This window comes from Simochromis diagramma, unplaced genomic scaffold (assembly GCF_900408965.1).
Source record: "Simochromis diagramma unplaced genomic scaffold, fSimDia1.1 OVJJ01000798.1, whole genome shotgun sequence".
NCBI lineage: Eukaryota > Metazoa > Chordata > Actinopteri > Cichliformes > Cichlidae > Simochromis > Simochromis diagramma.
In genome coordinates, this window is record NW_024386736.1 from 802,510 (window position 1) to 933,108 (window position 130,599).

A 130,599-nucleotide genomic window follows, 5' to 3' on the forward strand; every position below is an offset into this window, starting at 1 on the left:
CATCTGACATGGAGAAGTTTTCAACAGTCTGATACAATTTTTGTCCACAACTGCAGATAGCTGCGCCTCACTGCGTCTGATTCTACTGGAGGTTTCTTGCTATTAAAAGGGAGTTTTTCTTTCCCACTGTCGCCAAGTGCTTGCTCATAAGGGGGTTGATTGATTATTGAGATTTTCTCTGTATTATTGTGGGGTCTTTACCTTACAATATAAAGTACTTTGAGGCAACTGATGTTGTGATTTGGTGCTATATAAGTAAAACTGAATTGAACTGCTTGAACTGAACTGTCACAGTGAACGTTAAATCAAACAATCCAAATGTGATTGAAGTGCAGACTGGATAATGGCTAATGACCCAAAGCCAACTGCAAAAGCAACCCAAGAGTTTCTCTAGGCAGAAAAAGTAGCCTTAAATGGCTAAGTCAGCACCTGAGCACAGAGCATGCTTTCAGTTATCAAATAAAAAACTGAAGGCAGAGAGACCCACAAACAAGCAGCAAGTGAAGGTGGCTATAGCAAAGGCTTGATAGAGCATCTCAAGGGAGCAAACACAGCACCTGGTGATGTCCATGGGTTCTAGACACTGATTGAATGCAAAGAATTTTCATCCAATTTTTAAAAACAATCCTTACATGTAGAGTTATGTCAGCTTGTCCAATTAATTTACATTCTTGAAAACAATGGACTGTCTATAAAAATGGCTCTAATTCCTAAACAGTTCATGTAAAATAGTCCCTGAATTAAAGCTGAAAGTCTGCACTCATTGGACACATATTGATTGTTTGATTTATCCAAGCAATCAGTCTGTCCTGTTTGATCCATTGTGGTGGTGCACAGAGGCAAAATTGCAAAACTTATGGCTTCCTCCAGCTACTTATGGACCTAACTGCACATTTGTTAGGTGCAAAATGCTTCAATTCCTGAAGATAATGGTGATGTTGCTCTGCATCTAGTGGATGCAGCTTGCTGCTAATACAGCATGATCAGACCTTATGTAAAAGCCTCTGGGTCTGAAAACTGAAGCATGTGCAACAGCGCCTTCAAACTCCATTCTTTCAGATAGCCAGCAGGGGGTGATTCGCTTGGCTGCATAAAGAAATCAGATTATCTTGAAGTCTATTTAAGAATGCACACTTGATTTATTACCTCAGCAAAACTTTTCTTGAAGGTTTTATGATGCCAGCCGCTAGTTTCAGGTATTATTTAATACATCACAAGGAAGATGATGATTTTTCACAAACATATAATTGCATCTAGTGTTAAACAGACTATAATGCAGAGGTGACTGACAAGTTGACTTAAAAGAGCGCAGTGTCCTACCTCTCTCTTATGTCCACGTTATATTTACTGCTTGGTATATCCCCAAGTGGCCGCAAAACAGTTAACACACAACTTAATTAACCTAACAGCAGGCTGCCTGTTGTCAAGGTGTGCATTTTATTGGCTATATCATCTAACGGGATACGCACACGGACTCACATTAACACACACACTCAGAGCCACTTACGCAGAGCTGAGCATTGGATGGTGATAATCTCAGTCTGTGATGGCACTCACTGACACAGTAATTTTATGACTCGCTTCCAATTTCCCAGCCCTCTGACTCTACAAGAAAGGAGGCAGTTACCAGTTTAAAAAAATGGCTGTGTTAGACCTCTTCTAACATCCAATTCCCTGTGTCCAATACTATCGCTAGTTGCAAGATGCTCTTACTAAGATAGATGGATAGATATTGTTGTTATTACACTGTGTTTCATCATTAAGCTGTGTCACAGCTCTGGAGCTTAATCTGCTCATCTTTCCCAGGCGCCCCCCGGTAGAGATGTGCATGTGGTGCGTTTACTTTGATGGATGAAGAGACAAAAGTCTTTGTGTGATCAATATGAATCATACTTATTATGATTCATATTGATCCATTTTCATATTGTTGTATCATCTGTCTTGCGGTTTGTTCATGCAACTTAGGATGGTGTATTTAGGGTGAACAACCACTAAAGGCCAGGAAAATGTATAAGATCTGAGACCAGTAGGCCAAATCTTTTGAAGCACATGTGAACTACGATGTAACTTTAGTTTAACTTTATCTTATATTATATGTTTTTGTGGTTGTCTGACATAATTAAAAGACTTTGCAGATATTGCTATCCAGCCACATGTTTAGCTTCCAAACATAGCATTATGGCTATTAAATTAACACTGACATTGCAGCCACATTCTCCTCAGGCCATGTTTTGTCACTTTGAGTTTTGCTTCAAATGAAGCCTGATTCTAATTCTAATCTTTTAACACCCCGTTGCTCTTCATGTGTGTCCTTGTAAGACAGAAAAGGACTCAAGACTATGTTGCTGCACAACAGATTTGTTTGCGACAAACTTACACAACAGCAACAAAAAGGCTGATTGGACTTATTGGGTCAAGTGATCATTAGTGAGAGTCAGACTCTGATTTAGGACTCTAGTACAACTGCAGTGCCACTTTGTACAAAGAAAAAGGCAAAGCTGAAAAGCAGTAACAGGACCTATATAAGCCAGCAAAGTCTCCTGACTTTACAAATCTCTGTTTAACTCTATCTTTAATATCTTCTCATGTAAATATCAAATAAGCATGTTTAGTGGCTACAATTCTACCATTAACTTCTTAGTTGAGGGCTGTGTTAGAATTATTCAGTGTATAGTGTCAGATATTTCATAGAGCTGATTGAAACATGTGGCGCCATGACGGCAAGAGAATCCACTGGATGGCTGGGTGTGGGTTCTCTCTGGCTACTCCAGCTTCCTCCCACAGTCCAAAGACATGCACGCGAGGTTAACTGGTGATTCTAAATTGGCCATAGGTGTGAATGTGAGTGTGAATGGTTGTGTCTATTAGTTAGCCCTCTGAAAGATTGGAGTGCTGTCCATGGTGTATCCCCCTTTCGCCCTATAATATCTAGGAGGAGTTCTTATTTCATAATGAATATATTAAAATATAAATCTGCAGTGTCCACCCTTTTGTGTTTGTGGCTACAGTTCAACTAAGGTATGGTGTCAATAAAATATGTGTGCACAGATTTGTGTTATGAATATTTATTTTAGTGTTGTAGAGAGATATAAGTAATAACAAGTACTTATCCAGAAATAGCAATAGCCCATGGCCTCAAATGAGCTGCAAATGTTCTGTTGTTGCTTCAGAAGTCAACATTTTCAGTTCAATTCAATTATATTTGTATATCCATACATCTGTCTGTTTTCTTAACCACTCATCCAACTGGCTGTAGCCAATACCTGCTGAAAAAGGAAGAGTACATGTCCAAGAGGTTACCAGTCATCATCCTCAGATTGATTCATTTATAAAACTGGGCCAGTGTGAATGATCTTTGTCCAACAGACACCTGTGGGAGTGTTTTCTAGATACAGTTAGTTTCCTTACACTTGTTTCTGTGCCAGACAGACTTGATTCCAATGTAAAACTAATTCAAGAATAAATAATACCCTCATAAGCTAGCAAATACTGTGTTATTGAATGTGCTCTAAGAATTTTGATCAAGTCTAGAAATTTGATCAAGTCAACATGGACTATATTAGACACTCAACATATACTCGATGGCGTCTTCAGCGAATGTGAGCTTCAGTTAAATGATATAACTGTAATGTCTTGATGGCTCTTCTTCTTCCCCTCCTCCTCCTCCATCAGGTCCCTTTAGGGGTCGCCACAGAAGAACATCTGCTTCCATGTCACGCTATCCCTAGCACCGAGCTCTGTCACACCAACCCTCTGCATGTCCTACTTGACAACATCCATGAATGTGTTTTATGGTCTTCCTCATTTCCTCCTCCCTGGCAGCTCCATATTCAACATCCTTTGTCCAGCATATCCACTATCCCTCCTCTGCACATGGCCAAAGCATCGCATCCTTGACTCTCTGACTTTGTCTCCACACTGCTCGACCTGAGCTGTGCCTCTGATGTACTAAAATCTTGTCCATCCTCATTACTCCCAGTGAAAATCTGAGCATCTTCAACTCTGCCACCTCCAGCTTCACCTCCTGTCCTTTTGTCAGTGCTGCAGTCTCCAAACCATACATCACGGCAGATCTCACTACCATAATCTAAGCCATCACTTTCACTCTCGCTGCTATCCTTATGTCCCAAATCACCCCTGACATTCGTCTCCACCCACTCCATCCTGCCTGCACTCTCTTCTTCACCTCTCTTATATACTGTCTGTTGATGCCAGGTAATTAAACTCCTTTGCAACCTCTAATCCTTGCAGCTTTGCTGTTACAGCTGTCTGCCTTTCGTTCACACACATGCATGTGTTTAGTATGAAACTGATTAGCTTTTTTTGATACATAAATGTAATAAAGATTGAATGGGAGACAATTGGGCACAATTTTATACATCAAAAAAGAACAGTAGCTCAGTGACAGCTATTTTCCTCTGTCTTTCGTGCCCTGTACCCTGCCCTTGGACTTAAACTGAGTCTCTGTTATCCCTGTGTACCCATGAGCTGTCACACACGTGTTTGGCTTGAGATCTCAGTCAAACCAACAGCAAACAAATGGGAGTCATGTTCAGACTGAGCAGCAGCTCTCTGATTAAGTGTGATAATTTTAGAGTCCAAGTGTAATAAGTGACGCCATTTCTGCACACCAGCGATAGAAATGAGTGTATAAATTCCGAGGCTCACCTCTGACAGGGAGACTTCCTCTTACTTGTCTCCACAGCTGAGATTCATTCAAGCATCTTTCCTTTCATCCGAGTCAAACTCCTCATCCTCCCACAAGTTCTTTTTTAAACAAAGAGCCAGACCAGCGACAGGCAGCCAGCAAAGCTCCGCTCCCTAAATTGCCATCAATTTATTCTTTGTTCTCACTTATCTGTTACACTTCTACAACTCTGAAAAACTTTTATCCCTTTCAACAACTCTGTTTCTGTTCCTTTCCCTTCCCCACCCTGCAATTATCGTGCGATAAACCGCACTTTACCGTTCGTCTCTTTGGCCTGAAAGCAAATCAGTTTCTATTCACCGGAGGCCCAGTTTAAACAGAGAGTGTGTGCGCATTTGTGTGTGTAAGTGATGAAATGGCACAGGACGTGTCAACAGCAGGTTTTTGCTTGTGTGTTGCTACCTAATCTCACGCATGATTAGGAGAGCAATAACACGACTGTCTGAGCAGGTTACAAAAATGTGAGCGTCCCTTCTCAGTGTGTGTTTGCATGTACGCTTCCCTGTGTGCGACAGCCTAGAAAATGTTTATCGAACCACTAACTGTCACATTACAACCAGACTCTTTCTTTTCCCCCCACCTGTGCACCTTCCATCTTTGTTTTATACCAACCGGATAACAAATCTCTGCCCTTGACCTTCATCTAACATTCTCAATTTTCCCTCTTTACCTCTTTCATCACTTGTGGCTGCACTTCAATTTCTTTACTCTGAAAAAAGGGTGGCTGAGGAGACATCCACCGTTGGATCAGCAAACAATGGACACTCTCACTTGACAGAAGCCAACAGTCTCCTCTCAGCATGCTTTTTCCGCAAATTGCTACTCCCTTTCTCGCCTCCACCCCTTCTCTGCCTCTCTCCCACCATTCATCCCCTCGCCTCGCCTTCACTTCATTTCATTCTTTCATTCACTTCCTACTCTGCCCAGTTTGCAGACATTGTGCTCCTTTTGACTGAAAAGGTATGGTGGACTTTGATGGAGAAGAAGCATAGAATGGTTTTACAGTGATCTCAAGAACCGGTGTGTGTGTGTGTGTGTGTGTGTGTGTGTGTGTGTGTGTGTGTGTGTGTGTGTGTGTGTGTGTGTGTGTGTGTGTGTGTGTGTGTGTGTAAAAGGGAGAGTGGAATGCGGCTATGTAATAGCAAGTTAAAAAACAAATCTCAATTTCTGGAGTACAGCACCCTCATGTGGTGCTTGTCTATTTTTACCATCCAAGTTTGTGCTGGTGTCTGTTGCATCTCTGGATTTGAAGATCACCAGCCATCCATTCATTTACTTCCACTTATCCAGTTCAGGGTCATGGGAAGGCTGGAGTCTATCCCCAAATGTGAATGGAAAGAAACAAAAATGTGACACCCACCCTCTGCAAAACTGGTGAAGTTGGTAATGATCAAGTGTTTTCTTTAGCGTTCAGCCTTATCATGCAGCGCAGCAAAATTTATTTATGAATGACTTTACAAGAATTTACAAATCAGATCTAGTTGCATCATTTAAGCTATTAAAACATGCAAAAGCTACACTTTTCAAAAATACTGAATGAATATATGAATTTTATATTGGCCATCAGAAAATATCAGTGAATTTAATACTCTGCTTTGTTTCAGGATTTTGTTAGCCAAGTTATTTATGGATAGATTTTTTTTCCTATTCATTTTCATTGCCCAATTAAATGTTGAATTTGTGGTCTTGATGGCTTTGTCACTATTTGGAAGTAAACACCTAATCCATCACAGTTTTGTACGAGAAAGTGTTTTTAAATGGCTACAAAAAAACATTGCCAGAAAAATACACATCAATAGCAAAATTACTTGTCTTAAATTAGGTTATACTTATATTATAAGCTGAAAATGATGGTGGTCAATTAAATCTTCCGGATGATGTTAGATAATAGAACTGGTTAATACAAAGCATTCATATATGATCTGTAAAGTCAAACTTAACGCCGGATTGTCATGCCAGGGGAAAATATCACTCGTTACGGCACTCAAATATTAACTTGACAACTGTCATAAATATATGTATAATGAATGAAAAGGAATTTTCAGTGTTGTCAAACAAGCTTTTCAAAGAGTCCAGACAACTGAAAGAGAAATAAGGAAGAACTTTCTATTTGAGTTTGAAAACTGACATGAGTTGCTAGTACTGGGTTGGACGCCCTTTTTCTGGTGACTGGATCTGGTGACTCTAGAAGCCATTTCAGTGCAAGTTTGAAATGACCTAAGCTTTCTGACATGGTGGTCACAAGATGGTCATTAAGGGATGGACATGGTCAACAACAATATTCAGGAAGGTTGTGGAGTTTAAATGATGCTCAGTTAACCCAAAAAGGGCCCAAAGAAACTATCCCCCCATACCATTACAGCACCGGCAGCAGTGGTATGAACTGTTGATACAAGTCAAATGTGTTTTCCAATGTTTTCTTGTCCAGTTTTGGAGAGCTCATGCGAATTGTAGCTTCTGTTTCCTGTCTCTAGCTGGCAGCTCTGCTTCAAAGTCAACATATTGTGCATTCAGAGATGCTCTTCTGTATTCCTTTTTGTAAAGATTGGTTATTTGAGTTACTGTTGCTTTCCTATCAGCTTCAAACAGTCTGGCCATTCTTCCCTCGTCTTGAATCAACAAGGCACTTTTCCCAAGAAACTGCAGCTCACTGGTTATCTTCTCTTTTCTCTTTTCATTTTCTGTAAACCCAGGAGATAGCCGTGTCAACTGGGATCACAAACTGCTGATTCCAGTGGATCAGCAGTTTGTGAAGTAGTCAGACCAGCCTGTCTGGCACCAACAACCATGCCACATTCAAAGTCACTTAAATCATTCTGATGCTCAGTTTGAACTTCAGCAGGTCTTCTTGATCATATCTGCGTACCTAAATGCAATGACGTACTACCACGTGATTGGGTAATTAGATATTTGTGTTAACAAGCAGCTGAAGGGGACCTATTACAGGCATTTCCAGCTCAATATTTTTATTCTTTAACTTATAACAGCTTTCTTTCATTGTTTAACTCCTCTCTCCTTTAAGGACCCCCTCCCTTTAAACCAGCTTTCTATGACTCTCTGCCCTTCACAGATAGAAGGGTTGAACAGCAAGGCCACTGTGCTAACAGCTAGAAATGTGTTTCTGGAGATCTTAAGGATATCTACTCTGTTTGACATTATACAGATCAAAGTGTAGGAAAGAAAACTGTAACAAATTGAGCATTTATGAGCAGTGTAAAGCCTGATCTTTGGGCTCTTAGGGATTACTTGTATTTTCATGAACCTTATTTTAAATATGACAAAAATAAATAAATACAGAAAAGCTCTACCCTAATAAAATTACCAGAAACCTATATGACAAACACACCAAAACATGTGCCAGATGATATAGTGGTTTGAGCTTCCAGGCAAAATACAAAAGTACTTTGTGATATAGTGTGATGTGTACACTCAAGTTAATTGACTCTGAACATATAACACATACTACCTTACTTTTGAAGTCCTGCCTTATCCTCAAGATTTGGAGACTGCACATGACACTAACTGAGGACATTTGTTTCAATCACTTCCCATCTGTCAGTTAAAGGTTAAGTCTACATTTTGAAAGCCTGTCTTAAAAAATAATTGCATGAATATTAGTACATAAAAGTTTTCGTTTGCTGTGATTGTTTCCTGGCAGCACGCTTCCTGAAACAGTTCGTGTACAAACAAATGAAAATTTACTGAAAATGAAAACTTGGACTTAATAGACACTTGTCGAGGATTAGAGTGGCAGTTGTGGTGGAGCTCCTCAGTGGGGAAACAGCGCCGTTGACTGCTCAGCTGGGATTGGCAGTAAATTAAAATCAAACAATTATGATCTGATAAGCTGGCTTAAATAATATGCTGCTGAGTTATTGATATTATGTGGGGTGCTCAAAGGCTTTGGCAGGCTTATGTTCTGTAGGTTTTACACTGAAATGATCTTAATAACCTATACTAGAAACAGACTAAACTGAAGGCAGTCTGTATTAGAGCTGAATGTTTGGTGTATGAATGGTGAAGCCTTTGAATAAGATGTAGCAGGGCAGTGGGGTGGCAAACATAGTCAGTAGCTATGCCTCTTTGAACAGAACTGAACTGAACCAAGTGCTTCATGATTCCAACCTCAACTCGTCACGTATTTTCACTGTAAGAGGTCATCATTTTGTCTGAAGGAGGCTTCTTGCGGTTTAAAATGGGCATCTTCCACATGGATTTTTGCACAAAAGAAAAACTGTGTAGTTTGTAAATTGAAGCTGTTTTCAGAAAAGGGGTTTTTTTTTCCCCCTTTTGCTACCAAAGCAGCCCTGACCCATCAAGGCATGGACTCCACTAGACCCCTGAAGTTGTGCTGTAGTATCTGGCACCAAGATGTTAGCAACAGATATTTTAAGTGCTATGGGAAAGTGTAAGTTGTGAGGTGGGGCCTCCATGGATCGGACTTTGCGGTTTGTCCAGCACATCCCCCATAGATGCTACACTGGATTGCGACTTGGGGAATTTGGAGGCCAATATCTCACACTTGCTGTTGTGCACCCTCAAAAATTTCTTAAACCATTTTTGCTTTGTGGCAGGTTGCATTATCCTGCTGAACGAGGCCACACCCATCAGGGAATACCATGAACAGGTGTACATGGCCTGCAACATTGCTTAGGTAGCTAGTCCAGGTAGCTAGTTCAAGTAACATCCACATAATTAGTTCCACCTGCAGGACTCCTGTGGAGGTTCACTGTTTTTTCTCAGGTTTTCCCTGCCTCTACCAGCTTGCCTTCTTCCCATAGTGCAGCTTGGTGCCAGGTGTTCCTCCATGTAAGTGTTATACATGAAACCCGGTCACCCACGTGATGTAGAAGAAAACATGATTTGTGGTCCACTTCTGATGCATTGTTGGTGCTTTAGGCGGTGGACAGGGATCCACATGGGATCCCTCACTGGTCTGCAGCTATGCAGCCCCATACACAACAAACTGCAATGCGTTCTGTAATGTGACACCTGACTATTAGAACCAGCATTAACTTTATCTACAGTTTAAGCTACAATCGTTTGCCTGTTGGATCAGACCACACAAGAAAAACCATGACTCTCCAAGTGCATCAATGAGCCTTTGGACACCCAAGACCTTGTCGCTCATTCGCTACTGTTTCTTATTTGGATCATTTTCGATAGACACTCACCACTGCAGACTGGGAACACCCCACAGGAGCTGCAGTTTTGGAAATGCTCTCACCCAGTCATCACAGTTTAGCCCTTATCCAACTTGCTTCGGTCCTTATGCTCGCCCATTTTCTTGCTTCTAACACCAACTTTGAAGACAAAATGTTGACTTGTTCCCTAATATATCCCACCCACTAACAGATGCCACGATGAAGAGATAATCAGTGTTATTCACTTTACCTGTCATCTGTCAGTGCACTTAATTTTATACCTGATCAGTGTACAAAAGACAACAAATGAAAAGCTGTTAAATGATGGGAATACAATGGACAGGAATCACCCAAGGAGGGAAAAAGGAGATAAAAGGAGAGAGAAACTCATGAGATGTTGCAAAGCAGTCAATTTGCACTGAAAGAGATTTGAAGTATAAAGTTTTTATTCCTAAAACTGTTTTACAGGTGACAATAACATAACTTAAAGATTATTTCTTTAGTAGCTGACACTCAAGTCTTGAGTCACTAAACCTGATCACTGCAACACAAACATCCACAGACATAAGGGTAGCATGTAATTTCATAGTTAAGTTATAATCTATCCATATCAGGAGGATGAGAGTTGTTTGAATTGTTGGCCTGTCAGAAGCTAATGCTGAGATCATTGGCACTACAACAAACCTTGATGTGACATGTGTTTGCTGCCAGTCTGAACAAAAGAGACGATTAATGCAACCAGAAACTCTTTCAGTATTACATATGTGAGGGTACTGTCACCATGTCAGCAAAAACGTTTCCCTTTTAAAGCCAAAATCTTTGTTCAAACTCGACGTGTTCTCAATATTACAAGAGCAAACATCCTTCAGGGAAATGAGTTTCCTGAAATGAATCAAGTTACAAAATTTATATTTGTCATGGAAACGTTGCGACTCGTTCAGGTGTTGCTCAGCTATTACAGGTGACTTTTCTTTTCACATTTAGCAGACAAAGATTTTTCCTTTTTCGAGCTGGAGAATAATCAAGCATCCTTGCTGTTTTTGAGAAGCGCACAGATCTCTCACCGAGTGTATGGGAGGAAAAAGAGAACGGCAGCAAATGTGAAGCGACACCTTAAAGGTCATTTAAAAATCAGGGCTTCCTCAGATTAGTCGTGATTCAGCTGAAGGTTAATGCACACACACCCACACCCTTCCCACACCCTCCCCCACACTCTATCACTTCCACTCATTAACCATATTTAATTAAATCTGTTTAATCTGACTTGTCATTCATCTCTTATGTAAGCATTTGTCATCATGTCGGACTGTGCTCTAATTTGTTTTTCTTTGTGAGTCATCCCAACAGTTGGTTTGCTGCTGCATTTCCCTTTGTTTGTTCTGGTGTGAGATCTGTTCATACTATTATTATTATTTAATCCTCCTTTTGTAGCAATGATAATAATAAAATATAGTATGCGTACATTCTCGATCCTAACACATAGTAAAACTCTAAGAATAAAAACAAAACAAACTTTTTACATTTCTACTGAGCATAAAATGCTTTCAGTGTGACGACTAGAAAGGATGTGGCATTTCACATTTGAATCTGAGAAGTAAAAAAAATGCAATTCTGCAGCTTTACACCCCCTGAGAAAATACATACAAGCAGAAGCTTTTCTTTTCCCTTTCCTTTATAAAAATGAAAAGGAAAACCTTCCTGTCCCTATTTTTTGAAATGTCATCTTTGCATTTCAATGGCGAAAACACGTCACCCCTTGCTTCTTCCACTGGGAAGACATTTTCTATTGACAAAGATTTTTATATATATATATTCCTTTGACAAATGCATATGATAATTGCAGAAGCTGTTCCGGCTCTAAGAAAATCAGTGGCAGACACACTGCCAGATTGAATTGAGTCACCACTTTACAACACATCTGGAACTGACAGTTACAAATCAGTCAAGATCTGGAGTAGCCCACAGATATAAGATCCACAAAACACAGCCTCCTACAAGGCACCATTTGTACAGCTTGACAGGTGTACGCAGAGTTAATGGTTTTTGTTCAGTGTTTGAGATGAATTCTGTCACTGTAAAGAATATGAAGAGGGAGAATGTGTGGTATGTTTTACACATGAAAACTGTAAGGATGGTAATGTTTACCACTGATAAGTGTAAGTATCATGGGTGCAAAATGGCGAAGGAGGAGGTCGAATCAAGATTGTACCTCGAAACAAGCCAGAAATGACAAATAATGATCACAATGATGCAGTAGGCAAGAATAAAAGAGATGACTGAAAAGAGCTACAATACTGTGCAAAAGTCTTGAGCAACTCCCTTTTCTTTATATTTTGCTAGAAAATGGAAAGTGGGTGGATGAAGGCATACAAACATACATGGGAGTACAGTACAAACTTCTAACAAGTTTGAACTGCCTTAGACATTTCTTTGGATTTTTGCTGCCATTTGTTCTCTTCTCTGTAAAAATGATCCCATGCTGCTTCAATGATGTTGAGGTCTGGGCTCTGGGGAGGCCAGTCCATGACTGATCGTATCCAATTGTCTGCTTTTCTACCCCGGTATGCTTTTAATTCATTGGCAGTGTGTTTGGGATCATTGTCATGCTGATAACAATGATGGTATTGTATTATGGATCAAAATCTGTTGATTTCAACCTATAGTTCCATTTATTTTGACAAATCTCCAATACCACCGACTGAAATGCTGCTCCAAACCATGACAGACCTGTGTTTTACAAATGGCTGTAGACCCTCACTGTGATACCTCTCTCCTGATCTGCTCTGCTGACAATAATTTCAACCAAACATTTCAAACCTCATTTGATTCATCACTCCACGAGACCAGTTGTGAGATGGCATTTTATACTTGAATGATCTATAGGTAAGTGTTAAGTGACAAACAAAACATTCCTCTGCAAATGGACTGAAATTTGTGAAAAAGCGGCCAATTTCTCCAAAAAAAACATTTGAAAGACCCTCAGAAATCCCGGAGAACTGCCCAGAGAAATAGCTGTAGGCGTTTCAAGATGGCTGTCGTTTTTGTAGAGATTTGCTTCTGGTAGGATTTTTTTTTTAATGTGAAAAATCTATTTCAACTTTAGAGAAAAATATTAAAAATGAAAAAGAAATGGAATTTTAAACGGAAATGTCAACAGCGTTAAAATTAAGGAAAATAACTGGATAGCTGCAATAAATTGCAAAATCGTATTTTAAGTGTTACTCTATAAACATGCCCCAAAGGTTTCATGAAAAAAAATGGAACATTTATTTTAAATATTGTCCTTTTATAATTGTCAATTAAATCGCTTTCAGCTCAAAAGCTACAAAGATGCATGACCGCGACAGCGTTACTTCGTGCTGCGGCACCGCCGCCGGAAGTGTATGTCAAACGGGTTAAAAGCCAGTTGACGAAGGCTAGCTAACCGTAGCTGTCAGCCGGGTCCAGTCATTGTGTAGGGATGGAGGTTACACGGAAAAGTAAGTAGCCAGACACCGTTTTCAGCGATTTACGGACTTTTTGTCTCACCATACATTTCACGATAGGATGAAATAGACTAGTGGTATGACAGATATTCAGTACTGAGCAGACTGAAAATGAACATCCCAGCGTGAGTGCTGCCTGCGAGCGAGCTACCCAGCTAGCTTGGTAGCTGCGGTGTGTTCAAATGCTGGCTAGCATTGCGCTAGCATTCTGATACTGACTGACTGACTGTTTTCTTCTCTCAGATTATAAAGACTGCTTAAACACTGTGTACAGCGCGATAGAAGAGGCTGACTTCCTTGCCATCGATGGGGAATTTTCAGGTATCCGTGTCAGAGCTGTAGCAGACGTTGGTATTGAAGTCCCCTGCATTATATGTGGAAACTGACATTTTTTTTTAAATTGCTTATTTTAAAGGGATAAGCGACGGTCCTAATGTCAGTGCACTAACCAATGGACTGGACACACCGGAAGAGCGATACACGAAGCTTAAAAAGGTTAGCAACGTTGAGAAACGCAGTTTATGCATATTCAATAATACTGCAACCTCCATACACACAATTCTAGTTGGAACCTCTACTTCTTTTATGGTCCTGCAGTAGCTTGAACACTTTCACTTTTCCGTTTATCGTTTGAACGTGTTAACATGTGTTTCTCTCCATGCCTGCAGCATTCCATGGACTTCCTCTTGTTCCAGTTTGGTTTGTGTACCTTCAAGTACGACCAGGCAAAGTCAAAGTGAGTGGTGTCTGTTTGTTGAATACACTAAATGTGTTATTCTAATTGGTGAAACACAAAAATAACTAATCAGCTACTGGACTCCCATTAGTTTGCTGGGGTGTGGTCCTTTACATTGAAGTGCACCATAATGCATAAACCACAGATGGCCTCTGGTCAAGTGTAGGCATACTGTTTTAGATTCAGACTTATCTACTGATATTCTCCTCCTTGGGCATTCTCGCACTTAAAGCCGGATTATGAAATGGATCACTGCCCACAATTAGGCCCAAAAGCCTCCAGGCTTACTACATGCCCATTGCCTTGTACCATTTCAAATGAGGGTCTGGGACAGTGCAGTTTCTAGACACATTATCATAATCTGTTTAGGGAAAGAGGTGGTTGGAGGCCAAAATTAGAGCAACTGTGTCCAGTAATATTAGGCTTGTCGCTTTTGATATGGTTACTTTAAAGGTGGGGACCAGGCCTGTGACCAGGCCTGTGACCACTCAGTCAGGTGTTGTCTTCAAAACAACTCTGGTGCATTAATATGGCAATAAAAGATGAAGCCAGTCTGCTGTTGCGTGACCAGCTTCTCTTTGTGGTAATACAGAGAATAACCATGATAAATCAGGGAAACTGGCCAATGCCAGTTGCTGATTGCATAAGCGAGTATTCACATAAACTACTTGCAGAGTGTAGCCAGAATCTCATAGATTGACATAGGTGCAGGCATTTTTTATTAATTCGTTAATGTATGCTATTCCTAGTTTTCCTAATTTATTTCTACTTACAAGGAGGTTGATGTCCTATTTTGGCCTTTGGTCCAAAAATCTATCTTTGAGCCATCGTTTGGTTTACTTTTGTGATGCATACAGTTTAAACCAATTCTTTGTGCATGTGAGATAATGTTAAATCCTGGTTCTGAAGACACTGTAATTTTTGTGTATGTGTGTGTGTGTCTGTATGCCTTGCAAAATATTTGTCAGTAATGCAAGACATTGTAGCAATATATAACTGGGGCCCAGTCTCCCTGTGGTGCTTAAAAGATGTAAAGTGCTTGAACCATATATATTTCTGCAGGTTATTGCAATAAACTCCCAGGAACTTAAATTATTTCTCCCCCCCCATTTCCTTGCTCTGCAGGTACATCACAAAGCCCTTTAACTTTTATATATTCCCTAAACCGTTCAGCAGGACATCTCCTGACATAAAGTTCATCTGTCAAGTGAGTATTGTTCCCCACATTATTGAATTGCTTCTTAATAAGCAACTGGGATATGACCTTTTGGATTCAGAGAGATTTAGATGGTTTAAAAATGGTGCTTCATGAAATGCTGGTTCAGCTGCAGAAAGCTTTAATAAAAGTATTAACACAAACACATTTTGTCATTTCAGAGTTCCAGTATCGACTTCCTGGCCAGTCAGGGATTTGACTTCAACAAGGTGTTCTGTCACGGTGAGTGCCCAAAAAAAAAAGCAGTTCTAGATATCTCTTGTTATACAAAAATCTTAAAATGGAAGCTCACTGTGATTACTTGGCCTCTATACTTGATATATAATTACTCATAAAAGCTATAAAGGGTTTTCTGCTTCTACGTTATAGCAGTTATGGTGACGTGCATGCACAAAATTGCCATCAGATTTCTGAACCATGTGCTCTGGCCAGTTTTCTTGCCACCGTGGGTATGTTGGTGAATCAGAATCATTCTACATCAGCAGGCTTTTACAATATAAATGGAAGCCTGTGTACTTTGAGTTGAGGGAGAGAGAAGCCTGTACTGCAAAGGGGAGAAAAAAGGGCAGAAGTCGTCCAGCTGAAGAAACTGAAACAAGGGTCTGAGAAGGAAGCCAGAAAAGGTGCAGCTCTAAAATAAGTTTTCACAGGACGGATGATGGTCAGTCTCCAAAGAGAAACACTGCAGTTATCAAAAAACATCCGTATCCTTCGGCATCTGTGGAATACTAGAAACTAATTAAACGAAGTTATATAAGCGGTGACGGATGATCTGATATCCTCGTGTTGGTGTTGTTCCCAGACCATCATGAAAATGTTGTTCCAGGTTCAACATTGCAAGTGACCAATCACATTGTTGTGACGTTATTCCTTTGCGCGCCAAGCCATTCGTGCATTTATGAAATTCCAATATTGCAAGGACAATATCAATTCTGCTTACCGTTTATTAAAGGGTTAGGGTTAGGGTCCGTTGATCGGCGGACAGAGGCGGTTTCACGCAGCTTAAGTACAGTTTTTTGTTTTACGCCGGTTTTTCCCGAAGTCGCAAAGGTATGACGTCACAACATTCTGATTGGTCACTTGCAATGTTGATCCTGGAACAACATTTAGTATGATGATCTGGGAACAACAGCAACACGAGGATATCAGATCAACCAAGTGGTGACACCCAGCACTGATGGAAGTCATTTTTAATAAATGGTAATAAGATTAATCATAAAATAAACATGCCATGCATCAGGGCACCATCATCCACTAGCTTCTTCCCAGTAAAGGTTTTAATGGTGATTACAGGAATAGCACTGCTGTTTTGGACACTAGAAACACGGTTTCTCACTGCCTTGGTAACGGCTCCACCTCTTTGCTCTTCGCTGTGTGTAAACGGTCTCCGGCTGCACGTTAAACTGCAACGGCGTCATTGTCACTGCTACTGTTGTTAGCAGGGGTTTGTTTTTTGGGATGGGCTACAGAGCTTTGTGTTAAAGGAAGCAAAGAATTTGTGTTGAATTCTTTATAGTATTACTCAATGAATTGTATTTAATTCTGAGCATTTTTTTTTTTTTTTTTTTTTCTTTTGGTTTATGGTGATTTTAGAAAGCTGTAACAATGTTGTAGTAAAATCAGTGCTCATTTGAAAGAAGTGAGTACATTCTCTTAGACTGCTAAATCTTCATCTGTTTATCTGTATGGTCTGCGGTCATCTTCAATTCATTCATCGAGTACGAACAAATTCAGGTACAAATGTTTGTGTGCACATAGTGAATGTGGCCCATTGCTGAAACTTTTTCTTGTTGCTTAGCGCACACTCCAGAGCACAAACCACACATTACAACTATGCCCCATTTACGCCCAGTGAACCCTGCTTGAATCATGTTAATCAACAACCTGTGGGTCTCTCTCTATTTTCACGTTGCATTCTTTCTGTCTCAATTGTGCGCCTGCAATTTCATCTAATCTCAATGTGCAAATTAGTTTGGCACAGACGGCTGATTTGTCAACAAACATTGCACGTCCCAGGCAAGCAGTGGACCAGCAGTGCACAATAGCGTGACTGCTGCTACCTGGCCTTCCACAAATGCAGTTGGGATGAATCGGTTGCATTATATTAAGTGCATTAAACCTCATCTGGATACACATTCCATGTTTGTACACGCTGCACAATAAGCTCCAGGTCACTGCAAAGTTTAAAAACGAGGCTTTGTGGTATTTTAAAGGAATCCCCTACCTAAATCAGGAAGAGGAAGCCCAGCTGAGAGAGCAGACAGAGGAGAGGAGGAATCAGCATGCTAATGGTGTAGGGACACCATCCTTTATCTCCCCATCATCCTCCAAAGGCTCTTCACATGTACCTGAGGAACATAAAGATTTCATCAACAAAGTTGTGTAAGTGCTGCTTCAGTTGTTTTCTTTACAGCATCAAATGAGTTCTTTGATCATGTTTTAGCTTTTGGTTGATGTCCTTGGTGGTGTATTGGTCAAGGAAGCCACAAAGGAAACGTTGTTTGCTTTTGAATACTCTACAATCATTTTTGTTTTGTTTCCACTACAGCGAGAAGGTTGAGGCCCTCATGGTTAACTCTGAGAAGACTTTGGACCTGGAACCATGCACTGGGTAACTGGACACTCTTCTAGAAAAGCTGCATCTAACCCAAACTTTTGTTTTCACCATGTAAATTTAATTTTATTTCTACTTTTGCTTTCCAGATTTCAGCGAAAGCTGATATACCAGACGCTGAACTGGAAGTGAGTGTTGCTTAAAGCCCTGTCTTTGCTCTGACGGTCTTGCTTGGCTTAAAGATTAACATTTGTCTTGTTCCTACAGGTTTCCAAAGGGCCTGCACGTGGAAACTGTGGAAACAGAAAAGGTATGCTTATATTTTGTTTGAAGCTGTTTTTTCACTTTTTGCTGTTTTGTGAACATTTGAAAATACATATTTGTGTCTTTGCAGAAGGAGCGATACATACAAATCAGTAAAGTTGACGAGGAGGAGAGGAAGCGGAGGGAGCAGCAGAAACTGGAGAAAGAGCAGGCAAGCTATCAAATGTTTCTTGTGCTAATTGTCAAGCTTGTATGAAATTCAGAAAAACATGTTGTAGCTTTATGCATTTATAAAACTAACCGAACTGAATCACCTCCCCCTGACAGGAGGAGCTAAATGACGCTGTTGGTTTCTCCAGAGTCATCCATGCCATCTCAAAGTCTGTAAGTCTAGTTTTTCACTTACAGATTTGTACACAAATATAGACTGAAGCTTTATACCAACATGCAATTTTGTGAGCAAAGTTTTGTTTGTTAAAGAATTTTATAGTGTTGCGTTTTGTTTTTGTTTTTTTTTGTTGTTGTTGTTTTGTTTTTTAGAACTTTTTTTTTTTTTTTTTTTTTTTTTTTTTTTTTTAAATTTGCGTCCATAAATGTGACATTTACAGAACCACTCTTTCTGACTTGCAGGGTAAACTAGTTGTCGGCCACAACATGCTCTTGGATGTGATGCACACCATCCATCAGTTTTACTGCCCTCTGCCTGAGGTATGTTTTGCATATTTTAAATATGGAGCTAAAATGCATTTTCGGTACAAGAAATGGCAATTTCAAGCTTGGTATGAGATGTATGCATTATTTAAGGCGGTACTCTCTCTTTTTTTTTTTTTTTTTTTTTTTTTTTTTTTAAGGATATTCAAGACTTTAAAGAAGTTACAATGTGCGTCTTCCCAAGGTAATGTTGTTAAATTTGGGGGTTTTTGTCATTGCAGCAGGGGTTTTGCATTACTTTTTTTTTTTTTTTATTTGTTTGCTTTAATTGATTGATTTATTCACTTGCAGACTTCTAGACACCAAATTGATGGCTTCCACTCAGCCATTTAAGGTAAATCATTTGCTTAAGTGCTTTTAGTGGATCGCTGTTGGTCACTAAGATGTATTGAAAAGATGGGGGTGGGTAACACTAATTTATGTTTTGTTTACTTTCCATCTGTGAACCCATCAGCTGAACTGCTGACTTACCCTCATGAGGCCCATTTTTCAGGCCTTCTGCTACAGCCAGCCAATATCTAGGCTACAATTTCCTATTTTTAAAACTCAGTCTTAATTGGACAGCGTTCAAAATTCAATTAGTCTTCTGCTTCATGTAGACTTTTTTTTCCTGGATGTAGGCAGTTACTTTGAAGTCTTCATCTAAGGGCAACAGTCTCCCTGAAAGGTTAACACTGTTACCCAGTATGATGGCTGCATTGCCTGCAAGTCCTGAGTGGCGACACCTTCAGCATTTCTGGGTTATCCTGCCCGAACTCTAAACAAGTACCAGTATGATTTATATTGCTGTTGTGCTGACCTGCAGTTTTGGTAGTAACAGTAGCATTAATAATAACGTTTGCCTACACAGTTAGAATTCTGCTGATATCAGTTAGTCAAGAGCTCAAAATACAAATGGAAACAAAAAGCTTCTGACATCAAACATGTCACCCCCACATCCCTGTGATGTAGTTGTTTGAGATTAGTGTCCACTAAATCTGTGTCAACCTGTAAATTCCCGCTGCTCTGTAAGTACTTTAAGAGCTCCCGTGCCTTAATTTCTCTGGTGTCAACAAACTTGACCACAAGCTGATTATGATTTTAAGTAGGGCTTATTAAGACAGTTTATGTAATTGGGTCTAATTATAATGTGATGGTACAAGTGGCTAGAGCCCTCAATCACCTGAAGATATAATTTGTGATTTGTTGTAAATTATAAGTGATCAGGGCAATAATTGCACGTTCTTTTACATTTCAGGAGTTGATCACAAATACTTCTCTGGCAGAGTTAGAGAAGCAGCTGAAGGAGAGCCCCTTCAAGTCACCACAAGTTGGTGAGTAAACAAAGCAGACTCTGTCTGAAATGCAGTGACTGTTCAGAAACCCCGCTGACACACTTTTGTCTCTGTGCTGCTGTTCTCAGAAACAGCAGAGGGCTTCCCCAGCTATGACACAGCCCAGGAGCAGCTCCATGAGGCGGGTTATGATGCCTACATCACTGGCCTTTGTTTCATCGCCATGGCCAATTATCTGGGTAATCACTGATTCTTTTCACACAAAAAGTTTCAGTTCAGATATTTGATTTTAAACTTGGCGTTTCCCTTTACAGGTTCTTTCTTGACTCCGCCCAAAGCATACATCTCAGCTCGTTCCAAATTAATTGAGCCTTTCTTCAATAAGTAAGTGATTTCATAGATTTGATTTGCTTGAAGTGTTTTATTTTGATTTGCATTTTTATTTTAATAAAACCTTTTTAATACTTGTTTTCTGTTATTAAGGCTTTTTCTGATGAGGATTATAGATATACCCTACCTCAACATCACAGGACCGGATTGTGAGTAAAGTACTGCAACACAACATGACTGTCACTAATGGTCTATTATATTATCTTGGTTTGGACTCACTAATTCCAAAGTGTTTTTGGTTTTTTTTTTTTTTTTTGTTTTTTGTTTTTTTGTTTTTAACAGACCAAATGTTAAATTTTGAGCATTTCTTAGAGCTGCGGCGGTATTAAACCAAAATAAACTGAAACGGCTTAAATATTGTTAGACTCACCCTAACACAATACAAAGTTACGTTTCAAACATAAAATATGCTTGCTACAAATTCAAACTGCAGCTCGTCCACGTCATGTTTGTCTTTCTTCCCTTCTTCTTGCACAGTGCAACCCAAGAGAGACCATGTCCTGTACGTCACCTTCCCAAAAGAATGGAAGACTAGTGACCTCTACCAGCTCTTTAGTGCCTTTGGTACGTCACAATTTAGTCCATTAATTCTGCTTTTAAACGGATATTAGCAATTCTTTATAATTTACCCTCTGCTCTTTATCTACTCAGGGAACATCCAGGTTTCATGGATAGATGACACGTCTGCCTTTGTGTCCCTAAGTCAGACGGACCAGGTACAGATAGGTGAGTGTGATGCTTTAGCTAATCACAAAGTAGTAAATAGTCTTTCATAAATGTTTCAAACTGTGCTTTTTTTTTTTTTTTTTTTTTTTATATATTCTTTTTAATTTAAACACAGCTATGAACACCAGCCGCTATGCAGAGAGCTACAAGATCCAGACATATGCAGAGTACATCCAGGGAAAGCAGCAGGAAAAGGAGAAGCAGACAACCAAAACATGGGGAGAAGACAGTTGGGTGAAGCCTCACTACACCTGCTCCACCACTTCTGGGTTTGGATATTCCAGGTACTCGTGCAATGAATGCTTCACATTGTACATTTCCTGATGAAATTCTGTCCATTTTTCTCTTCTGTAGTATTTTCTTCAGATTTTCACAGGTTGTGTTTGCATGAAATATTCTGCTGTTGTAGGATGAGGAAGCGAAGCATCAGTCCCATGCAGGGAGAGCAGGGAGCTGATGATGCTCAAATTACAGATGGCTGGAGTCACTACTCTTACCCCGATACCACAGGCACCAAGAAGATGAAAACTGATGGTGTGTGAATACGTGTGTTCATTTGTACTGTTTTTGTTTTGTTTTTTCTCTGTTTGGTAGTATGCAGCAGGGTTCCCCTAGGAAAGTACTTAGTAGAGGATGAGAGCAGGTGGCATGGTGAATGATCATCACTGCCAAGGAGTTAAAGTTAAGCAAGCCTGGGTACTCTAGTGCTAGATTAGTGTAATTTTATTAATATTGACCTGCTCCAAAGCCGAGATGTCAAATGACTTTGATGACATTATTTCCAAAGATATTTATGGTGAATAGTGAGGGAGTGCATATACTAATAAAAGCTCTGTCTTAATGCATTTTCTACACACACACTGTGTCCCATTAAATGATAATGAATACTCTGAACTATAATCTTGGGTCTTGTGCACTGTTGTCGCTGTTTCCTAGATGCGGCAAATACTAAAGCTGTCGAGAGTAAGACATCCGAGGGATGGCTGAAGACGACGTAAGTAAAAGCAGCCATCATTTATGCTGACACTGTCATGTTTGTTGTGATTTAAGCCTCTTATGGTTGCTGTGTTCTGCAGGGATCTATCAGATTCACCTGGGCTAAGTCCAGCCCCTGATGATGAGAAAAGCCCAGAGGGTACAAATCCAGGCAATGACGCTGATGGGACTGTCCCTTGGCAACAAACTCCAACAGTACACAAGAGGAAGGGTCAAAAGAACAAGAAAAAGAAATCTGAAGGTGCGTTTTGTTTTTCTGATACCGGTCCATTAACCTACTTGCAGGCCTGGAACAAAGATTCTCCTCATGTGATTTTTAGGTTTTTTTTTTTATTTATTTATTTTTTATTTATTTATTAAATAATGGTTCATCGTCACATTTAGATGTTCTGGAAGTAAAAAAAAAAAAAAAAAACAGGACCAGGTCAGATTCAGGCTGACTCACTGCTTTGAGCTCTTTGTAGTGTTGTCAAATATAAAGATGTGTAGCTAAAATCCGCTTAGCTGCGCCCTTTCCTAAGTTAACTGTACTCCCTTCTTTTATCCTAGATAAGAATAAGACAAACTAAATCTTCTCAACATACATTGATTAGCCACAACATAAAAGTGTGTGTGTGTGTGTGTGTGTGTTAACTTGAACAGGGCAAAATAGGAGTTTCAGAGTGAGACCATAGGTGTATCTCCAAAAAAAAAAATCTCAGGCAAGTTCCAATCCCAGTGGCCTTGACCTCAAGGTCAGAGGTCAAGTTTTCTGAAAATCCTGTGAATGTAATAACTTACACTGGGTGACGTAGGTTTATGAAATTGATATCGCAGGAGGCCAAGAAATGGCACTGAGGGTGCCAGTATTTTTGTGTTATGTTCCTTTATGCCATCTTTTTGACATTCCAGAGAATTGGGAGAAACTGGAATATGGTGGGAGTCAGGTAGGGAATATTTGACAAAGGAGATCTGCTTGTAGTTGATCTCATAGAAATAATATAGTTACCAAATATACTTGGACTATAGTGTTTTTCTTTTCTTTGTTGCTGGGAGTCTCATTTGTGAAAGCTGAAATTAGGTGAGAATCTAAGGGTTGACAACAGCCTGAGGATGTTAGTAAGGGATTACATGGCAGTTTAAGGAAGGGGAGGACTAACGGTAAAAAATAAAACTGTACATTTATCATATACTGTTTAATATGACCTGGTGAATGTAAACACTGGGAGCAAGTTGTTGGGTTTTTTCAGTCATGTGAAAAATGTGCGTCTCTCCTGTGCAGGTGCTGAATCTACACCAACACTGTTCGAAGTCCCAGAAGTCTGGTAGCGAGAGGTGAAGCATGTAGAGGCTGCTGTCTCATACTGGGCTCCTGCAGTCTCTCTTCCTAAGCACTTGGGATATTCTCCTTCAAGGTCGTACAGTACTATATTCATTTGTTCATCCAACAGCTGTGGATACCGTGTCCATAGCTACCAGCCAAGCTACATAACTGGACTACTGACAGAGAACACAAGCCATAACAGCAGCTGCCATATTTTGATCCTACATCAGAGGAGCAGGCAACTCCTCTGGGTAAACACACACAGATGTACCACCAGATCTTTAATATCGAAATTATTGTTCATTTATTCTCTGATGTGTTCAGACTGGTATCTGCCACCACATCCACGTTGTCACTTTGGAAACATTTACACGTTTTAATGACGGATACCTGTAGTCAGTCTTATTTTTGTGAGTGTGAGTTGTGTGAGTGTGTGAGTTTATGCATGTGAGGGAGATGTACATTTTTCTCCCGTCTTTGTATCCCTGTGAGTCATAAATTGTGAGATATACCACTTGACAGGTCCTATAGTTTACAAAGTCAGGGTTATTTAGTATTTTAATGCAGTCCAATATTTTTTCCATTTTTAAAAAAGTAATGAGAGGTGCTTGTATTTCTTTTTCTCTTGTACAGAAATGATTTTTCTTTACCTTTTTGTGTTGAATGTTTTGTAACCGTGTCAACCTTCAGCTGTCTGAGTATGTTCTAATGCAAAAGGTGTAAGCGTTAAAATGACGTATACATTTTTGTATGAGAAAGTTTAAAAATCCTTGAATATTTCCTTGGAAAAAGGGGAAAAAAATTAAAGAATGTTTCTTACTAATTGTTTTTGTCTCATTTTCTTAAACAATTGTTAAATAGACTTTTTTTTTTTTTTTTTTGTTTTCTTTCCTTGTTTTGTTTTTTCCACAACATGTGTTAAAGCCTTACAAAATTGTGCCTTCATTCTTTAAGTACATGGCACTGTATTGAATATTTGTCTTTTGGGTTTTTAAGAACAGGTGCCACTTAAGGGTAAATAAACACATTTGAGCTGTTTGAGAACGCAGTTAAATCAGTTATATATCCAAAGTGTTGGACATCAGCATCATGGAATATATTAGACTGGAATTAAAACCGCAGCAGTGTAACGTCTGTGACATGATTGTTTGTTGGGGCGTTTGGTAAAAAGTCACAGGGAGACCATCCTGTCCCTTTTAACATCATAAATGATCTGACCCTGATGAAAGGGATTACTACCCTGCTGGCTAAATTAACTAATGCTGAACATCAAAGTGTAGAAAAGAAATAATGTGATACTGGTGGAAGTTCTTCTTCCCTACTGGCTGCATTTACATAGGGTCATATGTAATATCCATGCATGAATTGGGGAAAAAAAACAATTTCCTTCGGGGTCAACCTTCAAGATCAATAAAGTTTTATTGAATTGAATTGAATTCTGTTCTATTTATGCAATTCAGAGCGGTGGAGCTACCTTAGGATGAGAGGTGGAGTACACCTTGAGCAGCTCGACAGTCTGTTGCCAACACAGAGGCAGACAACCATTCAGAACATACAAACTACACACACAGAGGCCAAATGGTCGATTCAAACCAGTGACCCTTTTGCTGTGAGGCAACAGTGCTAACCACTATGCAGCCCATTATATTAATATATTTATAGTTTTTAGCTAATCCACTCACCACTGTTTTGGTGAGAAGCCTTTTCCTGTTGGGAAGCGGCACCTCTGCACAGAGCGCAAACAAGCACTGGTATCCTGACTGTTTTATCTTCTGATAATTCACTGGAGAATACTACAAAAAGTTCATTTTGTGCACATTTTCAAGGGCCGTGTCACCATACAGCAGATTAAGCAGAAGAAAGTGGATGGATGGATATATTTGTGATTAGTGGCATTTCCATACCTATATTGATACCAGGGTCATTTTTCTAGCTGTGATTTCTTCTAAAACAATCATTTCTTTAATCCTGCAAATGTTAAATGAAGAAACTGCATTGGCGCTTACATGTTCTGTATTAATTCTGGGATCTATTATTTTGAACATACAACACTGATTAAATAATTTTACATCCTGATAGAGGTTCTCACACACATCCACAGAGCAGGGCCTCGATCAGTCATGCACTGATGCCCAGCCTTTTTCAATACTTAAATATTCATGTGGATATATTCCAAAGAAATATCGCAGCATAACTTTGTACTGTAGGACCTGCAATTCACACGTGCATGGTTTGATTAAATATGCTAAAGTTTCTGTATCACAAAAACATCAGCTATCTCTGAGGGAATCAGATAAGAAGCACTGATTGATTTTATATGCAATGACCTTTATATTTATACGCAGGTTTGGCTTATAAATGTTTGCACTCAGTCGCAGCAGAACTGCTTTAATGTGTAATTTTAGTCTGTAAATGTAATCCCTTTTAAGTACAACATCCAAATTCAAAGTTCCTATATTCTAAGCACAATAATATTCATGTGTTTTGTATTTAATTCAAGCATTACATTCGTGGAAATCATTCCATCTTCCTTTTACATACAGCATAATCCCTCTGCATGTTTTCCCCTCATAAATGAGCCTCCCAAGTTGTTTTCTTCATTTTCTATCATTGTACCACAACATGAAGCCAGGTTAATGTATAAATATTGTTTATTCATGGAATGACAACCATCATATTTTTATTATACCCTTAGGGTATGGAGTTCTTCAATTTAGATCCACACACTAAAGGCAAATCTTAGTTTGCAGCTTTGATTATTTCAAGGCCATAAAAAAAACTTGCCCCATTACACAAAACTAAAAAAGCAATTCCTGAGGTAGAGCAAGTCTCAGTAAAACCCAACACCTTCAGGTTTCACTTTACTGAACAGATTTCATTTGATCCAGGTGACACAGGTTCAGGCATCCTGGAGCCGACAGCTCCATCTCCTCAACAATCTTGCTTGACTTCCATTAGACACAAGCCGGGAAGGTGACCATTTGTGCTAGGGGGAGGAAAAACAGGGAGAAAATGGTTCAGAAATGTATGACTGGAGGGCAGAATGAGGCAGAGACGCTGCGGGGTTTCTCACCTGGCGTGTCCGAGCAACACAACCACAGACAAGGTGCCAGCCGGGAGGAATCTGAAGAGCTTCTGCAGGCAGCGGTCTAGCTTCCTCATCACGACATCCATTTGCTGTTCCTACACATATAAAACATAAGAGTCATCATTATACATGTTCTGTACATCAATAATATTCTGAAAAATCTAATTACCAAAGATGCTTTTAGCTCTCCTAATTGAATTCAATTTTATTTTTATAGCTCCAAATCACAACAGGAATTGCCTCAAAGTGCTTTTTATTGCAAGAAAACTCCAACAATCATATGATTCCCCTATGAGCAAGCTCCTTGGCGACAGTGGGAAGGAAAAACTCCCTTTTAACAGGAAGAAACCTCCAGCAGAGGCAGGCGCAGTCATCTGCACAAACATATTGCAGCATAACTATTACAGGAAATGAACCTATACTGAGATTGGATTCTTATAAAAGAAAAAAACACAATGCAGCACTATCTATATCAACCAATCACACGGAGATATCCTGAAACCACATGATGACATCCATCATACTATGACTCCATTCGTTAAACGTAGCAGCTTATCACGCTCAGCATGGGGATCTGTATTTGTAAGATCGTGCCAGCTAAGCATCTAAAGATAATCATGGTCCCAGCACTATCCAGCTTTCTGTTTCTCGTACTCTTAAATCCAATTTAACAAACTCCAGTGGGGCTGTCACTTGGCCTCTGCTCAGAGTAACCCTGGTATACTGTGAGCTCAAGGCTGCAGTTTTATCCCTGCGCTCTACAGAGTTATTTAGAATTCATGACGTGTTTTCTTTTTTCTCTTTTGAGGTGCTGACACGCTGTGTGAATTCTGGGATCAGTTTGATTTTCCACAGGAGGGAAAAATTAATTACTAGTCACATTTCAACTCAATAAAACCTGACCACACGTTCAGAAAGTGTGCAGATAGGAAAGAATAAAAGTAACTAACAGATTCAAATTCTTCTGTAAGACTTTACTATGTTATATTGTTGGTCATATTCTTAATTAGTGAAGTCATCTGTGTGTGATGTTTCTTCTTGGTGTAGCCTTTCCTTTTTCCCTTTTTATTTGGGATTTTTATAGGATGACACAACAGAACTGTGTTATGACCCAGGATGGTTGAAATACTTGTTCAAAGAAAACAACAGTATTGAATTCAGAGCCTTGGAAAAAAACCCAAACATTTCAAATGAGACCTTTTTGTGCACATTTCCAGATCAATATTTTTATGCTTGACTTGACTGGAGTAGCTTTGCATGACTCACAGTTCTGCCCTGTTAGCAGGCCCCGAGTTCACGCGCTTTCTGAAAACAGGTCGTTTTAACTCCCCTCACTTTCAGGTCAGCTTTTTGATTGGCTTCCCTCTCAACCATTTTTGGCTAGAAAGAAAATTCAAATGGTTCCAAAAAGATGAGAATTATTTTGTCATTTTTACAGCCAAAATTATGAAACAAGTCCAGGCAACCTGTGTCATACACGGGTGATAAAGGGTTAAAAAAAAGAATGATAACCTACTGGAATCACAACAATCTACTCGTTACCTGAGCGCTGCTGTGCCTGTGGGTTGTCTCCTTAATCTCCGCTCCAACCCATGAAGGCAAATGGACCGGCGTCAGCGATGGACAGATGAGGTAGTTCTTCTTCCACAGATCCTCAGAAGAGTTGAGCGCTGCGCGTCTGTCCTCTGAATTCACAAACACTGACAGCCGGACACGTTAGACTCTGAAGTGTATGCAAACGTCCCACACAGCACGTGCAACGCGTGATAAATGTAGTTTTCACCTTACCTATGCGTGCATGTCCTGTGGATTCTTTAGGCTTGGCAGATAGGATGACTCTCTTAACTGTGCCAAAGTGGCCAAATGTCTCTCTGACTGACTCCTCACACAGTTCAGATTTAGAGGTATTGAGATGCAACCATTTGTTTATTTTAGCAGGAAGTAGCCCGTTTACTGTTTTCACAGGAGTGACATCTAAGCATTCAGCATCTGACGCATGCCCATTAACTTTTGTGGAAGTGCTGATGCACTCAGTCATACTGTGGTTCATTTTAACAGCGTAGAGGTGACGGGCATTCAGAGCGTCACCCATCAGTGCTTTAAGAGTCACGTCCAGATCTAGCATTGACTCACACACCGGCCTCTGTACCTAGAAAATAACAAGTAGTTGGAGATAATCTGCATAAATGTGGGCCTAACTGCAGCACAAAGGGAATAAATAACAGAAGCAAATGGGAAAAAAAAGGAAAAGGAAGAGAGCTACCTTTATACTCTGCCCGAGCACATTAAGGCCATTCAGAGTTTTTACCGCCAGCATCGCTCCCTCCAGCAACTCAAACTCAATCTCTGCGTGTACCTGGGAGATCAAACACTTAAGCATTCAAGCAACGGTGAAGAATTTCGCAGCTCTGGTTTTATAGCGAATTGGTGAAACAATGAAAGCGATGCACACCCTGACCACTGTGTTCAACATCTTGACTTTTCGAACGGCTCCGCAGAAACTAAACAGCTGCTTCACGTCTCCGTCAGAGAAGCCTGTGGGGAACGGCCCAGCAAACACTACGCACATGTCCTGAAGTCTTGAGCAAGTCTGCAGGGAATAAATAGACAGAGTAAATACAAGCAAGCGAATGTCTTCAAAATGATACAAAGCGCTGGCGAAAAGCCTCACCATCTGATGGTGCCGCTCCTGATGAGGGAAGTAACTCTTCAGATGGTTTGACAAGGTGGAAAACTGAAGGACGGAGAAGAACGGCTGCGTTTTCAGATTTCGGAAAGATTTAAGCACCTGGAGGGGGGCGGTGCATAATCAGTTAGGTGTAATTGGGCAGAAGCAAAGCAGGAAGAGTTTACAAAAGGAAAGTGAGGGTAAATATGAAAGAAAAAAAATGAACCAATACTTTCACATGTACTGGAGAAGGAGTCAGTAACATCTAAAAAGCTTTGGGGGGTTCAGTCGAGTGTTTCATTACAGACACAAGAGACATCACCTTACTTCTTACCTCTTTGTCTGAGTTACACTGCTTGTGACTGGAATCTTTTCCTAAAAAGGCTACTGAACGTCCAAGTGCGTGTAGCACGTCAGAAAACCTGCACAAGAAGGAAAGACAGAGGACCTGTCAGCAGCAGGTGAACAACTCAATCCATCCACAGTATTCTGAGACGACTTTAATGCCTAAATTTGTTTTCTCATTTCAGACTTTCATAAAGTTGTTCAGTCTTAGCTGGTAGCTGAGGCCACTGGATGGAAAGAGATCCAAAACAAGACAAAAACAGATTACAGAGATCAGGAGGCCGATTGCAAATAGTTTCACAGTGTGTTAAATACCTCTGAAGATAACACAGTGGGTCACATGGGTCAGTTCCTACATGCTTACTGCAGGAGGTTTACATCCTGTTTTAAAACCTAAATTTCTTCAAGTGCTTAATTTTCAGGTGTGCAATGCACTGCCTTAACTTGAAGGTTAAAAAAACCCAGACAAAGACACAGTTCACTCAGCTCAGAGCGAACATGAGACAATCCACCCCAGCAGACCTGCAAAATATGTGGACATTAACTACTTGACCTGACCTGCAACACTAAAGTGACATTTGTTATTCTACAATTCCATTTCATCCACTTCTCCTCCGTTTCACCCACTCCAGCGATCACCTTGAAGCTGAATGCAGCAGATTGAGTTTATTCGTTCAGGGTTTTCTCCTTCTCTCTCTCAGTAAATGACAAGCAGGGTCATTTAAGTTATTTGACCTTAAATTATATATAATGGCAGCATCTGAGCGCAGTAAGGTTAATTTTCTGACCTGCTCCACCTACAGGTTACATCAGGTCACTTTATAATTTGTTAATGCCTGGCTATAAGAAAACCCACACCCTCTGCTGTGTGTGGGGTTTACACATGACGAGAAGGAAGAAAGACTGGATGAGTAATCTCAGCATGGCTTAGTGGATCACTGTGTTTTACGTTTTTTTTTTCTTTTTAAGGTTACCCAAACACAAGTTACAGACTGACCTGCACGCTAACAATATAGAGACTGTTGTACCTGTGACTCTGTGAGGGCTCCTCTCTTGTTTCTCTCCACAGCGCCTTCCAGTGAATCTCTAAAACCTGACAGCAAGCAAAGGAAATGTAAGATTATTCCTGTGTGTGTGAGTGTGTGTGTACTTTTCCAAATATGATTTCCTACCTGGCGAGGTCCTGTTTTGATAAAGTACTGGGCCAGCTCTAGGGCTGCCAGAGCATCCTCAGTTGGATGATGACCCAACATATCTTCTGTTTGTATTTTCCTCCTGAGATACAAGTGGAAAATTAGGTTATCGATCACAGTGGGACAGAAATATTTAGAGATAACACAAGAACTCACTTCAGTATGATCCCAGTCAGAACCTTGAGCTTAAACCTTTGCCCACACTCCCTCTTGTACAGCAGTGACGTGTCAATTACATGCTTGTGGATGAGCTGCAGGGCGGGCACAGACGCAACATGGTTTACAGTTCATGTTAATGAAAAAACTGAAGTATTTCTTTTAAGATATTTTCTCTGAAATTACAGGACATGATTACTGCGGGAATAAAGTACTATTTCAGCCGAGTCAAGATGATCATGTTCTAACATTTCTGATAAATGTTAAAAAGCTGCCAATATCCTGCACACAGTGTTTTGTTTTAATAATTTGTTTTTGTGAGCCATGACTTCATCAGAAGGTTTGAAAGAAATCACTCACTTTCAAAGCTATGAGGTCATGTTCAAGAGAATGGCCCACCAGAACTGCCTCATGTGGCAAAATCCTAATAAGCATTTCTTGAACATCCTGCAGAGTCGTTGTTACTGGTTGCAACATCGCAGGTGTGATACCAGAGAATCTATCAGGAGATACGAGCAGTGTTGGAGAAAGAATTTCAGACAGAACAATGAATATGTTTCTATAAGATGTAACATATGACACTGACTGACACAGATTCCTGTACAAACATAATGTGACTCTTAACAATTTATTAAAACTCGAGACCATAAAAAAGCGTGTGTACTTGGTACAGTAGTTGAGAATGTGGTTCGGAGGTTTCACCAGCTCATCCATTAAACACTTCCCATCACCGTCCACCAGAGAAACACGAGTTAGCTCTTTTCCATCTTTTGTTACACACTGAAACATAAAATAAACATAACAGTGAGTGAATGCAAAAACTCAATCATACTAAAAATTGCAGGAAAAAAGCTACAAATCAATGTTATGGATGTAACCTTTTGTGCTGCAGCTGTTATCATAGGCATAGTCAATGAGATGCTAACACAGGCATGTGAGTGGAAGCTTCCTATTTACAGAGGCACACTGCCCTGCTGGGAAACACTGGGCAAAGAAATGGACATAGTGCTACAGTTTTTTTTTTGTTTGTTTATTTTTAATCTAGGATCTGGTTTTCAAAAGTGTTGGGTAAGTCAAAAATCAGCCACACAATATAGCGCCGTACAGGTTGTTAGCTGTCAGCTGCACCTCTGTGATGCCACCTGATTCCATCGTGGAAAATGGGAAGTGACAAAATATTTTAGTCTCTCACCATTTCACAGTCGATTCCAAAGAGGGGGCTGCTGTCAGTCACACAGTCAGCGCAGTTTGTACACACAAATTCCTCAAAGCCGGGCATTCCTGTTTGAAAACAAATAAACCAACAGGTGAGGAGGAGACGCTGAGCCCACACAACACCATACCACTCATATTCAAGGTCAAAGCTCAAAGTAAATCTCGCCACTCAGCACTCATGTTGAAATGCCCCAGGTCGGCTTATTTTATTTTTCCATCTAATATTTGGTAATTTTGTCACAAGATAAGTTTAAAAAATATCAGATTACTGTTTTAACACACTAAACCCCAAATGGGCCCTGATCCTTCAGAGATCAGTGCACAGAAGCACAGAATAAAGCTCTGTATGAATGGGTTGCTACGGCTTGTAGTAAAAAGCACCTTGGGTTGTCAGAGTAGAAAAGTGTTAGATAGAAACAAGAAGAAGCCAAGTGGCAATTAAAAAAAAGGATGGAAAACAGAAACAATTGTGATTGATCCCAGTATGAACATCTATTTTTTTTTTCCTTTTTGTTGGATGGCCATGACAACATTAAAAAAATGCATGGACAGAAAAAAGATATCTCTCATCTCTTATTTCATGATTTTTTTTTATTACCAAATGTAACTCTTAGTTGACACAATATTACAAAGAGAAAAATTCTTACCTTTAACAGGGTAGTTATTCTTGATCATCTCCTTCTCTGTGAGAACATATGCTGTGAGTCCTCTCCTCTCGGTCCCAAACACAGTGATGATTGGGTGGTTCTTCATCGCTGCACCAGTGCACAGAAAAAGTGAACACAGGTACAGAGAAGAGCAAAAACCTTACATGAAAACTCAAAAACACCAGAGAGATCGAATATTCTTCACTAAATGTTACAGTATAATAATATGATGAATATTAATAAGAAAAGATAATAGGAGCAGAACTACTAAATGAATCCATCATCCATCACATGATTCTCACCTTCCTGCAGTTCCTCATCTGGTTTGGAGACAGACAAACCGTCCTGTTTGGGAACTTGACTGGAGAAGATTCCAGATACTACATCTACAGATGATGGCGTGAAGGTGACCCTCTAAAAAAAAGTAAGATTTATTTATTTTTTTGCTAAAGTGCTACGAATATGACTTCACTCATAAATAATTTGATTTGCTGTGTTTATTTTCCCTCTTACAGAAGTGTAGCTGGTCCTGAGGTGCTGCAGACAGAGGTAGTGTTTGTAAAAGTGATTCTGTGTCAGGTCCTCCACAATCACAACATTTACACCTTTAACCTTTCTGTGATGGCGGAGACGGCACCAGCTGGTAGACAGAAAAAAACACATTTTAAATTATTATTATTATTATATTATTATTATTATACAAAATATATGTGAGTATAACGGCACAGTATGAGTTACTGAGGACTCTTTGACACCAGCTGATGGGGTAGATAACACATTACTACTGCAGCTGTTACCTGGGCTTTTTGATGCCACCTGTTTTCCCGAGAGCGGCATACTGCAGCAGCTCTGTCAGTTCATTCAGGGCGATCGGTTGCTGAAGGCAGTCAGGCAATACCGAAACCCTTGGCAAGCAAGAGGCAGGTCCACACTGCAGCACCTCATCATCTCGCTGTTCAGTTTTGAATCTCTTAGCCTCCTCCTGAGCTGTGTGGGTGCTGTTTTTCCTTTTCTTTGCTTTGCACTTTGCAACTGTGGAAGACTCCATGTTCCAGCTAATTATATTTACACTGGAAGGCAAACCAAAAACATATTTCAGTTTGGGTAGAGCTAAGATTTACTGATGCTCCTTTTTAAATGTGCAATGTTTGTAGGTTCAAATGAGTGCAGAGCAATGCAGCCTTGTTCTGTAGAGCTGGAGCTCAAACTTTAGAGTTACTAATATAGCTGTGGGCATTAAAAACAGCTAAGAATCACACGCTGTCAGTGAGCTTTTTCATTTTCATGTTTACTTAATTTTGGAGCTGGTAATTGTTCGTTGAACTGTATTTTAGACAGGCAGTTTAAACCAAAATAAAATACAGAAAGACTATGCTACGTTTACAGCACATTACCCAGAGCTGGGGGAACTGAAAACACAGCGAAGGGCCATTTGTTATCAACAAAAGTTCAGTTTCACAAATTAAAGAGCTCATAAATGCTGGTTCAGCGGACGACTTTCTTATTCTTCTCTTTCTGGTTAGTTAGTTTATTTATATCAGAGTCACGGTTACACAGGAAATCCCAACCTAGCTGAAATTTTAGTTTAAATCAAATTTGAAGTCCGGTATACGCGTTAGATGTATAATAAGGGTAAAATTGTGTAAATACCACACGCCATAGGTCCGGTTTGGTCCAAAATTATATGTTTCTACCAATATCTTCAGTTAGTAACACATGGCTAAAGCATGTGTTACTAGTTTTGTCTTGTAAGTGCAAATAAAAACAGGTACTAGCACTACTTCCGGTCTGTAACTTTAAAAATAAAACACGAGTAGCTACGGCTATGTGCATGTAGCATGCAGAATTGTTGTTTATAGATTGGCATTTTCTAGTTAGTTTTTAATTTTTATTCCATTTTGACTTTTTTTGTTTAAAATTGAGCTTGATTTCAGTTAGTTTCCAGGGGGAATTTTCTTTGTTTTAATTTAGTTATTGTTTTTTAATGTTTAGATTTATTTGTTAATGGTTTCAGTGTTATTTTTCACAATTTTTTCAATTATTATTGTATGAAGCACATATTTCAGGGGCAAGCTTCAGGAAAATCAGCAAAGTTACTACAATAAAAACACAGCACTTTTTTAAAGCAGCTGGCTCACAGGCATGCAGACAACCACAATCTCAGAATACACGACGTCAGTGCCTCATCAAGCATGTTGTAATAAAGTTTTTACCAAACAGATACTAAAACAGGTTATTTCTTCTATAGTTTTTATTCTTTTTGTTTTAAACGGTTTTTGAGTTCACAAAACCGTTTCTGATCGTTTAATTTGACGTTTTTAAGTCGTTTTTATTTTTGTTTAAGTTTTTACAAAAGTGGAGTATTTTTCACACATCTAGTCTTAGTTTTTGTTCAGTTTTTTGTTAACTATATAACAACCTAGCTGCTTTGAGTGTTAAGAGGTCTTTTATTTTGATAAGAAATCGTAAGACGGCAACAGAAGCTCGACTATTTTTGACTCTACAGTGATGCCTGCCGACTTGCAGGCTTAAATAATCGAGCTCGGAGCTACAGATGCCGTTTTGAAAGAAACAGCGCGAATTCCCCGAGTTTTCAATTAATGGCTAAAGTCAAGCTAGTTCACAGTTTCTCATAGAAAGACGGTAGCAGAAACATCACCGTGGCAAAATTAAATAACAGCTATGACCACAAAGAAATTGGCGAAGTAAGTAAAATTAGCCTGTTTGCTGGCTTATCTGCTAACCTAAACAAACTGAACAAAGGAACGTGTTTTGAAAGCAACGAATAAGTTTATGTCGATTAAAAGTTAAGTTTTTTAATATTGTTTTAGATAAATGCTATAAGTACATCTGCGAGGACAGCGTATTCAGTTAAAAGTAGAATTGTGGTTCACTGTAACTTTAAATACAAGGTTAGGTCAGGTGTTGTTACGATATACCTACTATTTTATCTTCGTCCCTTCGCAGGGAATTAGGATTGTTGAGACAGCGGAGCAAGTCCTCTGTGTCGAAGAAATCTGTGGTATCAAGTGAGTATGCCACGTTCAAATCGGATTTGTTTGACAGTTGATTTTTTAACACTGGATCATGGCTGTGAAAACTGTCTGGTTCTTTCAGATCAAATATTTTCTTATCTGATTGTGATCGACTTTGAGTCCACTTGCTGGAGAGAGAAAAACAACCGCAGCCAAGAAATTAGTAAGGAGCACATTTAACATTCACAGTTTACATCCGGGTGATGTCCTTACTGTTTTAACACCGGCCCATCTTTTTTTTTCTTCCTCCCTGCAGTCGAGTTTCCTGCTGTTCTGCTGAACACGTCCACGGGGGAGATGGAGTCTGAATTTCACACTTATGTTCAACCCCAGGAGCACCCCATCCTGTCTGACTTCTGTACTGAGCTGACTGGGATTACACAGGTGTCTGCAGCATACATGTTTAAAAATGCCAGCATGCTCTGTGTTACATTACAACCAACTTTTATTTCTCTCTTGTACAGATGCAGGTTGAAGCAGGGATCCCGCTTCAGATCTGTCTCTCACGGTTCAGCCGTTGGCTCCAAAACCTTCAGCTCGAAATGGGAGTGGCCTTTGCCAACAAAGACCAGAGATGTTCGGGACCGTCTCAAAAGCTGTGTACTTTCCTCACGTGGTCAGGTAAAAGTTCTCAGTATATTGGTCTACACATGTGTAAGCTCAGCATTGCTATGAATTGACATTGGTGAACCACTGGGCTCTCAATTGTATTTTTAAACTACCTATAGAGAACCATTAAATCTGCTCATTTACTGCAGTTCTTAAGACTATTTAAGGTATTAAATGGTATAAAATGAGCAAAAGTGCACTGAAATTTGTGTTCTTTGGTCTCCGCTGGGTGTCAGACTGGGATCTTGGAGTTTGTCTGCAGTACGAGTGTAAACGCAAACAGCTTCATAAACCTGATGTTCTCAACAGCTGGATAGACCTGAGAAGCACATACCGGGTAAGAGTTTCGAAGGCGTCTTTGTTTATTGTATGTTTTATTTAAGCATAAAATGTTTAAAGGGGTGTCAGTTTTAAGGTAAAAGCACAAAGACTAGAATACAGATTTAAGTGAGTCCAAAAAGGCATAACTTATGGTAATTACAGTAATGTGAAATTAAGTAAACTGAGTAAAAGGAGTACATATTTTTATTAAGATCTAAGATGTCACAGACTGTGTAATTGAGCTGATTTACTCTAATTACCTCTGCTCATGTGGTTGTTTCTCTAACTTCTTTTTGTTTTTCCAGCTTTTTTACAACAGGAAACCCAAAGGCCTGAATGGAGCTCTTCAGGATCTCGGAATACAGTTTTCGGGCAGAGAACATTCTGGTATGTGACCAAGTGTAGATAATTCTGTATTACACACGACCATCAACCTAACGGCCTAACCCTTCTTTGTTTTCTCTCTCAGGTTTAGATGATGCCCGAAACACAGCTCAGCTGGCAGCAAGAATGATGAGGGATGGGTGCATAATGAAGATTACTAGGAGCCTGGAGAGGGTGAGTGGCCGGCCGATGTCGCCCTTAACGAACTCCAACTCTGGAAATCCTAGCATCCCTCATCATCTTCCAAATTTAAAAGCTCTGTGAAGATAATAATATAAAGGAAATTTGCTCTGTGCAAAAACATTTTGATTGTGGACATTTTTTAAAAAGTGTTGTACTGATTTAGATTTTATTTATTAATAAAATTATATCTTTAAGTTTGTATTTTGTGTGCTTGGAGAGAAGACAACATTAGAACTAAGTATACTATATTGCCAAAGGTGTTCGCTCGTCTGCCTTCACACACATATGAACTTTAGTGACGTCCCATTTTTAATCCAAAGAGGTTTATGTCAGTTCACCCTTTGTAGCTGTGATAGCTTCAGCTCTTCTGGGAAAACTTTCCACTGGGTTTAGGACTGTTTATGGGAATTTCTGACCGTTGTCTGGAATCACATTTGTAAGGTCAGACACTGATGTTGGATGAGAAGGCCTGGCTCGGAGTTTCTACACTAACTTATCCCAAAGGTGTTCTATTGGGTTCAGGTCAGGACTCTGTGCAGGCCATTCTTTCACACCTGCATCCATGGAAATAACTGGAAAACCTGAGTTTGGAAATCCAATTATTTTGCAGGCTGAGGGAATGCTTTTGGCAATATAGTTTAGTTAGTTTTTTTTAATAGTAACTCGGAAGAAGTGCTTCCAGAGTTAATTTGATAGTTAATGGGTTGTACCATTCAGATACTGATTTAAAATCTTCTCTGTGTCCTGTAGACCCCAGTGATGGCCAAACCAGTGTTTGGAAACACTGCCTGTCCTGCAGACAAGAAAGAAAAACCTAACGAGAATAAAAAGAAAAATACAGTCATCCGTAGCAAACACTCATCATTTAAAATTCCCCTCAAAGCTTGTCAAAAACCACCATGTCCCGAGGAGATTGCTCAAAACTTTGCCACAGAGAAAAACCCAAGCTCCGTTTACAAATCTGCTCAAATCTGTCAAAGCCTGATCTCACCAAAGACTCTTCTGAACGGCACGACGGCGCCGCTGTTGAGGCACGGCAGGAAATCAGTCACAGCAGAGGCTGCCCCTAGCCTTTCCACCTCAGTTGTTACAAACTGTGTTTCTCCCCAGAATAACAATAGCAGTCTTATTCTGTGTTCCACTACCGTGAACTGCTTTTCAAATCTGTCTCCACCAAACTGGGCCTCAAAAACAGAAGCAATGCTAGGATCCACGGAGAAAGAGGAGGGTGCGGAGCTTTTAGTGGAAACTGAGGAGAGGTGCGGCTCATATGACGACGTGGTGTTGGAGGGTGATGTTAATGAAGCAAATGATGAATGTGATGCAGAGTACATGTCTGAGTTTGATAGTGGATCTTATGATCGGTTAGAGCAGCATACTTCACATTCAGCAGGAAGTCGGCTCACTTTGAATGATGATATGAGAGAATCAACTGGAAAGAGCTCTAAAATGCAAAAGATTACCACAGATTCTACCAGTAAAGGTCAAAAATCTCATTGTTGTATCTTAACAGCAATGAACAACAGAACAACAGAAATGATGCATTCGGTGACCTCAGATATTTATTTTGCTGTGCCTAAAACTGTTAACATTGGTAAATCAAATCAGTGCAACACAGGACTTAGAACCTCCCTCCAACTTCACAAAACATCTTATGTTCCCACTAAGAACTGTTCGATTAGGCCTAATCCTTTTGTCCCAGAAAAAACCTCCACCCCCAACACGTCCTTTGCCCGGCCCAAACCCGCCATCACACAAATCCCAAAACATAAAGACACTCTGAGATCCTCCTTTACCATCTACACCAAGCCGGCCAAACAAGCTACAGCTCCCTTGCGTCCTTCCTCACACGGCAGTGTCCTCTCCTCTTTGTCAACCAACGCTCTCTCCTCTCGCGCCGACCGTTCCATCATTTCTGTGAGAGGAGCTCAGAAGATCACTTCTCCACTGTGCGCGTGCGGCCGTCGTGCAAAGCGTCAGGTCGTGTCAAACGGCGGTCCAAACCACGGTCGAGGGTTTTATTGCTGCCCAGTCCGCCGATCAGGCAGCAGAGGACGGATGGAGAAAGGGTGCGAGTTTTTTAAGTGGGAGTCGGCCGTGATGAAGAGCGCATCAGCGGCCGCTCCTGCTGTCGGATCCTCTGTTTCACTCTGTCAGCTCAACTCCACTGTGTCCCATCGTCCAGCCCACACGTCACTGCTAAGGAGAAGCTACTGAAATCCTCCATCATACATTAGTACAGGGGTAGGCAACTCCAGGCCTCGAGTGCCAGTGTCCTGGAGGTTTTAGATGTGTCCATGATCCATCACAGCTGATTTAAAGGGCTAAATGACTCCTCAGCATTTCTTGAAGTTCTCCAGAGGCCTGGTAATGAACTAATCATTTGATTCAGGTGTGTTAACCCAGGGTGCGATCTAAAACCTGCAGGACACCGGCACTCGAGGCCTGGAGTTGCCTACCCCTGCATTAGTATTATTGGTGGAAAGGCTAGTATTATGGCATCAATGCCAATCAATATCACAAACTAACCACCTCTGATTACCAGTTTTAATTAACTCTTTATATAAATATAGGCATTTATATACATTTGTAACTTTACATACTTGTTAATAATTTCAAACTGAATTTCTGTTATCACTGTGGTCCACCTGGAGAACCTTTGAGACACACCAGGGGGACCTGGCCCACGTGTTTGGGAAACACTGGATTCATTCATTACTACACTGATCAATAACTGGGGCCACTCAAAAGAGAAAATAATTTATTATTATGTTGTTTATATTAAATATATTTTTAAATTTGAATCAAGGATCCATTAAATTCTTTTATAATAATAAAGTTGATTATATTTGTCTGCAGGTAGAGAGGAACCATGATCTTTAACAGAGTATAGAAAGTATTGACCACCAGAAGGCAACTTCTCTGTTGGTGTTTAGAATATCACAAAAACAACTAGCTGGTATAAGCAGAGTGTGGAAAAAGTAACTACATATAACAAATGTTAGGGAATTCTGCTTGTATTGCATTTTTGAAATAAATATCAGCTAACATATCAGAATATTGGCTTTTTATATCGCTAAATATTGGTAGAAGCATTGGTCCTAAAAATTGGTCAGGTCACGTTTGAATCTGTAGGAGCCAGAACTCAGGCTGAGTTTTAGTAGCTCAAATAATTCACTCAATGACAAGCAATTCAGTGTATAACTGTTGTGTAATTAGTTTGGTTAAAATTCTGTCTCTCTCCATTAATATGAAAATATTATTAAAAATGTGAGACTGTTCATTTCTTTGTAAGCTAGCAAACTTACAGATTCACCTGCGGTTGAAATAATTATTTCCTCGACTATTTCCACTGTGACATAACCTACTGGTTACAGATGGTCCCAGTTTGAAGTTTAAGCTTCCAGTTGAGTGTTGCCACCACTACAAAAAATCAGATGTGACAAGGAAAGGCGGGTCTGACTGTCAAACCACACACTGGCTAATGACTTCTGACTGACAGCTCATTAGGTAATAATAATGTGGTTTTTAAGATAATCCCATGACCAAAATTTTAAAAAAAAAAGACGACTTTATTTATTCAATGTGTTCCAAAATGAGTGACTGAGCCCATAAACTCGAGCAGTCATGTCATGGTGATTTTTCCATAGACTTCAATGGGGCTGGATGTCTTTTTGGAACCACCGGCATCGCCTTCTAGTGGCTTTCAGATAGTGTTCAGGTTTTTTTTTTTTATACTATCACATAATCTACATGTGATAGTATAATTTTTTTTTATACCATCTATGGTTCTATTCAATTCAATGCAATTTCAATTCATTTTTATTTATATAGCGCCAAATCACAACAAAAGTCGCCTCAAGGCGCTTCATAGATACAGAGAAAAACCCAACAATCATATGACCCCCCTATGAGCAAGCACTTTGGCGACAGTGGGAAGGAAAAACTCCCTTTTAACAGGAAGAAACCTCCGGCAGAACCAGGCTCAGGGAGGGGCGGCCATCTGCTGCAACCGGTTGGGGTGAGAGAAGGAAGACACTCACCCCTAGTGTTGGCTAAAAGAAATCAGTAACTCTTGTGTAACATTGTCTGTGAAATTGAGTTATTTGTAAACACTGATTCCTGATATAAATTACATGGGTGGAAACTCTTTAACACTTATTCATTCAGGATGTACTTTAGCATTGTTTTGGAATGATTTAGAGTTTGACCCCCCTCCCCCAAATATATATCAACCTTATAATGATTATTATTATTTACCAAATACATTTTTTTTCTTGTCAAACAATATAATGTACAATAGCAATTTTAACAGAAAAAGATTGTGAACAAGAACAAATGTTTACTGTGACAACATTGTAAATAAAGTTGGTTTTTTTAAGTTATTTTGTATTATTTTAAGAATGTGGTCATTTTTATTGGAAATCTGATACGGTGTCCTAGAGTAGCGTAATTTGACACGCGGCCAGAGACTTTTGTCCCTCCTGACACGCCGTACAGGACGACCAACAAACGTGCACGGAGACCTCCTTTCTTGGAACGGCTATGGTTTGAACGCACGTGAGGGGGGAAAAGGCTGCACCAGTCCGTCAACTTCACTCGGTTTTTATATTGTTGCTGCAGGTTTAAAATCTCCGACAGTTTGTGTTGAGCTTACGGCTAATACAGGCGAGGAGGTACAATCAAAACAAACACAAAACAGGTAGCCGATAAGCTAGTGAGCCTCCAAACTCCCGGTTTTAGTTCTGTATCTGAAAGCGCTCTGGAAACATGTCAGCCGTGCAAAACGAATCCAGGAAACGGAGCAAGAAGCGCTTTATGGCCGGCCACCACAGCAAGCGGTGGAAGGGCTCCCGGGAGCTGGAGGTGGGCATGCAGGGGATCCTCATCACATGCAACATGAACGAGAGAAAGTGCACGGCGGAGGCCTTGAATCTGCTCGGTGAATACGCAGACAAGCTCTATGGTCTCGAGCAGGTAAGTTTACATTGTTTACATTATTGGATCAAAGGCCTCCGACGAGCAGTGTTTGGGGCTAATATGTTGGATGGCTTGAGTTAAACTAGGATTTAGCTTGCTCTGTTAATGGAGTAAGGGAAAAGCAACGATCTCATACAAGCTATAATGAATATTGCACAAATGAAGCACAAATGGCTGGTTTCGGTGTTACCACATGTGATCGCTTCTTTTCTCATGTTTTACGTTACTGGAAATGCTTTTGTGTTCCACATGCGTAAAACGAGAAGCACACATGTTGCTTTTTCGTATCACTTGTACTTTTTTGTGTGTTTTTAATGCTCTAAATTCAGTAATTTTCTGTGCTTATTATTCTCTTAGTGTAGTTCTTTGATTTAACTTGTGTCAAGGCAACATACAAAGTAAGAATGGCATTGCCCAGCGTAACCTCTGTGTTTTGCAGTGTGCATATATGACAAAAAAGTTGACCTGATTCTTGCTCACAGCTTCAGGAAAATACGGGGAGCAGCAGTGAAGAAGAGGAGGCTGAAGAAGAAGATGTTGATGTTGCCCTGAAGAAAGAAGTGGCCCAGCTGCGGGCATCGGAAACTAAACAGGAGAGGCGCTTCCAGGCACTCGACAGCGGAGCAAACAACGTGATCTTCATCAGAACTCAGAATATCGGTAAAGCTTTTTGTAGTTGATGCGAGTCTGTCTTTAGGTGTTTTTGTTTGGGCTTTTTTTTCTGATTTTTGTTTTATTTTGTTTTTCCGCAGAGTCTGATAAACTGGTTCATCATATCCTGTCAGATCTTCATACTACAAAGAAGAAAAAGTCACGTGTCATCCTTCGAATGTTGCCAGTAAGTAGCTTAGTTGCCAGTCTCAATGTGCATATGCGTTTGAACTGATGCAGGATAGAGAGATGCCGCCGTACTGTAAGTCGAGGGGTTGTTGAATCATCTGAGCATTCACATGACTGAAGCTGTAAAACAGTGCTTTAAAAATTAGCCATTATTTGATATTGATGCATTACGACAACAACAGTAAAACTCTTGGGTTTGTTTCTTTTTTCTTTTTTCAGGTAACTGGAACCTGCAAAGCTTTTCAGGAAGACATGGTGAAATATCTGACCACTTTCCTGGAGCCTTGGTTCAAAACTCCAAGCTGTGCTACCTACCAGATTGCGTTCAAGGCTCGCAACAGCAACCACAACAAGCGAGACGAAATCATCAAATCTATCGCAGGTAGGCTCGTTCATTTTCCATGTTTTTCATGCCCATGCTAAAGGAAACTAACTCCTTTCGAATCCGACTGTCTTACAGGCCTTGTGGGGAAGATGAACCCTAAGAACAAAGTGGATTTGACAAACCCTGAACTGACAATCATTGTGGAGGTCATCAAGACAGTGTGTTGCCTCAGTGTGGTAAAAGACTATACACTGTACAGAAAGTACAACGTTCAGGAAGTGGTGAAAGACGACATATCAAAGCCTGATGTGACCACAGCAAAAGCAGACGCAGACACAAGCGATCAGACGGAGAAACCTGATGCGGGAGAGACTGACAGAAGAGAGACGAAGGGCGAAGAAGACAAGGGCACGAGTGTTCCAGAGAAGGGGGAGGGTGATGAGGGTGAAGGTGGGGGGGAGTGAAAGCTCACACTGAAGAAAACAGTTGAGGAAATACAGTTTAATTTTCTTTGTAGTGCCGTGCTTTTGTTTTAAATGGACTGATTTGTCAACATCATGAACTCCGTAAACATCACAAACGATTCTAATATAATTTAATATTTGGGGGTTTTTTAATATTCATGGGGATATCTGGCATCCATTATCACCTTTATTGAGTTCTACATTTCAAATGGGAGAATTTTTTAATTGATTTTACAAACTATTTGTAGCTGCTCACAGTTTTTGGTTTGTCTTTTTGTTTGTTTGTTCTTTTAAATGGTTAATTTGACTTTTAATTTCAGTGTGTTTTTATTACTCGCTTAAAAATGGACTTTTCTTCAAGTTAACAGGCATCACTCCTAGTACCTGTTACTGTTGTGTAACTTGTTTCCTATATTCGTCCCTGCTGCCTGTGTGTTTAACTGGTTCCTCACGTATCCTTTACTTAGTTCGTGGTGCTCTCTGTTCTGCTCATTGGCACAATAAACAGAACGAAGTGGAGGAGAGTGAGCAGGTTAGACATGGCATACATATAAACTCTGTATGGTGTGTTGCACTTAGAAAGTGTAGATACTTCTTTGGCAGTTCTTTTGTGCTCCACAAGATGGAGATAAAACATCATTTTCCAGAGTACTGACTGTTACGTGATAATTGTGCTGCCCTCTAAATGGATATTTGTAGCTATACTGCGTACTGTTGTTTTCTTTTAAAAATTATTTTAGGAGAAACAGACTTGCGTTTGTTTTAGTCTTGAATACTACATAATCCTACTTGAATACTCCAGGCTGTACCTACCGTTTAAAATATAAAACACTCCATATAAGAGAGTAACATCTTATTACAGAATACATGAAGAGTATAACATGTTACACAGACAAATTTTATATGAGTGCAGTTTTTTTCTTTTGAGAGGAAGAAATATTTCAGCCATTCTAGTGCTTGATTGATATCGTGCAGTTGAGAACAAATTAATCTCCGGTCTGAAGGTGCGGTCCTACCTGTGAGTACTTGTTATTCATGCATTAAGTTTCTAATGAATACTGACTACTCCTGAGCAGTGTGTCAAGTGCATTGTTTAGAACACTGTAATAAACAACTGATACTGGGAAGAAAGTACGGGTGGGCTGTGAGAGGCACTGACTCTCACATAAGCTGTTTTTTTTTTTTTTCATTTCTATATTATCAGGTCCCAAAGGTAATTGCTCTTACAGCTAAATCAAACTGCCCTGTGTTACTTATGTGCCATGCAAATACAATATGATCCATTTTGTAACCAGACACAGTGCAGATGGCATTGTCTAAGTGAAGGTGTGCCCTCAATGTGGCTCACGCAGGTCCGTGAGTCAGTAGGTTTAACAAAAACAGAAAAAGTCTGTAATTAGGAGCAACCCACATCCTAATTAAGTCAATGTCACGAGGAAGCATATTCAGACATTTTGATAACCTGTAAGCTATAAATGCAAAAGTCTGTAGTGCAGTCCTGTGAAATACTAAGTACAGCCTCACTGCTTCCATAGGAATTAAGAGGGTAATAGCAGCCAGGTGCTGTTAGTTAAATGTACTTGATTAACTGAAAATCAGAGTGTGATCACCTCTGTAGAAGCAGATGTGTGAACAGTTTGCTGGTCTGGAGGAGACGTAGAGCCACAGCCTGCAGGAGTCGACACTCAAATTCAGCCCAAGAGCGTGCAATGTTCAGAGAGGGAATAAAAGCAGCAAGAGCTACAGTGCTTAGCAATTTATTAGGCCGTCAACCAATGTAAGGTTTATGCCACAGTTAACAGTATTGGTAAATAATTTTTATGTTTTTGTAATGGTTAAACCACCAGTATATGCAAGCTCTTTAATCAAAGTTTTTAAAGCAAAAAATATGATTATTGTTGAAAATTAATTTTCAGATTTACTGCTTTACAAAAATGGAAAGAAACATAGTAAAGCACAATATTATTTTTGATTAAGATGCCAAAATAGAGGTATTTACTCGTATTCCTGCACAGAAAGATGTGTTTTTGCGGTTGAATGTTATGCTTGATTAATCGCTGACTTCTAGCTCAAATTTGGTAAAAAAACAAAAACAAAGCTAAACTAAACTTGAAACCTGTTGGTTATTTGCCTAATAAATAAGTTTAGTTTGAAACAAGTTTTTGACAGATTTCCAAAATATCTGGTTTCTATTAACATTGTTTAGCACTGTACATCTCAGAAACTACTTCAAGTAGGCCTCAAGTAGCATGTTACATGTTGAAGTTTCTGACAGTGAAATCAGAGAATGGCGGAACAGGTACGACTTGTTTGGATGGGTTGCCAGGAAAACGCCTCCTTTCTCTAAAATGAACATGACAGCACATCTTAGGATTGCAAAGTTATATCACAACAAATCACAAGAGTTCTGGATCAATGTCCTTTGCACAGAAGATACCAAAGGCTGTAATGCACATCATGTTTGGAAAACACAGCCTATCAGCACCTCTGCCACCTGTTAGACATGGAAATGGAAGGATGATAATTTGGACTTGTTCCAAAGGACCTGGGCACCTTGCAGTCCCTGAGATGATCATGACCTCTGCTGTATACCAAAATTTTGAAAAATGTGAGAGCATCTGTCTGACAGCTGAAGGTTGGCTGAAAATAAATCATCTGTCAGGACGATAAACTTAAGCACAGCAGCAAATCTAAAAGAGAATGAATGAAAAAGAGAAGAATCAAACATCTGTTCGTGTCTTTCTCCTGAGTTTATTATACCAACCTACAGTATCATACATATGAGCATCCCCAAACGTGAGTGTGCATCTCAGACAGATGAACAAACTTGTAGATAGAACAGTCCTTATCTCACCCAGGGCACTGAAACGGCTAGAGCCAGCTGTGTTTTTGATTGATAATATGGTGCTATATTATTATTATTATTATTATTATAAATTTCCCCCGGTAAGAGGAACACTGCAGCAGAAGTGATCATTGTTGCTTTTTTGTAAGATTAAGCAAAAACTACCTAGCTAACAGAGGAGAGGTGGGAACTGGGACCAGAATAAAAACAAAGATCATTTGGTGCACTCTCATGCTGCTGAAAAGTCTCCAAGGGGAGCCACAATAAAGTGAGTCATCGTTTTTGATCTAATCATGCTAATAGAATTACAATGACAAACCTAACAGTAATTGTTTACACATATAATGTTTCATGTGTACATCTCAGTTTAGCTTGTTAGCATGCTAACGTTTGTTTATTAGCACAAAGACAAAAGCAGCTGATGGAAATGTTTGCTGCTGTTTGTTTTGCAGATATTGTGGCATGAAATTGCCAGTGAAATTCATTTTGACCAATTTAATTTGCTGATGATGATAGATTTAAAATAAAAACTCAGATTTCACTGACTGGCACCTTTGCCTTGCAAACAATGACAAAAAATAAGAGCCGCTTTCTCTTTTTGCATTGTTTGTTTTGCCATTGTTTGCAAAAGGTCTGGCATCTGTGACTCTTCCCTCAGTTTACAGGTTCATGCCAGAGTACATGCTCATATCTTTGTAGAATTATCCTGGGTATGTTCTCTGTTTCTGCTCTGCCTTCCTCTAAAGGTCATAAACAGTTTTACAGTTTGCCTTTTAAAGATATTACCAGGAGAACCAGGCACTGTTTATAGATTTGTGGGCAGACACATCAAACTTAATGTCAAATCTAAGAGAAATAGTAAGAATTGTCTCTGAAAAAAATTGTGCAGTATAACTAGGATGTTGGATACAGTGTAGTGATGTAATTAATCATAATAAGGACCTCCAGTTCACGTTTTCTGTCTCTTTCAGATACGCACACATGCTCTAACTGATTTGTCATTTCTTTTTCTGCTCATTACACTTGTGCTGAACTGTTGTTGTGACCCTGGCAGTCGTTATCTACACCACATTCTGCTAAAACTCACAAATTGCATTAACTCCAGCTCTCTGGTGCCCCAGCAAGTGAGACCTACTGACAAGCTTGTGGCGCTTATACAGGAAGGAAGGATTGGCTGTTTTCAGCCTCAATAGTGTGTTATTAGTGCAATACCAATTAGACTATGTAGCTAGTCATTTTAATGAGAGACATACAGTGATGCCTCATTATGACATATCTACCATCAGGTGAAATTCGTATGGTATAGAAAATGTATCATTTCCCATCGATTCTTTTTTTCTAATATTAATAACTTCCAGATGATTCTTCATGGCATATGAAGGTTTTGAAAATCTGTCTTTCAGAGCTCACAGTTTTAAATGTTTAGCCAGAAACAACATCATCTAAATCAAGAGAATATTTACAGCAGTAATAAAATGGTGTTGTCTACATAAAAACATAGCCTCTGATGTTTTAATTGCCCCCAAGGCAATGTCTAATTAAACCTCTGTGGGCACTGCAGCCCATTGGTTTCCAGCCAAAGGACTTACAAGCACGTACACACTGTTCTGCCACCCAGGATTGTACACTCATTCAGGTTTAAATGTCACAGGCCTGTGAAACAATTACATCCACAGGCGCATGTGCACACAGTCCCCAGGGTCAGGATTAGCATCCATTGGTGTGGCTCCATATCTGACCTTTATGAGTGGCTAAGTAGTGCTCTCCGGGGTCTCATTTGTCTCACTTTAACTGAACAATGGCCTCAATCCCCTCACGACTGCAGCTTTCTCTCTCTGCAGAATGAACATTCAGAGCCTGAAATTGTTGGGCTTAAGAGCACACCAAGGACTCGAGGTCCACTTATAGGTGGATGAAATAACCATTAAAGGTGTGAAAATTTGGTTCCAAAATGTAACATTAAGCAAGCAAACCACTGTCGAAAGTGACAATTTGTAAGAAAGCATTTAGTTCCTGTTATTAAGGACCCTTTATGGCTACATCAGGAAATAGTTTTTCAATATAACTTCTGCTCACCTGTAACCTGGCTTTAACATGTAAGTTGAATAAAATATGAAAGGTTGAAGCCTCCAGTGCACATATAGATGACTGACTGAGACTGAGTTGTAGATACAATCAGAATTATGTAAAATGATCTAGGAAATGGACTCAATTCTGGATTTTACAAAAAAGGATTAAGGAATTTATAATATAATACAGATAGTATCATCTCTTCTTGCAGCAAACCAGTGAGTAGAGCTCAGACAAAAAAAATATGCAAGAAAATGACTAAGAAAAAAAGCTTTTAGTGCCTTAAAACGCCGCTCCTAAAAATATACACATGGTGTAATAATGTGATGAAAGCGTTAAATAGTGAAAGAGTACAATCATTACAGTATGACAAGCTTTATTAGAACAAGACACAGTGGAAAACAAAAGGTTAGCTTGTCCATGTGTGGGTGTGAGTGGGCATACGGTACTACATGGACATCAGCATTATGAGGTTCTTCATCAACTGGCATCACGACTACATTATCATCCTTGGCTTTATGGTCGTAATACGCATCAATTGCACTAATAAGCATTTAGAGCCCTGAAGATTGTCTTCAGTGTTAACCCTGTAAGACCCAAGCAATCAAAAAACTGAGATGTTTATTAACCCTTATAACAAAATCCACTTTTTTTGCTGTATCATGTTGTGTATGATATATTTTTATTACATATTTATTATATATTTTTTGTATCACATTTGATACATTAGGCATTTTTGGCAACTTTTTGTTAACAACAATGTTAATTTTAGACAAAAAAAAAGAGTTTTGTTCATAACATTTTGAAATTATGCCAAGTATTGATCATGTTGATGATATAGAGGTCTCAGAAACTCATGTATCAAAAATGATACAATGGGCATTATAGGGTTAATGTTAACAGTTTGAAATAGTTAACAGAGTTAACCGTGATTCCATGAGATTGATTCATTAAAACTGGGTGAACAGCAACAAATACATTGGACCGACATGTATTCTATGTATGGCAAAGCCTTAATATGGTAAGTTTGTTAACTACAATGAACAAGGGCACTCTCATTCACTTTCCATTAACCACACATAAAATGTCCAAGTACAAAAAAAGTACAAAACGCATTAAATTCGACTGAGTCCGCAAAAAAGACACTATTTAACCAAAAGATATTTTGAACAATCATTGTGGATGCTGACCAAAGATTTTCTCCTCAAAAGGAACTAGATCAGAAATTCAAGGTGAAACAATCCAGCATCACACAACAAATAAGGCAACTTAAAGAAAAGCTATATTTGTCCCGTTAATCATTTTTCCGTCCTACAGAGTTACCTCGTGTGGTCTCATCTTCTGTGATGGCAACCACTACTCAAACTGTTTAATTCCAGTTAAACAACACTAATATCCCCTGTATAAACACATTTGACTTGTGCTATGTCACATTAATGAAAATGTCAGTGCTTTACTGTGACAAGTCAAATATTCTGCTGTGAAGTAACCCCAAAGTAAGAATAAAATCCAGATATTCTGCTAGCATTACATAAAATACATACTGAATATTTATCTTGTTGTTTTTTGTTGTTCTTTGCATAATTTTCAAGCACATCTATTAAAAGTGGAGGGGATGCACTGAGCTGACTAAAACTGACTGAAAGACGCTGAGTGTGGTATTTACTTCATAACAAATTAGAGCCAAAAAAATGAAATCAAAAATGACCACAGAGTTGGACGCACTTGTGCGTTGGTGACAATAAGCAATTACAAGCCTCGCCAAGCTGGTATGTTTTTGTATAGTTGAAGCTTTTCTGCTATTTTATCCATACCCTCTAGCTATGTGCCAGTTTATAGCATTTCCAGATGCCTTCTCTTTTGTCACACATAGTTAATAGATGCACACACCGATGATTTATTTATTTATTTATATCTATTGTTACAACAATGGCAATATGTTTTGGAGGACATGTATTTCTCCCACAGATTGTGTGTGTGTGTGAATGTGTATTATACAAGTGTGGCAGGCGCTTATGTGAATGGGGGTTCAGTAATGAGAAATGCTTATCAACCCTCTACAGCCCGTCAGCTTGCTGCCATTAGCTGTTACCCCAACAATCTTACAGGTAGGCTAAGAGTCCTCATATTGATTCCAGACATTGCTGTTTGTCCCCTGCAGAAGGGCAGCAATCAGCAAATGGATTTAGTTGATTGGGATTACGGGAAGTAATTTGTGGAGGAAATAAGTGGGCATTTTTAAGGAGTCTAATAATGTGGTGGAATTAGTTCTCCTAATACCTGGAATGAAGTTGCTGTTTGAATGGAAATGGCTGTTTATGCGATTGGTTTGGGAAGGAGAAAGAGAATGCCTGGTCTTAGAGTTGGAAAGCTGAGAAACAGTTTATTGAGTTGAAGAGAGGGAAGTACAGGATGGAAAAGGCGAAAGCCTGAGTGAACAACAGATTTCGTAGCAGTTATTCCTCTCCAAACACTCACGTTTGTTTGGTACCTCCAATCAGTGGTGTATAATCCTTTGCTAAGGATACTTTCCATATCACTGGGTGGCTTTCGCTGCAGAGAGGTGCATTTAAGCATAACGCTAACAAGAACCTTGACAATTAGTTGGGGGGGGGGGGGGTGTAGAGAGTGGGGGCAGAGAGGCGGCAGGGCAGAGTAAAGATGTGAATGGAAACTGGGGGAAAGTAGAAGAACAGCAGACAGGCGAGGAGGCGGTAGCTGTGTGACTCTAAAAAGCTCCAATTACTTTTCATTCTTTTTTCCACTCAATGATCAGTGCTTAAGAGAAAGCTGATCCAGGTTTTGTTACACTGATGAGTCATGTTTGATTCGGCTCTTTGTGTATTACAGAAAATACCTTGGTAACTGAATGAGACTGTGGGACTGTTCATTGCTTTGATGGTCAGTTTTCGTTTTTCCATCAGAAAAACTGCATCAGAAAGACCGCAGTGATACAGCATGTTGTTTCAGTGATATTATACAGCGTGAGCCCAGGTTACTTCAACTGCATTGGCCTGAAGTAGGCCTGTTTAGCTAGTGAACAGCAGAGACAGCAGCCAATATAAATTATTAGGTATAATAATACAGCAGTTCAGTCAAAGATAGACTGTTAATAACATTTTTGAAAGGGGGGACACATTTATTTTACTGAAAAGCTTTTATTATGAAATTATTTGGATTGACAAAAATGTTACTATTAAGCTAAAACTGTCTTGCTACATAGCTTTACTGTATTCGCTTAAAACTTTGCTTGGACAGGACTTTTTGACACAAGGTTCAACAGTTAAAAATGCTATTCTGCTGAAGTGTTGACTTTACTTTATGACTGAAAAAAGTGCAAAACATTAATTTTTAGTCTTGATGTAGAAAAACTGTATAACTAGCTTGGCTAAAAGCTAGCTAAGCCATTTTAGCAGTGACTAGAGTAGTTTATGTGATTCAGTTTGGTTAAATTAGGGTAAAATAATCAGCTTTTAAGAACGCATAAAGTAATTGTACTGCAGCCTTTCTGTCTTTTCCACTTTGAAAACTTTAAACTATTAATTGTTTCTTCTTGACTTTATTATCTCTATAATTACATTACTACTGCCGGCCTTTGTAGAGCAGTTTAATTGTAAATCCATTACACTGTATTTTAAATATATGTTGACTGTAGTAAAACGTTGGTTTGCTTCATTCTCTTTGCAGGTACATTGATGTTGGACAAATCTAATCCATTCAGTTGCTAATTCTGTGTGTTTTTTTAAGGGATGATCTTATTGGGTTTGATACCAGCTGCCACAGAGGATTGAGAGTGTGACAGTGAAACATGTATATGTGATTTTGGGGCCGATGACAGACAGACAGAAGGTCTCCTTGAGAGGACATAGAACTTTAACAGGATTGGAAATGGTACTGACCAGCTGTAAGAGGTAAGAGAGAAAGAGCAGGGGATGAGAGTCAAAGTGTGAAGAAGGAGGGGTGGCTACGCGAAGAGTAGTGTTGTCATTTAGTCACAAAGTTGACCAAAAACACATTTGTGTTTTGTTGCAGCAGCTTGCAAAAACATATAAGAAGGGTGAAATGAACGTCTTAGAAAAGGAGCGAGCTTTGGGATCGAATTAAGCTAGACGCATCATCAAACGCTGCAAGCACAGCAGGGGGCCTTGGGATACACCCGTCTGAGAAATGGGTGGTGTGGGTGTGTGCTTATAGTTTTGTATCGGCCTAATAAACCACCCATCTGCAGTGAGAGAAGAGGAGTGGATGCTAGGAGCAGGGGGGGTTACAGCACTCTTTATGCTCCATATTTACACCCCGTCCTGCCCAGAGGTTCTTTGATGCTTGTCGATACCGCTGCGTGATGATGTCATACGGCAGACAGCAAGGGAGGGAGGCATGATCAAAGGAAAGAGGGAGGGATGAAGACGCAGGAGAGCATATCCAAGACAACAACGGGACAAAGATGGCGACTGCTTCTGCAATGGGACGTCCACTGGCGTCCAAACCTCGGAATCACTGCGATGAACTCGGGCAATGCAGCAGGTGTATTCACGTCCCTTATTCTAACAGGACGACCATCAGCATGACACACTGGAACCACCAAGCCAACCTCAGCCATCACTACCGCGGGGCTAGCACGGTAAGCCTTCCGTCTACCTTAGCCTTTCCTCCGCTGCCGTTAAATCATCAAACCCTCAAGACCCCGATGTCTGGTTACCATCACTTCATCCCAAGTATTCATCATGAGTTGCCATTCTTTCTAATAACACATTTTCTACCCATTTTGCTTCTTTTTCCTCAGCCCTTTCATCATGGTCTTTTTGGCCGTTAATATAGGCCTCTCTTTGCCATCAAAGGCAGCACATCAATTGCCTTGACTCCCAAGTGTATGTGTGAGGGTGAAAGAAAGGGAGAGAGGAGAAAAAAAAGAAGAACACCATGTATCAAAGATCAAGGCACGCTTTCATGCCTGTTTTTGGCCTAGTTGGGTTTTTGCTTTTCCATCATCTTTCCATCCCTTTTTCCCCCTGCCTGTTCTAAGGCTGCGGATGCTCTCCGAACCCCTCAACAATTTCCCCCGACCCTCAGTGGTCCAGATCCCACATTCGCTGAAATCAGACGCTTTTGTAGGGAAAAGTAGGGTTTCTTTGAAAATATTCTGTAGCTTGCAGGCTACTGGGCCAGAGCTCAGCCCCAATGATGACAATACGTGAAACAATATTTGAATAAGCAGCAGGAGGGCAGCGAGCTAATCCACTGTGGCTAATCCAGTATTGGTGCGGGCCATATTGGTTGCTGGAGTATTCAGCCCCATCACAATACACATCAGCGGGACGCCATGGCAGATATACTGACACTCTCACTACAGGCATGGCTGGGAAAGGCCAGCAGATGGATGGATAGGTGGATTGATGGATAGGTGGATAAATGATAGAGAGATAGATATAGATGGGAGAGTGTTGATACTGTGCTTTCTGTAGTTCACATATTGTTTTGGTTGGCTTGTGTAACTTTGAGGATTGAAAGAAAAAAATGAAAACAGAGGGAAGTGTTTAAGTAGGAGGGTGATGAACTTAATCTTCAGCGCTAGCTGTCCTTCATAGCTCTGTGGCAATGTTTGTGACTAATGTAATCGCCAATTCTCACTGCAAAGTTGCCTGAAACGTTGACGCTATCCCACTCACTACTACATATCAAACATAATAAAAGGGCCCACTGTACAAGCTCAGCCTTATACTTTGTTTTGGAGCTCTTATTTCACCCGAATAAAATACTTGTCTCCAATTAATTTTCCTAAAGAGCAGGGGTGTGTTTTTCTTTTAAGGGGTATATAATGAAGATTTCACTTTCTCTGAGCATCTAAATGGGTCTTTGTGCTGGGAGGCCCCCAAGAGATAAGCCTGTTTCTGACAGGCCTCCGTACAGACGCCCAAATCTGCTGTGGCAGCTGGAACAAAGGGACCCCTGAGCTGGAGCGGCTCACTGACAAAAAGCTCCGTCTCAGTAGTCTAAGAGGGTTGCCTCAATTTAGGAATTAATGATCTACTCTCGTCTTCACTTCACTTCAGCTTATGAAAAGGTGACTGTGTTTTTACTGAAATTGAGAAAAGCTAGCAAGGGTGACCAGTCGATTATTGATCATCCATGTATCAATCACGTTATTCATCTGAATTAGTCCAGTGGCAACAGGTGCAGCAGAACACATTATTTGATTCTTGTTAGCCAAAACATACGGTAGGTTTGTTTGAATTTTGGTGGATGAGTTTTCCTTAACCCAGTCTGGCATCTGACGACAGAGAGTGTAAAGGGCTGTGATCCGGGATATTGGACTTTATGAATAAAAATGACTTCACTTCAAACATGATCTACTGAAAGCTTTTCCCAGAAGATATTTTGACACATCAGAGGAGTAAAAGCACAGCACAGGTAATACGTTTAATAATTGTTGAATACCATTTACCTTCTTTGATTCCAGAGTTCAGGCATTCTGGCGCACTGAGTTGAAAGGCGTCTTTGTCAGTTTTATTAGTTACAGCTGCTCTGCTGATAATGCAATAAAAAAGTCAGTAAAGCCAATAAAACAAGATATATAACAGGAATAAATGAGGCACAATGTGCTTAATGTTTAACAAACATATATGTTGTCTATGAGTAAAAATGTGTTACATTGTCGTATTGCATAAATGTCAAATGATGTGGAGCATATAGGTGTGCAGGAATATTCATTCTCTGAATGTCACTTCCTACCATCCAAGTCTTTAAAATTCTAAAACTGAAACTGATAAGGAAAGCAATCAAGTACTATGGATCTGTATCTATAAATGCACTATTCCTTACACTGAACACTGTCTCAATCTGCATGTCTTTTCCTCTGTTTCCTGAATTCAGTTGCTTGACCTTCTTGAACAAACAAGTAGATTGGTTCTGATTTCCCTGTACACCTCATGGAGTTTTGGTGACGGTAGCCCATTGCTAGCTAAATCTTAACATACAATCACATAAACTCTGAAAACTACACTCCAAAGCCACAAAAACTCAAGTCTAAACACAACTAATGATCATATAACTATTAAATCCATTCATTTTCGTAGCAGGTTATCCAACTGAGTGTTGCAGGGGTGCTGGAGCCAATCCTATCTGTCAAATACCAAGACGTGGTTATTGGTATATCCACGTCTTCACCCTAGGCAACTCAGCCGTCAGTCAATACAATACGATTTTATTACAGTTACTGCAGTATTCTACTTCTAGCCTTTTTTAACTTATATATATATATAAAGCGTCCTTGGGTTTCTTGATAGGCGCTATACAAATCTAAGTTATTATTATTATTAATTACAAGTTATTGTTAAGTAACTTACGTTTACTGTGTGCTAAATGTCATAATGTCATGCAACATTATTTTCGCTCTGATGAGTTACGATGAGTTAGTCAAGAAAAATGTATTAGGATGGAAAAGTATGTTTTACAATCTCAAGCGATAGATAGATAGATAGATAGATAGATAGATAGATAGATAGATAGATAGATAGATAGATAGCACCAGGTGTATTAGTGGTCCCCTTGTGTGATGACCTTTCTTCAGCTTAGAGTACAGACCAGCAATACTCACACACATACATAGTTCAGATTCATTATAGATTCATAAGTACCAACATGCCCCCAACCCCTCCTCACCAAGACATCATAAAGGTCAAGTTCATCTTCGTCAGTATTCTCTCTTTGTCTTCTTCCCTCTCCCCTCATTGTCTCCGGGGGCACCACAGCAGCCCTGACAACACCAGCCTGTTACCACAAGAACCTGTATTTGCAGGTGCAATGAGTGTATGTGTGTTGACTGTTGATGATATAGGCCAAAATAATGTGCATACATTTCCATAATGAAGTGTGTTTGCCTTGGCTGTAAAGTCTGCCAATCAAACACACTGCCATTCGCTAAACCTTGCCGCCCATCTTCATTACTGTCCTCTGAAAGCCTTCTCTGACAATTTCACAGAGATTATCTGTTTAGAGACGATTACATGGTTTTAAATGGCGCATGCCAAATAGAGTTTTAAAGTTAAAGTGCTGGAAATTTCACCGTGCTTTTGTTGGATTCAACTGCACTCGTCGAAAGGGCGGACAAAATTAAACAATGCTAACAAAATAATAATAATATCTTTGAAATGTAAATGTATTACAATGGTACAGTGAACATGTACAGAAATGAAAATCAAGATGAAGAAAATAATTTTGTTCTGGATATGTTGAAATAAACGGAGGCGTTTATTGTGTTGGGTTAGTCTAGAAATATGATTTTTTTTATTAGCCTTTGAACGCAACATGTAGGCTGTATCCAATATTAAGAGAGTTACATTTAAGAAGTATCAGCTCTTATGACATAAGTGGAGCATTTACACAGCAGGATTTTCACATGTAGTAGTAAGTTAACATGAAATTGAGGGATCTGTTGTGTTTAGTTGCACACGGTTAATTCATGTGACTGGTAAAAGCTTTTTACCAACGTCATGTCATAAGGGTTGAAAACTATAGTGTTATATTGTTCTGCTCAAATATACATGATCAAATAAAAGAACCAGATATACAAGAGGGTTACAATTTATTTTTGAATCTCATATGAAATAATAAAAATAATAATTCAATTCACTTTATTTATACTGCATCAATCACAGCAACAGTCCCCTCGAGATGCTTTATATTGTAAGGTAAAGCCCCTACAATAATACAGAGAAAACCCCCAACAATCAGTAAACCACTTATTACCAAGAACTTGGCAATAGTGGGAAGGACAAACTCCCTTTTAACAGGAAGGATGAGGGTGATGATGATTATTGTTATTATTTCCCAGCTTCGAGTTGTTATGAAGAAGCAGTGCATCGAGGAGTGGGCAGAGATGAGGACAGGTGTCTGGACCTCACCTGAGCCACCGGACCCTGCTCTCCTTCACATGGGACAGCTGGCCTGACGGCCCCTCAGGAGGCATAGTAAGCTCCATGCATCCTTGGTTTGGTTTTATTATCTCCAAAGAGAGTAAATGCTGCTTCTTCTGATTTTACTGGCATGGGCTATTTTCATTTTCTGATTCAAATTCATACCAAAAACAATTTGTTAATGGACATTTGCATTAGTGTATTTTCTCTTGTTTTTGCTGTTGTCAAAGACAAGGAGTGCTGTGAATTGAAATCATTCTTGCTGATTATAGAAATTAAAAATTTGGCAGTGTGTGCAGTAATTTCTTTAGTCCTGTTACTTACTAAGACACATGACAGGTTAATCCACGTGTAAGGCAAATTTACATCACGCAGTAACACATGGCTCATATCAGATATTTGCAACACATCTGTGGAATAACATTTAATAAGGCCACGCTCAGGTGTTCTTTTTTTCCCACGAGCCTTTGGAAATATTGATTCAGCCTGATAACTGTAGTCCCCCCCCCCCCACACACACACACACACACCCACACACCCTTCTTTCTCTCTCTCTGTCTCCCTCTCTCTCCGTCCCTCCAGCAGCCGGTGGGAGCTCGGTGCTCCTGCATGACTGACAGCCCGGCGGAGAGGAGTGACATGCTCAGGTGGCGGCAGCAGCGTGCTCCCTCTGTCCTGTGAGTCACTGAGCCGGCAGAGATGGGCTCTTCGGACTGAACACCTGTTCAGACGCAAAGACGCATTAGAGGTGAGTCGCCTTGTTTTGTCATCGCGCGTTGCTCAAAAACTGTCTCACCTTTAGACTCACAGATTGCCTGGAGCAAAGTGAGCCGTAGCCTACCTGATCTATTGTGGTGCCCTGGTGCTGTTTGGGGATTCTGGCTCATTTATTTATTTGTTTGTTTTTTCTTTTTCATCCACATTTTTTTAAATGTGCGTGACAGTGTACGGTGCAGTCGGCTTATCGTGAATAACTTTTTTATTGGAGTCTATTAAAAGGCTACCGTTTGAATTACACTTCCATTCATTTAGAGATATTGTGAAATTGCTCGTTCTTGCCGATGGGGGCGCCGTTATGCACTTTTTTTGGTTACCTTGACATAGAACGGAGACATATAGAACCGACACGAAGTACAAACTCTTCTTCATAACTCATTTAATGTACCCACAGTGGTGAAAATTAACAAATAAACTAATGAATACATAAATAAATACTTCAAGCTTACTTTTTTAACATGTCTTTCTCATTGTGTTGAGAAGCAGTAGTATCAACTTTTTACTTCAGAAGAGTAAAAAGATTTTCACTATTTTTATAGCTACCTACATACAATCATTCTACACAAAGTCGCCATTGCAATAATAATATAATCATATAATCTGTAATAATACTACACTTATGGTTCCAGATGGATTTTTTTTCCTGTGATACTTTTGCATGTTTCTTGATGATATGTCTGCACTGTTACCTGCAACTAAGTAGGTTCATAAAATGGTAATAATAGCAGTTAAGGGCCTGCGCTAACATACATTTCATAGTAATAATACATAATTCAAAAACATACATACACTAATGCATCAGAGAATGGTTGAGCATTGTCAGAAAAGCTCCAGTTGTAACTGGTTGCTGGCAACATTCAAAGTAAGCCTTTGAATAGTGTTGTTACACTACACTATTCTACACTACCATATGGCCTGCCTTCTAAGTGCAAAGTCATTAAAATATCAGAAGTAAGAAGAACCTAATTTCTCTTTGCTAAATTGCAGGATTTAGGTGCGTTTCTAAAATAGGTTAAATTTACTTGGATATTTAAACCTTGTGCAGTTTGCACATTTTCCTTTTTCCATAAATGCTGTTGGAGTCTAGTTGTACTTTACTACATTGACTTGGCGGTCATACTTTGGTTTTGAAACAAACACATTTTCAGTAAATATCCCATAAAACAATTTGAATTAGCTCTACATTGCTGCAGAATCAAAATGCTGCATCAGTCAGTTTTGCCTTGCATAGTAAATACTTTTACATTTCTTGTAGTCTTGTAACTATTTGGAAATTATGCACGCTGGACACTTATAATAACGTTCACGTATCGCTGCATTTATCGTGGATAAGATTAAAGAATCTCGGGTATTTTTTCGTGTGTTTGGCGTTTCTATCCGGCGCATTTCTAGAAACGTACTACGCTCCGCTTACAGTCGGCGTGCACTCACGTACTCGCTCTGTATTATTGCTCTGAAAGCAGCCACCATGGGGAGTTAAGGGCAAGACGACGGGTTATTTTCGTTAATATTTAATCTCAAAAGCTATCCATATGCTGCGTTTTGGAGTACACTGTTCGCGCCAGTATCCCCAATGCAGCGGATTACGGGGAACGGGCTTTCAGAGACGGTAGGACGTAAACTTTTGTGGAAAACACGGGACGTTAACGGACCTAGCTAAGCTAGCCAGCTAATCAAAACTAGCTAACACATCAAGCTAGCTGGCGCTGCAGCCAGCAGAGTCAGAAACGTGCCCTCGCTTTCTTGTTTTGTTTGATCTTATGCGACTAGATTTGTTGGGGTTAAACAACAAGAAAGTTTGCGTTGCTTCTGTACAAATGTGCTCTTTACGAGTATGTTTATAGTTTCCTCTAGTGCTGAAGTTTTTTTTCCTTTTTTTTCCTTTTTTTTTTGCACGGAGGCCCGTGTTATGTGGAGTTTGTTTCGGTGCCCATCCCCCACCGTCTTTGCAGGCCAAGATGAATGAGATTCTCACTTCAAAGCCCTGGCATTGGTGGTGGCATTGCTACAAGGCTAGCTAGCCATTTTAGCTTGTTAGCATTAGTTGGTTATTTGCAAAACAGTGTCCAGAAATACCGAGCGTGTGATTTGACAGGAGTTAGCGCTAAAGCTAGCTGCTACACAGGCGAAATAAACTTGTTGGTGAACTTAAGCTTGGATACTCAAGTAAAGCGCGTTGAGTTCGTCATCGTTTAACTGGAGATTTAGTTGGAGAAATACGAGATTATTTAAACTGAGGTGTATTTGCTAGTAAGTTTAGATGCCAAGTTAACAAACTAGCTGTATTTTCAGTTTCTATGACTATTCTCACGAGTCTCATACTGTTAGTATCATGCTTCGTGTGTCTGCTCATTATCTAATGTTATTACTCAGTGATCTCTCGCACTCTAAATATATACATACTGTGTGTGTATTAGTGGGGTGACACAGTTCAGTGATGAGGTGTGACTCAAGTCATCATTCTCACCTTAGCAATAATATTTGTATTTGAGTCATCACCTTCCACTGCTACATCTAACTGCTTTTCTTGTTTCCATTGCAGGGTGAATTGTTTGCCAGCCAAGTCATTGCTAAAGGGGAATATCTGACCTCTGCCTTGTGCAATCAGAGACATGAGCGTTGTCAGAGAATTGCATGGGATCGGGTACAGGGGCGGGGGTGGAGTTGTGGCCTCCATGAGTGCCCCTACCCACTTTACAGAGGATGCGCCGCGGCCCCCAGTTCCTGGTGAGGAGGGCTCAGACGTGGACACCCCAGTCCAGTCAGTCAGCACCCGTCCAAACACCCTTTCCCAAACCGCAGGCTATCCCCTGTCGTCTAAAATGGGGGACCCGTCAAGTTATACACCCTCCTCCTCGTCTGCGACCCCACGTCGCCCTGACTTGGACTTGGGCTATGAACCTGAGGGCTCTGCTTCACCAACCCCTCCTTACCTGAAGTGGGCCGAGTCACTTCACTCCCTCCTGGACGACAGGGAAGGCACCCAGCTGTTCAGAACCTTCCTGTGCCAGGAAGGGTGTGCAGACCTTCTCGACTTCTGGTTTGCCTGCTCTGGGTTCAGGAAGACCAGCCAGGACAAGAGGGCAAAGCTGGCCAAGGCTATCTACAGAAAGTATATTGTAGATGGGAATGGGATCGTCTCCAGGCAGATCAAAGCTGCCACCAAGAGCTTCATCAGAGACTGCGTGGGAAAGCCGCATCCAGACGCAGCCATTTTTGAACAGGTTATTAGAATTTTATATTGTAATATTTAACAGGATGCCAGTCAGGTTGAAGAGAACAGTCTAGTAGATACTGTTATTCATTCCTGACAGCTATTATTTTGTTTGTTTAAATGGCCAGATTTGGCTAAGGAATGGAAACTGTAGCCATTAAGGTGCCAATGCTAAGCAGTGTTGCAGGCCGACAGGTTAGGAAACTGAAACTGAATTGTGGATGTTGGCAAGATGGTTCATGATGAAAAAAAAAATCAGACAATGGCTTTCATATGGCTGTGCTTTCAGTTGACTGGTGCTGGGAACTTATGTTTTTCGCTCTTCTCACTGCACTAGGTCTATTCCTGTCAAGTCGTTATAATTTTAGTGTCAATATTTACTCCCAGATTTAAGGAACTTAAAGCCATATCTATTTAACCAGCCCTTATACAGATCAGATTTTGTAGCGAGTATCTTTATTTAAAAACATGGAAAGTAGCATATTTATAATTCACAGAGTTTGTTCTTGCATGTATTCATTTCCACTGAATATTTAAAACAATCTCAGAACAAGGAGCTTTTGCTGTCTTGAAACGTGTTAGATTTGTCAGGGCCGTTCAGTTCTGCTTTATTGACTTGAGGGTTTTATTTAGGGGGAGGGAACAGTGACTCAAACTATAAGCTTACCCAGGTTCCCACGGTGTAAGTGCAGCTATACTTCCTGAGTACCTCAATCAGTTTCTGATCTTCTGACAGTGTTCCTGTGGTTGACAGGGGGCATTCATCCTGGCAGGAAAAGTAAAAGAGCAAGAGAAGTCACACACTTGTCGCTGTTTTGTTAAACTACAGATTTGTGTTTCCTTGTGCTTTGTTTCTGCCTTAATGAGCAAACCACACCAAAGGATCATCTGCTCCTCTCTGCCCTCTTTAACCCTGAACACTTTCAGTTTTGCGTAGATGACTGCTCATTTTTATCTTCTTAATGTTGAGACCACATGTATACTCTATGAGACTTCTATCACCAGTCTTAAAGACTTGAGTCTCATAGAGTATACTTAATAATGTTATGTTGAGTAAGAATGCATGGGTATTACTGTGATGGACCAAATGAAGCTTGTTTCAATTAGCTTTCTTTATAGCTGTTCCACAGACTTACGTTTGATTTTATTTCCGTTGCTGTTTCTCCGCAAGTCATCAAAGTAATAAAATCCAAAGCTGTGTACTGTTCAACTAGAATTCAAACCAACTTGACTTGTGCCAAGCCACATCGAGGGATGCACTTTGACCCTTTCAGGTTTATTGCTTGCATGTGGTTTGACACACATTGCTTTTTCAGTCTGGAATAGGTGTTAGCCTAGCTGTGTAGTCTCTAACATAAATGCTGGTATATCCTGTGTAATTTTGTTGGTCTGTAATGAGTATTCATTTGGCATGAAATATATAGTTTGAAAGGGCAAAGCCTTTCAGTCTGGGAGCACTGTGTCACAGTGAACTTAGTGAGAGGTGAGAAATAATGTCTTCATTTTTATTGTACCAACTTGGTCTTTGTGTGTTCCAGGCTCAGACAGAGATCCAGACCATAATCGAGGAGAACACCTACCCTTTGTTCCTTAAGTCAGATCTGTACCTGGAGTACACACGGACAGGGGGAGAAAGCCCAAAGCCAAACCCCAGTGATCAGAGCCCTTCATCAGGACCAGCCAAGCCTGTTTCTGGGTATTTGCCTACACTCGCTGAGGATGAGGAGTGGAGGTGAGAAGAGAAAGGAACCTGAGACTTTGTGTTATACCACATTTCAATTCTGATGCATTGCATAGGATTTAACTGTAAACTTCACTGATCTGTCTCAGCTGATCAGAACAGCTCTAACAAAGTTTTGAAGCTGAAATTCATTTGTCTAAATATTTAAAAGTAATATAATTCATCTGACTTTTTTTAATAACATAAATGTGGTCTTAGGTGTGGAGGAGGAGGAGTGAGGGAAGTGGAGGAAGAGAAAGATGAGGACGACTGTGGAGACACACCAGCTTGCAGGTTGACTCAGACCCTGCTGATGCAGACGGCACCACAGAGAGCCTCAGCCAGTAGGAGGAGGCAGGACAGCAGGGAGTACAGGTGTGTGTGTGTGTGTGTGTATACGCCTGCTGTTTTGCAGTCATAATATAAATAATATCTAAACATTTATTGAAACTTCCATGCGATGTCAATTTAAAAAAAAAAAAACATAGTCTAGATCTGAACGTTCTGTGCTAACCAGTCAGCTTCGATCCTTTGCGTCTAGTGTTTCCCTTGTCCTGCAGTTGGACAGACTTGGACTGCAGCTGGTTATGTTTGTATTTGGTTCTCTGGAGATCTGATGCAAGCCCTAGATTCAGCTCTAAGTAGAACCCACAGCAGGCGGAGAGCTGATGCTACTGGGCTGAGCTCTCTGAGACTTGCAGAACAGAACAGGGACCAACACAGCAGGGACCAGCTGCAGTCTAAGAGAGTGGACTCAGAATTGATCTGTTTGAGGAGGAACTTTGTGGAGAGGCTGTTGATTGTTTCTGTATATGTTCTTACTAAGTAGATATCAGGTTATGTTTGTTTGGGTTGGGTTATGTTATGTTATGTTTATTCATTTTTAAAATGCTTGAGTGCCCCTCCTTTCACTTGCATACATGCATGTGCGCGTACATAATCACATGCCCTATCATGTCCCGTGGGAAACGGTGGGTGTTTCTTGTTTCGTGTATAGCGGTGTAGATGACCTAGTATTATGCAAGAGTAATGTTTTGGTAATTAGAGTTTGTCATTTACAAACATTGCCAAAATACATCTATAATATTTTTCATTATAATAAGTAATAATATGTAATACCTGTTGATATTCTTATAGTGGAAATATTCATGTGGCAAGGCTGAGACTTTTTTCTGTTAGCTTCTTTGTAACCCTTTCAAGATTGCAAATAGCTCTTTTCGGGGAATCTTTGCAGCACACCCACTTATATCAAGAGTAGGTGGCATTTTGTCTTATTGCGAAATCATGAACACAAGTCTTTCTTGAGAAGAGCAAATTTAGTGTGCAGCCAAACTTTCTGAGCCTTTTTTTCCATTTTGTGTATTTAATCGGGATGCTTCACACTTTTGAATTCACAATTTTGAAGCCTTTAACACTTTTTTTTTTTAGCACAATTCACAAGCATCATATCAGACATGACTAAGGCAAAAAAAAAAACTGGTGCGAATGTTTTGTAAGAACCCCTGAAAATTTAACATGGCTCCTTCACATGAATCACGATGTCTCAATTCTTCTTCAGGCCATGGAGAGAGCCGATAAACCCATACTACGCAAACATGGGTTATGCGCGGGCTCCAGCAACCAGTGCCAATGACAGTGAGCAGCAGAGCATGTCGAGCGATGCAGACACAATGTCACTGACCGACAGCAGTGTGTAAGTACTCACAGACAGCCTGCTGCACCTCGGACAATACTACACTTTTGAGTTTTGTAAAAATGTTACAGATCTGTAATTGATTTTTGTTCATCTTTTTTTTCTCCCCTCTGTGTTTGTGTAGAGATGGTATTCCTCCATACAGATATTGGAAACAGCATCGTAAAGAGATGCATGAAAGTGCCAAAGCCAACGGACGTGTGCCCCTACCTCATATACCTGTGAGTACAAACAGCAATTCGCTGCAATATCAGTTCTTGTATTGCTGCATGCACAGTGAAATATGTGCAGAATTTGACACTGGAATGCAGTTTTAAAGTTTTTCTGCACACTATTAGGCTTTTATGTGACAATACAACTTTGTAATCTTTGCTAAATTCACACCCGTTCGTATTTTTCATACTTTTTTTATGTTTAAGTGCTTTCAGTGTATCATTCATACACGGATCGATGCATTGGAGAGCAACTTGGGCTTGGCATCCTGCTCAGTGCAAAATATCATGACGATAATAAATAAGTGATGCACAAGTAAATAAATATGTTAAGTAAGGCCCTTCTTGTTGTTCTGGTTCAGCATTGTGATCGATGTGGGTTGAAAAGCTGTTTCATAAGTGTGTGTGTGTGTGTGTGTGTGTGTGTGTGTGGTCCTTGAGCGAATACTGCGACAGGCTGTGAGAAGGATGAGTGGGGACGTTGGCAATGCCCAGACTGCACTGGTTGTAAATGTCTGAAGGGAGTTGGCAGCATGGAGGAGGCGGAGGGTGCTGCTAGGCCTTTTTTGATTAAGGCTGTGGTGGTGTAGTAACTGGAAGTGATGTCATCAGTTTGGCATATCGGCAGAAATTACATGCTTTTGTTTCTACCACAGAACCAACAATCAGTGGAAGGTGAAACTGATTGTCGAGAAGTCAGCAATTATCTCATTGTTGATGTTTTTCCCTGTGTTGAGGTTAAGGTTGTCAGGCTGTCAACTCCCCTCTGTGTGCTGAGTCATGTTGATTGGCAATGAGGCCTACCTTAGCAAACCTTTTGGTGTGGTTGGTGTTAAAACTAGCAGAGCAGTCATGTATCCACATCTTGAACAATAATGGGCTGAATACACACCCTTTAAAGCGATCTTGTATTCAGCATATTGTGTTGTTTTCTTCCTTTTCTGGCCATCTGCCATCTCTGTGTAAGAAAGCCCAAGATCCAGTTCTAGGTACCAGGTCCCACACGGAGCAGGTTCAGCTTCTCCACAAGCTGCTGTGGCAAGATAGTATAAAAAGTTGACTTGAATCAGTAGGATGCGTATGACTTTCTGTATTGCAGGTGAGTCAGACTGAGGTGGTGCAGGGTGGATATAATGGCATCTTTTGTAGGCTGGTTTTCTCTGTATGCAAATTCTAGGGGTTAAAAGGGAGATGTGACTTATTATGTTGCAAGACAAGCCTTTCAAAGCATTTCACATTTCTTGGGGTGAGGGCTAGAGGGTGGTAGTCATTCAAACAAGCTGGGTCAGATTTCTTGGGTACAAAATTATAGTGGTGCCGTTTAGACAAGTGGGAATGTTATTTTTGTCTGAGGAAGATGTTGAAAATGTCCTTGTGAAAACATCTTTCAGTTGTTCTACACATTCCTTCAGAACATGATCTGTTTGGCAGGTGACGACGGGAGCCCTTTGTTGTTGGTGTATTGAAGTTATCTGGCAGTGCGAGGTCATTACAGCATGTCTGATCGGTGGGCTTGTAGCCTGCTACTGTGTTGAATCCCTGCCAGAGGTGCTGTGTAGGGCTGCCACAAACGATTATTTTGATAGTCGACTAGTCACCGATTATTTTTGTGATTAGTCGACTAATCAGCTCATGCATCCATTGGACGTAAAACGTACAGCTTATTGCACCAGCATGCATGTGCTCTTATAGAACTATCATTAGCTTACAGCTTTAAGTGTTTAAGGTATGTGCTAACTAAAAATAAAGACAAGAGGATAGTTTATTAAATTTTAATGAAATTTGCAGATTGTCTCGGTGAAGTTTAATAAACTCCTTGCTATCTAAAATATAACAGGACACTGGAGTAAATTCTGGAGCATCTCACACTTCTGATAATCAGTTGTCTGCTTGACGTTTATTCAGCTGTGTAAAAACTATAACTTTAATCTCAGTCAAACCGATTTACTCAGGAACAAATAAAATACTGAAAAAAGCCAAACAATAACATTTTAAGTTATCTAAGTGACTCATATATCATGTTTAACCTGAGTAGCGAAAGACGGCGGTGGGTTTGAAAACGATTTGCCGGGAGTCCGGTGTTCTCACCGGCTCTAGTGAGCCTTGTCCCCGGCTAGCTATCGAGCTGGTGGGTAACAGACGTCTCCGAAAATGTCGGAGCGCTTTTGAAAATATGTGGTGTCTTGATAAACTGAGCAGATATTTGAGGTTTACACAGCGACATTCTCGACTGAAAATATGTTAAACATTTATTTTGTGACCCAGAAAGAGTAATATTAAAACTAACTAGCTGCCGCCATTGTTGGAAACTGAGCTGGGCTGCGCTATGAATTCTGGGACAGAGCTTCTTCTTCGGGGTTTAACGGCAGCTGGCATCCTTGTACATGCAGTGCTGCCATCTTCTGTTTCAGTCCGTTATTACACTCTTAAATCCTACTACTTATTCCTGCGTCTTTTGTGATCTTACAAAGCTTCAAACGACACATCGACTATTAAATCAGTCGTCGACGATTTTGATAGTCGACGTAATCGTGACTAGTCAACTAATCGTGGCAGCCCTAGTGCTGTGTGTTTTTTGGTGTCAGTGAAGTGACTTGTGTGCACATTCCACAGTTTAAACTGGAAGTAAAGGTGCTGCATCCCATGCAAAGCTGAGGTCCTGGTGCACTACCAGCATGTTGGTCAAAACGAGTACAGCTAAAGTTCAGCAACTTATTTAAAAGTTGGCACTGGATTTTTAAAAGTTCAGGATCAACTTGGACACTGAAATCACCAGCCCCATTAAAAACTAAAAGCACTTGATATACAGACACTCGGAAGTGACATCTGAGAGGCATCTGATTGATACCAGTTAAAACTTTGGAATAAAACATATTTACATATTCCTAAATTCTGGGTTTGAAGAAGTAGGAGGAGTAGATGTAATGGTACAAACTATACACAGCAGGCAGATTTAGCTCATAATGTGAGGTGGTCTTAAGGCAGTATTTATCTGCAAGTAGTTGAGAAGGAATTACCATAACTGTCACACATTGCTAACATTGATTGTTTGCACAAGTTAAGTTTTCCCATTTGAATGTGTTAAATGCATATTAGTTTATAAGTTTGCCATTTAAATTATGGCAGCAGACATATGCACCCATGTGTAGTATGTAATAATTTCTACTTGTGTCAATACACAGCGCACGTATCGAATGCCAAAGGACATCCACGTAGAGCCTGAGAGGTTTGCAGCGGAGCTCATCAGCAGGCTGGAGACGGTGCTCAGAGAGCGAGAGGCTCAGGAAAGACTTGAAGAGAGGCTGAAGAGAGTACGGCTGGTGAGTACACGATCATATATATGCACCCTGCAATGTGATTTTAATTCTTCGAAATTAAAACTTTGTAAGTGAAAGAAAGAGTTGTTTCCATTTTAGTCAGCCTGCCTATGCAGCTCTGTCACTTCTATTCCAGACTCACAGCTAGCTTCTCATCTACAAGGAGATTTACACAGTAGAAATTTAGACAATGCATTATGCCATATATGCAGAAATGCCTGTGAACAGTTTAGCGATTGATTCTACTCTCTTGCAGTCGGGTAGAGTTGTATGAAGCAGTAGGGCTGCACAATTAATCGTTAGAAAATCGCGATCTCAATTTATACTTATGTGCGATCTCATTTCCAAATGACAACGATTTAAAAAAAAAAAAAAAAAAGATGACGATTGTACCGCATTTTGATCCCGGACATAATATGCATGAAAACAAGCGCTCACTCTTCCTGCTCAACAAATGACAAGGGCGGAGGCTTATACCACGTGATACAGAAGTCAGCTGGCAGGGAAAAAACAACGGAGAGCACGTGAGAGATGACGAAGCTGTAAAGGCCAAGAAAGTGACAGGAGAAAATCCGTCCCGGTCAACCACCCAAACATCAATAACAGGAACCTTATACAGCGCCTCCCCATACCCGTCGAACTCCCGCAGGCACAAAGAAATCACGGAGGCTATTACTTATCACCTGACCAAAGATATGGCTCCCATCAACACTGTGCAAAACGAGGGATTTAGGAAAATGATCAACACCCTAGACAAACGCTACACAGTGCCGTCCCGCAACTATTTTTCAAATGTTGCACTACCTGCTGTATACACGCAGTGTCGAGCAACGGTGGAGACGAAATTGTTTTTATGTTCAGTCTCAACGGTTACGAAGTGGATGTGCAGTTAATAAGTGCAATAAATATTTATATTAGAAAAGAAAATCGTGAGAGAATCGTGATTCTCATTTTATGCAAAATCGTGCAGCCCTATTAAGCAGCAACACATTGTTGTAACAAGTGACAAACAAGATTCTTGCCAGAAAAACTTGCTATTCCGGTTTCTTGCGACCAGCCACGGTGGGAATTTAATATTACACTCAGTTAATCTGGCTCTAGCATTCCACTTTAACAGTGATAACTTCTGTATAGACTCATTGCTGCTGGTGAGAAGAGAGACTATGCCATCAAGAGAAGAGATAATCACTCTGGGATTATATATCGATAGTTTAATTATTGGTGATTCTAAGTGAGTTGATATCAGGTGAACTGGCACAACAGCATTTTTAGATAAAGTTTGCCCAATTCTTTTTTTTTTTAAATTTACTTTTTTTTCCTTAGGTGTCAGGTTACTGCCACGAAGCCATCCGGCTTGTAATACACAGGCAGAAAGGCTAGGCAAAAAAAGAAACACATTTATTAGCCTCCATCACCTTAATCATTGTCTTCTGTATTGATGTACAACCCAGTTTTAAAATTGAAAAACTAAATATATTTTCTGTTCTTAACAGGAAGAAGAGGGGGATGATGCTGACGTCTCCATGACAACCTCAATGTCTTCTCATAGCATGTCTCTACCCGTCCCCTCATCGTTTCCACCTCTTTATGGTGCCCGTTATTCCGAGACAACTGCTAACACGGCAACAGTCGCCACTTACGGAGGCCTGGTCCCCATAGACGATCCCCATGACGACGACCCAGAATCTATTTTGGATGAGCATGTACAGCGGGTGATGAGGACGCCAGGCTGCCAGTCGCCAGGGGCAAACAACAGCACCTTAGCAGGAGGGGGTCGGCACACTCCTCCCAAATCATCGCGTTCACCTGACGGGGGAATCGGGCCGCCTCACTACCCTGCACACAGAGGTGCAGGTCACAGTCTGCCTGCTGCTGGAGTCAAAGGTAAGAGGCTGTGAAGGGGAGGGAGAAATGGTCGAGCACGATTTCCACGATCTAAATGTGGGCCCAGGTTACTCTCTGTGTTAAGCTCTGCCCCATAATACCCCCAATACCACATGTCGCTAAAGCAACTCTCCAACGGACACAGTTACATGTCCTCTCCAGTTCTACAAACACATTTAGAAAAAGTGCAGACTTTTTCTTACATTACACAACTTTGGGTAAATTATTTCTACAAACATTAAAAATTATTTTATTTATTTGCGGAACTGTGCATTAGAAGTTAATGCTGATACTTCAACATTATACCTGGTTCATATCCTGTGTCCCTGTCTTTTTAAGAGTGTTTTGGTTTGGTTTTTTTGGAGACCGTATTCCCCACACCTACTGTACACTGTAGTTTTTGGCAAATGTAACCTCAAGTAGCAAGAAATAGTTGTTATTCTGCTCAAGTGTTTGTGTTGCTGTGGAATAATGTGCTGTTGTTGCTCTGTTTAATATTGATGTTGGTATAACAGAGTAGGCTTAATTCGTGCTCATTATATTGAGTTAATGTGAAGATGGAGTCTTGAGATTTTTAATGTGCCTTTACAACACAGGAAGGAACTATAATATGCTTGGACTAATTAGTGCATCCTGTTACAATTTTTTTTTTTTTAATGGCAAGCCATAACTGGCTCTTCAGGTGAAATAGCACAGATGTCAGTGCTGTGAGTTTCCATTTACTTTACTGATTTCCATCTCAGGTATGCATCACCACAAGCCGTTGTACCACCACAGAGGAAGGGATGGGCCAGAGGAAACGGGTAGTAGGTCTCAGCCCAACTTCCTGTGGAATGGAGAGTCAGCCAATCAGTATGCCGGGAGAAGTCGAAACTATGCTGACGGAGCTGGAGCCAGCACACACGAGGGGATGGGTTATAGGTAAGCGTGTGCACTTGGTCTATAGGAAGTTGTATGGAAGGGGAACAGCTTTGCAGAGGATTGTACAAACTGCACAAGGCGTCACTAACTTCCACCTACCAGCTTTGAGTGACATCTTCATCTCTTTGCTGCTTGCATACAACTCAAAAACCCTTTCCATCCTGCCTAAAATGTTTTTGAACTTTTACCGTCTGCTAAGAGATACAGATTCATGAAAAATTCAAAACTAGACAATTCCTGAACAGCTTTTACCGTACAGCCATATTCCCACTGAGCATGATTGGCTCACAGCAAGAAGGTCCTGACTTCAATTCCGTCATCAGGCCGGGATCTTTCTGTGTGGAGCTTGCATGTTCTCCCCATGTTTGCATGGGTTCTCTCCCACAACCCAAAGACTTGCAGTTAGTGGGATTAGGTTAATTGATGAACCTCAATTGCCCATAGGTGTCTCTGTGTGTTTGTCCTGTGACAGGTGCACCCTGGGATAGGCTCCAGAACTTTGCATACATTTGTATTACTTTAATGTATTATACTATTATTAAGGACAAGTCCGTATCCTGGTAGTGCCCTAGTGGCAGTAAAGTATCTTATCTTGTCTATACTGTTAGGTAATCGGATGACTCCAACTGTTTTTTTTTTCTTTTGTTACCTGTTTGTTCTGCAGTAGTAAAGGCAGCACACTATCACGGCGAGGTTGTAAGAAGACATCAGAGGCATCGGGGAAAGGTGACGAGAGTGGGCGTGGCCTGGAGGCACAGGTACCAATGGAGGATTTGGAGAGAAACCAGAAGATCCTGCAATGGATGATGGATGGAGACAGACAGAGAAAGAGTTCCCATGGGTGAGTCGTTTTATATTTAAAGCTGACAGTAATTTATAGTTGTTGAAATTTTTAAAATTCTTAAGATCAAATAATGAAATTAAATTAAATCAAAAATTAAATTAGGAATACAGGTGATGTGCTTTCTTTCTCATCAGATATAGTGTATTGAAAATTTTTTTTTTTTATTTGGCAGTGGTTTGGCATTGATATTTTACTTGGCAAAAAAGAAGAACACTTTGTGTTGTTGGTCGCCATTTAAAGCAGAGGATCAAAGTAAAAGCAGACTCTGCTCTTAGCAAAGTGAATGTCTCTGTGACCTTATAGATGACACTTTGATAACGGCAAATGGAATCTGCGATTGTGCCCACAGCTAAGCAATAACCTGGCTAATGATTACTCTTTATTATTAACCCATGACCACATAACTGTGTGTGCGGGCACTAGTCAGCTGGCATATATAACAGACCTGTGCCAACAAGATTAACAGCAAGGCCGCCCTCCAGCATTAGGTGTGTTACAGATTGCCCGTGTTCTGCTCTAACATGGAAGGAACTTGTTGCACATGTTGTCAGTAACAACGCAAGTGAAGTATAACTTTATTTGTGAGAGTTTAATTCTCTTCCCCAGTGATGCTAAAAAATGAGTTTTTGTGTACAACACCATGTGGCAGATGCCCATTCCCCTCAAACAGGATCAGAGAGACATACATATCTTAGAAATATTTAACGTTTACTGCAAATGAATGGAATTTGGAGCCTACTAATAAATGAGAGTAAAGTGATATTATTTAGGCAGCATCGGGGAGGGAGAATCTCACAGGGGAGCACGTGGATACATCGAACAAATCATTTCTGCTTATGTTGGGGGTTATTCTTCTTCAGGTTTTAAATGTTTGTCCTGAGTAACGCATACTTGCTATATCAAGAACCAGAATTTCAGTGGTTCTTGATATAGCGATCAATAAGACTATGCTTAGCATAGTCTCATATTGTGAGGCTCTAGTTCCTGTGCCCATTTTAATGCAGGCAATTCTCTTGTTTTTTCAGAGGGAGCACCAGTAGCTCAAGGAGGACAGGAACCAGCAGCGAATCGCCACGTCCAGCTTCAGTGGAGCGGCCTGGAGCTGTGCACCCCTGGGTCTCTGCTCAACTACGTAACCCTTCTTCAGTGTCCACCGCTATCCCCGGCTCATCATCCACCCAAGTCCAGCCTTCTCATCCCTTCATCCAGGACCCAGCTATGCCCCCCAACCCAGCTCCCAACCCCCTCACCCAGCTGGAGGAGGCTAGACGGAGGCTGGAGGAGGAGAGGAGGAGGGCTGCACTACAACAGGTCAAGCCTAGGTAGGTGTCAGGCCAAATTCTGTGTACTCGGTTATTGTTATTATTATTAATGTTTATTCTTTATGTTGTGTGTTTACGTGTATTTTTTCTGTCTCAGGCACAAGTCTGGAAAGCGTCAAATGTGCGAGAACATGACAGTGGCTTACTACTTTTGTGGAGAACCAATTCCATATCGAACATCTGTTAAAGGCCGTGTAGTGACTTTGGGCCAGTTCAAGGAGCTGCTTACCAAAAAGGGCCACTACAGGTAAATACATAGACAGGTTTTAAAAAGCCATAAGTGTGTGTGGGAATGTTAAAGATGTGCTCTTACACTTGTCCTTGTGTTTAGGTTCTATTTCAAGAAAGTGAGCGACGAGTTTGACTGTGGTGTGGTGTTCGAGGAGGTTCGTGACGATGACGCAATCTTGCCTATCTTCGAGGAGAAGATCGTTGGGAAGGTGGAGAAGGTTGACTGAAATTTTGGGAACATGAAAACAAATCAGATGGCATGAAAAAGAGGAAGAAAACATTCAGGTGGGATTGAAATTCACCTGCCAGAAAACGAACAACGGGAAGTAGAAAGGCGGAAGGAGTAACGTGCGACCGAATGGAGATTGCGCTGCATAGTCGAAGCTCAAGCGTTAAGGAGGCGGTTAATTTTACGGAGCATCAACGCCTGGATCCAAACCCACATAAAGCAAAAAAGCTCAGTCAGATGATACAGCGGGTAGTAGAAGAACATAAATTATTTCACCTGTCCTGTCTCCACTGTGGACGATCAAGGAGAGCTGTTCAGGTATGTCTGACCAGTCTTCCACTTCTACTGCAATGGATGGGAAAAGGGTGAGGGGACTGCTGAAGGAGAGAGGTTTAAAGTAGTCTTCCACTTCTGCTCTGGAGGAGCCCGTCCTCCGCAGACCATTACGATGCTGCTACATTACCACGGAAACTCTTCAATCGGTGCTCAGGACGGTAAAGGAAGCAGTTTTGTTCCTCTCGGGAGTCTAGCTGCCTTTTGCTGTCTCTGTTCCTCATCAGCTGGTGACAGAAGATTTTTGGGGAGTGGAACATTTAGCCTGCCTCTCGTTGACTTCATAGCCTCAGAACAGAGAAACCTGCTCACCCTCAATTCCTAGAAGTCACGTAGTGATCTCTCACATCACCTTGTTCAGATAACAGTTCTCTGCATAACTTGTTTACCGTATTTTTAATAAGACAAGTATTCTAGCTACTTGTTTTCATTTTATTTGAATCGTGTATGTACAAGGCAGGTACTATTACTTATTATTGCAGCTTAATTTCGTCATATCTCAGACTTAATGTTGTATTATTGTGTATGTTTTGAAGCTAGTTCATTAGTCATTTCAGGGCAGCCGATTTGTTTGTTTCTTCCCAGTATACCACATCACTGCACCTCAGCTCTGTACTGTTTACCTTTGAGTGTGCAGTCGTGTTCTACTGCGGCAGGATTTTTAAATATAGGATTTTTTTTTTTTATTACCTTCAAAAAAGACCACAATATATAATTTATTTTTTTTTAAAACGGTCACACTGTCCCCTTGTGTAACTTTAGAAGTCTTCTGCTATATCACAAGCCTGCGCACAGAACTCCAAGCTCAGTCTGGTGCCTGCCTGCCTGCCTGCCTGCCTGCCTGCCTGGCCAGTGCCATTACTATCTACAGTGCTTATTCTGAAGCGTTAAGTGTCCGTCGTGTACACCGGAACTCAGCCAAAGAGTGTAGTGTGAGCCCCCTTCGCCTACATACACATGTATGTGCAGTCCACTGCTATCTAATGTGTGTTATTTGACATAACTGTGAGGGAATGTAGTATTTCCTCCTAAATCTTTAAACTTTGTAGAGGAACACTGAGTTTAAAAACTGCAGGGTTGTTTGTTTTGTTTGTTTTTTGTTTTCCTTTCTCCAAATTAAATTAATAGTTTGACATTAGAAATTTTCACCAGGAATACTGTGATAAGTTAATACAGCTCATATATCTAAGCGGTAAATGCAAAGCTAAAGCCAGCAGTTGTTAGTTTATAGTTTACTAAAAAGATTGGACCTACCCTGGCTCTTACGTGAGTTAAACTACGTGAGTTTCAACTACAAGTTAATTTAATTTAATTATCAGTTATTTGTTGTTCATTGGTTTATAAGAAGGGTGGCACCAGTGGTGATGTTTAAAATAGTTTGGTTGATAGCTGATTGTTAGTTTTTGTTTATTTATTTATTTTGTTTTTGTCATTCTAAACTGTTTAAAGGTTTTTCAGATTTTTATCACACTAGCTCAGCACAAAATTGGTGACATGGTAGATGATTCAAAATATGCCAGTATTGATATTTGGTTGATCTGTGGATTGCTAGATTATTACATATAAATTGATGATTCAGAGGACCTATCACGATTGCCTAGAGCCTGATGAGCCGTCTAATAACTACTCGCTTTTGCGGGTGGGGAAAAACAGATTTGAGGTCGGAGTAAGATTGTAAGATCGTAATGATTGTAAGGCCTTCAGCTCAGGTTATAGATGCATGCTGATTAGGAAACGCTGAAATGTGCTGGGAGGCAGACTGCGAAATGTAGACAGAGCCAGGCGAGATGTCTTCTATTCTAAGCTCAGCTAATTGCCTATAGCTTCATGTTTACTGTATAGACACGAGGAGTGTTACACATTTGGTCACTTTTTTGTTATGAAAACAGCAGAGTGAATTTTTCAACATGTCAAGCTAGTCTTTTAACCTGCTTGTGTTTGTACCATAACGCGGTAAAGCCTTGAGGTCAGAATATAAAGCGCAGTGCAAACGTTGCACTGAGGGCACACCAGCTACGTAAGCCGAATGTAACTTTATGAATTTTTTAAAAAAAAAAGTTATTTTATTTTTTTTTACTTTTGTCCACCATATCCTCGAAGGATCGATCATGTCAGCTACTTGAGCACAGGTTCACTATTGATCTGTTCACCTGATTGTTTTGTGTCCTCGATGCTGATTGTTAATTGAATGTGTTGCATTAATGTCAAATAGAAATCATCCTGGGTTTGCCCCAGCAAGAGGAGCATAGGATCAGAAAATGTGTTTGTCCTTACTCCAACCCATTATGCCTTCAGTATGAAATAAAAAATTTAGAAATGTATTTGTTTATAAGAAAAAAATGTAATTTTAATAATCAGCGAGCATGTTCTTTAAGGAATGTTTCCAGATGAATTGAACTGTCTATTTTGGTTTAATGTTTATGTGCAAACTGCTTTTGGCCCTCTGATATATTTTGCATCTGTTTTATTAGAAAGAGCACCCAGGGACAGTTGAATGACTACATTGAGTTGTTTCTTGTGATTTATGATTTGATGGACAAGAACAAATAACTGCATCTGTTGCGTTGTTGATTTGTGTGAAACACAGTGCCTTTAACCTTTCAAAAATGTGTTTATTGAAACCAATCCATGCTTTTTATTATTAGTTTTAATCATCACTCAGTCCCATTTGTATTTTTAGCTGCAGTCATGCTATTTCTCACTTCTGTTCTGATCAACCCTCTGCTGTAAATATGTACATTATCATTTCATACGTGTCTTCCGACCTGCACCACATGTCCATGGTGTTTTCTGTTTTGTTTTTTTCCAACGCCAAGATGTCACTGTGCTGGTTCCACTTGTACATTTCTTTTAAAAGGGTACTTCATAATAAAGATGTTGAATAAATTCATCAACTTTATTTTTGAGGTTAAATGTATTTTATATGGCTTTCTCTTTTTGCCTTAAACTAAAAGTCTTAACTTTCAGATGCATTGCACTTGTACACCACTGCAGTTTGGAGTTTGTTTGGCTTCTGCATTTATGTGATAGCTGTAGCTGGTGATGAAAAACACTAAAATATTCAGGCAGCCTTTAACAATCACACATACACTCATGAGCCACTTCATTAGATAAATTTATTGTGAAATGAAATCAGTATTTTGAGTATACATACAGCATATTTACACGTGTGTGTGTGTGTGTGTGTGTGTGTGTGTGTGTGTGTGTGTGTGTGTGTGTGTGTGTGTGTGTATATATATAGACTCTGTATAAGGGCTGCATGTACGTACACTTGCTAGCTTCTGCAATAGATATACCTTACTACTATTAGTGTGGACCCCTTTTACCTTTTAACTGTCTTAATACTTCATGGCACAGATTCAACAAGTTTCTGGAAACATTGCTCAGAGATTTTGGTCCATATTTACATGATAGCATCACACAGTTGCTGCACATTCGTGATGTGATGTCCCAGAGGTTGGGCTGACATCTGGTGACTGTGGATATCATTTGAGTACAGTGAACTCACTGTCATGTGAGATGTTTGAGATGATTTGAGCTTTGCGACATGGTGCGCTATCCATAAAGGGATGAACATGGTCATCAACAATACTCAGGTAAGCTGTGGCATTTCCCCACACTATTACTCCACCACTAGCAGCCTGCCTTACTGATACAAGGAAGTTTGGATCTGTGCTGTCATGTTGTTTATACCAAATTCTGACATCACTACCCAAATCTTGCAGCTGAAACTGAGACTCATCAGACTAGACAACATTTTTCAAACTCCTTTGGTATTTCAAACGCCCCACTTTGGTGGGAATGGGCAAATTGTAAGCCTCAGCTGACAGGACCAGTGTGGTCTTCTGCTGCTTTAACCCATCTGCTTCAAGGTTCGCTGTGTTCCACATTCAGAGATGCTTTTCTTCTGGATATTTTCTTCTTTTTCAGATCATTAAATCACCTTTCTTCCTTGTTCTGATGCTCAGTTTGAACTTCAGCAGGTCATCTTGACATGTCTGCATGCACTAAGTTTCTGCCATGTGATTGGCTAATTAGACACTGTATTTGTGTTAATGAGAAGTTAACCTCCTCGGACCTGGCGTCCACATATGTGGACATCACATTTTTGGTTATTTAGACCCAAGTACTCAATTTTGCTCTACAAGGGCCTGATATCCACTTAGAAGGACATTATACTGCGACCGTTCTATTGAAATTTTAAACGAATACCCTCATTTGTGGCTCTTATTTTTCTTAGAAACAAAAATTGGGTAAAAAAATAAATCTGGTAATTCTTTGTTTTTACATTCGCTGGGCCCCACCCAATATGCCCAAATATCAAAGAAAAATTAAAAATGCATGCTGTGGAAGAGTTCGGGTCTTAGGAGGTTAAACAGCTCTAATTAATAAAGTCGGACCTGATTTATTTTAAGCCAAGAATTGAATGTCTTTATATCAGTTATAGCTTTGTTCACTAGTGTATGATATATAAAATGTCCTCCTAAAAGCAAATATTGATCCTTAGCTTGGCAATGTCTACAGGCACTTATTTAGCTTAACTAATTGAAACACTATCTAAGAAAATGTAATTTAGCATGATTTCAATAATCATACATGTCTCCAGTATCAATACTTGTTCCATCAGGGGATGTGGGTGTAAATGTATATAACTTTCTGTTGCATATAGTTAATGTACTCAGCATCTTACCAAATGTCATGTACCATCCACTTCGCTTTCATGTCCACAGGTGTCACATGTGACGCACTGTTTTCAGCAGCAGATGGAGTTAGGTCCCCATGACCTAAAAAGGAAAAGGAGAATTGCTGGACAATTATGTCAGGTTTGAAAAAAAAAATTAAGTCAGATAAATTCAACAGATTTAAGTCACACAAAACACTTAAATAAAAAAATATTAAAAAATATATTTAAAAACAGCAAGTTAAGGAAAAAGGTTGTAAGTTAAGTTGACAGAAACCCCCAAATATACCACCGTCGTTTGTCGCGCTGTCTCAAATGAATAAACTCTTATGCTTGACTGGTACATATTTATTATTATTATTTTCGAGTAATCGGCTCAGAGTATTGTGTTGTAAAGAGATAACCTTTCCACTGAATAGAAGGTCAATTTATAGCAATTACAAAAAGTAATAAAACAATGGCCATTTAATATTGGTGTAACAAACTGCAGCGGTTACTCAGCAACTTAAAAACAAAGTGACTGCTGAAAGAGTGTATATTCAAAGAAAAGCTGATTAATATGCTGATTAATATGCAGACATCCGCTGGGAAGGGTTGTGAAGCAGACAGAAATTTGTTTCAAGGCGTTCAAATCTGGAAACTGTCCAACTGGGTGAGAGGACAATATAGGTTCAATTATGGCTAATATACAATATACCTCAAAATTTACTAGCACCAGTACTTAAAAAGGCGGCGGGGGGAATACACAAAATAGTCAAATATATAAAAAATGCCAGGGCTCAACATAATCAGAATCAGAATCAGAATCAGAATGGGGTTTATTGCCAAATGTTGAGCAGGTTTACAACATTAGGAAATTGCTGCGGTGCTTCAGTGCAAACATGGTGTCATAAATAACACTTAAATAGACATGGAAAAAAAACCAGAATAATTTTTAAATGGGAACATAATTGTAAAATTTTCACTTTCCTGTAAAGCAAATATGTTTTCGAGTTATTCTATTTTAATTTTTTTTTTTTTCAAAATATGCCAGTGCGTCGATGAAGCTCATTCAGAAAGTGTACCTGTACGCCCCCTGGTGGATTTCATTTTCCCCCAACTAATCACGCAACGTGAGGTCAAAGTTTAAATATGACGCAGGGACGTACACGGACACAAAGTAGCTGGAAGACGTAGTAGAAGTAAGAAGTAATGCTTTCTAAATCAATCTTTATTCTGCCTCTAACACAGATATCTGAGCCCGCGAGCTGTCCGGTCACATCCCGTGACTTTACGAGTCTATAGCGCGCGCACAGACTGCAGGATAGTTGCCGGTGAGCTAGCATGTTAGCTAGCCAATAGCACGGAATGGATCTGCTGAGTATAGTTGTGGATGAAGTGGCTCTGGAAGGGCTGGACGGGATAACCATTCCGACTTTGTGGATACGACTGGAAGACAGGCAGCCCGGGTTTCCCCTCAAGCTCGACGACTGCACCAAGGAGCTCATCTGGAAGTCACTGGTCATCAACAGCGACCTGTTGTTTTACGAGCTCCCGGAGGAGAGAGACGATGTCGTGCTGACCGACAGGTGACGTTCTCATCCTCACAGATATCATAAAGGATCTCACAGTTTTAACACAGTTAACACAAACGGCAAGCTTCCACACAACAAGTAAATCAATCCTCAGATTTGTCACGATGGTTCACAGACAGGCGGAACAATTATTTTCTGAGTGGGGCTGTTGTTTTCCTACACTTTAACACTCTTGCACTTTATGTACTCCATCTTAAACCCTGCAGTAAACCAGGTTGTGATGCACTTAATAATCCTCTGTGTGCATCTGTGTTAGAAAATCTCCCACTGTAAATTTCTCAAGCCTTTGTTGTCATCCTCCATTGATTTCTTTTGTTCGACCAAAAGAAAAAGATTAGTCATCTTAACCTCATCAGTGACTCCAGAGATTTTAGTGACCTGAAACATCAGCTGGATAGCACTGGTGGTAATGGACTGATCCTTTAAAAACAACATTTAGCTGTGCGCTCTTTACCTAAAAGCAAGTAGACCAGGAATGTCAAAGTCATTTTGCACCATTGATCGCATCCAATCCATGCTGATCTTAAGTGAGCCGAATCAGTGAAATTCTTTTTTCTGTTGTTGTAAAGAAGTGTAATTACACATTTAATCCCTGAGATATCTTAATATAAGAACAAAAGTGCAATTTGAACAGTATAACTCAGTTTTCCTTCATTGTAAGAAATTAATTGCACAGGCTGTCCTGTAATTATAACATGGAAACTCTCCAAAAGTTGATTCTGTTCATCTGGACGTAGCGTTTTCTGGGAGAAACGTTTCGTCACTCATCCAGTGACTTCTTCAGTCTCAGCTGACTGCAGGTTTCCCCAATCTTATAAACAGTACATTTGCATAATGACTGAAACCAGCCCACTGAAGGTACAATGGGCTGGGAGGTCAGTTCCTTAATCACAATTATGCAAATTCTCATGACCATTGATCAACAACCACTGACCAAAACCCATTGATCAAAGACCACTGATCAATGGCCATGAGTACCATTCACAGAGAGTTGGGGAATGGCTGCAATCACAGCATTGTAAGATGGCGAAAGATGTATAACATGGAAAATTGTTGTTAATTGACAGAATGTCTTTTCTTTCTTTCTTTCTTTCTTTCTTTCTTTCTTTCTTTCTTTCTTTCTTTCTTAAACTGTGAACCTACTGTAGAAATAATAAATTTCTGCATTCGTTTTAAAACAGGAACTTTCTGTTCTTCATTCATCTGTTTCTTATTTACCTCGGTGCTGTATGAATTTCCATGGTGAAGGTGATTATCAGTAGGAAAACCTGTAAAACTCAAAACATCCAAGGTTTATGCCTTCCCTGCTTTGAAGATGTCCAGTGGGCCAAATTTGAATCTTTTGTGGGCCTGTTCTGGTCCCCGAGCCTTTTGTTTGACAACTCTGATGTAAACTCTTTTTTTGTGGACATCCTAACAAAAGTTTTGGACTTTCCTAATGCTCTTCTGGTTGAACGGAAGTGAATTCTTTTGTTTTTATTAGTGTAAATATTGATAGTTATTAATATTACACCCTAGTTTGTAGAGGTAGTAGTAGTTGTAAGAGCATTTTTCTTTCAGGGTCAAGTTTACCATTGAAATTTAATGCAATAAATGTGTTATTTTGCCATCTCCTTATGTTTGGAGTTGCTCTTGTTTCTTTCAGGTTTAAGGACATTGATGCAGAGACAGGCATCGAAGTGACTGACAGCTTTACGGACACTCCCAAAGACATCTACCCCATCGACGTTGTCCCAGAAAACAAGGATGGGATTCAGGGCTCGTGTGCCTTCTTCAAAACGAGGAAAGACGTCACAAAGCAAGTCCGCTCCAAGTCCCCGCTGACCCCATTGGTCAGCTTGAGCGAGGCTTTGGAAAGGTTTGTAGAGATGCGCTGATACTGACAAAACCCTACCTGGAATTAAATCTGGTTAAATATGCTGCTTGTTGAAGATTTCTCATACAATGTCACATGCACAGTGCTTCAGAGTTACCTGCTATATTGGATGTGATTAATAATACCGGTTGCTAGTGGTTGGCGTTGTGTGACATCAGAGGTGCTGTTTCAAAAACCTCCTATTGATTGTTTTGGTTGCTATTAGATTTCCTAGTGACAAGTGGTTGCCATAGGGGCAACGACTGGTCTGCAGGCCTGCATGACTGGGACATTGGCAATGATTTTCCTGCAGCAACCACTCCCAACCTGTTGGAGAATACAATTTTTTCCACATGACTGGTGGTTGCTAGATGGTTGCAGACAGGACCTAAGTGGCAGAAAAGTTAGCATCACATGGTTATGCCTACAAAACATCAATAAAATGCAATTTTTAAAATAGTGTTTATGAAAGCTGCTCGTGTTAACCATGAAACTATCTATGCAGGATGGTGAGATTTTTAGTGAGGGATGTTGGATGTTTCATTAACCCCCCCCCCCCGTGATGATTAACATGCTCTGTGGAATTAGCAAATGTATTTGTCCTTTATTGTGCTTTCAAAGTCTTTCAGTAACATATTCTCCTCTTCTCTCTCTCTTCCTTCTAAGATATGGGAGAAAGCTGGTTGTCGTGGCATCACAGTGTCTGCGATATCGTGCCCTGATTGGCAGCGAGAGCGATCCTGATGTAAAACTCGGCAGCGACTCTTACTGCGTGCTGGAGAGAGTGGGCCGAGCACGATGGCAAGGGGAGCTGCAGAGGGATCTACATGGAGGCTCTTTCAAGTAGGAGACACTTAAACCCACCTTTCGCACGGTTCCATCACTGTTCTGTGTTTCCTTTACAGACCGGCTTGCACTCAGGTGTCCTCCTTCTAACAGTCAGTGTTGTGTTTGAGCAGGGTGGATGCCCGAAAGTTTCACTACTTCAGAAAGTCTCTTGTCCGATACCAGTTGGTCACCATGCAGTCCTACGTCAGGCGAATGAAGACCGGACAGCAGCAGCACTCCATCCTTCTGCTGCTCAAACGCTTCCATGTAAACAGGTATGTTTGTGCTCTGTGTTTCACATTTTATCTCATCAAAAGCAGAAACGGGAATGGTTGGTTTAGCATCATCAGTGAAAAAGAAAAGCATGAAATAAAACATCGTCTGTCCTTGGACCCTCAGTTGAGAGTCTGTCTTATGCACGTCACCTCTGCAATAAAGATACCACCTAAATCTGTGCACGGTTTTTGCAGCTTTAAAATTTCGGTGCATCCATCTGTGTGTTGGCTTTATCACATCTGCTTCCTGTTTTTGTCTTTCAGGAGGACCAAGTATGATATACTGATGGAAGTCACGTCCAACTTTCTCCAGCAGTGTCCGAATCAGTTTTCCACAGTTATCATGCTCAGAGAACAGCTTGTTGTGAGTATCCCTCGAAGTTTCTGTCGCCCCTGTCTGTCTAGCCTTCTGCTTGTGGTAGAAAGTTGTCTGTTTTTCTCGTAGAACGTGGACGACAGGACTTACTTGCGTCTATTCAAGTACATGCGAGCGTCCAAGTTGATCGAGTTTTGCCGATTCCCTTTGGAGGAGTTGGACCCCAGTGCTGGACCCCGCACCAACAAAAATGGTAATGCAACACTGAAAAACCACATAAGCCTCACAGTGCATGAGTGCACCACAACATATGCTTGATTTGGATATTAATGACCTATCAGAAAGACAAGAAATCAGACACAAATTGCTTATGACTCAACTGCTTCTTGATATAATCAACGTCTTATTTGTCCTTCATGTGCAGTTTACAGAGTTGCTGCTTCTGTGTGTTTAGTTTCTCAAATATTTTGATGTATATGCACACGTTTTTGCCTGGCCTTCAGTGCCTGGCAAAAGTCGTCATTCCATGTTTAGTGGTGAGGTAAAAAACAACTCTGTCACTGCTTGACTTTCTAAAGTAAAGAGCCATGAAGAAGTGATTTTGGAGTATTCGAAATTACTTTTTTGTTGGTGCGTTACTAAAATTTAAACATAAAAAAAAGAGTACACTGCTTTACTTATTTCTCAGGCTCCAAAGTGACCGTTCGCTGTGTGAGGCTGTTAAAGCCATACATAAAGAAGGGTGTGGCTGAGGAAGATGACGATGACGATGAAGACGAGGATGATGATGGTGGAGCAGGAAGAGGGGGTTTGCTTACAGAGGGCCGGATCATGGAGAAGGACCTGTTAACACAGGCCTATCACATCAGTATGTTTGATCTTTTCCTTAAGTTAAGAAACAAAAGAAAAATGAAGTCTTGATGCTTTTACTGGTAAAAGCTAACACTTCCATAAACACAGCGATATTTTTCTGTCTGTGCTCCAAACCGTTGCATGAAGGTGCAGACTTGAGCTTTGATGTTTGAGCGTGATCACAGCTGTACTGAGCCAACAGCAAAGGGCTTTTACCCCATTTAGCTCTTTTTAACTCGTTGATTTTACTACAACAGTTAAAATCTCATGCAATATTTAATATTGCCTTCCTTCTTTGCGAAGTTCTTTTTTTTTTTTTTTTTTTTTTTAAGGTTTCTGCGATAAAATAAGATTTAATTTTTACGGGGGATTGAAACCTCGGTTTCCATGGTGACATTCACCACATTGAACCATGCTTTCAGTGTCCAAAGGTGCAGAGGACTAATTCTCCTTCAGGCCTTTTTCCTTACATTATAAATTGTTACTACTTAATTTGTTATTAATAGTTTGATTTTGTGCTAAAGCGTGATCTTCTCGTGAAATGTACAATATCATTCTTATGTCGTCTCTTTCCATGAAGACAGTGAGGTGTAAATAAGGCAACAAATATTGTTGTTTCTGAAGTTCATCACTAGTCCTCATAACTCAAGAAAGTGCAGCAGGACAGTTAATAACAGACTGCAGTTCTCTGCACTCTCTAATGAAGGCTGCATTTTACCTTCAAATCACTTTGTTTCTGTTCAGTCTCACAGGAAGTTGTTTGTCTTGCTCGTAATCAGCTGAACACTCGAGTGTTGTGTTAACTGTTGCCTTTTGTCTTTTTCTCTTGTAATGCAGTACTATCCTCTGGCACTAAGGGCATCCCCCAGCGTGATATTGCATTCAGACTGAACGTCAGCAAATTGGAAGCTCGCATGCTCTGGCGAAGGCTAGAGAAAGATGGGTTGATCAAGGTGACGTCTGGGCACATGCTTTTATTCTTTCTTTCTTTTTGCCCTTCTCTTAAAAAAAGATCGATGTGCGTAGGCTAAAAATAGCAAAAGCAGTACTGATGACCAGGATAGCTTATTTGGAGGTATACTCAATTGTCAGATGTGTTTCGGCTTCCCACCCACACGACCAGAGGTCAGCCGCCAAAAACAACGTCCTTCCTAACGCTATTATTAATGGCACATGTGCTGACGATCAGATACCCACTTGAAAGTTTATTTGGTGTCAAATTGGAGGATTGCATATTTATTTAAATGGAATTTTTTTTTCCTTTTTATTGGTATTATTTTTTTATTTGTGGTGAGCTACAAACTGTAAATCCCCAAGTTTCCCCAAAATTCTGCACCTAATCTTGCCTCTGGTGCTCTCTGATTTGGCCTTTAGTGCCATCTGCAGTTTCTAATTGCCCTTATTATTATCTGCTTGATAGATTGATACAGTTTTTATTTATTTTTAAAAATGTATATATATTTATGGTGCTAGAAATGTCCCTGCTTAACCTCTAATTCTTCTGCCGTTGTTTCTCTGACACGCGAAAGGTCGTCGGTTCACAAGTGAGAGGAAGCACAGGCATTAGGAACCCACCCTGGGCTGTAAAATCTGTGCCAAATTAAATATGCAGGTCCATGTTCTGAAGCAACTCCTTGGGAGCAGCCGAAATTATCGGTTACAACCTTTTTATATCAACTCTTCTCGCCCTCATGAACGGCAAATGCCAAACCTGACATCACAACTGCCAGCCCAGGATCATTTCTGCTTGTCATCCAAAGAGTAGCAGCTGCTCTGAGCCCTTTTCGAATGATGCCCCACCCTGTCTCTGAGTGAGAGGACAGCCACCCACTGGAGAAAACACTTTTCTGCCACTGGTATCCATGATCTCATTCTTGATTCAAACGAGGAACAAAAATTACAAACTGAATATCGCGTTGTTTTCAATAAAACTTCCAAGTACTGACTGCGATCATAAACTCATCAGGAAATTGTTTAATGAGGTCATAGATCTATAAGCCGGCACTTCAGCATTGTCTTGACTTTTCATACCAGGAAATGATATGCCGCAGCAATCTACCAAAGCAGTGGGTCGTTTAGTGTTGCTTAGTTTTGTTTTACATTGTAAATTTCTGTTTTTCACGTGTGTGTGTGTGTGTGTGTGTGTGTGTGTGTGTGTGTGTGTGTGTGTGTGTGTGTGTGTGTGTGTGTGTCTCGCTCTGTAGGGATTCATGGAAGATGAGGGTCGGCAGAGGACTACAAAATTCATCAGCCATAAGTTTGTAACCCTAAATACATAAATTATACCTTTAAATTCTTATTTTCGCGCCACTTTGCACTAAATCCTGCCGTTAAAAATATCTTTTGGCAGGTGTGTCGGCAGTAGCAATCAACTCCAGCTGTTCGCTAAAGAGCAGGAGCGGCAGATGCTGCTCTTTTCTTCCGCACCTCAAACGTCAAGTGCAGAACCGACCTCCCCTAAAACGCCGTCATCGTCAAAGGCGCCAGTGAAAGGAAGCTCCAGAACTCCTGGAGCCAAGAAGAATAAAAAAGAAGTCAAGGGAAGAAGCAAAGAGGCAGAGCAAGGGGGGCAGACATCTGAAGACGGGAAAGGAAATTCAAGAGAGGAAGGGCTGGATGGAAATGAAAGTAAAGTGAGGGAAAACTCAGGAGCCAGGAGAAAGACAACGGGGGAAAATGGCAGCATGACAGCAGAGCACACTCAGCCTGACGTTCCTGTCATGCAGAGTGCACCAGCTGAGTGTGAGCAGTCATTACACCTTTGCTGATTTCAGAATAGATACTAAATCTCTATAAGGTAAAATCCACATCATAACCTCTTAATGTTGATGAGTTGTTTTTTTTTTTGGAACCTCTCAGGTGAAACTTCAGTGTGCAGCAAACCTGCGACTCACGGGACACCCGACTCGGTGTCTGGTGCTGTGACAGGTAATTCCCACATTTTAACCCGAAGAGCTCTGGCTGTAGATTAAAATAAAGTAAAAACTGTTTTTGTATATTTTCTAGTTGGAGAAAGATCAAACTAATACTTATTTACAAACGCGTGCATTTGAATTACAACTTAAAACATCGAGTAAATATTCATTTCGATTTAGATTTGCTTTGCTGTCTGCGTATAGTTACTGGCAACCACTGGTCACACCTCCTTGCGATCACTTTGATTGTTAGCAGGTTTCTCCACTAGTTTCCGTGGAAGACGCTGACTTGTCTGCAAACACAAACTGTCTGTAATTGGAAATTATAGCAAACATGGTGATCTGCTAACAAGCAGACTGAAGACTGAAGCCTAAAGTGGATTTTACCAGGGTTTTTTGTTTGATTGTTTTTGTTCCCCAAATCCAGGTAAAGCGGTCTGAGATTGTTCCAAATGAGCCACAGGGTGGCGATGAAATCAATAAAGAATAACAGTATAGATGAAAAAAGTTTGTAGACGTTAAAGCAGAAGCAGAATTTCACTATAAAGCTGAAAGAAGGTGACAGAAGGTGCAGTCAGGTGATCCAGTTTTAAGAAATAGTTTGGGCTCTTCTGTGCTCCTGCTATTATAATGCATTTATTTTTAATGTGCTTATGTATGCATAATTACAACATTCCTTATAGAGAAATGTAGTCACAGTTATGAAAGTGTAAAAATATGCATCTGATGGCGTAGTGTCAAAAGCAGGAGAAACACATTCTCTGAGTGCAGACGTGGATTAATGTTCAACACACATGGAGACAGCTGGGGTCACCAACTGTTAGTTCAGGACATTTTTCAAGTATTTTCTACTTACATGTGAGGTTGGGCTTTAAAACCAGCCTAAGGAATTTTTTGTTGGGTGATTCAGAAAGTCCTGCTCAGGTGCGCTTTGGACAATTGGTGCAGAAACCTAGCTAACAAAGAAAAGTGCTACCAGTTTATTTATAGCCCTAAAAAACCAAACATCTGCCAAATTGTAATTTCTCCTTTTATGGCTTTTCTTTGTTTGTTACTGAAATAACTTTGATAGTTTTCTTTGGGATGATGATGATGTGCATTATGTGCCCGTGAAATTTCCTTTCTCTCCTACAAAGCTCCGGTTGAGGAAAAGGAAGAAACCAGTTCAACTGATGCCAGCTCTTTGCATCAAAGTGAGACACCAAATGCAGCTGATAATGCGGCACCCATCACAGTGGTCGTTAAAAGTATTCCCTCTCCAAAAAAAGCCAGCGTAACTCGGGAGAGGTCTCACGAGACGTACCGCCTGCTAAGGAGGAAGAACTTGATAGTTGAGGCTGTCTGCAACTTAAGAATCATAGAAGGTCTTTTCCAGTAAGTTTGTCTGAAATGGCAATAGTTCAAGTTCAAAGTGTTTTTGATGCACGGTAAGAGAGTGTGAGCGTGCTGTGCTTTCCACAGGCTGCAGAAGATGATCAATGATGATGAGAAACAGGACGGTGTCAGTTCAAAGTGCTGCAAGAAGACTATCGTACGTCTCGTCCACTGTCTCGCTAGAGAAGGCTTGCTTAAAATATACACGACCACTGTTGTACAGGATGGGATGACAAGGAAGGTACGTGAACACATCACATCTGCTCTGCCTTTCTATACAGGCAAGATGGGAGTTTTATGGAGTCATATATAAAGTCTCCTCTGTCTGCCTGATGTGTGTGTCTGTTGTTGCACCTGTAGGTTGAAATGATTGTTCATCCGTCCATTCAGCCCAACGATGACAGAGTCAAACAGGTTATTGAGCAGGTCCGATTCAGAATTTCCAGCTCTTCAGCAGTGTTACGGTGAGCACATAACCAAAGATAAGTCACATTTTTAAAAAAACAAAAACAACAGGATGTTTGAGCTGTCCTAATGTCTTACGTGACCCCTCCATTTTAAAAAAATATTTTACTAGGAAAATGGAAAGTAGTGGCAGTGCTTTATTAAAACAGGTGTCAGTGTGTTTCTGAACAATGATGAGATTGGATGATCACTGATCATTAGTCCATCAATTTTGAAGAGATCCCCATCACCACAGGCTGAAATGCTGCCTCAAAAAATGTTAAATTTAGATCCATCACTCCATCAGACCTGTTGCCACTGATTCTCAGTCCAGTTCGTGTGTAATTTGGCATATCTTAGTCTTCCCGCCTTTTCCCTTTGACCTTTTCCCCCTTGAACGTCTACTTGGGGTAACCCTCATTTTTCTTTTGTCCTCCACTTGTCCATTTTTTAAAAAATTATTTTAGGACATGCTGCACACCAAGCAGAGGTATTTTCAGCTAACACTCTACAAGGTGACTCTCAAAAACACCATTTAATGGCTGTGAAACTGAGGAAAGTGGTGTTTCCCATAGATACAACTAAAAAAGAAATTGTGTTTTTTGTCTAAATATAACTTAAAATTGGTTCTTTGCTAATTTATCTGTTATGTGTAGACACAACACTGGTTCATCCCTTGAGTTTGATGCCTTGTTTATCCTTGAGTGTTAAGAGTAAATGAGCAAAAAGGCAGCCAATGTCTAAAGGAAAACTTTGAAAGATCCATTTTACCATATTCAGAAAGTCTGGAGAACAATGGAAGCAAAATGCAAAGAAATATCGGCTCACTTAAGACTTTTGCACAGTACTCAGTGCCTTTACTGTTACCTGGTGTTTGTTGACATGTGAAGAGATTTAAATGGACTTCTGATCTTGGTAATGATCACTCGGCCTGCCTGATTGCTGTGTTTATGTATTCAGATCTTTCTATACCAGAATGTGAACTTCTGTGTTGTCTTCTGTGTTTCACTGGCTTATGCCTGTTGTGCCCTTGGTATTCTTCTTCTGTCCCCTCAGCCATGCTGAAGACAGAGCCAGAGAACAAGAGAAGGAGGCTGACAAAAAGAAAGCAATTATCGATGATGACCCGGACTTCAAGCCCACAAGAGGTTGTTTTTTGATTTTATACCACAACAAAAAGACAACTTTAATTTCCCACAGATTTCTATTCCCAAGAACAGAAATGAGCAAAAACGAATAGTTTCTCCCAGTGGGTCAATCATGTGATTCAAGCTCTGTATCAAACTGGCAGAATAAACATTATTTTCATAATTTCCTTAATACTCTTCTAACAAGGGAATGTATTAATTGTGGCTGTTTTTTTACATTTGTTTTGGTTTATTGTTGTTAATTAGGAGCCAATTAACCATAAAATACATTTTTGTTCATCAGATGGTCAAAAATAAGAAGAGACTAAAAACATTTTTAAATTCAGTAAATTGAGCAGGCATGCTAAGATCATGCTGTTGTGTATACTAAATCAGATCTGTCTCCAGTAAATGTTTGACTCACTTTTTTATTATTATTATTATTTTTAAATAGTTCCAGGGTTGAGTAAGACTTATGGCTTCCAGCCTAAAATGCATCGTCTACGCATGATGCATACCTTCCTCTGGTACCTGATCTATGGGCATCCGCTCCGACACAACTGTAGCAGCTCTGATTCAACCAGTCAATCATCAAGCGGCGCAGACGGCTCCGATCCTGCTGCCAAACCCGCAGACAGCAAAGCACAACAGGATCTGAAAGAAGCAGAAAGCTCTACACCTGCAGACAGACCAACACCGTTGTCTGACAGTGTTGGCACCGGATGTGACGGCCGGAAAAGTGCAGACTCCAGCTTATCTAACATGGAAGTGGCATCTGGTGATGAAGGAGAGGAGCAAAAAGATAGTTACTCTCAGTCTGACATGAAAGGTGAGACAGCCTCATGTATACTTGCATTTCTAATGAAAATGTCATTTGGATTGCTTGTTTCTGTCTACAGGGGTGTGGAAGTTTTGCATTTTCCCAGCTAATGTCCTTGGTTCACCTTTTTTATTTCCTGTGTGACACTGATAGTCTATCTCGATGAAGACTCCTGGAAGAGATTCATCCCTCCTGTCCGTGTTCACGAGGAGTACAGCAGTGGCTGGGCGATGGTGGGCGACCTGCTCCTCTGTTTGCCTCTTTCTGTTTTTGTGCAAATTATTCAAGTTACTTATAAGGTGAGTGTGAAGCTTTGTTTTTTGGGGGAAAAAAGGCCATGCAGTTCATTGGCTAGTGTGGAGTGGAAAATATGTTTTCTCTGAAAAGATGAACGGGTCAACTTTGTGGTAGATATGTGCAGATTTTCTCAGTTTGAACTCATTTTGTAGCAGATGTAGTGCAATGTTTAGGTATTTGTGGATCAGTTACCTTAATACTGTGTAAATACTAAAAAATGTGCTCACATATTTTAAAAGCATCCGTCTTTCAGTTTTCTCTGAGTTTCAAGTGGCAAACATCAGCCCTGTTATTGTTCTTTGAGATGCACTATATGGACGGTAGTATAGTTCTTGTGCTGATGTTAAAGCCAGAGGAGGGTTGGAGCTCTGCGCTTACTGAGTCTGCAGAGTGCTGGTGATTTTTACACACTGTGCATCTCAGCACTTGGCTAAACTCCAGTTTGGGACTTTATGTGGTCTGCTGCTTCATGGCTGAGATGCTGTGCTCCTAAACACACTTGTACCACTACAATGCCATGCATAAATTCAGTGAGCTCTTTAGAACGACCCATTCTTTTGAGTTAACACTGCTAACTTGTGCCCGCAGGTGGAAGGACTGGAGGAATATCTCAATGATCCTGTAAAGCAACATCATCTGGTGAGAGCGCTGCCTGCACGAATGAGAAGACGGCTGCTTTATAAACGGTGATTTTCATTCTGTCCTCTCGGTAACACGCCACATCTGGGACCTGAAAGTGAGCATTTATGGACTATTTTTTGTTTTTTTATTTTTTTTATTTTAGGAAGTACATCTTTGTATTTCATGAAAACCTGCTAAAGTTGGTCTACATGGGTCTTCTGCAGTTTGGTCCAATTGAGAAGTTCATGGAGAAGGACCAGGTACACAAAACCTTAAAACAGTAAAGTACGTGTAAGCGTACGAAGACTATTAAAAGGAATACAAGCATGTTACATGTTTTTGATTTTTAAGGTTTTTTCTAAGGTTGTAAAAATTGCTTGATCTTCACAAAAATCTTACTTATCAATGACTGTAAATGTAGCTGCTCAGGAGCATTTTTATGCATTAATATGTCTTTATCCATTCAATCATCCAGGTGTTTGTGTATCTTAAACGTAATGCTACTATTGTTGACACCACCAACACCGAGCCTCACTACTGGCTGGTCACAGAGTGCCTTGAAAAACCGTTTGAAAGGCGCCCTTACGTCTTCAACACTGCTGATGACCTGGAAAAGTACTGGTTTGACCTGATGTGCGTCTGCCTCAACACACCACTGGGTACGTACATACATGACCATAAAACGCACGCACTGCTCTGGCAATTATTCAAATAATAATATGTCCCTGTTTGAAAATGTTCTTTTTAGGGGTAGTTCGTTGTAAGAGGAACACCACTGATGAGGAAACGACTCCTTCTTTTGTGCAAGAACGCCACGTTTTCGCAGGAATGGCGTACCTGCTAAAGTACGTGTGTAATGATTTCTCTCCCTCTGGCTGCAAGGGAGGAAAAAAACGATATGAAGGTTCCTGGCTGTCGCCGAGTGAAATCGGTTTTAAAGAGGGTGCTGCATCATAAATCGCATTGTGACTTATTAAAGTAAAAGTTGTGCCTTACCACAGCAGCCAACTTTGAAGGCAAAAGAAATGTAGTTTTACTTCACTACTTTGTGAGTAGTTTGCGAGTGTTTGCAGACAAGTTGGCAACTTCCATGCAAACTATTGAGCTGCTAACAACCGTATACCACTTTACAACCAGCTTCACACTAGCGACTCCCGGCAGCCACTTGTCAGCCAGTCAGAGAGCACCCATTTTTCTGTGTGGCTGGGTTCTTATTCACTGTGCTTCTTTTCTTCCATTTCTCATTTTCAATTAAAGCTGACTTTAACTCGAGCAGTTACAGTACTACAGTAGCACAGAAACCTTTCATACGCAGTGTTTTAAAGTCACTCTGATGAATGTGCATCTGTCAAACACACACAGGGGCAGTACTGAAGTGTGTGATGACGGATTGATACCAGGAGACGGTAAAGGAGCAGGAGGACTGGACTCTGAATTTTTTGGTCATCTTAAACGCAACTGGTTTTGGACCAATCAGCTGCTTTCTGTTAACATGGTACAAACACAGTATGCAATACAGATAGTCATGTGCATGTTGAATGCATGCTGGCATTTTTGACATATTGGGGTTTTTTTGTTTTTAAGAGGCAATCTGGTTTAGAGGCACAGGACAACAAAACCAGACTAAAGAGCCTCCTGAGTAAAGATGCTCTCAGATTTGCGCTTAAAGCTGGTGAGTTTTTTTTTTTTCTTTTGTCCACTTCATGTGATCAGCTATGTCACATCTGCTCCTGGAGCTTTTAACATTTATATTAACCACAAATCTCTACAACAGGAGGTACAGCGACACCGCGTTATGTCACATCCAAGCGGCCAGCGATGGCAGAAAAAGTTCAGGTATGGGATTTTCTATCTAACTCCAACATATGCTCATCTTCCAGTTTGTTATGTCTATTAAATAAGTTCAAAGCTACTCAACAGCCCTGCATTAAATCCTGCCTGCAGAAAATGAACATTGTTCAGAGGTTTTCTTTTCCGACATACAATTTGAGGAAGCTGTTGAACAGTGGGGGTGTTTCTGGTCTTCAGCCAAGTCTTAATAGTAATGGGATGTGCAGAAGAATAGAAACGCTGTTGCAGCAGTGCAACATTTGGTCTAATAATCTAGTACGTCACAACGCTAACAGAAACTAATAATTCTAACTTTGTTGAAGAAGCTTTTAAGCAGGTATGTTTAATTAAGCTCAAATTGAGAGTACAATCATAATGTGGGCCTTTATTATATAATAAACAACATAATTATTTACCCGCTCATTCTTTTTATGTCCAGTATTGTAACTATCCAAAGGCAGTAATGGTGTTGTTTCTTTGTATTTAATTACTGATCAGTGCTCAAAGACATCTATTTAGACTGTCTGGAGGTTATTGTTTGTATTCTTACTCACTGATAACCAGGTGGGAATAGAACCAGCATCCAGAAACCAGCGGGTGGTTGGAGGAAAGGGGCAGAAGAGGAAGAGAACCAAGAAAGATGTTGTCAAAGTTCCACGCAAGAAGAAAAAAGGTACAAAGTGTCCATTTTAACCTAAAAATGAATGCATGTGTCTGCTGGATGTGAGGAAAAACACGTGTTTTCATAATCAAAGAGCCCAAGAAACGCACTCCTGCACACGATGAGACGGACCACCAGGCTTTGAAACGGATGACCAGACAAAGAGTCAACTGGACTGTACAGGAAGACTCACTGGTGATGCTCTGCTGTGTGGCTGCAGACCTGCTCAACAGCAAGGTACGCACAGAAATTCAATCATCTTTTTAAATTTTACAGCTTCTCGCACGTACTTCCTCCAAAACGTGCTGCACGTTACGTCATGTGTTGCAGTTAAAAAGGCAGTTTGTACCTCACTGCGTGGTGAGAGACCTGCTCCACGCAGAGTTTGAGATATCATCGGATAAAACGTCAGTTGCCGTTGGACGTCGCTCAAGATACATCCTGAAAAATCCTCAGACACTTCTGAACTACAGGTGAGTGCAGATAGCAAAGAAACACATACTTTTAAATCCAGTCATTCGTGAAACTCGTGGAATTTTGCTGCAGGATCTGCCTGGCTGAAGTGTACCAGGACAAGTCGCTGATGAGTCTTTTGGAGAAGGAGAAACCTGCTGATCCCGAAAAACCAGAAGTATGTGTTTGCCGTTCTTTTTATTTCCATTTTCTTTATTTTTATTTATTTAAGTGAATTGAAAGTGTAATATTTCTGTCTGTGCTTTTTTTAGGATTGTGCCAAAGTGTTCTCAGAGTATATCCGGCTGCTCAGACAGAAGTTCAGCACAATTGTCAATGCTCATGATTTGATCATCCCTGACACCAAACAGCAGCTCTTCTCGAGGTAAAAAGCTGGAAGATTGATGTGCTGACATACAATATGTAGCTAAGTGTAAAGCTAACAAGTGTTTGTTTTTTTTTAAACAGGTTTAAGGTTTCTGCAATAGACAGCGGGAAAAAGCTCCCATACAAAGACACTCTGAGCAGGTAAGGTTATCTAAGATTTTTACATTAGAATATGAATGTTTATGGCAGTAAGTGATTGTTTGTTTGTGTGTCTCCACTGCAGCACAGATGACATTCATTCTGTAGTGTTACATAACTTGATCCAGAGCACTCTGGCCATGACCAACAATCAAATGAAAACCTCCAGATCCTTTCAGGTACAGCCAACCTTCAGTTTTAGTCCTTTTTTCCATAAAATCTCCCTTTAACCTCCTAGGACCTGGTGTCCACATATGTGGACATCACATTTTGGGTTATTTAGACCAAAATACTCAATTTTACTCTACAAGGGCCTGATATCCACTTAGGAGGACATTATACTGCCACTGTTCTATCGAAATTTTAAACGAAAATCCTCATATGTGGCTCTCATTTTTCTTAGAAACAAAAAAAGGTAAAAAAAAAAATCTGGTAATTCTTTGTTTTTTTACATTCATCAAGTGCCAATATGCCCAAATATCAAAGAGAAATTAAAAATGCATGCTTTGGAAGAGTTTGGGTCTTAGGAGGTTAACTAAGTTTATATGTAAAGAATGTTTTTTTTTATTCATGTCTTCAAACAAAAAAATCATTAAAAAGTGTAATCAAGCTTTATATAGAATTAAATTCCCTTAATAAGTAGATCTGTGTCATGTTTTAAGGCTCAGTCCTTTGATTATTTGTCTCACTTCTGTCGTAGATCTTCCACTTGTACAGTCAGTATGACCAGGAGCTTCTGTGCAAAGTCTTCATACAGTGCAGGAAGAGGGGTCTAGTCAACCGCCGGCGTATCAGCCAGCAGTTTGGGCCGAAGAAGAACCGAGCGCTGCCCATCCTGCCCATGTCCTACCAGCTGTCCCAGTCCTACTTCAGGTACGCGACCAATTGAGAAATGATACGCTCGCACGCATCACTGAAACAACACTTGATCCTGGTAGCTGGTCGGGAGTGAACGTCCTACACTACAGAGAACGGAGTGGGAATGTTTTACTAACTGTTTCATTACCATGGTAACCCACGGCTCCTCCTCTGTCTTCCACATGTTATTTGCTCCACTGTTTGCTCATCAAAAGTGGCGAGGTATTCAAAACAAAGAAAAAAAAAAACCTACATTATAACTAATGGACACTTTCCAAATGTACTGTATGTCTGAATGAATGAGTTGATTAATTAGCTGGAATAGAGCTGTAGCCACTTTCACCTAAGTAGCACTCATAAGTAGGACTTATAGGTGATTTTTGTAACTGCTAGAACTCGTCTAGAAACCTGGACGTCTTTGGTTTTTTTTAATTTCTCACACAAAGGCTGCTTTCATGACAAATAGTTATGTGCACTATGTTATGGTAAGTACCCTTTAGGAAGGGGTGCCCCTGGGATCAGCGTAGCTTCCAGCCCTTTGTGTCTGTTTGCATTTGACTGCTTACAGGAAATCCAGAGTGATTCATTACCCAGTTGTGTCCGGTGTCAGGCCCTTTTTATTATGTGGTGGATTCCTAGAAACAAGTGAAGATGGTAAAGCTTCAAGATATTCACCTAAAGCTAGCAAGCGTGGTTAATAAGCTGCATCCATAAACTGTACAGGTGGATACAGAATAATAAAAATAAAATAAAAATCCAGTAGTCCAGTATGTGAATTCTTCCTGCACTACTTACTGCCCCCTGAAGTTTTTCACCACCCCTCTCCCTCTCCTTCCTTATAGGTGTTTTTCATGGCGTTTTCCTCATTCCCTGTGCACCGATTCCTTCCGCTTCTTAAGGAGTCTAATTGACAATGGCACGCATGATGACAGGCCCATCATCACACTCTACAACGAAACTGAGTACAGGTCACAGAATGGAGAGGAAGTGCTGGAGACAAAAACAGGCTCCAAAAGTAAAGAACATGGAGGAAAAGAAGCTGACAGACCAGCGAGTGAGCCGGAAAGGGCAAAAGATGTCACCACAAAGGAAGGAGATGACAACCAAGGTGAAATTAAAGGAGATGAGAGTATAAAGGACGCTGACACGAACAACGAGAAAACTGATGTTTCGAGCAAGCCGGACGAGCAGAAAAAGCCTGACGACAGCTCCACATCTGGATCTGGTGAAGAGGCTCCAGGAGTGTCGGCCACGTCAAACACAGTACCTCCAGCTTCAGACGAGCCTCCAGATGTGTCGGACATGCTCAAGTTCTCTCTCCAGTCCCCGGGTGGAGCCTGCCTAGTCTCGCTCAGCCTGATGTCTCTAGGACTGCTGAATGTGTACGCCTCCATACCTAAACAGATGGTGGTGGTGGACAGCAACCTGGTGGACAAGGATGTAGTGAAGAGGTGAGGCATAAGGATTCAGCACCGTAATGACTTTTATACAGTTTCAAAGCATCTCAGGCAAAGATATGTACATCATCTTTCACACATGAAATGTTGCTTGAAGTGTTAATAAACAACAGCAGGTTGAAAGTGTAGTAGTGACAACACATTGAAGTAAAAGCAAAATCAGAAAGTAGTTTTTATTATTAAGTTGTACAGATATATCCCGTTTTTAGCTAGAAGGAACTGTACAGTGGGCTCTCATTAAGCTTACAAACAGAAAACATAAAAAAATTATTTGTAGCCCGATTTACAAAAGTCACAATCTTTTCTTTTCAGTATGGCAGAACTAGTAGAAGAAGAAGAGGAGGATGACGATGATGGTGACGATTACGATGGGAAAAAAAGGCAACAAGTGAAGGCACAAAAAGCGTCGCACACCAAGTACTTAATGATGCGAGGATATTGCACCCCGGGCATCGGTAAAGCTTTAGAAACCTTTTACTGTGTAATAATACCTGGTGGATGATTGAACGGAAAGTTTGTTGGATTGATTGAACAATTTGTCAGCAAACTTCCAAAATAGTTTTGTAGCAAGTGGCAAGTAGTTTATGTCAGTGCATTTTGTTCTAAAACAGTTTACACACTCTTCAGTGAAGTTCCTGTCATATTTGGAGAAACTGTTTTATTTATATAGCACCAAATCAGAGCAACAGTCGCTGTGCTTTATTGTAAAGACCCGACAATAATAGAAATAAAAAGCTTAATATTCAAATGACCATTTATGAGCAAGCACTTAGCGACAGTGGGAGGGAAAAACTTCCTTATACAGGAAGAAGCCTCCAGCACAACAGCTGTCTGTTGGAGGGACAGCCATCTGCTGTGACTGGTTGGGGGTGAGGGAACAAAGACATGACAAAAAGACACACACCAGAGATTAATAATAACAAATGATTAAATACAGAGTGGTGTCTAAACACATAGTGAGTGAAGAAGACAGTATAACTAAAGGAGGGTTCAGGGTCACATGATCTATGCCTAACTGTAAGTCATAAGAGAGTTGAGGTAGGTAGGAGGCTTATAATTTATGCACAAAGGTGGAAAAGTTTTGTGATCGATGAGCCGTTTCATTGTTTTGTAAACAATTATAACTCGATCAAGAATCTTCTTAGAAAATCTTCGGAGAAACAACCTCTTTTTTTCACAAAAAAATCCAGATGAGTAGAGCAACTTCTTAAGATTCCAAGATGTCATATTGTATTTTGGGTTTTATACGCTTTTTGTCTCTGGTTTTGTTGCTCATTTTTGAAATGGGTCACTGGGGTGGAATTGAGTTTCTCTCCCTCTCTGATTGGTGTATAAGGGTTTTAACAACATGGAAGACAAACACAACGCCAAAGCTGGTCCTGTCTGTCTTTCACACACTCATGGACAGCAGTCGCTAGCATTGTGTTTATTAGCAGCAGTCCTGCAGTAGCATCAGTTGATTGCTAGTAATATAATTTGTAGGTGTTTTCTGTGTTAAGAAGATTAAAGGATGTTGCATTTCTATTTATGTTTGTTCTTCTCTTTTTCTAGTAAAAGTACGCAACCTAAACACCAATGATAGCATTGTGATGGAGTCGTGTATTATGAGGTTGCAGCTGCGCAACACGCCCGCTCACAGCCTGTTCAGTGCAGAGAGTAAGAGCCACCGCATTTTAGACTTTTATTTTTGAACACCAGACTCCGTTTGTATAAAATCCTTTATTTTCTGTTTCCTTCATTTTTAGACTTTCCACCTCTGGACTTGACAAAATGTGGTCCATCCCTTCTGCCCTCCAACCTCACCTCCTTCGTCCGTTCAGCCTCCTTCTCTCCACCCAGTGTGGAGGAGTGTTACAGGCGCTTTGTAAAGCAAAAGGGATACACCCCGCGGGACATTGAAGCGTGCACTCAGATCATGAAGAGCTTAGATGAAGCTGGTGAAAGAGGTTGGGATGCTTATGACTTTCTCGAGGCTCACGCGAACCTGCTGGAGCCGCAGTCTGGACGCAGCAGGAAGCTGCAGCAGTACATGGAGGTAAAAATCAAAATCTAAACGCAACATCCTTATGTGAAGGGTGAAGAAAACAGATTTGGTGTCTAAGTTATGTTACGATGTGTTTTCTGCATTGTTTTAATTTATTTCCTGCTACAGGATCTTCGTCATCGTTCTTATGACTCTTTAAGGATTTCTCCCTTTGTTTGCGTGTCTGCACTGCAGGAACTGAAAAGTGACAAGTCCTCAGGATGTTTTAAAATTCTAGGCATTACTGCTTTCATTGTGCTTCAATGGGAAACCTACACTGTAGCGATGTCATAAATGCAAACCCCATGGAACTACATGTCGTTCAGCACCATCAGTTCATTCTGTGCACTACTTTTTCACCAGTTTTTGAATTTATTACTGAGAGAATAACAATCATTCTCTCAGTATAAGGAATAGTAGTCATAGTATAATATAAAGATTCCCAAACGCCAGCAAATTCCTCGAGTTGAAACTATCTGAATAGAAGCAAATATGTTTTTCCTGAAAAAAAAAAAAAAATGACCGGAACAAAAAGTGGAGATCCAGGAGGGGAAAAAGTTTTTTTTTTTTCCCTTCTATAAACTGGCACCGGGACACGGTTATTACACATAATGCACCAGCATAAATGTGGGCAATAACATCAGACACTAGGTAGGTAGGGAATAGGTTATGTTGTATGTCTCTACTAGGATTCCCCACAGGAGCCTAAGCCAGGCTTTACATTACGCACCTCTTTCCAATGATGAAATCCACAGCAGCTCATTCAGTTTCTTTAGTCTGTTCTAATTTTCTTGATATGTAGTTGAAATGTTACACAACACTGAAGCTGCAATAATTACAGAGGAATCACCTTGTAAAAAGTATTAAAAATGGCAGTGACTCATAGCAACATGTTTGTGTTCTAGGAGTTGGAAGAAGAAGGCCAGGTGGTAAAAGTTGGGAGTCTCAGTGTCCGCTGGGTGCTCATGAAGCTCGCTGGACCATGGCTTCTTACTGTCAGCTCCAAGCACTGGTCTCAGTCATCCACTGCGTCACACCCGTTTTTGGAGAAGAAGCAAACCATCCCCTTTATACGGAAGCGGTGCAGCCGAGAATTCCAAGTGGAGAAGGAAGAACCACCGGCGAAAAGATTGGCTGTGGATAGAGAGGACGTCGCTGACAAAGAGGATGTGGACGGAGTGCCGAGTAACCAAGAAACAAATGAGAAGAAACAGCTGGAACAACTGGAACGGCCGATGGAGAGGGCAGATGAATCGAGGGGAGACCAGTTGTTGTTATTGGAGGAGGAGGGAGGAAAGCAGATACAGGAGGAGGAAAAACAGGCTGCAGAAAGGAAGAAGATGACGGACGCAGAGAGAAGACAAGATAACAGGAAAGAGCAGAGGTTGAGAAGAGGAAGAAAAGACGATGAGAACAACGATGAGGCGTGCTCTTCCTCCACAGGCCCCGATACTGATGCGTGAGTACCAAATTTAATCATACCAAGGTTTTTGTTTTTCCCTTCATCAATATTCCAAGTTTCATCTCTCTCCTTTTTGCATCCAGTGAAACCAGCTTCATCAGCCGGCCCTGGCGCTTGGTTGATGGTAAGGTGAACCGGCAGGTGTGTAAGGGCATGCTGGAAGCTGTTCTCTACCACATCATGTCTCAGCCCGGCCTGACACACCAGGCGCTGGTAGAGCATTACAAAGATTTGCTGCAGCCAGTGGCAGTTCAGGATCTTGTGCAGGTATTCCAGTCTAGTAGTTGTTACTTCATGTATTAGTTTTTTATTTTTTCGTTTAAGTGTATCAACATTTCATACACACAAACACTAGAAATCTAAATCTAAAGGATCTAAAGATAAAATTGACTTTCCATTATTTGAGCACTTGGGTCATACACATCCAATATTCAGTCTCCCTTCTGACCTCTATCAGCTCCTTTAGCAGGTAAATGCTTTCTATAGTGACAGTTTGTTGCTGGGCTGAGCAAGTGCGCTGATGAGAGTAGTGAAAATGAACCAGTCAGCCTTATAGCGGCACTAAATCCATGCTTAAATGTTAAAAATATGCCTGTATCTTTGAATAGCAGACACAACACGATTGCTGTGTAAAACGTGATTTTAAAAATAGGAAGCAATGATTTGCAAATCTCACAAACCCAGATTTTATTCACACAATAAAAGGTATCAAATGTTTAAAGTTGTGAAATAGATCAAGTCTCAGAAAAGTTGTTTGCTGCCGTTTAGCGTCTGAGGAGACAGACTGCTGGACTTTTGGGAGAGGACGTTTTCCCATTCTTGTTCGATGGAGGATTCTAGCCGCTCAGCAGTCCTGGCTTTTTTTATTGCATTTTTGGTTCCATGCTCTAAATGTTTTCAGTTGTTGAGAAGGCCGGGTTGTAGGCAGGACAGTTCAGCACTTGGACTCTTCTGCTATGAAGCCATACTGGTCTGCAGTGTAGTGTCTTACTGAAATATGCAAGATCTTCCCTGAAAAAGACGTGATGCTGCTCTAAAAACTGTTTATACCTTTCAGCATTCATGTTGCCTTTTCAGATGCACAAGCTGCTGAGGTGGTCCCTAACCTCTTTGGTCCAGAGTTTGCGGCGTCCATATTTCCCAAAAAGAAATTTCAAATTTGTGATCATCTGATCACAGAACGTTTTTTTTCTCAGTCCATTTTAAGTTAGTTGTGAAGCTGTGATTTGTGGGTCATATTCATACGTGACTTCGTCTTTGCGTGATGCAGCTTTAACAGGCATTTGTGGATGACACGATAACCAGTACTGATTTTCAGCTTTACCCTTAGTGCAGAGATTGATGACATTATGCACATCTTCACAATCTGGCATTAAGGAACAATCTGGCATTAAGGAACAATCTGGCATTAAGAAACATTCTCAATTGTTCCACAATTTGTAGACACCGTTATTTTTGCAGATTGTGAACCTCTTCCTGTCCTTACTTCTGAGAAACTCTGAACGTCTCTAAGATGCTCTTCTTTTATCCAGTCATGTTACTGACTTGTTGCCCATTAACCTAATTAGCTGGAAGTAGTTTATGAGATTTGTAAATTGCAGCATCCCAACTTTTGGGGGGCAGTATACACAACATGAAAAATGACAAATATAAAAGTTACGACAAGTTTGATGAGGGCAAAGGAAGAACTTCTTAAAACGTGGTACATCCCAGGATAATTTGTTTTTACACATTAGCACTCTTTAGCTTGTCACAGTTTTAGCATTGCTATAAAAGAGCTGTCTTTCCTTATTTTTTTGTCCTATAGATAATGTGCCCATATTAAACATGTTCAAAGTTTGAGATGACAAGTTCCACAACTTTGTTAAGAATACCCGTGAGCCAAAATGCATCAAAGACAAAAATTGACCCTTTTTATGGTTGTGTATTTACTCTTTTTGTCTCTTCCACAGGCACTTATCGAACTGGGCTGTGTGACGAAGAAAACTCTGGCTAAAAGTCCTAAACCCTCACTGTTCACTCGTCCTGCACAGCAAAGAAAAAGCGAGAGAGAACCAGACATAGTGATGTATGAGCCCACCATCAGCTGCTGCCTGCGACTCTGTCGAGTGTTGCCCAACGAGCGAACCTGGAACTGTTGTATACCCTGAAAAGTGTTTGCTAAACTTATTTTAGATCTCCAAGGACTGAGAAAATATTGACACAATAATCAAGCCTTTGAGAGCTAAGTGAGGATATTTTAAAAATTTGATCAGGCTGTTTGTATTTCTTTTGGGAATGTTTTTTTTGTGTTCAGCTTTTGTGTACTCTAACTTATAATTCTTAATAAAAATCCATAAGTCTTCTTAAAACTTGTATTTATTAGTTAATCACGTTTTTGTCATTTTCTCTGAAACATGCAAAAGCTGTGTTTACACTTATGCATACAGTATGCAGGTCTTAAAGGTTAAAATTGGCTTTGTAAAGGTCTTATGAGAGAAACGCACTCGGTGTACTCTATTTTTTTACTTTATTTAGTAATAAATTTAGATTCTTTACATTACAAGTTTTTTCTACATGATAAAGGTGTGAAATCACAGAAAATGTTCGCGCTCACTGCCCACACTGTCCCATATTTCCCATATTTTTTTATAGTACAATGGAAAACAAGAGATTTTCTGTCATTTAATTGTTTATCAATTACTTAGATTCTTTGGTGTTGCGTGAATGACTCTGGGGGAAGTCTTTCATGCAAAAAAAATGGTATGTCTGATATCTGTTTGCTGAGGAGTCATCTTTTTGTCAGGTTTTCATGGCTTCTGTTGTTGGACCCACTTGTTCTCTCTATAGCCTGATTGGGTACCTTCAAAGTGTATCAAGAGATTGGTGTAGTGGAGCGAGGTTGTTTCTAGCTGCAGAAGACTAGTAATGTGAGTAGTGTTTACAGAACGGGCAGATATCTGGAAAAGGGCGAAAACACCAGCACACTCTAATGAAAAACACTTTAATAACTGTTTTATTACAGGATAAGAAGGTGGAGATGTTTTAGCAATAAGCTGTCATTAGGATATTTTAAGACAATCACAATATATAAAAGCCAGGTGAGAGTCCAATATGAAAACCAGAGCTCTAAGTACTTAATGAAAAGCATCTGTATCTTTGATTGGCAGTGGAAGCTCGCCTAACCTTTATTATATTTATTGTCATTTGGCATCAACAGGACATTTTGCACAGAACTTGCTCTATATTTTCTCTTTTTGAGACTTGTTTGTAAACCCTAGAGATGCTAGTGTGAGAAAATGTGAAATGCTCAGACCAGCCTGTCTGTGACCAGTGCTATAATTTTATTTGTTCAGGTGGTTTTGTAACTACTGGCGTACGCTGTGCTTTCACTTCCTAGATGGTTGTAAAGGTGCTGAAAGTCGGACTAGGCAGGACTGCTCTGTTTTTGTTTGTTTTTTTTAAAGACTCACAGTTTAAGTCTAGTTATGATGTTCTGCCGTCATCTGTTGATACACTTGAGATAGGTACAGTCATATAGAGAACTGGGGTTACAACAGAAAGTGCAGGAATAATACCGTTGTTATTGAGTGAATAAATACAAGACTGATACAGAATGGGGGGAGTCTCAGGAAACCGTGATAATGATCACCAGGGAAACAAAGAGGAAAGGAATGTACCACAATCACATTCATTTCAATGTGACTTATGAGCACAAAACTTCCTCTTTTCCTTCAGCCAAAGTACCAAACCTTCAACATTGTTGACTGTAAGTGTGGACCTCCGATCAGCCTACAGATATTATGTACAGATAAATATGTTTGAGTGCACTGTGCAGGTGTGTGTGAATTCCTTGAGTTCTCCATAGCCTACAATACAGGACTGAAATGGGACACTCAGAACATGTTAAAATGGATAATCTTCACTTTAATCAGAGCCACTGTCTAATGCTGGCTCACGACTAAAGCTCTCAATTGCACAACTGATGTTTCTCCCATATTACAGTTTAGAAAAGTTACGATGCATATACAGAGTACTCTATAAGCTAATGCATGGTATACTGTAATGGGATTAAAAGCAACAAGCAAAAAATACAAAACAGTAACTGCACAATAAGTACAAACTGGATATAAAGCAAACGTTTGGAAGCATCCACTAAATGTTTAAACCTCAAGACTGATAAAAAAAAAACAAAAAACAGTGCATGGTGTGTTAAGGTCATACTGATTGACATAGAATCAGTATGTACTAACATAGAAGAGCCACCTCCACGGGACAAGACTCGGCAGTCCATCTGCATCTAAAGGTCAAAGGTCACTCTTTCGAGGATGCCAATGTTCACCTTTTGGACACAGAGGACAGATGGTTTGAAAGAGGGGTAAAAGAAGCCATTTATGTCCACTATAAGCGACCATCTTTGAACAGAGGCGGTGGCTTACGACACTGTCTGCCAGTGTCGTAAACAGAAGCCAGTTTTGAGATCCCTTCCCAGACGCCTTAACGCCCACTCACACCCTGGGCCATCTGACCTCAGGAAATCACATGATAGGGTGGGGCCAGGTTTCACAATGAGCTCACCCGAAACCCTGGCTGGTTGTGACCCACACCCATTTTCACACCTTGGCTCATGTGATTAGGTAGAGGATCATTAGGGGGTCCATTGTCCCTCTCGGGGGGACACTCCCACAGGGGTTAAATCTGGGACTCTCCAACATTTGACCCTAGACCTGAAGAAGCTTCTCGGATGAGAGGTGAAACGTCTTCAAGCAACTTAAAGAAGTCCAGACGCTTTTCTTTCCAAGCTCCTTAGTCATACTGATTGATTGATACATATTTTTTAATTATTATGAGGATATTACTACTTTAAAGTCAGTATATAAAAAGATTGCAGTATTTATAACGGTGACAATGCTACACTTTCGTTTTCACAATTTGCCAACATTGATAACTTGATGGCTGTAAAACAGGAAAGGAAAAAACCAGCGGATGTGTGCTGTGAAAACAGGCTACACTGCCAACATTGTTCTCTTACAATAGAAAACCAAAATGAGGAAGTCGTAGAGTACATTCCCCTCTGCGAACGCCTTCGGACTAAATGTTTGATCATCTTCTCGACAACATTTGATTCTAAAAATCTAGCTGAGAATAATGTTTTCCTATTTTATTTTTCTGGTCGCCTCCTCAGTTACTTTTCTGTGCACCCACCAAGTGTCCAGTCAAGGTAAGTGAAGGGTTTTCCAAGAGGCTGTGTTCACGATGTGCATGGTACAACTAATTTACAGCTCACGCTGCTGAATGTCTTAGAAACTTAGAGCCATCGTTACAGGTGGAAGCATACTGTAATACCCCATTAATTTAATGGTTCTCACTTTTTATTTTAGATGTTGTAAAGTGATAGATTAATTACTCTAACTGTGGCTCTTAGATTAGTGCTTGATCAGTTTGTAATGTGATCATTGAATTTTATCAGTCAGTCAATCTTAAAAATTTTAATAACTCAAGCGAAAAACAAACACACATATATAACAAGACCATCGTGTACAGTTGTGTGGTGAAGGATTATTATTTGTGGATATTTTGTATTTAAAGAATATAAAGAATATAAAACTTTGTGGGATCTAGTCCAAATGTGACAGACATCCATAAAAAACAAATGTTCATTTTATTTGTGGATTTGTTTAAACTTTTACTGCCAAATCACCCGACAGTATCCAAATACTGTGAGAATTATCTAGAAGGAAATGTAAACTATATAACCATAAGATTTAGTATCAAGTGTTGTTGTAACTACTGTTTTATTGATTTTCTCAAACATGTACTGTGTTTCTTACAGGTTCTAACTGCACAGAAAATCCTGTGTTCACTCCATCTGCACTGGTAGTGAAGTACGGTGACCCAGCCAATGTTACATGTGTTGTATGTCAGAAGAACTGCAGTGTAGATGTTTCAGGTTTAGAGCGCCCTGTGGGAAAAGTTTTACAAAATGGAACCACGATGTTGTGGACGGTTGACAGACTGACTGAATGGGGCATATCTCTACAGTGCTATTATAGCAATGGTACTAGTGATCAGTGTACTACCCGTCTGAATACAACTCTTTATCGTAAGTATGCTTACTTTATAACATCAGACTGAAATTTGCATCATTTATTATCAGAATTTGATTTCTTTGTGTTAATACACAGTTAGATGGATTCATGCTCTCAGCAGTTACTGACTAATATCTACCTGTGTTACTCTTTCTTTCCCTGTCTTCTCAGAGCCTCCAGAAAGTGTCTCCATCAGCTTTGTAAACCACACTGAGATGATGTTTGAGAATCAGCAGTACACCCTGCAGTGTAGCGTACAGAACGTAGCTCCTGTTCAAAGCCTCACTGTGACCTTCTACAGAGGAAACACAGCACTGGGTCACCTACAGTCCAGGAGTGAACATAAGAAACCAGTGAATGAGACCTTCACTCTGAACATCACTCCCAGAAGAGAAGATGATGGAGCCCAGTACTGGTGTGAAGCCAAGCTGGAGCTGGGACCAGCTGGACCACAGAGCCCTCCAGTGGTGACATCAGAAAAACTCAATGCTACAGTCTGTAAGTCACTGTGGGAAAATTAAAAGAATCAAACCTCAGTTTTATATTCACACCAAACCGACACAGTTTTTTCTTTGTTTGGTATCGCTTCCATATCTGTGCATAATCTTAAACCTTTTGCTGGGAGCAGCTTAGCTTATCTTAGAATACAGACTGAAAATATTAACAGACAGACCAAAAGCACATGATTTATACATCAGGTGTTTATTTGCTCAAATTACCTGTTTGTCTTTTTCTAGATTTTACTACCACAACCAGAAAGCCAGAACCTACAACCATTAAATCAACAACAAGGTCAACCACAAGAGCCACAACACCCCAAACTACAAAGTCCACAACTACAACCACCAAATCAACTACAAGCTCAGCCACAACGACAACAGCGACCAAGACAGCAGTAATTGCACAAGCAATCACTACACCACAGAGCAGCTCCAACAGAATATTAACTCACAGCTTCATGTGTTTAACACTTCTGCTCTCTGCTCTCATCTGATTTCATATCAAAAGATTCCATAAGCCTATTATAACAATGAATGTAATTAGATCATAGCAAATACTTCATTCATTTTCTGTATAGCTTCTTAGCTTTAAAGGCAGTGAGTGAGCAGTATTTAAATGAGTTGTTGTTTTATATATGCACACACATAACGAACTAAGGTGAGTAGTTAGAGTTGCTTTCTTTTATTTAGACCATTAGAGTCGTTTACAGCTGTGCTAGAAACACCAACAAGCTGATGTTTCTCAGCTTGTAGTGTCGCTCTGGGATGTCGTCCTCATTTTAATTCATTAGAAATTAAACACCTTCATTTTCCTATAAATAAGAACACGTCCATTCTGACAGTGTTCACATTTATAATCTATTTGTTTTACAAACAAATGAGGAGCAGCAGAAATATAAGTTCAGTCTCATAATATTGTCTTTATTTTTCCCTTTGTGCACATTCTCTCAGTCGACTTTAATCTCTGGCATGATCGCAGGAGGAAAAGTAATATTTTACTCTAAGAACATAGTACATTTAGATATTTAATCATAAATAACACTGCAGGGAAATGTTTTCATTTGAGCTGTCGATGGTCTTTGATGAGGTCACAGCATTACCAAAGTTGCAACAAATCATTTCTGCCAGAGAAAAGTCGGGATCAGTCTGTGCATTAATCCTGCGAGGATCATGAATGCCAAACTGGTGACCAAACAGTCCGACATTGGACCCATGTACCACAGTGCTGATTTGTATATAAATGCACATTATACATTTTGTTTTGCGTTAATGCTTTATTCACTGACAGCCACTATAACAGATCTTCCTGTAGTTACAATAACACCAGTTTTAGCTTCCTTCTATATAATGAAACATATGATCTGAGAATGGCTTTAATCACAGAATTCTGTTTTATGTGTGTATAATGATTTTTCTATGTATGTACACCAAATATGAACCAAAATAAAGTTGTTGATTTTTTAATGTAAACAACTTCTTCCTCTTGGTCACAACATTTAATGTGTACATGAGAAGTTTCTGTCTTTCTGTTCATTTAGCCTGTTTGAAAAGACAAGTGGCACAAGCTGATTAAACCATTTTTAGACGAAAGAGAGGAAGCTGGAGAACCGCGATAAACCCAAAAGGCAAAGAGAAGCCATGACTTGGTATTATTAGGATACACATTTGTGCATAATATTTGAAGTTGAATATATATGAATTATGAAGAGTTATGACGTATGAAAAATCAAAAGACTTTGAAATATATATGTACAAAATACTGCTGTTTCAACTACACCTGCTTACAGAAATTTAAGATGTGAGTGAAGTTGGACCCCCGACCTTCTTCAAATCCAACAAAAGTGGTATCAAACATTTGTGCTGCAAAAATTTTAGTTTGTGCCACTATCATTTTAAAGATATTAATAAGAATTTCTAGAGGTCATCAGAGGTCAACCAGTCCCCACATTAAGGAAATCAAACAAAATTGGTGTCAATCAACTGTGCTACGTTTGTGCTACTAAAATTGTTGTTTGTGCTGCTTCTGTTTTAAAGATATTAATGAAAATGTAAAGGTCAAAAGGTCAACCAGCCCCCCCGCATTACCCAAATCAAGCAAAAGTGGTGTCAAACTTTTGTGCTACGTTTGTGCTGCAAAAATTTTCATTTGTGCTGCAATCATTTTAGAGATATTAATAAAATAATGTCTTGATGCATGCTCAATCATCCAGGATTACCTTTTGTAAATCCCAAATTGATTCTTGATTCTGTTCATCTGGATGTTGTGTTTTCAGTGGGAGAATGTTTTGTCATCCAAGTGACTTTTTCAGTCTCAGCTGACTGCAGATTTCCCCGATCTTAGTACATGTACAGTCAGTGAAGAGAGATGTTATATCTCCCTTCACTTGCATTCCAGTCACTGAAGGTAGTTTGCAAGAGATTAGAGGATGACCCCAAATTCAGCAACAGAACCAGCCTCAGCACTGATCAGTTGTGTTTGCTTTTGGAACTGTGTGTTAATTCTACCTTTTTCTGTCATGGTCTGGGTGAGTCTGAGTAACTTTCCACAGCATCGGCTCTCCTCCTCTGGGTGGAGCCCTCCTTTGCCTTGAGAATCTAAGTTAGGAATTCTTGTAAATAAAAGTTTTGTTTTTGCAAATCACTTCAAGCCTCTGATCTCTTGGTTCTGCGCTTGAGTCCATTCCACTCCATGGGCCTCTGAGCCATGACAGTTTCACATCCAAGGGTCAGTATTATTGTTCCATTGTGGGTCAGTACTACAGGCAGAAACATGGGTCTGCCATGGATTCCCCAGTTTCACCCTCCGCGGCCAACGTTTTTTTTTTGCGCATGCGCACAACACCAAACCCAAATTAACTTATTTTTCTCTCATCCAAGGTTATGGTTCTTACGGTTATGGTTAGGGGGTAGGTTTAGGCAAGTTTGCAGACGACACAACTGTGGTAGGTCACATCAGCAACAACGATGAGACCTACTGCAGGGGTGAAGTTCATCTGGCCGAGTGGTGCAGCAACAACAACCAGTACCTGAACGTGGAGAAGACCAAGGAGATCATCATAGACTTCAGGAGAACTCACTCCCTGCACACCCCACTAACCATCAATGGTGCTGCTGTGGAGAGGGTAAGTTCCTGGGTGTGCACATCCCAGAAGATCTCTCTTGGTCAAAAAAGAGAGAGCGATATCCTCACCACCTGGATCACTGTGTGCTATGACTCCTGCACTGGGTCCTGCTGGAAAAAATTACAATGGTAGTGAGAGCAGTGGAGAGGATTGTGGGTACTTCTCTTCTCTCCCTGCAGGAGATCTACTGCACCTGGCTCATCTGGAAAGCTCTCTGGATTACAGGTGACTCCACTCATCTGTCCAACAGCTTCTTCAGTTTGCTGCCATCAGAAAGGAGATTGAAGAGCCTCCAAGCTAGAACCAGCAGACTGACAGACAGCTTCATCCGTCAGGCTGTCAGGATGCTGAATTCACTTTCTGCTCTCACACACACAAACTCCAGACCTGCATTCACCTCCTCCCTCCGAACCCCCGCCCCCCAAACATACAAAACTGCCCCATCCCCATTTGCACACGAACTTGCTCACAATCACTATGATTGTGTTGGAAACTGCTGTTTATACAATTGTATAGTATTGTGTTGTACATAAGACTTCCATTTTATTCTATCTTTTTATCTTTATATTGTTTTAGTATACTTTAAGGGCCATGGGAGCATTGCAATTTCAAATTCCTGTGTATGATTGTATATATGGTCTTTGACATTAAAGCTGACTTTGACTGTTTCCTCATGTGTTTCTCCTTCCTCTGATCACCTCCTGTGTGTCTTCCATTGTTCAGCGTCAGGTTGTCTGTTTTCAAGGGGGGATGAGTCGGACTACAGAGATGAGGTCAACAGACTGACTGAGTGGTGTTCAGTTAACAACCTCCAACTGAACACCATGAAAACTAAAGAACTTATCTTGGACTTCAGGAAGGGCAGAGCAGACCCGGCCCCACTTTACATTCACGGGAACTGTGTGGAGAGGGTACACTCCATGAGGTTTCTGGGCGTGCAGATCTCTGATGACCTCTCCTGGACTGCAAATACCACGGTGGTGGTAAAAAAGGCCCAGCAGCGTCTCCACTTTCTGAGAGTGCTCAGGAGGAACAACCTGGAGGAGAGGCTGCTGGTGACATTTTACAGAGCCACCATAGAGAGCATCCTAACGTACGGCATAACAACATGGTATGCAGGGTGCTCAGCTGCGGACAGGAAAGTACTGCAGAGGGTCATCAACACAGCCCAGAAGATCACTGGCTGCTCTCTGCCCAGCCTGGAGGTCACTGCAAACTCTCGGTACCTCAGCAGAGCTGGCAATATCATCAAGGACCACTCTCACCCCAGCAATCAACTGTTTGAACTATTACCGTCAGGCCGACGGTACAGGTCACATAAAACCAGGACAAACAGATTCAGGGATAGCTTCTTTCCCAGAGCCATCACCGTAGTAAATAAGCACAAAATCAAATGAACCTGCTTAGCTATACCATACCGTCACTGCCATTATATTATGCTGCTATTCATACTGTCATTATATTAATGCTGCTATCCTGTATATATCGTACTTACTATTGTTTGAGTACTTGCGATTGTTTTATTGTACTTTTTATATTTTACATTTATATTTATTATTGAATCTTGCACCAAGGGAGTGGCACTCCAATTTCGTTGTACTCTGTACAATGACAATAAAGGCTATTCTATTCTATTTCCTACCCTCCATGTCACTTCAGGTTTCCAAGGTTTTCATCATTTTGTTTAGGGCATGTTCATGTATCTAGTTCATGTTTGTATTTCATAGTTTCTTTCATGCCTGCGCAAAATCACGTTCATAGTCGTCATAGTCTTTTCTAGTGTTGCCAGTTTGGGTCTTAGTTTAGCCCCTGCCACTGTTCAAGTTGTTTTGTTTCACACTCTTGTCATCAGCCCTAATAAGGGCTCGATTTTTGTTTAAGCTTCAGTTCCTCTCACTAGTGTTTGCATCTGGATTTATACATCGGGGAAACCAAACAACCTCTGGCGAAGCAGATGGCACAACACAGAAGAGCTACCTCGTCAGGCCAGGACTCTGCAGTCTATTCACATCTACAGGCCAGTGGACACTGTTTCGATGATGAGGATGTACACATCCTGGACAGGGAGGAACGCTGGTTTGAGCGCGAAGTCAAGGAAGCCATTTACCTGAAAAGGGAAAGACCATCTCTGAATCGAGGAGGGGGCCTAAGGGTACATCTTTCACCATCTTACAATGCTGTGATTGCAGCCATTCCCCAACTCTCTGTGGATGTTACTCATGGCCATTGATCAGTGGTCTTTGATCAGTAGGCTTCGATTAGTAGTCGTTGAACAATGGTCATGAGAATTTGCATATTAATGATCTAGGAACTTACCTCATGTAGTGGGCTGCTTTTAGTCATTGTGCAAATGTACTGTTTATAAGATTGGGGAAACCTGCAGTCAGCTGAGACTGAAGAAGTTACTTGGATGATGAAACATTTCTCCCACTGAAAACGCTACATCCAGATGAACAGAATCAACCTTTTGGGTATTACATACCTGGATGATTGAGCACGCATGAAGACATTATTTTATTAATGTCTTCATGCTTCATGTTTAAGTTTAAGCACTGTTTTCAATAAATTGCATGCTCACTCCTTGTCTCACTCCAATTTCTTCTTGTTGCAAGCTCTACTTGGACCCTTGTTAAGATCTAACAATGCTAAATATGATTTTTTTTTTTGTCATTTTGCAAGTGGTCTTAAACTTTTGATCTGGACTGTAAAACCTCCTCAGGAAACAGACTTGACTTGAATCCCTGACTTCAGAAAAACAGAGTTTCACTTTCACAGCTGACTATCTTTGAAGATTAAAAAAAAACAAAAACAAAAGCAAAAAACTGAAGAGCGGATATATTTTTGGTAAACAGGCTACTCTGCCAACATTGTTCTCCTACAGAAGAAAAGGAAAACGGGGAACTCGCAGGGCAGATTCCCTCTCTGTACACCTTTGGGTTTCATGTTTGATCATTTTATTTCTAAAACTCTAACTGGGAATAATGTTTTTCCATTTTATTCTTCTGGTTGCCTCCTCAGTCACTTTTCTGTGCACCCACTATGTGTCCAGCTGTGGTAAGTTAAAAGTTTCCCAGCTATAAAAAGCGTCTGTGTTCGGGATGTTCTTGTTTAGTCCTGATTCTGCTGAATGTTAGTCTTACTGTCAGCGTGCTGGGTCTTTTGACACAGTGTCTTGTGGTTATTGTGTTTTTGTGACTGTTTCTATTTTAAAGACGGATTAAATTCCAGTTTTAGAGTCAGCCCCAAGTTTAGTTAGTTACATGTTTCTAACTTTCTTGTATGCCTAGTTTATGTTTCTTGTGTTAGGTTCCTCTTGAGTCTCTGTCATCCCCGTGTCTCCTGTTGGAGTCTGGCTTGTGTGTTTGTGTGTTTCCAAGGTATTCCCAGTGTTCCAGGTTTTCTCTGTTATTTTGGTTTGACAGTTTTTGGTCATGTCTTTCTACCATCCTTAATAAACGGTTTGCTTTTTGTTAAAAATCTAGTTTTGCCTTCCTTTGTCCATGTTTAGGTCCTCACAAAAGAAACTCACGATCTGCAGCCGCAGATCTTGGTTGACACTTACAAACTTCGAGTAATTACTATGGCTGTTAGTTGAATGTCCGAATAATACTTAAGGTTATCATTGAATCTTATAATGCTAATATTCTAATACGTTATAAATTGGTTACTATTCTGAAACAAGCGAGTAAAAAAACATACATCAGAACTACATCATGTATAGGTAAGAGAAGGCTATCATATCAGGATACTTTGTGTTATGATGGCATAAAACAAATCTTTTTCAAATCTAGTCCAAATGTGACATACATTCATTCAAGATAAATGTTTATTTTCTTTGTAGATTTTTTCTGACTTTACTGCTAAATCATCAAACATCCAGATATTTTGAGATTGAACAAGAAAATATATTATTATTGTAAAATATAAAGTCATAAGATGGATTATAAAGCACTGGTATTATTATAGTTTTCTTGATTATCTCAGACATATATACTTTGTTTCTTACAGGTTCTAGCTGCACAGAGTATCCTGTGTTCACTCCATCTGCACTGGTAGTGAAGTACGGTGACCCCGCCAATGTTACATGTGTTGTATGTCAGAAGGACTGCAGTGGAGATGTCTTTGGTTTGGAGCACGCTGTGGGAAAAGTTTCACAAAATGGAACCACGATGTTGTGGACGGTTGACAGACTGATTGAATGGGGCATATCTGTCATGTGCTATTATAACAATGATGCTGGTGATCAGTGCTGCAGCGCTCTGGATCTATCTATCTATCTATCTATCGTAAGTACTTACTTTATAACATCAGACTTTCTAGTAAATTTTGCGTCATTTATAATATGAATTTGATTTCTTTGTGTAAATATGTAAATATGTACTCTAGATCATGACACTTGCCAATGAATTTTTCATAATTCATAATCCCAAATCAACCTCTTTCTCTGCGTAAATATAAAGTTACATGGATTCAACCCCTTAGTTGTTGTTAACAAGTCTTTAGCTTGCATTCTGTGTTGTTCTTTACATTTTTTGTTTCTTTCCCTTTCTTTCCAGTTAGATGGATTCATACTCTCAGCAGTTACTGACTGACATCTACCTGTGTTACTCTTTCTTTCCTTGTCTTCTCAGAGCCTCCAGAAAGCGTCTCCATCAGCTTTGTAAACCACACTGAGATGATGTTTGAGAATCAGCAGTACACCCTGCAGTGTAGCGTACAGAACGTAGCTCCTGTTCAAAGCCTCACTGTGACCTTCTACAGAGGAAACACAGCACTGGGTCACCTACAGTCCAGGAGTGAACATAAGAAACCAGTGAATGAGACCTTCACTCTGAACATCACTCCCAGAAGAGAAGATGATGGAGCCCAGTACTGGTGCGAAGCCAAGCTGGAGCTGGGACCAGCTGGACCACAGCGCCCTCTAGTGGTGACATCAGAAAAACTAAAGCTTACACTCCAACGTAAGTCTGAGAAAATAAAAGTCAACAAAATATTTATTTACCCGTCAGAAACTAGCAAAACCTTGCTGACAGTGAAAAAGGATAAAGCAGCTTTTTCTCTGGTAATTAGGTAGCTGTGTGTGTCAGTGAGCTCATATCAGTTGACTTCTTGATTAAATGACTGCATACTGCACTAAACTCTCTGAGCCACCATACATCACAGACTTACAATAATGACAGCTCAGTCAGATCACAGAAGTTTCTTTGCACCCTTTAACTGTCTGTCTGTTTGTAGTTTTCGGGGGAAGAAATGGACAGGCAACATGGAAGAGAGGCTCCAGCAGAAGATTCATTTTTCACTTCATGTGTTTAAAGATTCTGTTCTCTGCTTTGATGTAAATTCACGACAGAATGTTGCACGAAGCAGTTACATCAAAAAAATCATTTCCTGTACAGCCAGCTGTATAAAATGACTTTTTTTTTTGTTTTTATTTTGATGCTTGAGCCTGAGAGAGCTTTAGCCTTGGAGTGAAGAGTGTTTGATGTTTGTGAGGACACAGAACATCCTGGGATCACTGTTAGAGTTGCTTTAGACTGGGGATGTCAAGCTCATTTTACATTGTGGGCCACACAGAAGCTAAAGTGAAACTACATGATAAATGTGTAAAAAATATAAATGTGATAAATGATAAAAGTTTTACCTCAACTTGTAAAATATAAAGTTTTGATGCTAGGCATCATAGGGGTTAACCAGTGAAGAGCTATGTAGTTGGTCACCAACGTAACAGAAGCAGCGTCGAGGTGGCTGTGGATCAATAAGAGGAGAGGCATGGCATGTAGGTTAGCCCCCCCCCAAACACATTTATATAGTAGATAGTGAAAACAACTTTCTGTAATTGTAATTGTTTATCTATTACTTAATTACCTTGTTGTAGTATGAGTGAAGGGTGTTCTTTATTAAGATTTTCATTAAAAAGCTGTGAAATTTATCCTCCACATTTTCCAGAGCTCTCCAGTTGATCTTTGCTGCAATGTTTCTGACTCCCAGGCCTTATGTTTGACACTCCTGCATTAGACTGATAGGAGTCTTCATTCATGCAAGAAACAACGCCCACATGCTAATGTATCCATGTTTTAATATATGCATTGCTTCTAGTTTTGGTGTAGCTTTTAGGTGTCATCTCATTTTAGTCTGTGAGCCTCGTGAATGCCTTAAGTAGACCTGACAGTAAACTCACTGAATAATAAACTGTGAAATAAAATACCTCTGATTTTGTTCTTTTAGTGTACAGAAGTCTGTGTGCATTCTCACATTTTGTGAATCATTGATTTTGTTGTGAATCAACACTTTATGGTTTATGGGTTTGAACCCTGCATCACCAAGCTGTGAGGAAACAGTGCCAACCACTGAGCCCTCACACTTTCAGTCTGTACCAAATGTTGTACACAGCAGTTGTTTCCATAACTGTGTGTCTGTTTGTGACGCGATACCTTTGCATTGTGGGTAGAGCTGCTGCAGGAGAATAATTCACAATAACTAAGTTTCCCTAACTTAGTTAGCTTAAAGAGGACAGAAAATGCTAAATGTATAAACACTTAAACTAAAAATTGGAGTCTCTTCAGCAGTCAGTGGTTATACGTTGTTGTTCTACCTGCACGCCATCTGTTAGCTGTAATATTAGTTTTTTAAAGCACTTTATAAATGAGGACTGTAGGGAGGAGAGCCTGTCTGAGTCACCAGGCCAACAAGTTGGAGTCCTGATTTTGTTGCCAGTCTGGGTGCAACGAGCCACAGAATCAGCTGGCAAAGCAAATGTTTGCAAGATGTGATCAGCGCTTTTTTATGCAATAAAATATTCTCTCTTTTCCTAAGCACAACCAAACCAAATAATATTACACTATTATATACTGGGTTAAAAACACTACTGCCCTCTACAGGAAGGGCCAGAGTCGTCTCTATTTTCTGAGGCAGCTGAGGTTTTTCAACATCTGTTGGACAATGGCCAAGATTGTCTCTTGTGGTCAGTGCTATCATCTAAGCTATTGCATGCCGGGGCAGCAGGTTGAGGGTCACAGACTCAATAAACTGATCCGGAAGGCCAGTAATGTTGTGGGGACGAAGCTGGATCCCCTGAAGTTGGGTTCGGAGAGGCAGATGTTGCCCAAGATAAGGAAAATATTGGACAATACCTCCCACCCACTTCATGACATGCTGGCCAGTAACAGGAGCAAGTCCAGTGAGAGACTGAGATTACACAAATACACCACTGAACGACACAGGAAATCACTCCTGTACATCTAATGCACAGTACACACTGCAATAGTCACATTTGTTTTGCTTCTTAAACTCCTGAGCATAAATTCCCTTTATCCATGAGCAACACTGGCACCTCATTCACAGTTTCACCCAACACTTCCCCTTTTTAAACCCCCAATAGCTGCCGATTAGAGAGACCGGGAACTGATACAATCTCTATAGCATCCACTTAAGATATAACATCAGTCGTACTGCATGCTGCCTGGAGCTTATGTTATCAAATGTTTGAAGTGAGAAAATGTACCATAAAAAAAGATCAATTTGAATTTGATAGCTGTGGTCTGTGCGATAAGTATAATGATGTCCTCATCTTGTGGTGACAGATCCGGTGGGCATTACCCTCTGTCTCTCGTTTCCTTTTTTGATTTTGGTCTATAACTTTTGGGATAAATAAAGTGTATATTAATGCTGTCCTGCCATGCTTAGCACTCTGCTTTGTCTCCAAGAGACTGATTCTAGATACAGAGCTGTGCAATTGAGGGTAGCCCGATTCTATCTATCCAATATTTCTCTAGCCAATAAAACATAGTGCCAATAAAGAAACTTCCGAAAATATCAGTGCCTGAACAAATGGGGGCTGAGTGAACATAACATACAAAAAATTAAATAGCCTTATCTCAGGGCTCGCAAAATTTCAAAATCCCTGGTAGCCCTTTGGGCAGGGACTCTTCATTTTTTGGTAGCCCAAAATAAATTTAAGTAGCCCGAATAAAAAAGAGAGCAATTTTTTGATTGATGTTTTGTTTCCTTTACAATATTATCCATTAAAGTATAATATTGTAACGGAAACAAAACATTAATCAAAAAATTGTTGAAACACAAATTACAACATTGTATAAAAATTACAATCATCAACTCAAATACTTGGTTCTAATTGAACAGACATTTCTATGAACTTGTAAGAACTGTGTAGGACATGAATCAGTCTGTGTCAGATCCTGAATTTGAAATTTCCACTGAAGTCACGGGTAAGAGGCAAGTGGAACCAAGATCTAGGCCATTTGCTTTTTGAAGCATTTTTGAACCTCACCATTTTTGAAGTTTGCAAAGACTGCTAAATTTTGCCAGTGGTAGTTCACTCTTTGCAACATAGTACACTGTTTTAAACTGATTTTTCAGGTTTATTTTTAGTATGTTATTTGCAATTGGTGTTTGTTCTGGGAAAGATATTGCAGACTGAGCAATAATGCATTTCTTGCATTTCTCATGGGTTCTAATGGGGGCCTTTCTTAAAATTACTGGTCCCAGTAACAAAGGCGCTTGTCGACTCAGAAATCGAGGGAAAACCAACAACACACCCGGCAGAACATTATGTTATTTACACGGGTGCACATAAGTGGTCCGCATGTCGGCATTCGCTGTCAAAATAAAAGACGCGCACCAGATAAGAAGTTGCAACGCGCGTTTGCATCCATATAAAAAGCACTGTTTTTGTCCGCTAGAGTGGGATTTTCACGGCACATTCTGCACCACCTCTCTGTGCGTTCATCATTTATTTGAAGCCAGCTCACCTCCTGCAACCACTTTTCCGAGAATACGCGCTTCTGTTGTGGTTCGGACTCTTTCTGACATTTCTTTGGAGGTGGAGGAACATCACAGTAATTGCTTAAAGGAGCTTCTTCTACATCTTTAAAAGTTCTAAACAAACGTCTGTCCTCCTCCAGAAAATCTTATGTACGCAAACACGCGTTGCAACTTCTTATCTTGTGTGCGTTTTTTTATTTTGACAGCGAATGCGCACCTGCGGACCACTTATGTGCAGCCCTGGTTATTTAGCTCGTCATATTGCAGCCACAGAAATTCTTTTGTCCATGAAACCATAAAGCTGCACCTTCTTTTTGCCTTATAGTCTGATTTGTCATAACTTTTCCGTTTTGTGGTAAGCTTTTCTTTGGCTGTCACTTCTTCACCCTGACCTGTCTTATTTGGCTCAGCAGAACTAAAATATATATCCTGCTGCTTTTACACACGCACTCACATAAGCTCAGCGATTCTCTGCACGATCAACCTCTCACATGTTTAAGCTTGCTGCGGGAGATTTCACTTGTCATGTTTGCATAGTAAGCTAACGATTGATAAGACGATGTCAGAGAAATTGGTGCGCGAATGATCGTCACTCACCAATCAGTGCTGTCGCTCTCTATACACAGTTCGCGCGATTGCAAAGTGAAAGCAAAAAACAAGCGCAAATTCAAACGCGATTTCAATATGTCACATATTGACAGTGGCTCACCGATGCCAATGACATAATTACCCAGCTACATTTCTGAAAGAATGCAAAAGCATTGACATATATTTTTCCTTCCTATGATAGCCCGACGGGCAGGGCAGAGATAGATTTTGGTAGCCCGACTGGAAAAATCGCTAGCCCTGGGACGTTGGGCTAGCGATTTTGCGAGCCCTGCCTTATCCTTTTCGTAGGCATCCTGATGGCTACAAAGTGTAAAGAGATTTAAAAATGTACACAAAATCTTCCTTTCTTACTGACTGAGGAATTTCTATATTGATAGGAAGGTACTGAGATGGCACAGGAATTAAATCAAGTTGTTCATTCACAAGAAGCCATTGTTCATTTAAGGAAGTCTTTTGTTATCAGCGTTATCAGCTGTTCTATCAACCAGGTCTCTGATACAGGAAACACACAGTGTTAGGAGAGCCAAAGCTACCATGACGCTTGTTATCAGGGACATTAAAAGATTTTTTTTATTTCTATCCAAAAACTCTCTTTGTCAGCCAATGTCTCCAGTTTGTGAGCAGCAATACTGTTAAGAATGAATGTACAACATCTCTCACACACGACTTTCCAAGCTAATATGACACACTAGAGTAATCTTTAAAACACGTCCCTAGGGAGCATCTGAGTGATTTAACAAAACACTTTTTCCTGTGTTTCCTGTGTTCATGTTCGGTGCCTCATGTGGAGACAGTCTGGCTCTGTAAATTGAAATGGCAGAGCACAATGTACACCCTCGATGTCTTTGTCTGTGTGGAAATCTGTTTAACCCTTTCTGTTGTTATTGTGGTTCTGGAATCCTCTTTGCAATGGCTGACATGGATCCAAGTGGCGCAATCTTTGACCTTACCTGCTGTCTGGGTTTAAAGTACAGGGTGGGCCATTTATATGGATACACCATAATAACATGGGAATGGTTGGTGATATTAAAGTCCTGTTTGTGGCACATTAGTATATGTGAGGGGGCAAACTCCTCAAGATGGGTGGTGACCATGGTGGCCATTTAGAAGTCGGCCATCTTGGATACAACTTTTGTTTTTTCAATAGGAAGAGGGCCATGTGACACATCAAACTTATTGGTAATGTCACAAGAAAAACAATGGTGTGCTTGGTTTCAACGTAACTTTATTCTTTCATGAGTTATTTACAAGTTTCTCTTTGTTCACAGCCATTGACATGTCGAAGAGGTTAACACGTGAGGAGCGGATCGAAATTGTGTTGATATCTGGTGAATGCAGTAACCGGGTCATTGCAGCAGATTTCAATGCAAGACACCCTACGAGACCACCCATCTCCCATGCTACAGTCAGCAAACTGCTTGCTAAGTTTCGTGAAACTGGTTCAGTGTTGGATTTGCCAAAATGTGGACGCAAGAAAACTGTCACTAATGAAGAAACATCAGTGGCTGTCCTAGCTTCATTCAGCAAGAGCCCACAGCGTAGCACTCGCCGCATGTCACTGGAGAGTGGCATTAGTCGAACATCCCTTCGGCGGATATTAGCAACTCACAAATGGCACCCTTACAAACTCCAGCTACTGCAGCATCTCAACGAGGATGACCCAGATCGGCGCACAGAATTTGCAGAATGGGCAAAACAAAAATTGGAGCAGGACCCTCAGTTCACGCAGAAGATTTTGTTCAGTGATGAGGCAAACTTTTATGTGAACGGTGAAGTTAACAAACAAAACCACCGCTATTGGTCTGACACTAACCCACATTGGATGGATCCCTCCAAGACTGTTGGAACACCAAAAGTGATGGTTTGGTGTGGTATATGGGCTACAACGATAGTGGGTCCATTCTTTATCAATGGAAACCTCAAGGCCACTGGATATTTGAAATTGCTATATGATGATGTGTTTCCCTCTTTATACACTGAAGCTGGCATGTTCCCTGAGTTTTTCCAGCAAGATGGTGCACCACCACATTATGGGTGCCAGGTCCGAGCATTCCTAGATGAACAGTTTCCTGGAAAGTGGATTGGTCGTCGTGGGCCAGTTGAATGGCCCCCAAGGTCTCCCGATCTGACCCCCTTAGACTTTTATCTTTGGGGTCATCTGAAGGCAATTGTCTATGGTGTGAAGATACGAGATGTGCAGCACCTGAAACTACAGATACTGGATGCCTGTGCTGGCATTTCTCCTGCGGTGTTGCTATCAGTGTGTGAAGAGTGGGAGAAGAAGGTTGCATTGACAATCCAACACAATGGGCAGCACATTGAACACGTCTTATAAGTGGTCAGAAACTTGTAAATAACTCATGAAAGAATAAAGTTACGTTGAAACCAAGCACACCATTGTTTTTCTTGTGACATTACCAATAAGTTTGATGTGTCACATGGCCCTCTTCCTATTGAAAAAACAAAAGTTGTATCCAAGATGGCCGACTTCTAAATGGCCACCATGGTCACCACCCATCTTGAGGAGTTTGCCCCCTCACATATACTAATGTGCCACAAACAGGACTTTAATATCACCAACCATTCCCATGTTATTATGGTGTATCCATATAAATGGCCCACCCTGTAGAACCTGGAATGATCCCTACAACTGTTTCTGCTTACAGATGATTCTCTTCATTTAGCAGGGCTTTGGCTACTGAGTCTTAATCCTGTGTGCTAGACGGGAAAAGCTCCCTCCAATTTCATATAGCACTAAACTTCAAGTAATATGTTTTATCATCACATCAAGTCCATTTGGAGATGATCAAAAGACTTATCCAGACATGGATGTGCTGCCTGTAAAATTTGGATACCTGTACCTGGATTATTAGTTCTACAAACCATTAAAGATTTGCAAAATTTTTGATAATAAATTTGCAACTTTTGTGGTACTATCCCTCTTTCTGACTTGGAGTTCTTCCATCATTTACCTCATAATATAGACAAATATGACATGTATCATGAAAACAAAAAGGATCAACAGACTGTTCTGTCCAGAAAAACTTAAGTTACCAGATATATTATCATTATATGTCTCAGTCACAGAAGTAGGTTGGATTAAAATACAGTAAAAGAAGCTTAACTGATTTATTATTTTTTTTACACAAAAGGTTCACAACAGTTCAACCAAAGGTCTCCTATAAGCTACAGCCCCACGCTCCAACACAAATTACTGTCCTGATGAGGACACTCATATGATCTTTTTCTTATTATTTAGGTATGAATAGAAAGCTGAAAACACAACGCAAAGATGAGAACCAGTACACCTCAAGGTGCGAGGAGCCAAAGGGTGAAGAACTGAGGAAAAGTCCCACCTCTGAAACATAAGGGTAAGTTTAACTTCATCACATGAAACAGACTCAGACAGTCAGATTGCCTTCTTGGTGATGGGTACAGTCTTGAACTAAATATTTACAGAGTGAAATTCCCACATGTTTTCAGTCACACGTTTTTTCAACAAGAAGGTTAAAGTCACACACCAATAGAACAAAAAGGTTACAGTATTTTTTGGACCCAAAGACACACCAGATTATAAGGCGCACTATCAAAAAATGGGTCTGTTTCATACATAAGGGTTGTTGTTGCAGTTTATTAATGACTAACCTCGTATTGTGGATGGATTGTCTCAGTTGTTCTCCTGACTGAAGTTTGGTCTATTTACAGAATCCTGCCATGCGATCGCATTTGTCCCTAACCATCAGGAACCCTCATGTTAACTTTTATTGAGTGGAAAAAGTTAGCATTCATCCTCCAGCTTCACTTTGTTTATGTTATGCTAACATAGCTGTGTTGCTAGCGATCACGTAGCACATCATTATATACCAGCTAGTTCAACTTCAGTAACCCTACAAACGTCACTGCTGTTTAGTTTTCTGTCTTCATTTATGTCGGAAGTAATAGCAGAGCTGTACGTTTTAGGTTTTTTTTTATTTAGAAATCTCTCAGTCAGAACATGACATATAATGTTTGGAAACTAGCGAGCTAACTTCCGGCTAACTTCTAACTCCATTAAATTTAATAAATTCTGTTTTCATGGATGCCTGGATGTTAAACTTAATAGTTACAGCTGGTAAATGTTGCAACGCTGATCATTTTATTAAAGATGAAAGACTTTAGACAGTTTTTAACTCAGTGATGCAGCAGTGTTCATTTGACTTTGGGACCTGAAACGGATGGAGTTTTGGACCCAGATTACTCCAAATCCGCAAGGCTCCTGACTACAGTAGCCGTAAAGTTGTTCTAAACAATTTTTTCTTACAGATTTTTGAACTTCGTGTATCACTTAAAATCGGTTCGAGGTCTGTAAGCACAATCAGAATTCATACATAAAGCGCACCGGATTATAAGGCCACTGTCAATTTTTGAGAAAATTAAAGGATTTTAAGTGGGCCTTATAGTGCAGAAAATATGGTAAATGAATTGAAATACAATTTCTTTTCTACTACAATGATCTGCCCTCATATGCTTGTACATGGGTTGAAACATGTACAGAAAATGGGGGGTGAAAAGAGGAACTGCAGAACTGATACAGTTGTCTGTGAAGATTCTCAGTAATAAAGGTTATCGTAGTCTAAGGAGCTTGGAAAAAAAAGCGTCTGGACATCCTTAAGTTCCTTGAAGAGGTTTCACCTCGCATTCGAGAAGCTTCTTCACTTCTAGGTGCAATTGGCGGAGAGTCCCAGATTTTAAGCCCTACGGGAGTGTCCGCAAGACGGTCATGGACCCCCTTTAAAGAAGTCCAGACGCTGTTCTTTCCAAGCTCCTTGGACAACTGATACAGTTGTTACTGTTATGCAAGGCTGGAACTTGGTACTTACAATAGGCAGCTTCCGAGGAGTGTTAGAAAACAGTGATAAAGGTCTCCAGGAAGGGAAGAGGAAAGGAATGTACCGCCCATTCATTTTTAGTTTGACTTATGAGCACATAACTTTCTTCCTTAAGCCTGAACTACCAAACATTCAGTATTGTTGCCTCTAAATCTGGACTACCTATAATCATACACAAATAAATTTATATACATAAATAAATGTGTCTAAGTGACTTTACTCCAATAGAGGTATTTTTCAGCCAAGGGGTCAGAGTATACAAAGGAGCTCACGGTGACTGCAAAGCGATTTAATGTTCTAACTAAGGCCTGTAGAGTCTAACATATAGCATAAAGCTTCTGCTTTTACACAGGTGATCCCACGTGTTGATGATCAAATATTCAGGTGCATTTGATTAGCACCTCCTGCCTCTCACACTCTTGATTCTTAAACGAATAATAACGACTTGTTAATCTTTCTTTTATTATTGAAGATTATTTTTATATGTGCTGTGTATGTCAGGGGGAGATTTCTACAGCACTCTGCACTTGTTCACATTATGTTCTGTAAAGTCAATTTAAAATGAACTGTGGGTGGAAATATAAATGGGAACCCCCTTAGGAGACAGGCTTGACCTGCTTCTTTCAGGCTCCCTGACCGGTGACTTGCTACACTTTGACTTTCACAATTTGCAAGATTAAGAAAAGAGAGACGATGTGTCATTGTAAAACAGGCCAGACTGCCAATATTGTTCTTCTGCAACAGAAAAACAAACCCGCCCATCCCCTCTCTGACCACCTTTGGACTTTGTGTTTGAACATTTTCATCATGACATTTGACCATTTTTTTCATCTGGTTTCCTCCTCAGTTACTTTTCTGTGCATCCACCAAGTGTCCAGCTGCGATAAAGATTGATCTCGCTTTTATTTCAGATGTCAGTGTCTGGTGAACAAAATAAGCAGTTAAATTGCAAAGTGCACATTATTTTTTATCTACAAGAAAATCTGTAATAAATTACGAAAAAATAACAACATGGTGAGTGTTGGCAGCATTTCGGTTTGATATTAATTGTGCTGTCTCATACATTTAATGTGTTTCTTACAGATTCTAGCTGCACAAACAATCCTGTGTTTACTCCACCTGCACTGATAGTGAAGTATGGTGACCCAGCCAATGCTACATGTGTTGTATGTGAGGTGGGATGCCATGGAAATCTTTCTGGTTTGGAGCACGCTGTGGGAAAAGTCACAGAATATATAACCACCTTGTTCTGGACAGCTGATAAACTGACTGAATGGGAAACATATGTCATGTGCTATTATAACACTGATGCTGGTGATCAGTGTTATAATAGCACTCTCAGTATAAATGTGTATTGTAAGTATGTTCATGTGACACTTGCTAGTGAGTTTTATATTTATAATCGGAATTTGATTTCTGTTGTATGTGTAAATATAAAGTCATTCTGCTGATGTTTTCAAGCCTCTAGCTTACATGTTGTTCTTTACATTTTTGTTTCTTTCCCTGTCTTCTCAGAGTCTCCAGAAAGTGTCTCCATCAGCTTTGTAAACCACACTGAGATGATGTTTGAGAATCAGCAGTACACCCTGCAGTGTAGCGTATAGAACGTAGCTCCTGTTCAAAGCCTCACTGTGACCTTCTACAGAGGAAACACAGCACTGGGTCACCTACAGTCCAGGAGTGAACACAAGAAACCAGTGAATGAGACCTTCACTCTGAACATCACCCCCAGTAGAGAAGATGATGGAGCCCAGTACTGGTGCGAAACCAAGCTGGAGCTGAGACCAGCTGGACCACAGCTCCCTCCAGTGGTGACATCAGAAAGTGTCAATGTTACAGCCTACTGTGAGCATAAAAGAATGAACATTTCTTTTAGATTATATTTGTGTTATTTTTGTTTTTTGCTTTTATTAAAAAAAGACATTTCCACCATAAAGCCTTGTCCTGTGTTCTGTTTTGCTTCAGGACACTTGCTTCAGTTCCCTCGCCTCACCATCATTCAGTTCAGTTGGTGTTATGTCTATATTCAGTACCTCTGGAAATATTGCTGTTAATAATTCATGTGTTTTATATTCTATACAGTCAGACTTCATTGAAACAGTAAGATTGATCTTATTCACTCTTTGGGGATCCTGTTCTAACTCCTGTCCCTGCTAGGATCTCCTTCCTCTATTATGGGTCATCAGATACTTTTTCTTACTGTGGACCCATTGTCATTTTTTATAGTATAGTATTTTATAGTAGTAAATAAAGAGAACTTTTCTGTCATTTAGTTGTTTTTCTTTCACTTAATTACTTTGCGAAAGCATGAACAGTCATAAGAGAAGTTCATGCTGTAACACTTAAGAAACAGTTAAAAGTCCAAAATGTTTCTCTCCTTGCATTCAACAGCTGTCAAACCTTTTTGTAAACCTCAAAGTCTTTTTCATGTTTATTCGCATTTCTGCTCTTATTCACAAACACTTTGTTATTTGACCTCCATCAGTTTCTGGTCTCTGTAATAGATCTGTCCTTCTGATGGCCTTGTGAGGATTATCACATCTTCTGGTTTAACTCTCCTTGCCTCTGATGGCCCTCAGGCTTTTATTCGAGGCTTTGTCTTGTCTCTCCTGACATCTTCAAGTCTTCCTGAAGCCTTTTTGCCATCAGTTTCAATCTGTATCCTTCTCAGTAACTTTTCCTCCCCATATTCTGTTCATGCATTACGTCAGTCTGTCTTTAACGTTGAGCTGCAGCTAATGTCATGTGACATTAGAGTTGTTTCTCCCTGCCACGGTATGACTGGTCTTATGTTTTGGCGGGGAGGGGAGTCCACTTTGCTCTGCAGCTTCATCAGACTTCAATCAACAACTACTCCCTTACTTACATATTTTCCTTTCTTTTCAACTCTTGTCAATCACTCAATGTTTAAATTCTTAGTATTTTTAAAAAGTGCTTCTCAGGTGGGGTATCAGCCCCTAAATTATGCTCAGATCACACTTTTGGAATAGGTGCTGCTACTTCTGCAACCAGATTTCCTCAATATTTAATAACTGAGCTGCTGGTCATCATCAAGCTATTTGTCGTACATCAGTTTCGACTCTGATGTCATCTTTTTACCTCAAAAAAGTCCTGGTAAGCCATGACATAGAGCTGGTGGTGATAACAAACTCTTTTCCATTTATATCCACATTTCTGTTCGTCTTTACAAAAACTTTGTTCTCTAAACTTTGTATAATAGCCTCTCCTGGCCTCCAATTACCTCTGAGCCTTATTACAGGCTCTCTTCTTACCTCTCTTTATGGACTGATAGCTCTCAAGCCTTTGTTTCATTGCTGACTTCATTACTATACTCCAGTAATTTTCTTGCCCACCTTGTGTGAGCCAATCAGCTCCTATTCCATATACTTTATATCTCATTGCTCTTCTGACATCCTGCCTGTCAGATTCTCGTTTGTGTAAGCTTTGTCTCACCGCTTTCCCTCAGAGCTCCATCCAAGCCTCCATCTTCATCTCTGGGGGAGTCCCATCCTAACTCCTATCACTGCTGGGATCCTGTTGTGATTTGATGGGTCATTGGCATTTAATCATCAAACTGTGCATCTCTGTATCTTTGCCTCAATAAATGTCTTGCTGATGCCTTTGGTTTATTTGGTTTAGCTTAAGTACAAATTTCAAATTTCTAGTTTAGTTATTTCATTTCAGATTCTGGTGTTTGCTTGTGATGGGCATTATGTTCAAACAATGTCAACCTTTGGTTATAATAGACGATGCACATTTTCCACTGGTGGCTACATCATTTTTAACAAACCAGCAAAAGTGCACAGTCCTTTAAATCCATGCAATAAGGTTTCTAGAGACCATCTAAAGCAGAGTTGGGCAATTAATTTAACATGACAAACTGGATCGCATCACTAAGCTGAACTCAGTTCTGTTCAATATTAATTTGATCTTTTTTCAAAGTGTTGGTGAGAGTCGAGGCCACAGTTAGGCAATTAAAGATAAAACAGACAGTGTTAACCAGTATTCACCCAAATAACTGTGAACAACATTTGCCCATGAAACACACTATATTATGCTATATTATGAAAGAACAGGTAACTATAGCTGTCATAAAAATGTGGTCAGGCAAAATTGCAGCAGCTTCCCTGATCATTTTACTAAGATAAGTGAAGAGAAAATGATCTAAATATCTTAGCCCAGCACCAATTTAGCTCTTTATTTAATAACTGCAAATCTCCATAGATAATTCCAGTCAGTTTCCACACCTATGTGCCAGGTAATTATGTTTAGTTGATATTTTTATTCATTGGTACAGCACACAGCCATTACACTAGGATATTTAGATCATTTTCTCTTTATTTTTTATGTACTTCAAAGGTCAAAATATTCACAACCTGAACCTAAATTTTCTCTTAATATACCAAAGTTATGATGCATTAAAAGTCTGCTGATTTTGGAACTTTTCCAGATTCGCTTGTCTTTATGTGGAGTGGCACACTTTACAACATTTCTCTTTGCTTGTTCTAACGCTGCCTCTCGTTCTTCGTCAGTTCTAAAAGCCGTCGGCTCAGCCTCGGCTATCGCCTTCAATGTGACGGCCTACCATCGCTCGCTGCGCTCCTTCCTGCCTGCCAAAGAAAACCAGAACATAACCTCATCAGTCATCTACTTCATGTGGATCCTGGTGCTCTTCTCTTCTCGTCTCACCGCCCTCGCTCTTTTCGCCTCCGTGCTGCCCTGCTTCATCTGACTGATATTTGCATCCTCTGTGCTGTGTGGTGCTGGAAGATGAGCACACCTGATTTTGTAAAAGAGTCCATGTTAGCTTTAATTATAGCTGCCTGTGTTGTTGCAGTTTATGTCCTATGTCTAATACTTAAATTTATTTATTATAGTCTTTCATCCAAACCCCAAAAAAGACAACACAGAGCAACAAC

General features: G+C 40.2%; 7 protein-coding genes across 14 annotated transcripts; 6 read left to right on the top strand and 1 right to left on the bottom strand.

Moving 5' to 3' along the window:
• Positions 1–13,197: 13,197 nt before the first annotated feature.
• Positions 13,198–24,326, top strand: parn (poly(A)-specific ribonuclease (deadenylation nuclease)). 2 transcript variants are annotated; one of them, XM_040046706.1, is made up of 27 exons: positions 13,198–13,331; positions 13,581–13,658; positions 13,753–13,832; positions 14,006–14,073; positions 15,199–15,280; positions 15,451–15,511; positions 17,503–17,671; positions 17,838–17,900; positions 17,993–18,031; positions 18,111–18,153; positions 18,238–18,318; positions 18,435–18,491; positions 18,738–18,815; positions 18,959–19,002; positions 19,110–19,152; positions 20,056–20,131; positions 20,221–20,331; positions 20,407–20,476; positions 20,576–20,631; positions 20,960–21,046; positions 21,134–21,208; positions 21,324–21,492; positions 21,618–21,742; positions 22,145–22,202; positions 22,285–22,445; positions 22,847–22,905; positions 23,466–24,326. In XM_040046706.1, the coding sequence occupies exons 1-26, from the start codon at positions 13,313–13,315 to the stop codon at positions 22,876–22,878; spliced, it is 2,025 nt and encodes a 674-aa protein (XP_039902640.1). In that variant the 5' UTR covers positions 13,198–13,312; the 3' UTR covers positions 22,879–22,905; positions 23,466–24,326. The 2 variants fall into 2 exon arrangements, with proteins under 2 accessions (XP_039902640.1, XP_039902568.1); XM_040046634.1 differs by lacking the exon at positions 22,847–22,905.
• A 1,655-nt stretch (positions 24,327–25,981) lies between these two features.
• LOC120742830 (RNA exonuclease 5-like) lies at positions 25,982–36,136 on the bottom strand. 3 transcript variants are annotated; one of them, XM_040046462.1, is made up of 19 exons: positions 36,068–36,136; positions 33,617–33,889; positions 33,333–33,459; positions 33,122–33,233; positions 32,820–32,927; positions 32,150–32,238; positions 31,622–31,737; positions 31,318–31,456; positions 30,958–31,052; positions 30,781–30,883; positions 30,637–30,701; positions 29,598–29,685; positions 29,267–29,383; positions 29,048–29,185; positions 28,859–28,951; positions 28,384–28,744; positions 28,138–28,295; positions 26,581–26,690; positions 25,982–26,493 (listed from the first exon to the last, which is right to left on the bottom strand). In XM_040046462.1, exons 2-19 carry the CDS (start codon positions 33,865–33,867, stop codon positions 26,439–26,441), a joined length of 2,325 nt encoding a protein of 774 aa, XP_039902396.1. In that variant the 5' UTR covers positions 33,868–33,889; positions 36,068–36,136; the 3' UTR covers positions 25,982–26,438. The 3 variants fall into 3 exon arrangements, with proteins under 3 accessions (XP_039902396.1, XP_039902320.1, XP_039902246.1); XM_040046386.1 differs by lacking the exon at positions 36,068–36,136 and adding an exon at positions 35,763–35,850; XM_040046312.1 differs by lacking the exon at positions 36,068–36,136 and adding an exon at positions 34,470–34,590.
• eri2 (ERI1 exoribonuclease family member 2) lies at positions 35,240–39,678 on the top strand. Its single transcript, XM_040046567.1, has 9 exons — positions 35,240–35,524; positions 35,787–35,848; positions 35,937–36,017; positions 36,111–36,238; positions 36,319–36,475; positions 36,700–36,800; positions 37,090–37,171; positions 37,254–37,342; positions 38,102–39,678. The coding sequence occupies exons 1-9, from the start codon at positions 35,502–35,504 to the stop codon at positions 39,566–39,568; spliced, it is 2,190 nt and encodes a 729-aa protein (XP_039902501.1). The 5' UTR covers positions 35,240–35,501; the 3' UTR covers positions 39,569–39,678.
• A 2,133-nt stretch (positions 39,679–41,811) lies between these two features.
• On the top strand, positions 41,812–44,662 carry thumpd1 (THUMP domain containing 1). The gene is made up of 5 exons (XM_040046804.1): positions 41,812–42,328; positions 42,814–42,991; positions 43,084–43,169; positions 43,391–43,553; positions 43,632–44,662. The coding sequence occupies exons 1-5, from the start codon at positions 42,122–42,124 to the stop codon at positions 43,958–43,960; spliced, it is 963 nt and encodes a 320-aa protein (XP_039902738.1). The 5' UTR covers positions 41,812–42,121; the 3' UTR covers positions 43,961–44,662.
• Positions 44,663–53,314: 8,652 nt separating this feature from the next.
• LOC120743280 (axin-1-like) lies at positions 53,315–77,383 on the top strand. 4 transcript variants are annotated; one of them, XM_040046970.1, is made up of 15 exons: positions 53,315–53,496; positions 57,706–57,841; positions 58,370–58,535; positions 61,107–61,788; positions 63,317–63,510; positions 63,718–63,873; positions 65,057–65,191; positions 65,316–65,412; positions 68,586–68,723; positions 70,214–70,604; positions 71,348–71,525; positions 72,190–72,366; positions 73,395–73,691; positions 73,789–73,938; positions 74,023–77,383. In XM_040046970.1, the coding sequence occupies exons 4-15, from the start codon at positions 61,177–61,179 to the stop codon at positions 74,147–74,149; spliced, it is 2,652 nt and encodes an 883-aa protein (XP_039902904.1). In that variant the 5' UTR covers positions 53,315–53,496; positions 57,706–57,841; positions 58,370–58,535; positions 61,107–61,176; the 3' UTR covers positions 74,150–77,383. The 4 variants fall into 4 exon arrangements, with proteins under 4 accessions (XP_039902904.1, XP_039902956.1, XP_039903022.1 ...); XM_040047022.1 differs by lacking the exon at positions 53,315–53,496 and having other exon boundaries at positions 57,697–57,841; XM_040047088.1 differs by lacking the exons at positions 53,315–53,496; positions 57,706–57,841; positions 58,370–58,535 and adding an exon at positions 59,888–60,173 and having other exon boundaries at positions 72,193–72,366.
• A 2,905-nt stretch (positions 77,384–80,288) lies between these two features.
• Positions 80,289–104,076, top strand: LOC120743507 (general transcription factor 3C polypeptide 1). Of its 2 annotated transcripts, XM_040047239.1 has the most exons (40): positions 80,289–80,733; positions 82,385–82,597; positions 83,261–83,437; positions 83,554–83,697; positions 83,962–84,061; positions 84,143–84,266; positions 84,702–84,881; positions 85,703–85,818; positions 87,070–87,122; positions 87,216–87,607; positions 87,725–87,793; positions 88,917–89,154; positions 89,242–89,395; positions 89,515–89,618; positions 90,655–90,746; positions 91,180–91,554; positions 91,699–91,844; positions 92,431–92,528; positions 92,627–92,723; positions 92,939–93,122; positions 93,212–93,308; positions 93,826–93,958; positions 94,048–94,135; positions 94,238–94,299; positions 94,858–94,966; positions 95,049–95,191; positions 95,285–95,427; positions 95,501–95,585; positions 95,680–95,792; positions 95,876–95,935; positions 96,018–96,111; positions 96,633–96,805; positions 97,633–98,241; positions 98,560–98,702; positions 99,799–99,903; positions 99,993–100,282; positions 101,176–101,486; positions 101,529–101,729; positions 101,816–101,999; positions 103,685–104,076. In XM_040047239.1, the coding sequence occupies exons 1-40, from the start codon at positions 80,513–80,515 to the stop codon at positions 103,880–103,882; spliced, it is 6,618 nt and encodes a 2,205-aa protein (XP_039903173.1). In that variant the 5' UTR covers positions 80,289–80,512; the 3' UTR covers positions 103,883–104,076. The 2 variants fall into 2 exon arrangements, with proteins under 2 accessions (XP_039903173.1, XP_039903112.1); XM_040047178.1 differs by having other exon boundaries at positions 101,176–101,729.
• Positions 104,077–106,715: 2,639 nt separating this feature from the next.
• On the top strand, positions 106,716–109,770 carry LOC120743630 (integumentary mucin C.1-like). Its single transcript, XM_040047360.1, has 4 exons — positions 106,716–106,932; positions 107,545–107,814; positions 107,972–108,298; positions 108,538–109,770. The coding sequence occupies exons 1-4, from the start codon at positions 106,860–106,862 to the stop codon at positions 108,792–108,794; spliced, it is 927 nt and encodes a 308-aa protein (XP_039903294.1). The 5' UTR covers positions 106,716–106,859; the 3' UTR covers positions 108,795–109,770.
• The last annotated feature ends 20,829 nt before the right edge of the window (positions 109,771–130,599 follow it).

Coding starts and splice junctions, on each gene's coding strand:
- LOC120743507 (XM_040047178.1), top strand. CDS start 80,513: ATGGATCTGCTGAGTATAGTTGTGGATGAAGTGGCTCTGGAAGGGCTG. Junction 87,794..88,916: donor GGTGTCTGGTGCTGTGACAG/GTAATTCCCACA, acceptor TCTCCTACAAAG/CTCCGGTTGAGGAAAAGGAA. Junction 91,555..91,698: donor CTCTCAGTCTGACATGAAAG/GTGAGACAGCCT, acceptor TGACACTGATAG/TCTATCTCGATGAAGACTCC.
- eri2 (XM_040046567.1), top strand. CDS start 35,502: ATGACCACAAAGAAATTGGCGAA. Junction 35,849..35,936: donor GAAGAAATCTGTGGTATCAA/GTGAGTATGCCA, acceptor TGGTTCTTTCAG/ATCAAATATTTTCTTATCTG. Junction 37,343..38,101: donor TTACTAGGAGCCTGGAGAGG/GTGAGTGGCCGG, acceptor TGTGTCCTGTAG/ACCCCAGTGATGGCCAAACC.
- LOC120742830 (XM_040046462.1), bottom strand. CDS start 33,867: ATGGAGTCTTCCACAGTTGCAAAGTGCAAAGCAAAGAAAAGGAAAAAC. Junction 33,234..33,332: donor TCAGGACCAGCTACACTTCT/GTAAGAGGGAAA, acceptor ACTTTTTTTTAG/AGGGTCACCTTCACGCCATC. Junction 28,296..28,383: donor CACAGGACATGCACGCATAG/GTAAGGTGAAAA, acceptor TCCGGCTGTCAG/TGTTTGTGAATTCAGAGGAC.
- thumpd1 (XM_040046804.1), top strand. CDS start 42,122: ATGTCAGCCGTGCAAAACGAATCCAGGAAACGGAGCAAGAAGCGCTTT. Junction 42,329..42,813: donor AGCTCTATGGTCTCGAGCAG/GTAAGTTTACAT, acceptor TCTTGCTCACAG/CTTCAGGAAAATACGGGGAG. Junction 43,170..43,390: donor TCATCCTTCGAATGTTGCCA/GTAAGTAGCTTA, acceptor TTCTTTTTTCAG/GTAACTGGAACCTGCAAAGC.
- parn (XM_040046634.1), top strand. Junction 15,512..17,502: donor CAACAAGGTGTTCTGTCACG/GTGAGTGCCCAA, acceptor GGTATTTTAAAG/GAATCCCCTACCTAAATCAG. Junction 22,203..22,284: donor GAGGGATGGCTGAAGACGAC/GTAAGTAAAAGC, acceptor TGTGTTCTGCAG/GGATCTATCAGATTCACCTG.
- LOC120743630 (XM_040047360.1), top strand. CDS start 106,860: ATGTTTTCCTATTTTATTTTTCTGGTCGCCTCCTCAGTTACTTTTCTG. Junction 107,815..107,971: donor TCTGAATACAACTCTTTATC/GTAAGTATGCTT, acceptor CTGTCTTCTCAG/AGCCTCCAGAAAGTGTCTCC. Junction 108,299..108,537: donor AAAACTCAATGCTACAGTCT/GTAAGTCACTGT, acceptor GTCTTTTTCTAG/ATTTTACTACCACAACCAGA.
- LOC120743280 (XM_040046970.1), top strand. CDS start 61,177: ATGAGCGTTGTCAGAGAATTGCATGGGATCGGGTACAGGGGCGGGGGT. Junction 61,789..63,316: donor ACGCAGCCATTTTTGAACAG/GTTATTAGAATT, acceptor TGTGTGTTCCAG/GCTCAGACAGAGATCCAGAC. Junction 72,367..73,394: donor CAGAGAAAGAGTTCCCATGG/GTGAGTCGTTTT, acceptor TTGTTTTTTCAG/AGGGAGCACCAGTAGCTCAA.